This window comes from Bombina bombina, chromosome 1 (genome assembly GCF_027579735.1).
Source record: "Bombina bombina isolate aBomBom1 chromosome 1, aBomBom1.pri, whole genome shotgun sequence".
In the NCBI taxonomy this organism is placed as follows: Eukaryota; Metazoa; Chordata; class Amphibia; order Anura; family Bombinatoridae; genus Bombina; species Bombina bombina.
The window spans coordinates 595,175,074-595,319,252 of NC_069499.1; positions in this window are offsets into that span (position 1 = coordinate 595,175,074).

The window sequence follows — 144,179 nt, forward strand, 5'->3', positions numbered from 1 at the left end:
AATGTTACGGTTTACTGTACTTATGAATAAGTAACTTACAGGTGAAGTATTCCTGGATGACATAATCCCTCACTTCATTCCCCCTCAGTGTCCCCCTGTCCACATCCTCAAGTACAGGAACCAGCTGCTGCTGCTGCTCTGGGTCAATGTCCCCCAACAAACGTGTGTCCACAGCAATGTTGTGTAGAATACAGCAAGCATTGACAATGGAACACACTTTGTTGGGGTTATACTGTAGTACTCCGCCTGTAACATCCAGACACCTGAACCTGGTTTTTAATAGGCCAAAGCTCCTTTCAATGACATTCCTTGTTCTTATGTGTGCCTCCTGGTACCTGAGTTGTGGCTCCGTAATGGGGTGCACCAAGGGGGTTAATAGCCATGGTCTGCAGCCGTACCCTGCGTCACCTGTCATGTAACATATGTGTTTGGATTACTACAGGTACATCATGTGCTTTAAAGGGACACAACATGAATCACATATAAAAGATAGATTTAATAAAAACATTAATGGAAGTAATCAGGATAGTTAATTAAAATTAAAAGGCCTATCTGAATAATGGAAGTGCAATTTATACTAGACTGTCCATTTAATAAGAACCTGCAATTGTTAGCAGCTTGATAATTAACTTCGATTAGATCATTTTCTCCATTCTATAGATAACTCTTGATGACAAGCATATTAGATATGCTCAATAGCTGCTGATTTGTGGCTGCACATAGAAGCCTCATATGATTGGCTCATATATGTGAATTATAATTTTTAAAATCAATATATTTAAAGAATGAATAAAATGATATAAGAGAAGTGAATTGTAATGCTGTTTAACATTGTATTCTCTATCTGACACATGAGATGACAATATGTGTTTAGTGTCCCTTTATTAGAAATATACAGACAGAATGAAGGTACTCACCAAGCAGCCATCCTCCCGAAAGTGTTCCATTTTCAAACATATTGAATAAGGAGGTCTGGCGCAGGATGTAGGAATCATGTGCACTCCCTGGGAAGCCTGCATACACATGTAAGAATTTCAGATTGGTATCGCAGACCATCTGGCAATTCAATGAGTGAAACCCTTTCCTGTTAATATAGAGGATTGTCTCCTCATGTGGGGCCACAATACGCACATGTGTGCAATCAATTGCCCCCATGACATTAGGAATACCCCCCAGTCGATAGAAGCCTTGTTTAAGACGGTTCCATTCCTGGGGGGTACGGGGGAAATGAATGTATCGTTGTGTCTGGTTATCTAGAGCAGTCAGAACCTCCCCTAGAATCCTGGAGAAGGTAGACTGCGCTAGGCCAGATACAAGCCCCTCTGTTGACTGGTATGAGCCAGTTGCCAGGAAGTGTACAACACACAACAGCTTCTGCATACCAGTCAGAGCTCGGTTCCTATACGCTTGAGGGTCAATTTCATCCTTCAACACCTCATATAGGTTAATGAGGCTTGCAGATGTCAAGCGATATTTTTCCCTGACCTCCACTTCTGTCATCCCAAACAGGGTGACCCTAACCCTGTGTACCCTTGGTGCTCTTCCCCTCTGCTGATGCCTTCGTCTTATAGGCCCTGCTGGCCTATGGGCAGCTGCAGCAACAGCAGCATGGGGAGCACCAGGAACAGGGACAACAGCAGGAGGAGCAGGGAGGGCAGCAGCAGCAGCTGGAGCAGGGACAGCTACAGCACCATGACCAGGGACCTCAGCAGCAGGGATACCATCCAAAACAGGGGCTTGTAGGGGTTCAAGCACCCCTTGTGCCCCACGACGCTGTCTGACTCTAAATGCAATATACTGCAAGGGAAACATGGTGGCTAATGAGGGTGTGCATTTGCAGGTGTTTTAAGTCTGCAGGTGAGAGGTTGTGCTGTTTGTGATTGGTTTGACACACTTGCAGGGGCAGGAATAATAAATGCTTTTAAGAGGTTAACTATTTGTGAACAAGCTGCTGCTATGTATATTGTTAGGCATGCATTTGTTATGCCTTCTGAGAGTTACGTTGGTTTCTAAGTCAGTGCAAGGGTACCTGCGCCTTCAATTTGTGGCGAGATGAGAATGGCGTAGATTTTGTAAAATCTGCGCGCGTAAGTCCTTACGCCGTATATTGGATAGCAAATTGCGCGTGTTTTGTATGTCAGTCTATGGGCCAAAAAACTACGGGCGACGCCAGAAATCTACGCGCGTAACTTCTAGCTTACGCCGTATATAGGATACCAAATCCGCGCAATTATTGGCGTCGCCGGCTTTTGCGGGCGACGATTTTTATCGGATCGACCCCCTGAAGTCTGAAGCGCAGTAACAAATTCCTACGAAAGCCTGCACACCAAAAATATGATGCACAAAAAATTTAAAGGGGAATGTAAATATAAAGATTCTGTCCCAAGGCTCCCAAGGCTATATATATATATATATATATATATATATATATATATATATATATATATATAAATAAGAAGAAAACAAGGAAACTCCTCGGCACACCAGGGATATGATAGGTAAAAAGCCAGTCTTTATTCAGTAGTAGATAAAAACATAATCCTCATACAGCAACTTGGTAAAAACAATTATATGAACTGGAACAGGGGGAACATCACCTCCTGTGACATCATACGCGTTTCATGCCTCTGGGGCACTTGTTCACTGAACATATATGAATAAGGCCTGAATAAAACAAATAATCTACTTTATATCCAAAAGTAAGGGAATTCAGCACTCTTTATGAAAAATAGGGCTTATTATTTCTGTGATTTAATTATCAAGCATCTACCTGTTTGCAAGGTATCCTCCTGATAGAGGCTGCTACAAACTCATCACAACATAAAAATCAAAATAATCAACATTTGATACATAGGGGCCTATCTATCAAGCTCCGAACAGAGCTTGACGGCCCGTGTTTCTGGCGAGTCTTCAGTCTCGCCAGAAACACAAGTTATGAAGCAGCGGTCACAAAGACCGCTGCTCCATAACCCTGTCCGCCTGCTCTGAGCAGGCGGACAGACATCGCAGGAAATCAACCCGATCAAGTACAATCGGGTTGATTGACACCTCCCTGCTGGTGGCCCATTGGCCGCGAGTCTGCAGGGGGCGGCGTTGCACCAGCAGCTCTTGTGAGCTGCTGGTGCAATGCTGAATACGGAGAGGGTATTGCTCTCCGCATTCCGCATTCAGCGAGGTCTTGCGGACCTGATCCGCACTGTCGGATCAGGTCCGCAAGACCTTTAATAAATTGGCCTCATAATCATCATATCATAACATTCTAAAATGATCTAAACTGCTATTAGCAAGACTAAAGACAAATGCCCTTGAAAAGTGTGTACATATTGATACTAAACAAGCTTACAGTGTTGCAAGCACAAATATGATACTGTTACTTTAAGGGAAGCAAGAGACTTTTAAATGTATTAGAATAGATGCACATTATAATGGAAATGTTCCCTTTACATCAAAGGCAGTCCCATATATATAAAGAGGTGCACCTCATTATTATGTATTTAAAACTCTCATATGAAGTTTAAAGCTGGGATCGGATTTAAAGATATTGTGCCTGCTGACCGCGGTTTCCACCGCACTTAAGGTCTATAGGCTTCTTCTTTTATGAAGTGTCACTTTTTTTAAAACCAGTTAGTATTCACAGCAAAGTTTTTCACGTAGGATATTACTTATGGGGCTAGTCACTGTGAGTACACACATTACCTCTTCCAGAGTTGTTTAGAAAGTTCACTGTTCCCCACCGGCTCATCCGTTATGACTTTAGCTTGCTCCTTAAAGGGACAGTAAACACCAGAATTTTTGTTTTTTAAAAAGGTAGATAATCCCTTTATTATCCATTCCCCAATTTTGCCTAACCAACACAGTTATAATAATATATTTTTTACCTATGTGATTACCTTGTATCTAAGCCTCTGCAAACTGCCCCCTTATTTCAGTTCTTTTGACAGACTTGCATTTTTAGCCAAGCAGTGCTGACTCCTAGGAGCTTCACGTGCCTGAGCTCAATGTTATCTATATGAAACACATGAACTAACTCTCTCTAGTGGTGAAAAACTGTCAAAATGCTTTCAGATTAGATGTGGCCTTCAAGGTCTAAGAACTTAGCATATGAACCTCCTAGATTTAGCTTTCAACTAAGAATTACAAAGAGAAAAAACCAAAATTGGTAATAAAAGTAAATTAGAAAGTTGTTTAAAATTATATGCCCTATTTAAATCATGAAATGTTTTTTTTTTTTACTTTACTGTCCCTTTAACTTTGCATGCTTGCAGCAGTTAGTATCCATTTCAAAAGAAACCAGTCCTCTCATGAAGACTCTTTGCCAACGACATGTTCGTTTCACCCCTGCTTACAATCTGAACTGGGGCTTCGTCAGGGCTTATTATATAATTATAATTGCACAAACAAGGCTACAGAGTGTCATATAAATAAAAATATGATACTTACCAACAGACACTCATCTCTAGTACACAACCAGTAGAAAGCCAAACCAGTACTGAAACATATCAGCAGAGATTATGGAATAGTAGTATATTGTAGATCCGCAAGAGGAGGCAAAACATCTGTGACAAAATTCCCCATGAGGTGAAAAAGAGAGCCACTAAACATACCCCATATACATCCCTCTGACAAACACTATACTCTGAGGGAGAAACGGGCGTCAACATAGACTGAAGCCCCTTTCACTGAAGAATCATATGCACATCTTCATTCTTCATCTTCCTCCAGCAGAGACAAAGACAAGACTGAGTTGCCAGTGAGGTGGGAGGGGTTTTATAGAGTTCCTGGGGTTTGGGAATTTTTGCCTCCTCCTAGTGGTAGGGAAGGGTAATTCCCAGGAGTATTGCATCATGGACTCTCCCCACCTGTATGAAAGAAATAGCATGCTTTAGTGCATTAGTATGTTCTTTTAAGTTACTCTCCCTTAAAGTTACTTCCCTACCTTGATTGTGATTTTAGACATGGCAACAAGGACCCCTTACTTTATTTTTTATTTAAACTCAAGGTGAGGGTTATATGTTTTGAGGGAGGTTAGTGGGTTGAACGTCAATCCATCAGGTGCTTTAGGCCCTTTGGTGCTAACAAAGCCATTTAAGTGTTAAAGGGACAGTCTGCACCAGAATTGTTATTGTTTTAAAAGATAGATAATCCCTTTATTACCCATTCCCTAGTTTTGCATAACCAACACAGTTATATAAATACACTTTTAACCTCTATGATTACCTTGTATCTAAGACTCTGCAAACTGCCCCCTTATTTCAGTTCTTTTGACAGACATGCATTTTAGCCAATCAATGCTGGCTCCTAGGAACTCCACGTGCGTGAGCACAGCATTATCTGTAAGACACACATGAACTAACACCCTCTAGTGGTGAAAACGGTCAAAATGCCCTGAGAGAAGAGGCGGCTTTCAAGGGCTTAGAAAATAGCATATATAAGCTTTCAACTAAGAATACCAAGAGAACAAGCAAAATTGGTGATAAACGTATACTGGAACATTGTTTAAAATGACATGAATCATAAAAGTTTATTTTGGACTAGACTGTTCCTTTAAGGGGACTTGCAACACTGGGTTATGTAGGAAGCAGTAACTCTGCTTGGGTTAGTATTAGTTATAGTGACAGTTAGGGTTTGTAATGTTGGTGGGAGTGGTGTTTAGTTAAGGGTTAGTTCAAAACCAGAAAGAAAAAAAAAGTTCAAGAATGTAAAGGTACAGTAAAGTCAAGATTAAACTTTCATGAATCCAATTTACTTCTATTATCAATTGTGTTTTTTTCTCTTAGTCTTTTTTGTTAAATTGTACACCTAGGGAGGCTCAGGGGTAGCAATGCACAACAGGGAACTAGCTGAACACATCTGGTGAGTGAATGACAAAATGCATATTTGTGTAGCCAGTAGTCACCACCTAGCTTACACTTGTGCAGTGCTGTGCTTGAGCCTACCAAGGTATGATTGTCAACAAAGGATACCAATAGAAAAAAACAAATGTAATAATGGAAGTAAATTTGAAAATGTCTTAAAATTACATGATCTATGTTTTCTAATGTTTAATTTTTGCTGGACATGTTCCTTTAAGTTTTTTATTTATTAAAAATGTCATATTTATTGTAGGTCATATTCATTTGTTTGTTATTAATCCCACATTATTTACACTATTTATGGGGCATTCTTCAGATGTTAGAAACGTTTTCCTACCATATGGGGAGGAGGTAAATGAAGATGAAGTATTTATTTGGAATCTGATCAGTAAAGTTACGTGACAGCTGAAGTTTTATCAGAACAGGCTTAAGTTCAGTTTGGAAAACTGTGAGTAATTGTCACATCAATCTGTTCACACGTACCGTTAACAGGCTTACATACCTAAGGATGAACCGATACGGGATCTTGCACAATTATTAATATTCCATCCCCCATGACAACTAAATGAAAGAAGCAAATCTGTTTGCATCTCCAGTCATTTTGGATAGAATAAATTAAATATAAGTTTTGTTATTGAAATAGTTTGGTTATAGAAACAGGTCTGGAACAAAATAAGAATATATACTATATTTATAAATATACGTATCTAAAGTAAGTTCAAAGAAATAATGACATTTCATTCTCCTGGTGCTAATGTTACTGGTGTGCACACCAGTAAGTTTCACAAGTAACATATACTTCAATATTATAAAACAATTCTGGTACATTTATCTAGGCTTGATGACATATACCTCCTAATATTACCAGAGGAATTTCTGGGACAGGGAGGTTAGGGAGACTTGTGGACGGTAATGCACTGGTGTTTCGTAGAAGGAGAGGCAACAGGAGGGGTAGGGAAGCAGATGTTGTGGATGGGCTGGGTGTGTAATGTGGGCAGAGTTAGGGCAGTCTCTGGAAACTGGGATTTGTGCCCTGATGTGGGAAGCTGCAGGAGAGATGGCAGATACCACAGCTTCAACCCAGTAGGACATGTTATGGGTAGTTCTATGGCATGATGCCTTCTCACTCCTCAAAAGTTAAATTTATCAATTTAAAAACAAATCCATGACCTCTGCTTTAATAATGGGAAGACAAAGCCCCTCCATGCACCCCTGTCTCAAGGTTGTGAGAAATATATAAGGCAACTGTGAGCAAAAATTGATGGGGGGTGGGAGAGTGAAGGGGCACCATAGTTCCCGGTGCCCCCTGCAGCACAAAAACTAAATATGCTGCGTAGATACCCAATCAAAAGAATGTCCACAGGTAAGTGATGAGTGGGTATCAGATCTTCAATTATGTTTCATTTTTGGATAAAAATGTCTAACAACGCTATGATATGCTTAGATGAAACCTAAGATAAAACCTAAGCAACTTAAAGGGACATAATACACACACACAAAAAAAATCTGCTCTATCTAAAAAAGAATGTAATAAATGGTGTTACAGTACTGAAAAAACCCCAGATCTTCCTGTGTCAGTTGTCACTATCAGCCAATGTGTATTAGAGTCATTAAAACAAGCTGTACACAGTCATGAATTACTTGTTAGTTTCACATTGAATTTAAGAATGGGGAAACATCTGAATAATATAGCACCTAAGGGAGAGTTATCATTTAAATAGACAATTTCTAGCAAGATTAGTCCTCATTGTCTGGGAAATTGGCAATTATGTATTTGTAATTCTTAATAATGCATTTAAAGCATTAACCAAATAAATTGCTGCTGTTTTACCATTTATCCATAAGCTGAATATCAATGAGAATAATTTGAAGGCTAGATGGGGGTGAAATCCCATTCCAGAAGCACAAAGTGACCTGAAAAATTCAGGGATTGTTTCTTACAGAATTCCAACAGTTGACTCCTTGTAAAACCTCTCACACCCTAGTGAGAAAGAATGATCTTACTGGAGTCATGCTGAAGTAATTGACCAGACTAATCATCATAAGCCATCCAGAAGTATGCTCTCAGGTCGAAATATTTAATGAGATGACTTTAATCTAGAGCACTGGGTTTCAAACCTGTCCTCAGTCTTCCCCAACAGGCCACATTTAGAGGATATCTGAACTAGAGGTGAAATAATCAGCTGATTAGTAAACATGGTTATTTTACCTGCTCTCACCCAATGTAATTCTGAAAACCTGGCCTTTTGGGGATTCCTGAGGACAGGTTTGAAAACCAGTGGTCTATAGTTAATTACTGGCTGTTCATGCTTGTGAAGTTATCAGTAAAATAATCTGCTAATCATTCTGAAGTAATCACCCAGAATGTTTTACCTTAGTTGAAGACTTTAGAAGCCTGATGATGTCTAATGATGTACAAATGCCTTCTAAAGTATTTTGATGATAATCAAATGACTCTAGGATAGTTTCTAAAGTAATCCTGTTTGTCATGGGATTACACCCTATCAACACCAGATATTTTATTTTTTTGTCTCTGTCTCCATATTCAAATTCATCTGAGCATCTTCTAACCTGCTCCTTTCTAAAGAATCATTAAAGCTGGTTGGAAATCTGCACAATCCTTTAAGATTTAATAATTGTTTTTGTTCACCTTCCTTAAAATCAAGCTTGGAAAGTGTTCCTTACAGGCTATTTCGACTCTTGTAATCTTCTTCCCTCTGTTCTTGCAGTTCTCTCTTGCCCTCCCATAGTTTTATCATTTTCCATCTCTTTACACTGTACTTGATCTCTGCTCTTACCTGTGTTTATTGTTTACTTGTATTTTCCTCTGTTTGCTGGCTCATGCAGGTGAATAATAATGAATCAATAGAAATAGACCATATAATAGACCATCAGGGTTAAACTATATTTGTTTAAGAGAATCTTAAAGCATAGTGGAAAATAAAAATATGGGACACTGTCTTTTTTTCCATTGAGAGAACCAAGGGAGATACATTTGTAGATCCAGGAACAGGATAGGAAGAGGCTTGATAGAAATTACAAAAAAATCAGAGGGTGCTTTTAGTTCCAATGAAAGATGAGCAAAACAAAATAAGTAAAATACAACTTTGAGAACTTAAGAAGATAAGGAAAATGAAAAGCTGGCATTAACGCATGGAGAGAGAGTAAATTTTGTTTAGAGTTTGCAGTATCAATTTGCATGCCATCTATGTGGAGCAATTTAAATTGGCTGTTCCTGTGTTCATATCCAGTAAAGCTGAGAGCAAGAGCTGCAACAGCTTTGCAGAATATTGCAGGAAGTCAAGAAAACATCAGATTGTCAATAAAAATATAATGGCTTTGAGCTTTAAGATTTAGGAAAAAAACTGAAGTTTATACTTTAAAATGGCAAAGCTCAAATTTTATCAGTAAGAAATGTTGTAGTAGATGGTGGGTCTAAAACAGTAGGCAACATTTAGAGATAGACTTTATGGCCCCTAGTTATCAAGCCGTCAACCTCAAAAATGCTGGAATTCCGCAGCGTATTTGTGGCGAGGCTGATTCGCCTTAGTTATCAAGCCCTAGATACCGGCAAAAGTAGAATATAGTAAGCTTGGATCCGCCGGACTCAGTCCGACACAGATCAATTCTTACGTCACTCCAGATGTTCCGCACACAAGTGCGGCACTATCTGACTACTTTTGCTAGTTATCATAAAACTAGCAGGTACGCTCGGCACTTTTCCGGCCCAGCGTACCTGGTTTTCAAACCGCCGCCCTGGAGGCGGCGGATCCCATAGGAATCAATGGGAGTCTGACCATAGCGAAAGTTCATGTTCGCTGCTGCCAGACAACTAAATAAATGTATTAAACCCTAAACCGCCGGTCCCGGAGCCCACCGCATGTTATACTAAATATGTTAACCCCTAAACCGCTGCTCCCGGTCCCCGCCGCAACTATAATATATGTATTAACCCCTAAACCGCCGCTCCCAGACCCTGCCGCCAGCTACATTATAATGCAAGTAGTGTAGTACAGCAACAAACCGGAGAATAATGCTCGTGAAGACAGGGGCTCTGCCAGGGTCCCCCAATATCAATGATATAAATAGTCTTGTCCACAGCACTATTGTATCAAATATTCTTTATTTTCTGTTTAAGTTACAGACATAAAATGCATTTTATGTCTGTAACTTAAACAGAAAATAAAGAATATTTGATACAATAGTGCTGTGGACAAGACTATTTATGCCAGCTACATTATACCTATTAACCCCTATCTTGCCCCCCCTATACCGTCGCCACCTATAATAAAGTTATTAACCCCTATACTGCGGATACCGGACCTCGCCGCAACTAAATAAATAGTTTAACCCCTAAACCTTGCTCCCGGACCCTGCCGCAACCTATATTAAACTTATTAACCTCTAATCTGCCTCCCCTACACCTTCGCCACCTATAATAAGTTTATTAACCCCTATCCTGCCCCCCCTACACCGTCGCCACCTATAATAAGTTTATTAACCCCTATCCTGCCCCCCCCTACACCGCCGCCACTGTAATAAAATTATTAACCCCTAAGTCTAACACTAACCCTAACACCCCCATAACTTAAATATTAATTATATAAATCTAAATAATATTTCTCTTATTAACTAAATTAATCCTATTTAAAACTAAATACTTACCTTTAAAATAAACCCTAATATAGCTACAATATAAATAATAATTATATTGTAGCTATTTTAGGATTTATTTTTATTTTACAGGCAACTTTCAATTTATTTTAACTAGATACAATAGCTATTAAATAGTTATTAACTATTTAATAGCTACCTAGCTAAAATAAAGAGAAATTTACCTGTAAAATAAAAACTAACCTAAGTTACAATTACACCTAACACTACACTATACTTTAATAAATTATTCCTATTTAAAACTAAATACTTACCTGTAAAATAAACCCTAAGATAGCTACAATATAAATAATAATTATATTGTAGCTATTTTAGGATTTATATTTATTTTACAGGTAACTTTGTATTTATTTTAGCTAGTTAGAATAGTTATTAAATAGTTATTAACTATTTAATAACTACATAGCTAAAAGAAATACAAAATTACCTGTAAAATAAATCCTAACCTAAGTTACAATTAAACCTAACACTACACTATCATTAAATTAATTAAATAAATTAGTTACAAATAACTACAATTAAATACAATTAAATAAACTAACTAAAATACAAAAAATAAAAAAGCTAAGTTACAAAAAATAAAAAAAATAAGTTACAAACATTTAAAAAATATTACAATTTTAAGCTACTTATACCTACTCTGAGCCCCCTAATAAAATAACAAAGCCCCCCAAAATAAAAAAATGCCCTACCCTATTCTAAATTAAAAAGTTACCAGCTCTTTTACCTTACCAGCCTTTAAAAGGGCCTTTTGCGGGGCATGCCCCAAAGAATTCTGCTCTTTTGCCTGTAAAATAAAAATACAACCCTCCCAACATTAAAACCCACCACCCACATACCCCTAATCTAACCCAAACCCCCCTTAAATAAACCTAACACTACCCCCCTGAAGATCATCCTACCTTGAGTCGTCTTCAGCCAGCCGACCACCGATGGAACCGAAGAGGAGATCCAGAGCGGCAGAAGTCATCATCCAGGCGGGACTGAAGAAGTATTCAATCTGATGAAGTCATCATCCAGGCGGCGCTGAAGAAGTCTACCATCCGATAGAAGTCTTAAATCTTCATCCATCCGGAGCGGAGCCATCTTCAGACGAGCCGACACAGAGCCATCCTCTTCTTCCCGACGACTAACGACGAATGGATATTCCTTTAAGGGACGTCATCCAAGATGGCGTCCCTTCAATTCCGATTGGCTGATAGGATTCTATCAGCCAATCGGAATTAAGGTAGGAAAATTCTGATTGGCTGATTGAATCAGCCAATCAGATTGAAGTTCAATCCGATTGGCTGTTCCAATCAGCCAATAGAATGTGAGCTCAATCTGATTGGCTGATTCAATCAGCCAATCAGAATTTTCCAACCTTAATTCCGATTGGCTGATAGAATCCTATCAGCCAATCGGAATTGAAGGGACGCCATCTTGGTTGACATCCCTTAAAGGAATATCCATTCGTCGTTAGTCGTTGGGAAGAAGAGGATGGCTCCACGTCGGCTCGTCTGAAGATGGCTCCGCTCCGCTCCGGATGGATGAAGATTGAAGACGCCGCCTGGGTGAATACTTCTATCAGATGGAAGACTTCTTCAGCGCCGCCTGGATGATGACTTCATCGGATGGAAGACTTCTTCAGCGCCATCTGGATGATGACTTCTGTCGCTCCGGATCTCCTCTTTGGTTCCATCGGTGGTCGGCTGGCTGAAGACGACTCAAGGTAGGATGATCTTCAGGGGGGTAGTGTTAGGTTTATTTAAAGGGGGTTTGGGTTAGATTAGGGGTATGTGGGTGGTGGGTTTTAATGTTGGGGGGGTTGTATTTTTATTTTACAGGCAAAAGAGCAGAATTCTTTGGGGCATGCCCCGCAAAAGGCCCTTTTAAGGGCTGGTAAGGTAAATGAGCTGGTAACTTTTTAATTTAGAATAGGGTAGGGCATTTTTTTATTTTATTTTTTAATTTTTTTATTTAGTTAGTTTATTTAATTGTATTTAATTGTAGTTATTTGTAAGTAATTTATCTAATTAATTTAATGATAGTGTAGTGTTAGGTTTAATTGTAACTTAGGTTAGGATTTATTTTACAGGTAATTTTGTATTTCTTTTAGCTAGGTAGTTATTAAATAGTTAATAACTATTTAATAACAATTCTAACTAGCTAAAATAAATACAAAGTTACCTGTAAAATAAATATAATTCCTAAAATAGCTACAATATAATTATTATTTATATTGTAGCTATCTTAGGGTTTATTTTACAGGTAAGTATTTAGTTTTAAATAGGAATAATTTATTAAAGTATAGTGTAGTGTTAGGTGTAATTGTAACTTAGGTTAGTTTTTATTTTACAGGTAAATTTCTCTTTATTTTAGCTAGGTAGCTATTAAATAGTTAATAACTATTTAATAGCTATTGTACCTAGTTAAAATAAATTGAAAGTTGCCTGTAAAATAAAAATAAATCCTAAAATAGCTACAATATAATTATTATTTATATTGTAGCTATATTAGGGTTTATTTTACAGGTAAGTATTTAGTATTAAATAGGATTAATTTAGGCCTAGATTTAGAGTTTGGCGTTAGCCGTGAAAACCAGCGTTAGAGGCTCCTAACGCTGGTTTTAGGCTACCGCCGATATTTGGAGTCACTCAAAATAGGGTCTAACGCTCACTTTCCAGCCGCGACTTTTCCATACCGCAGATCCCCTTACGTCAATTGCGTATCCTATCTTTTCAATGGGATTTCTCTAACTCCGGTATTTAGAGTCATTTCTGAAGTGAGCGTTAGACATCTAACGACAAAACTCCAGCCGCAGGAAAAAAGTCAGTAGTTAAGAGCTTTCTGGGCTAACGCCGGTTTATAAAGCTCTTAACTACTGTGCTCTAAAGTACACTAACACCCATAAACTACCTATGTACCCCTAAACCGAGGTCCCCCCACATCGCAGACACTCGAAAAAAATTTTTTAAACCCTAATCTGCCGACCGCCACCTACGTTATCCTTATGTACCCCTAATCTGCTGCCCCTAACACCGCCGACCCCTGTATTATATTTATTAACCCCTAATCTGCCCCCCTCAACGTCGCCTCCACCTGCCTACACTTATTAACCCCTAATCTGCTGACCGCAAAGCGCCACCACCTACGTTATCCTTATGTACCCCTAATCTGCTGCCCCTAACACCGCCGACCCCTATATTATATTTATTAACCCCTAATCTGCCCCCCACATCGTCGCCTCCACCTGCCTACACTTATTAACCCCTAATCTGCCGACCGGACCTGAGCGCTACTATAATAAAGTTATTAACCCCTAATCTGCCTCACTAACCCTATCATAAATAGTATTAACCCCTAATCTGCCCTCCCTAACATTGCCGACACCTAACTTCAATTATTAACCCCTAATCTGCCGACCGAATCTCGCCGCTATTCTAATAAATGTATTAACCCCTAAAGCTAAGTCTAACCCTAATACTAACACCCCCCCCTAAGTTAAATATAATTTAAATCTAACGAAATTAATTATCTCTTATTAAATAAATTATTCCTATTTAAAGCTAAATACTTACCTGTAAAATAAATCCTAATATAGCTACAATATAAATTATAATTACATTGTAGCTATTTTAGGATTTATATTTATTTTACAGGTAACTTTGTATTTATTTTAACCAGGTACAATAGCTATTAAATAGTTAAGAACTATTTAATAGCTAAAATAGTTAAAATAATTACAAATTTACCTGTAAAATAAATCCTAACCTAAGTTACAAATAAACCTAACACTAGACTATCAATAAATTAATTAAATAAACTACCTACAATTACCTACAATTAACCTAACATTACACTATCAATAAATTAATTAAATACAATTGCTACAAAGAAATACAATTAAATAAACTAGCTAAAGTACAAAAAAATAAAAAAGAACTAAGTTACAAAAAATAAAAAAATATTTACAAACATTAGAAATATATTACAACAATTTTAAACTAATTACACCTACTCTAAGCCCCCTAATAAAATAACAAAGCCCCCCAAAATAAAAAAATGCCCTACCCTATTCTAAATTACTAAAGTTCAAAGCTCTTTTACCTTACCAGCCCTGAACAGGGCCCTTTGCGGGGCATGCCCCAAGAAATTCAGCTCTTTTGCCTTTAAAAAAAACATACAATACCCCCCCCCAACATTAAAACCCACCACCCACATACCCTAATCTAACCCAAACCCCCCTTAAATAAACCTAACACTAAGCCCCTGAAGATCATCCTACCTTGTCTTCACCATGGCTGATCGGAACAGCCAATAGAATGCGAGCTCAATCTGATTGGCTGATCGGATCAGCCAATCGGATTGAACTTGATACTGATTGGCTGATTCCATCAGCCAATCAGAATATTCCTACCTTAATTCCGATTGGCTGATAGAATCCTATCAGCCAATCGGAATTCGAGGGACGCCATCTTGGATGATGTCATTTTAAGGAACCGTCATTCGTCGTTCAGTCGTCGGCCAGGATGGATGTTCCGCGGTGGAGGTGTTCAGGATGCTGCCGCTTCACTCCGGATGGATGCCGCTTGGATGAAGACTTCAATCGGATGGAAGACCTCTTCTGGCCCGCTTGGATGAAGACTTCAGCCGGATCATGGACCTCTTCAGCCCCCCGCTTGGGCTTGGATCAGGACATCGGAGGAGCTCTTCTGGACCGATCGGTGAACCTGGTATGGTGAAGACAAGGTAGGATGATCTTCAGGGGCATAGTGTTAGGTTTATTTAAGGGGGGTTTGGGTTAGATTAGGGGTATGTGGGTTGTAATGTTGGGGGGGTATTGTATGTTTTTTTTACAGGCAAAAGAGCTGAATTTCTTGGGGCATGCCCCGCAAAGGGCCCTGTTCAGGGCTGGTAAGGTAAAAGAGCTTTGAACTTTAGTAATTTAGAATAGGGTAGGGCATTTTTTTATTTTGGGGGGCTTTGTTATTTTATTAGGGGGCTTAGAGTAGGTGTAATTAGTTTAAAATTGTTGTAATATATTTCTAATGTTTGTAAATATTTTTTTATTTTTTGTAACTTAGTTCTTTTTTATTTTTTTGTACTTTAGCTAGTTTATTTAATTGTATTTCTTTGTAGCAATTGTATTTAATTAATTTATTGATAGTGTAATGTTAGGTTAATTGTAGGTAATTGTAGGTAGTTTATTTAATTAATTTATTGATAGTGTAGTGTTAGGTTTAATTGTAGGTAATTATAGGTATTTTATTTAATTAATTTATTGATAGTGTAGTGTTACGTTTAATTGTAACTTAGGTTAGGATTTATTTTACAGGTAAATTTGTAATTATTTGATCTATTTTAGCTATTAAATAGTTCTTAACTATTTAATAGCTATTGTACCTGGTTAAAATAAATACAAAGTTACCTGTAAAATAAATATAAATCCTAAAATAGCTATAATATAATTATAATTTATATTGTAGCTATATTAGGATTTATTTTACAGGTAAGTATTTAGCTTTAAATAGGAATAATTTATTTAATAAGAGATAATTAATTTTGTTAGATTTAAATTATATTTAATTTAGGGGGGTGTTAGTATTAGGGTTAGACTTAGCTTTAGGGGTTAATACATTTATTAGAATAGCGGCGAGATTCGGTCGGCAGATTAGGGGTTAATAATTGAATTTAGGTGTCGGCGATGTTAGGGAGGGCAGATTAGGGGTTAATACTATTTATGATAGGGTTAGTGAGGCGGATTAGGGGTTAATAACTTTATTATAGTAGCGCTCAGGTCCGGTCGGCAGATTAGGGGTTAATAAGTGTAGGCAGGTGGAGGCGACGTTGTGGGGGGCAGATTAGGGGTTAATAAATATAATATAGGGGTCGGCGGTGTTAGGAGTAGCAGATTAGGGGTACATAGGGATAATGTAAGTAGCGGCGGTTTACGGAGCGGCAGATTAGGGGTTAATAATAATATGCAGGGGTCAGCGATAGCGGGGGCGGCAGATTAGGGGTTAATAAGTGTAAGGTTAGGGATGTTTAGACTCGGGGTACATGTTAGAGTGTTAGGTGCAGACGTAGGAAGGGTTACCGCATAGCAAACAATGGGGCTGCGTTAGGAGCTGAACGCGGCTTTTTTGCAGGTGTTTGGTTTTTTTTCAGCTCAAACAGCCCCATTGTTTCCTATGGGAGAATCGTGCACGAGCACGTTTTTGAGGCTGGCCGCGTCCGTAAGCAACTCTGGTATCGAGAGTTGAAGCTGCGTTAAAAATGCTCTACGCTCCTTTTTTGGAGCCTAACGCAGCCTTTATGTGGACTCTCGATACTAGAGTTATTTTTATGGTGCGGCCAGAAAAAAGCCGGCGTTAGTTTTTCGGGTCGTTACCGACAAAACTCCAAATCTAGGCCTTAGTTAATAAGAGAAATATTATTTAGATTTATTTAATTTATATTTAAGTTAGGGGGTGTTAGGGTTAGTGTTAGACTTAGGTTAAGGGGTTGATAATTTTATTACAGTGGCGGCGGTGTAGGGGGGGCAGGATAGGGGTTAATGAATTTATTATAGGTGGCGACGGTGTAGGGGGGGCAGGATAGGGGTTAATAAACTTATTATAGGTGGCAACAGTGTAGGGGGGCAGATTAGGGGTTAATAAGTTTAATATAGGTTGCGGCGGGTCCGGGAGCGGCGGTTTAGGGGTTAAATTATTTATTTAGTTGCGGCGAGGTCCGGGATTGGCAGGATAGGGGTCCATAACTTTATTATAGGTGGCGGCGGTATAGGGGGGGCAGGATAGGGGTTACTAGGTATAATGTAGGTGGCTGCGGTGTCCGGGAGCGGCGGTTTAGGGGTTAATACATTTATAAGAGTTGCGGCAGGTCTAGGAGTGGCGGTTTAGGGGTTAATAACTTTATTGAGTTGCAGGGGGCTCCGTGGGCGCCGGTATAGGGGGTAGAACAGTGTAATTTAGTGTGGGTGCTTAGTGACAGGCTAGCAGTAAAGCTGTCAAAAAGCCGAAGAGCAGCGAGATCGGATGAGTGATAACTCTCACAGTCCGCTGCTCATCGCCCCGTACTTGGTGCGCGGCTTTTTGACAGCTTTTTTGATAACTTAGGCGAAATTTTGAAGGTCCGCGGCGGCGATGGTAGGCGAGCTTAGGCGGGCGTATTGGTCCGGCGAAGGCAGGTAAAGTAGACACGTTGATAACTACCCCCCTATGTATTAGGTCTGGGGTTCTCACAATTTTTGTAGCAATGCATACATTTTTTTATGTACCCCAACTACAACACACAAATATATTGATCTTAAACTCTTATATGAGCAAAAATCTATTACCAGATAAAACATACAGATATCAGATAAATTTATTTTAAAATCCAAAGTAAAAATATAATCTGATGTTTAATTGTATAATGAGTGAAGAGATATGTATTTTACCACATTCCTATATCTAACTTCCTTTTATAAACAGGTTACCTGGCTCATTTTGGTGTGGCACGCTTGGGTATACTACACTTTACCTAGCACATTTCATAGTGGCACATTTATCTGGCATCTGGTGCTTTTTCACAATAATACACTTTACATGGCATTTCCCTGTGGCGCACTTCATATCAATAAAGCTCAACTCCAGTTCTGAAATGTCACTAAATGGCCAGACTAAGGATTTCCCAATCTGACGTGAATCAATAGCTGAAAAGTAGACCAACCTAAGCAGTGCCCTGTTATAAGTGTCTGAGGGTGGAAATAAGAAACACCCTTTCTGTTATATATATTATATTTATTACAGCTAGATCAGGAAAAAATGAAGGGAAATCTCTAGTGTGTCCCTTTCCAATGCCCCAAGTATCCCAGGGGTACATGTTCCGCAGGTTGAGAAACTAGGTACTAGATCACTTTGTATCAGACTCAAAGAGAAGTGTTGACAGTATCAGAGATGGGAACTGATGGGCATTTAAGGGTTATTGTTGTGCACTGGTGTGTTATTGTTGTGAATTTATAATATGTTAATCTGTAAAATTGTAGATACAGGAACTAAAGAATATAAATAGCTAGTGTGAAAGTAGACACAACCGAATGCTCAAAAGAATGTCTGAAATCTCAGGTAATAATGTGAGTTATAGACGTAAATCTAAAAAATAGCTAGGGCTCAGATATAGTATGAGGCATGGCAATGTACTATTGTTATAGTCATGCTAATTGTGATTATTTTACTTTGGTTTACTCCTCTAAGGATTAATCCCACCCATTAGCGGGTAGTTGCCTAGAACTAAACAAGGGGGTCCTACCACATACATAATTAAGCTCTGAAAAAATACACAGACCCAGGACCTGGATGAAAAGACCAAAATGGTCGCTTTATTTACAGTTAACTTCAATAAAGTTACATAAGGCATGAACTAAACTTTTTTTGGAAGATACACTATTTCTTCCCAAGAAAAAAGGGAGGTGGCATCTGAATTTCTATATATAAATAAGTAACCCCTTTCTCTTCTTTTTTTTTTACCATTTTTTATTATTTGTTGATTTTCATGTGTATTTATTTTGACTTGAATAAATCCCTTTATTTATTTATTGGTTCTTGCCTTCGAATTCCATTCTTCTATGTTACTGATTATTGATTGGTGATATCCTCCTCTCTTCTGTCTGCTCCCCTCAATCTACACAACCTCTTTATAACAATCCCCCCCGTCCCTTGTATTAACTCATTCCTCTCCTCTCTTCATTCAATAGCTTTATCTGCTTGGATCATCTTCTTGCTTTGCTCCTTAGCACGCATCACTCCTGCATTTGCTCCAAGACTACATTTGCATTATTGTTCATGTTCTCTCTTAATGAGGTAAGGTTCAGCAACAGAAGCCAGTCAGGCAAAATCAAACTCTGATGGCATTTAAGGTATAAGAAGGGTCAGCAACAGTAATCATACAAAATCAGAGGTCAAATGGAAGGTCAAAAGTACAGGACAAGGTCACTTATATAATAATGATACAACAAGAAACTATATAATAAGAAACCAGTACAAACAGGAACTGAAAAAGCTACAACGTTGCTTTAAACAGTACCAGGGTGGTTGTGAAGCAGAGTGAGATGATATAGACCTATAGGGGTAGAATTACGAAGCAGCGGATGCTGCTATCTATCAAAGCTGCTCCTTAACTCATTTGCCACCTCTGAGGTGGCAAACTGCAATCATCCCAATCAGATACAATCGTGATGATTGACACCCTCTGCTAGTGGCCGATTGGCCGCGAATGTACAGGAGGCGGCATTGCACAAGCATTTCACCAGAAATGCTTGTGCAATGTTAAATGCCAATAGTTTATGCTGTCGGCATTTAGCGATGCCGGGCGGACATTATTCGCTGCAGCGAATCATGTCTGCCCGGCATTTGATAAATCGGCCCCACAGGCTCAACATTTTTTATTGTTGTATAAAACGATACAAAGGTTAAAACAATATATATTTATTTTAAAACAATTCAGTGTAGCATAGTATCAAATTATCAGAAAGCATATGCATATATACAGAAGAAATAATAAAAGCAGAGTTCCCACACTAAGCTTTAAACAATAACATAAAAAAGTGGTATTAAAAGCATTTAAGCGGAGAGACACAAAAAACTGGCCAGGTCTGTAATCCTCACAACATGTTTCAGGGCTCCTCCCCTTCCTCAGGTAAAACTGGACAACAACCTATAGGGTCTTATTTATTTAGCTCCGTATGGAGCCTTCAGGCTCGCCGGAAACAGAAGTTATAAAGCACCAGTCTAAAGACCGCTGCTCCATAACTTGTCCGCATGCTCTGAGGCAGCGGACAGAAATCAACCCGATCGAATACGATCGGGTTGATTGACACCCCCTGCTAGCGGCTAATCTGCAGGGGACGGCATTGCACCAGCAGTTCACAAGAACTACTGGTGCAATGATAAATGCAGACAGCGTATGCTGTTGACATTTATCGGTGTGCAGCGATGTGCAGCGGACATGATACGCTACTTAGTATCATGTCCGCTCACACATTGATACATATGCCCCATAGGCTCAACTTTTTTATTATATGAATTATAACTAAATAAATATATGCATCAAACATAGCGAACACATCTGTAACCCATCGTACTGGCACACATGATGAATTAACATCAAAACAAAATATAAATAAAAATAGATATGCTGTGTGAATAAAATTATGAATGAGAGAAATCCTAAAATCATAAAAATACCTATGGAAAAGATGTGTTCTGATTGACTGGAATACCACTGGAATGGCTTCATATTTTAAACCTCTGTAAGTTTGCACAGCCCTAACAGATTGGAACAGGCCTCATATCGATAGGTTTGCCAGCTGTCCTCTACAAAAATACTGGACAACCTGTGGGTGACTTGAGACGGTTGGTAGAGGTGTCACACCATAGCTCCCACAAAAGGTCTTCCTTTGCTCGCACCCTTGATCCCACCATGTATATTTTCAAAACTAAACATTCATTTTATCCCCTTTGGCCTCAAGTAACATACAAATAAATATATTATGGTGCAATTAGGTGAACGTAATATACATACACAATAGTGATTCAACTCCCTTCACAAACAGAAGTACACATAGAGCAGTTAAGTAAGATTTTTGTTTTGTTACCCTCATTGGCACGCACAGTGTAACTTCTTTTAGGGCCATATTCGTATTGCATAGATGTAAGGGGCCTTTTAAATGCAGCTGACACTCAGAGGACTTTAAGAAAACTGGACATGCATGGTTAGGGTTAATTGATAATGCATTACTTCTAGGTACACACTGAGCAGTAGTTTACTTGCTTTATTTTAACCTCTTACTTACACGGTGCACCCTTAGTACATCCTCACCTTATTGTGGTCCTGGGGACTTACAGAGCTGGCGAAAGAAATGCAAACTGTCACTAATACATGGGAGCTGTTGTGCAGCTTAGCAGACAGGTTGTACCAGGTGGCTTTTCTGACTGTCTTTGTTTCATGATCTTTCATCAGCTTTGAATGTCTTACTATTCTCTCTATTTTTTTTTTTAGTTGCAAGGATTTCTGTCTGCTTCTTGTTTCCTCCCTTTGGCCAAACACCTTTACTTCACATTTTTCCCTCTTTTTTATTACATTCATCCACCAGACCACTTAGTTCAGATGAATTTCTGTAACATTTTAGTTTGTTAATAAAAATGAACTCCCCATTACTGCCTATTGGAATGGAGATGCAAAATGTCTTTAGGACACAATACACATCAGCAGCTGGACAGCAAAACAAATGAGTAGATGGGCACCCAGAGCAGTGGAAGAGGACGAATTACATAAATCAATAGATGCAATATACATTTGATAGATAGGAATTACATAGATCAATAGATGCAATATACATTTGATAGATATGATTGATAGTTAGATAGATTTGATAGATAAAGAGATAGATTTCATAGATATATAATTTCACAGACAGAGAATTACAAGACGTACGGTCTGGGACCCATGGTAAGGTTCCCAGAGGCAGTTGCGGCGCCAGGGGACGTGTATATGGCATGGATTTTAGGAACCAGGAGATGGAAAAAGATGCTTGGTCGGTCCTCCTGCTTCAAATTTGGGGCACTGCGCGTGCAATCTATTGTGCCACCAGATATGAGTGGTGTGTTAAGTAGTACTATTCTTAGCAGTTACTCCCCCTATCGGGGGAGGTGTATATGGCATTGATTTTAGGAACCGGGAGATGGAAAAAGATGCTTGGTCGGTCCTCCTACTTCAAATTTGGCCGAAACACAAGTGGCTATAACAAAACAGTCCTGCCATGAGATAGATAGATTTGATAGATAGATACATAGATTACATAGATCAATAGATGCAATATACATTTGATAGATACAAATTACATAGATCAATAGATGCAATATACATATGATCGATACAAATTACATAGATCAATAGATACCATATACATTTGATAGATACGAATTACATAGATCAATAGATGCAATATACATTTGATAGATACAAATTACATAGATCAATAGATGCAATATACATTTGATAGATACGAATTACATAGATCAATAGATGCAATATACATTTGATAGATACGAATTACATAGATCAATAGATGCAATATACATTTGATAGATATGTTTAATAGTTAGATAGATTTGATAGATAAATAGATAGATTTGATAGATATATAATTTCCCAGACAGAGAATTACAAGACGTGCGGTCTGTGACCCATGGTAAGGTTACTTCCTTTTGCACAATCGAGTACAGGTTGGGGTCCGGGATTGCCTTTTGTGCAAAGAAATTGTGGCCGGGTACCTTCCACTGCGGTGTCCCCTATCAGGGGACGTGTATATGGCATGAATTTTAGGAACCGGGAGATGGAAAAAGATGCTTGGACACCCAGTACAGGTCTTTCTCCTTCAGCCTTTTTATACGAGGGTCCCCGACCCTCAACAGGCACGACAGCATGAAAGACCCCATATGACTTCCTTTTGCACAATCGAGTACAGGTATGGCATAGTTTTTAGGAACCCGGAGATAATTTTTAGGAACCGGGAGATGGAAAAAGATGCTTGGTCGGTCATCCTACTTCAAATTTGGGGCACTGCGCGTGCAATCTACTGTGCCACCAGATATGAGTGGTGTGTTAAGTAGTACTATTCTTAACAGTTTAATCTGTCATGCTCGACTGAGTAGGTTCAGGAGTTTGGAGCATGTTCATGGTGATGGCTGAGTTAAGCTGAGAGGATGTGAAGAGGTGAGTAGGACTCAGTATACCAGAATGGAAATACAGAACAAAGAAGGGCTTTTGTTACAGTACCTTTACTAAGGTAATGCAAGGAAAACCAGAGGTAAAACACATCAAGGTTATATTCCAAACTGATAATAAACAAATGAAAGTCTTGTAAAAGAACAGTTCAAGCAGAAGTCCTTCAACAGACACAGACGACCCTTACGAGTACTTGATATTAGGATCAAAGTGGGCATACACGGGTATTAGAGCCAGGGTACTTGGTATCATATGCCAGTATCTCGGTAAGGCAACTTGGTTTCAGGAATGGGCCGAGCGGCGAGCATACGCCTGTATCTCGGTAAGGCAACTTGGTTACAGGAACGGGCCGAGCATACGCCAGTATCTTGGTAAGGCAACTTGGGTTCAGGAACGGGCCGAGCGGCGAGCATACGCCTGTATCTCAGTAAGGCAACTTGGTTTCAGGAAGGAGCCGAGCATACGCCAGTATCTCGGTAAGGTAACTTGGGTTCAGGAACAGGCCGAGCATACGCCTGTATCTCGGTAAGGCAACTTGGTTTCAGGAAGGAGCCGAGCATACGCCAGTATCTCATTAAGGCAACTTGGGTTCAGGAACAGGCCGTGCATACGCCAGTATCTCGGTAAGGCAACTTGGGTTCAGGAACAGGCCGAGCATACGCCAGTATCTCGGTAAGACAACTTTGGTTCAGGAAGACAAATGTCACAGTAGAGTTGCTTAGACTCAGCAAGCAGATAAACAAACAGTTCTTACAGCAGTGGAGTTTAGTACCAACAGCCAATGAAGTATACAGGTACTCACAGCAGAGGTACTTGGCTTCAGGATAAACAGATGTCACAGTATAGTTGCTTAGACTCAGCAAGCAGATTAACATACAGTTCTTACAGCAGTGGAGTTTAATACCAACAGCCAAGGAAGTATACAGGTACTCACAGCAGAGGTACTTGGCATCAGGATAAACAGATGTCACAGTATAGTTGCTTAAACTGAGCAAGCAGATTAACATACAGTTCTTACAGCAGGAGTGTTTAGTACCAACAGCCAAGGAAGTATACAGGTACTCACAGCAGAGGTACTTGGCTTCAGGATAAACAGATGTCACAGTATAGTTGCTTAAACTCAGCAGGCAGATTAACATACAGTTCTTACAGCAGTGGAGTTTAGTACCAACAGCAAAGGAAGTATACCGGTACTCACAGCAAAGGTACTTGGCTTCAGGATAAACAGATGTCACAGTATAGTTGCTTAGACTCAGCAGGCAGTTAAGCTTACAGTTCTCACAGCATGGTGATAGACACAGTAGCCAAGTAAGCATACAGGAAACAAATGAATTGTCAGAATACAAGCCAAGGGGCAGTAGCCAGGAAAGCAGTCCAATCTTTCATAAAGCAAAAAAGGGAAGAATAGTCAATCAGCAAGCCGAGTTCAGATGCCAGGGATCCAACAACAAAACAGGAATTCATGCAACAGAAGCAGCTCATCTCATCAGGCCTTTTTTACTCGAATGTATCGCCCAATGTCAGTCCCTTCGGGATCCATCCCTCATTCATTTTAATAAAGGTGAGATAATCAAGACTTTTTGAGCTAGGCGACTTCTCTTCTCAGTGACAATACCTCCTGCTGCACTGAAGGTCCTTTCTGACAGGACACTTGAAGCGGGGCAGGCCAGAAGTTCGATTGCAAATTGGGATAGCTCAGGCCATAGGTCAAGCCTGCACACCCAGTAGTCAAGGAGTCCATCACTCCTCAAAGTGTCGAGATCCGCAGTTAATGCGAGGTAGTCTGCTACCTGTCGGATGAGTCGTTCTCTGAGGCTGGATCCCGAAGGGCTGTGGCGATGCATAGGAGTTAAAAAGGTCCGCATGTCCTCCATCAACAAACACGTCTGGAAAGCGTCCTGTCCTTGCCGGCGTGGTCGTGGGAGGAGGAGTATTACTTTCATCTCTTCCCCTGTTAGATTCCCGTTGTGCTGTGACATCACCCTTATACGCTGTGTAAAGCATACTTTTTAATTTATTTTTGAACTGCTCCATTCTTTCCGACTTGCGGGAATTCGGTAACATTTCAGTCACTTTATGCTTATACCGGGGGTCTAGTAGCGTGGACACCCAGTACAGTTCGTTCTCCTTCAGCTTTTTTATACGAGTGTCCCTCAACAGGCACAACAGCATGAAAGACCCCATTTGCACAAGGTTGGATGCTGAGCTACTCATGTCCCGTTCCTCATCCTCACTGATCTCACTGAAGGTATCTTCTTCCCCCCAGCCACGTACAACACCACGGGTACCAGATAGGTGACAACAACGAGCACCCTGGGATGCCTGTTGTGCTTGGTCTTCCTCCTCCTCCTCAAAGCCACATTCCTCCTCTGACTCCTCTTCCTCACAATCCTCTTCCTGCGTTGCCACTGGTCCAGCAAGCGATGCTGATAAGGCTGTTTATGGTGGTGATGGAGACCACAACTCTTCCTCTTCACGCTCATCTAAGGCCTGATCCAGCACTCTTCGCAGGGCACGCTCCAGGAAGAAAACAAATGGTATGATGTTGCTGATGGTGCCTTCGGTGCGACTGACTAGGTTTGTCACCTCCTAAAAAGGACGCATGAGCCTACAGGCATTGCGCATAAGCGTCCAGTAACGTGGCAAAAAAATCCCCAGCTCCCCAGAGGCTGTCCTAGCACCCCGGTCATACAAATACTCATTAACAGTTTTTTCTTGTTGGAGCAGGCGGTCGAACATTAGGAGTGTTGAATTCCAATGTGTCGGGCTGTCGCAAATCAAGCGCCTCACTGGCAGGTTGTTTTGCCACTGGATATCTGACAAGTGCGCCATGGCCGTGTAGGAACGCCTGAAATGGCCACACACCTTCCTGGCCTGCTTCAGGACGTCCTGTAAGCCTGGGTACTTATGCACAAAGCGTTGTAAAATCAGATTACACACATGTGCCATGCACGGCACACGTGTCAACTTGCCCAATTTCAATGCTGCCACCAAATTACTTCCATTGTCAGAAACAACTTTGCCAATCTCCAGTTGGTGCGGAGTCAGCCACTGATCCACCTGTGCATTCAGGGTGGACAGGAGTGCTGGTGCGGTGTGACTCTCTGCTTTCAGGCAAGTCAACCCCAAGATGGGGTGACACTGCCGTATCCGGGATGTTGAATAGTACCTGGGGAGCTGGGGGGGGGGTGACGTTTATGTGGAGCAAGACGCAGCAGCAGAAGAGGACTCAGCCGAGGAAGAGGTTATGGAAGAGGATGGAGTAGGAGGAGTAAAGGAGGTAGCAGCAGGCCTGCCTGCAAGTCGTGGCGGTGTCACCAACTCCTCTGCAGAGTCACGCATTCCATGCTTGTCAGCCATCAGCAGGTTTACCCAATGTGCAGTGTAGGTGATATACCTGCCCTGACCATGCTTTGCAGACCAGATATCAGTGGTCAGATGGACCCTTGCCCCAACGCTGTGTGCCAGAAATGCCATTACTTCCTTTCACACAATCGAGTACAGGTTTGGGATTGCCTTTTGTGAAAAGAAATTTCGGCCAGGTACCTTCCACTGCGGTGTCCCAATAGATACAAATTTTTTGAACACCTCAGACTCCACCAGCTTGTATGGTAAAAGCTGGCGGGCTAAGAGTTCAGACAAGGCAGCTGTCAGACGCGGGGAAAGGGGGTGACTTTGGGACATTGGCTTCTTATGCTCAAACATGTCCTTGACAGACACCTGACTGTGGGCAGATGACCAGGAACTGCTACGTAAGAGAGACTGAGTGGCGAATGGTTGAGAGGGGGCAAGGAGTACAGCAGTGGTTGACGTGGCTGAAGATGCTGGACCAGGATGAGGATGGCGGCTTTGAGTTTGCGTGCTGCTTCTACTCATGTATTCATCCCATCGTCGTTTGTGATGTGAGCTCATGTGCCTTCGCAAAGCAGTTGTACCTAGGTGGGTGTTGCACTTCCCACGACTCAGTTTCTTTTGGCACAGGTTGCAAATGGCATCGCTGTTGTCAGAGGCAGGCACACAAAAAAAATGCCACACTGCTGAGCTCTGCGATGACGGCATTCTGGTGGTGACAACAGCATGCGTTGATTGGCGTGCTGTCTGGCTGACCCCGGGTGCCGATGCATGCTGTCTGACTGTGCCACTATCTCCTTGCGACGACCTCCCCCTGCTTCCAACTCATCTCCTCCTCCTCCTCTCTGTCTCCCCATCTGAACTTTCCCCCTCTTCTTCTTCTCTTCTAGCGGGCACCCACGTGACATCCACGGACGCATCATCATCAACCGCTTCACTTGTATCTGACAAATCAACAAAGGAAGCAGCAGCGGGTACAACATCATCATCATCACACCGTACATCCATGTCTGTAATGCTGCCTGACTGAGACATATCACTGTTATCTACATCCTCTGTCAATGATGGTTGCGTATCACTCATTTCTTCCAAATGATGTGTCAATAACTCCTCTGACAGATCAAGTGAAGTGGCAGTGGTGCTAGTGTTGGTGGTGGTGGCGGCAGGCGGGCGAGTGGCACTGGTCACTTGAGAGGTGCCCGAAGCTAAGCTGGAGGTGGATGGTGCGTCAAGGTTACGAGCGAAAGCTGTAGAAGATTGGGTGTCCTGTGTTATAAAGTCAACTATTTCATCAGAACTTTTCGTGTCCATGGTACATGGCCTAACACTGGGCATTATTCTATGGCCAAAGGGAATCACAGCACCACGACCACGATGGCACCTGCGGGGTGGCCTGCCTCTGCTTGTCATTTTTTTTTAAATTTAGACTTACATTACTATTAAACAAAATATGAGTGGTGCCACTGGGCAAGTAGGCACAGTGACAGTATACGCTGTGAGCCTGACACAAAAAAAGCAGACTGATGCTTCACAATCCAAAAAGTTTATTTTTTATAAATGTACACTTACACTACTATTAAACAAGATATGAGTGGTGGCACTGGGCAAGTGGGCACAGTATACGCTGTGAGCCTGACACAAAAAAGCAGACTGATGTTCCACAGTCAAATTTTATTTTTTTAAATAGTTACACTACTGTTATAACAAATATGATTGGTGGCACTAGTTGGCAAGTGGGCCTGGCACACACGCTGGCAGGCAGGCAACTGCAATTAGATTACACTAGCAGACTGATGTTTCACAGTCAAAAAAGTTTTTTAAAAAAATATTTACACTACTGTTATAACAAATATGAGTGATGGCATTTGTTGGCAAGTGGGCCTGGCACACATGCTGGCAGGCAGTCAACTGCAATTAGATTACACTAGCATACTGATGTAAAAGGTTTTTTTTTTTTAAATTTACACTAATGTTACACCAGATATGAGTGGTAGCACTGAGGAAGTAGGCACAGTATATACTGTGAGCCTAACACACAGGCTGGCAGTGGCAGGCTGGCCTGGCAACTGCAATTAGATTACACTAGCAGACTGATGTTTCAAAGTCAAGAAAGTTTTTTTTAAAATATTTACACTACTGTTACAACAAATATGAGTGGTGCCACTAACTTGGCAAGTGGGCCTGGCACACACGCTGGCAGGCAGGCAACTGCAATTAGATTACACTAGCAGACTGATGTTTCACAGTCAAAAAAGTTTTTTTTTTAAATATTTACACTACTGTTATAACAAATATGATTGGTGGCACCAGTTGGCAAGTGGGCCTGGCACACACGCTGGCAGGCAGGCAACTGAAATTAGATTACACTAACAGACTGATGTTTCACAGTCAAAAAAGCTTTTTTTTAAATATTTACACTACTATTATAACAAATATGATTGGTGGCACTAGTTGGCAAGTGGGCCTGGCACACACGCTGGCAGGCAGGCAACTGCAATTAGATTACACTAGCAGACTGATGTTTCATAGTCAAAAAAGTTTTTTTTTTTTTAAATATTTAAACTACTGTTATAACAAATATGATTGGTGGCACTAGTTGGCAAGTGGGCCTGGCACACACGCTGGCAGGCAGGCAACTGCAATTAGATTACACTAGCAGACTGATGTTTCACAGTCAAAAAAGTTTTTTTAAAATATTTACACTACTGTTACAACAAATATGATTGGTGGCACTAGTTGGCAAGTGGGCCTGGCACACACGCTGGCAGGCAGGCAACTGAAATTAGATTACACTAGCAGACTGATGTTTCACAGTCAAAAACGTTTTTTTTTAAAATATTTACACTACTGTTATAACAAATATGAGTGGTGCCACTAGTTGGCAAGAGGGCCTGGCATACACGCTGGCAGGCAACTGAAATTAGATTACACTAGCAGACTGATGTTTCACAGTCAAAAAAGTTTTTTTTTTAATATTTACACTACTGTTACAACAAATATGAGTGGTGCCACTAACTTGGCAAGTGGGCCTGGCACACACGCTGGCAGGCAGGCAACTGCAATAAGATTACACTAGCAGACTGATGTTTTACAGTCAAAAATGTTTTTTTTTTAAATATTTACACTACTGTTATAACAAATATGATTGGTGGCACTAGTTGGCAAGTGGGCCTGGCACACACGCTGGCAGACAGGCAACTGAAATTAGATTACACTAGCAGACTGATGTTTCACAGTCAAAAACGTTTTTTTTTTTGTAAATATTTACTCTACTGTTACAACAAATAGGAGTGGTGCCACTAACTTGGCAAGTGGGCCTGACACACACACTGGCAGGCAGGCAACTGCAATAAGATTACACTAGCAGACTAATGTTTCACAGTCAAAAAAGTTGTTTTTTTAAATATTTACACTACTGTTATAACAAATATGATTGGTGGCACAAGGTGACAAGTGGGCCTGGAACACACACTGGCAGGCAGGCAACTGCAATAAGATTACACTAGCAGACTGATGTTTCACAGTCAAAAAAGTTTTTTTAAATATTTACACTACTGTTATAACAAATATGATTGGTGGCAATAGTTGGCAAGTGGGCCTGGCACACACACTGGCAGGCAGGCAACTGAAATTAGATTACACTAGCAGACTGATGTTTCACAGTCAAAAAAGTTTTTTTTTTTAAATATTTACACTACTGTTACAACAAATATGAGTGGTGCCACTAACTTGGCAAGTGGGCCTGGCACACACACTGGCAGGCAGGCAACTGCAATAAGATTACACTAGCAGACTGATGTTTCACAGTCAAAAAAGTTTTTTTTTAAATATTTACACTACTGTTACAACAAATATGAGTGGTGCCACTAACTTGGCAAGTGGGCCTGGCACACACGCTGGCAGGCAGGCAACTGCAATTAGATTACACTAGCAGACTGATGTTTCATAATCAAAAAAGTTTTTTTTAAAATATTTACACTACTGTTACAACAAATATGAGTGGTGCCACTAACTTGGCAAGTGGGCCTGGCACACACGCTGGCAGGCAGGCAACTGCAATTAGATTACACTAGCAGACTGATGTTTCATAGTCAAAAAAGTTTTTTTTTAAAATATTTACACTACTGTTATAACAAATATGATTGGTGGCACTAGTTGGCAAGTGGGCCTGACACACACGCTGGCAGGCAGGCAACTGCAATTAGATTACACTAGCAATCTAATGTTTCACAGTCAAAAAAGTTTTTTTTTTAAATATTTACACTACTGTTATAACAAATATGATTGGTGGCACTAGTTGGCAAGTGGGCCTGGCACACACGCTGGCAGACAGGCAACTGAAATTAGATTACACTAGCAGACTGATGTTTCACAGTCAAAAACGTTTTTTTTTTTTGTAAATATTTACTCTACTGTTACAACAAATAGGAGTGGTGCCACTAACTTGGCAAGTGGGCCTGACACACACACTGGCAGGCAGGCAACTGCAATAAGATTACACTAGCAGACTAATGTTTCACAGTCAAAAAAGTTGTTTTGTTAAATATTTACACTACTGTTATAACAAATATGATTGGTGGCACAAGGTGACAAGTGGGCCTGGAACACACACTGGCAGGCAGGCAACTGCAATAAGATTACACTAGCAGACTGATGTTTCACAGTCAAAAAAGTTTTTTTAAATATTTACACTACTGTTATAACAAATATGATTGGTGGCAATAGTTGGCAAGTGGGCCTGGCACACACACTGGCAGGCAGGCAACTGAAATTAGATTACACTAGCAGACTGATGTTTCACAGTCAAAAAAGTTTTTTTTTTTAAATATTTACACTACTGTTACAACAAATATGAGTGGTGCCACTAACTTGGCAAGTGGGCCTGGCACACACACTGGCAGGCAGGCAACTGCAATAAGATTACACTAGCAGACTGATGTTTCACAGTCAAAAAAGTTTTTTTTTAAATATTTACACTACTGTTATAACAAATATGATTGGTGGCACTAGTTGGCAAGTGGGCCTGGCACACACGCTGGCAGGCAGGCAACTGAAATTAGATTACACTAGCAGACTGATGTTTCACAGTCAAAAAAGTTTTTTTTAAAATATTTACACTACTGTTACAACAAATATGAGTGGTGCCACTAACTTGGCAAGTGGGCCTGGCACACACGCTGGCAGGCAGGCAACTGCAATTAGATTACACTAGCAGACTGATGTTTCATAGTCAAAAAAGTTTTTTTTTAAAATATTTACACTACTGTTATAACAAATATGATTGGTGGCACTAGTTGGCAAGTGGGCCTGGCACACAAGCTGGCAGGCAGGCAACTGCAATTAGATTACACTAGCAGACTGATGTTTCACAGTCAAAAAAGTTTTTTTTAAATATTTACACTACTGTTACAACAAATATGATTGGTGGCACTAGTTGGCAAGTGGGCCTGGCACACACGCTGGCAGGCAGGCAACTGAAATTAGATTACACTAGCAGACTGATGTTTCACAGTCAAAAAAGTTTTTTTTTAAAATATTTACACTACTGTTATAACAAATATGAGTGGTGCCACTAGTTGGCAAGTGGGCCTGGCACACACGCTGGCAGGCAACTGAAATTAGATTACACTAGCAGACTGATGTTTCACAGTCAAAAAAGTTTTTTTTTAAAATATTTACACTACTGTTATAACAAATATGATTGGTGGCACTAGTTGGCAAGTGGGCCTGGCACACACGCTGGCAGGCAGGCAACTGCAATTAGATTACACTAGCAGACTGATGTTTCACAGTCAAAAAAGTTTTTTTAAAATATTTACACTACTGTTACAACAAATATGATTGGTGGCACTAGTTGGCAAGTGGGCCTGGCACACACGCTGGCAGGCAGGCAACTGAAATTAGATTACACTAGCAGACTGATGTTTCACAGTCAAAAAAGTTTTTTTTTTAAATATTTACACTACTGTTATAACAAATATGAGTGGTGCCACTAGTTGGCAAGTGGGCCTGGCACACACGCTGGCAGGCAACTGAAATTAGATTACACTAGCAGACTGATGTTTCACAGTCAAAAAAGTTTTTTTTTTAATATTTACACTACTGTTACAACAAATATGAGTGGTGCCACTAACTTGGCAAGTGGGCCTGGCACACACGCTGGCAGGCAGGCAGGCAACTGCAATAAGATTACACTAGCAGACTGATGTTTTACAGTCAAAAATGTTTTTTTTTTAAATATTTACACTACTGTTATAACAAATATGATTGGTGGCACTAGTTGGCAAGTGGGCCTGGCACACACGCTGGCAGACAGGCAACTGAAATTAGATTACACTAGCAGACTGATGTTTCACAGTCAAAAACGTTTTTTTTTTTTGTAAATATTTACTCTACTGTTACAACAAATAGGAGTGGTGCCACTAACTTGGCAAGTGGGCCTGACACACACACTGGCAGGCAGGCAACTGCAATAAGATTACACTAGCAGACTAATGTTTCACAGTCAAAAAAGTTGTTTTTTTAAATATTTACACTACTGTTATAACAAATATGATTGGTGGCACAAGGTGACAAGTGGGCCTGGAACACACACTGGCAGGCAGGCAACTGCAATAAGATTACACTAGCAGACTGATGTTTCACAGTCAAAAAAGTTTTTTTAAATATTTACACTACTGTTATAACAAATATGATTGGTGGCAATAGTTGGCAAGTGGGCCTGGCACACACACTGGCAGGCAGGCAACTGAAATTAGATTACACTAGAAGACTGATGTTTCACAGTCAAAAAAGTTTTTTTAAAAATATTTACACTACTGTTACAACAAATATGAGTGGTGCCACTAACTTGGCAAGTGGGCCTGGCACACACACTGGCAGGCAGGCAACTGCAATAAGATTACACTAGCAGACTGATGTTTCACAGTCAAAAAAGTTTTTTTTTTAAATATTTACACTACTGTTATAACAAATATGATTGGTGGCACTAGTTGGCAAGTGGGCCTGGCACACACGCTGGCAGGCAGGCAACTGAAATTAGATTACACTAGCAGACTGATGTTTCACAGTCAAAAAAGTTTTTTTTAAAATATTTACACTACTGTTACAACAAATATGAGTGGTGCCACTAACTTGGCAAGTGGGCCTGGTACACACGCTGGCAGGCAGGCAACTGCAATTAGATTACACTAGCAGACTGATGTTTCATAGTCAAAAAGTTTTTTTTTTTTTAAATATTTACACTACTGTTATAACAAATATAATTGGTGGCACTAGTTGGCAAGTGGCCCTGGCACACAAGCTGGCAGGCAGGCAACTGCAATTAGATTACACTAGCAGACTGATGTTTCACAGTCAAAAAAGTTTTTTTTAAATATTTACACTACTGTTACAACAAATATGATTGGTGGCACTAGTTGGCAAGTGGGCCTGGCACACACGCTGGCAGGCAGGCAACTGAAATTAGATTACACTAGCAGACTGATGTTTCACAGTCAAAAAAGTTTTTTTTTAAAATATTTACACTACTGTTATAACAAATATGAGTGGTGCCACTAGTTGGCAAGTGGGCCTGGCACACACGCTGGCAGGCAACTGAAATTAGATTACACTAGCAGACTGATGTTTCACAGTCAAAAAAGTTTTTTTTAAAAATATTTACACTACTGTTACAACAAATATGAGTGGTGCCACTAACTTGGCAAGTGGGCCTGGCACACACGCTGGCAGGCAGGCAACTGAAATTAGATTACACTAGCAGACTGAGGTTTCACAGTCAAAAAAGTTTTTTTTTGTAAATATTTACTCTACTGTTACAACAAATAGGAGTGGTGGCACTAGTTGGCAAGTGGGCCTGGCACACACGCTGGCAGGCAACTGAAATTAGATTACACTAGCAGACTGATGTTTCACAGTCAAAAAAGTTTTTTTTTTTTAATATTTACACTACTGTTACAACAAATATGAGTGGTGCCACTAACTTGGCAAGTGGGCCTGGCACACACGCTGGCAGGCAGGCAACTGCAATAAGATTACACTAGCAGACTGATGTTTCACAGTCAAAAAAGTTTTTTTTTAAATATTTACACAACTGTTATAACAAATATGATTGGTGGCACTAGTTGGCAAGTGGGCCTGGCACACACGCTGGCAGGCAGGCAACTGCAATAAGATTACACTAGCAGACTGATGTTTCACAGTCAAAAAAGTTTTTTTAAATATTTACACTACTGTTATAACAAATATGATTGGTGGCAATAGTTGGCAAGTGGGCCTGGCACACACACTGGCAGGCAGGCAACTGAAATTAGATTACACTAGCAGACTGATGTTTCACAGTCAAAAAAGTTTTTTTTTTTAAATATTTACACTACTGTTACAACAAATATGAGTGGTGCCACTAACTTGGCAAGTGGGCCTGGCACACACACTGGCAGGCAGGCAACTGCAATAAGATTACACTAGCAGACTGATGTTTCACAGTCAAAAAAGTTTTTTTTTAAATATTTACACTACTGTTATAACAAATATGATTGGTGGCACTAGTTGGCAAGTGGGCCTGGCACACACGCTGGCAGGCAGGCAACTGAAATTAGATTACACTAGCAGACTGATGTTTCACAGTCAAAAAATGTTTTTTTTTAAATATTTACACTACTGTTACAACAAATATGAGTGGTGCCACTAACTTGGCAAGTGGGCCTGGCACACACGCTGGCAGGCAGGCAACTGCAATTAGATTACACTAGCAGACTGATGTTTCATAGTCAAAAAGTTTTTTTTTAAAATATTTACACTACTGTTATAACAAATATGATTGGTGGCACTAGTTGGCAAGTGGCCCTGGCACACAAGCTGGCAGGCAGGCAACTGCAATTAGATTACACTAGCAGACTGATGTTTCACAGTCAAAAAAGTTTTTTTTAAATATTTACACTACTGTTACAACAAATATGATTGGTGGCACTAGTTGGCAAGTGGGCCTGGCACACACGCTGGCAGGCAGGCAACTGAAATTAGATTACACTAGCAGACTGATGTTTCACAGTCAAAAAAGTTTTTTTTTAAAATATTTACACTACTGTTATAACAAATATGAGTGGTGCCACTAGTTGGCAAGTGGGCCTGGCACACACGCTGGCAGGCAACTGAAATTAGATTACACTAGCAGACTGATGTTTCACAGTCAAAAAAGTTTTTTTAAAAAATATTTACACTACTGTTACAACAAATATGAGTGGTGCCACTAACTTGGCAAGTGGGCCTGGCACACACGCTGGCAGGCAGGCAGGCAACTGAAATTAGATTACACTAGCAGACTGAGGTTTCACAGTCAAAAAAGTTTTTTTTTGTAAATATTTACTCTACTGTTACAACAAATAGGAGTGGTGGCACTAGTTGGCAAGTGGGCCTGGCACACACGCTGGCAGGCAACTGAAATTAGATTACACTAGCAGACTGATGTTTCACAGTCAAAAAAGTTTTTTTTTTTTAATATTTACACTACTGTTACAACAAATATGAGTGGTGCCACTAACTTGGCAAGTGGGCCTGGCACACACGCTGGCAGGCAGGCAACTGCAATAAGATTACACTAGCAGACTGATGTTTCACAGTGAAAAAAGTTTTTTTTTAAATATTTACACTACTGTTATAACAAATATGATTGGTGGCACTAGTTGGCAAGTGGGCCTGGCACACACGCTGGCAGGCAGGCAACTGAAATTAGATTACACTAGCAGACTGATGTTTCACAGTCAAAAAAGTTTTTTTTAATTTTTTACACTACTGTTACAACAAATATGATTGGTGGCACTAGTTGGCAAGTGGGCCTGGCACACACGCTGGCAGACAACTGAAATTAGATTACACTAGCAGACTGATGTTTCACAGTCAAAAAAGTTTTTTTTTTAAATATTTACACTACTGTTACAACAAATATGAGTGGTGCCACTAACTTGGCAAGTGGGCCTGGCACACACGCTGGCAGGCAGGCAACTGCAATAAGATTACACTAGCAGACTGATGTTTCACAGTCAAAAAAGTTTTTTTTTAAATATTTACACTATTGTTATAAAAAATATGATTGGTGGCACTAGTTGGCAAGTGGGCCTGACACACACGCTGGCAGGCAGGCAACTGCAATTAGATTACACTAGCAGACTAATGTTTCACAGTCAAAAAAGTTGTTTTTTTAAATATTTACACTACTGTTATAACAAATATGATTGGTGGCACAAGTTGACAAGTGGGCCTGGCACACACACTGGCAGGCAGGCAACTGCAATAAGATTACACTAGCAGACTGATGTTTCACAGTCAAAAAAGTTTTTTTAAATATTTACACTACTGTTATAACAAATATGATTGGTGGCAATAGTTGGCAAGTGGGCCTGGCACACACACTGGCAGGCAGGCAAATGAAATTAGATTACACTAGCAGACTGATGTTTCACAGTCAAAAAAGTTTTTTTTAAAAAATATTTACACTACTGTTATAACAAATATGATTGGTGGCACTAGTTGGCAAGTGGGCCTGGCACACACGCTGGCAGGCAGGCAACTGAAATTAGATTACACTAGCAGACTGATGTTTCACAGTCAAAAAAGTTTTTTTAAAAATATTTACACTACTGTTACAACAAATATGAGTGGTGCCACTAACTTGGCAAGTGGGCCTGGCATACACGCTGGCAGGCAGGCAACTGCAATTAGATTACACTAGCAGACTGATGTTTCATAGTCAAAAAAGTTTTTTTTTTTAAATATTTACACTACTGTTATAACAAATATGATTGGTGGCACTAGTTGGCAAGTGGGCCTGGCACACACGCTGGCAGGTAGGCAGGCACCTGCAATTAGATTACACTAGCAGACTGATGTTTCACAGTCAAAAAATTTTTAAAAAAATATTTACACTACTGTTACAACAAATATGATTGGTGGCACTAGTTGGCAAGTGGGCCTGGCACACACGCTGGCAGGCAGGCAACTGAAATTAGATTACACTAGCAGACTGATGTTTCACAGTCAAAAATTTTTTTTTTTTAAATATTTACACTACTGTTATAACAAATATGAGTGGTGCCACTAGTTGGCAAGTGGGCCTGGCACACACGCTGGCAGGCAACTGAAATTAGATTACACTAGCAGACTGATGTTTCACAGTCAAAAAAGTTATTTTTTTTAAATATTTACACTACTGTTACAACAAATATGAGTGGTGCCACTAACTTGGCAAGTGGGCCTGGCACACACGCTGGCAGGCAGGCAACTGCAATAAGATTACACTAGCAGACTGATGTTTCACAGTCAAAAAAGTTTTTTTTAAATATTTACACTACTGTTATAACAAATATGATTGGTGGCACTAGTTGGCAAGTGGGCCTGGCACACATTCTGGCAGGCAGGCAACTGCAATTAGATTACACTAGCAGACTGATGTTTCACAGTCAAAAAAGGTTTTTTTTGTAAATATTTACTCTACAGTTACAACAAATATGAGTGGTGCCACTAACTTGGCAAGTGGGCCTGGCACACACGCTGGCAGGCAGGCAACTGCAATAAGATTACACTAGCAGACTGATGTTTTACAGTCAAAAATGTTTTTTTTTTTAATATTTACACTACTGTTATAACAAATATGATTGGTGGCACTAGTTGGCAAGTGGGCCTGGCACACACGCTGGCAGGCAGGCAACTGAAATTAGATTACACTAGCAGACTGATGTTTCACAGTCAAAAACGTTTTTTTTTTTGTAAATATTTACTCTACTGTTACAACAAATAGGAGTGGTGCCACTAACTTGGCAAGTGGGCCTGACACACACACTGGCAGGCAGGCAACTGCAATAAGATTACACTAGCAGACTAATGTTTCACAGTCAAAAAAGTTTTTTTTTTAAATATTTACACTACTGTTATAACAAATATGATTGGTGGCACAAGGTGACAAGTGGGCCTGGAACACACACTGGCAGGCAGGCAACTGCAATAAGATTACACTAGCAGACTGATGTTTCACAGTCAAAAAAGTTTTTTTAAATATTTACACTACTGTTATAACAAATATGATTGGTGGCAATAGTTGGCAAGTGGGCCTGGCACACACACTGGCAGGCAGGCAACTGAAATTAGATTACACTAGCAGACTGATGTTTCACAGTCAAAAAAGTTTTTTTTTTTAAATATTTACACTACTGTTACAACAAATATGAGTGGTGCCACTAACTTGGCAAGTGGGCCTGGCACACACACTGGCAGGCAGGCAACTGCAATAAGATTACACTAGCAGACTGATGTTTCACAGTCAAAAAAGTTTTTTTTTAAATATTTACACTACTGTTACAACAAATATGAGTGGTGCCACTAACTTGGCAAGTGGGCCTGGCACACACGCTGGCAGGCAGGCAACTGCAATTAGATTACACTAGCAGACTGATGTTTCATAATCAAAAAAGTTTTTTTTAAAATATTTACACTACTGTTACAACAAATATGAGTGGTGCCACTAACTTGGCAAGTGGGCCTGGCACACACGCTGGCAGGCAGGCAACTGCAATTAGATTACACTAGCAGACTGATGTTTCATAGTCAAAAAAGTTTTTTTTTTAAATATTTACACTACTGTTATAACAAATATGATTGGTGGCACTAGTTGGCAAGTGGGCCTGACACACACGCTGGCAGGCAGGCAACTGCAATTAGATTACACTAGCAATCTAATGTTTCACAGTCAAAAAAGTTTTTTTTTTAAATATTTACACTACTGTTATAACAAATATGATTGGTGGCACTAGTTGGCAAGTGGGCCTGGCACACACGCTGGCAGACAGGCAACTGAAATTAGATTACACTAGCAGACTGATGTTTCACAGTCAAAAACGTTTTTTTTTTGTAAATATTTACTCTACTGTTACAACAAATAGGAGTGGTGCCACTAACTTGGCAAGTGGGCCTGACACACACACTGGCAGGCAGGCAACTGCAATAAGATTACACTAGCAGACTAATGTTTCACAGTCAAAAAAGTTGTTTTGTTAAATATTTACACTACTGTTATAACAAATATGATTGGTGGCACAAGGTGACAAGTGGGCCTGGAACACACACTGGCAGGCAGGCAACTGCAATAAGATTACACTAGCAGACTGATGTTTCACAGTCAAAAAAGTTTTTTTAAATATTTACACTACTGTTATAACAAATATGATTGGTGGCAATAGTTGGCAAGTGGGCCTGGCACACACACTGGCAGGCAGGCAACTGAAATTAGATTACACTAGCAGACTGATGTTTCACAGTCAAAAAAGTTTTTTTTTTTTAAATATTTACACTACTGTTACAACAAATATGAGTGGTGCCACTAACTTGGCAAGTGGGCCTGGCACACACACTGGCAGGCAGGCAACTGCAATAAGATTACACTAGCAGACTGATGTTTCACAGTCAAAAAAGTTTTTTTTAAAATATTTACACTACTGTTATAACAAATATGATTGGTGGCACTAGTTGGCAAGTGGGCCTGGCACACACGCTGGCAGGCAGGCAACTGAAATTAGATTACACTAGCAGACTGATGTTTCACAGTCAAAAAAGTTTTTTTTAAAATATTTACACTACTGTTACAACAAATATGAGTGGTGCCACTAACTTGGCAAGTGGGCCTGGCACACACGCTGGCAGGCAGGCAACTGCAATTAGATTACACTAGCAGACTGATGTTTCATAGTCAAAAAAGTTTTTTTTTTAAATATTTACACTACTGTTATAACAAATATGATTGGTGGCACTAGTTGGCAAGTGGGCCTGGCACACAATTCTGGCAGGCAGGCAACTGCAATTAGATTACACTAGCAGACTGATGTTTCACAGTCAAAAAAGTTTTTTTTTAAATATTTACACTACTGTTACAACAAATATGATTGGTGGCACTAGTTGGCAAGTGGGCCTGGCACACACGCTGGCAGGCAGGCAACTGAAATTAGATTACACTAGCAGACTGATGTTTCACAGTCAAAAAAGTTTTTTTTTAAAATATTTACACTACTGTTATAACAAATATGAGTGGTGCCACTAGTTGGCAAGTGGGCCTGGCACACACGCTGGCAGGCAACTGAAATTAGATTACACTAGCAGACTGATGTTTCACAGTCAAAAAAGTTTTTTTTTAAAATATTTACACTACTGTTATAACAAATATGATTGGTGGCACTAGTTGGCAAGTGGGCCTGGCACACACGCTGGCAGGCAGGCAACTGCAATTAGATTACACTAGCAGACTGATGTTTCACAGTCAAAAAAGTTTTTTTAAAATATTTACACTACTGTTACAACAAATATGATTGGTGGCACTAGTTGGCAAGTGGGCCTGGCACACACGCTGGCAGGCAGGCAACTGAAATTAGATTACACTAGCAGACTGATGTTTCACAGTCAAAAAAGTTTTTTTTTTAAATATTTACACTACTGTTATAACAAATATGAGTGGTGCCACTAGTTGGCAAGTGGGCCTGGCACACACGCTGGCAGGCAACTGAAATTAGATTACACTAGCAGACTGATGTTTCACAGTCAAAAAAGTTTTTTTTTTAATATTTACACTACTGTTACAACAAATATGAGTGGTGCCACTAACTTGGCAAGTGGGCCTGGCACACACGCTGGCAGGCAGGCAGGCAACTGCAATAAGATTACACTAGCAGACTGATGTTTTACAGTCAAAAATGTTTTTTTTTAAAATATTTACACTACTGTTATAACAAATATGATTGGTGGCACTAGTTGGCAAGTGGGCCTGGCACACACGCTGGCAGACAGGCAACTGAAATTAGATTACACTAGCAGACTGATGTTTCACAGTCAAAAACGTTTTTTTTTTTGTAAATATTTACTCTACTGTTACAACAAATAGGAGTGGTGCCACTAACTTGGCAAGTGGGCCTGACACACACACTGGCAGGCAGGCAACTGCAATAAGATTACACTAGCAGACTAATGTTTCACAGTCAAAAAAGTTGTTTTTTTAAATATTTACACTACTGTTATAACAAATATGATTGGTGGCACAAGGTGACAAGTGGGCCTGGAACACACACTGGCAGGCAGGCAACTGCAATAAGATTACACTAGCAGACTGATGTTTCACAGTCAAAAAAGTTTTTTTAAATATTTACACTACTGTTATAACAAATATGATTGGTGGCAATAGTTGGCAAGTGGGCCTGGCACACACACTGGCAGGCAGGCAACTGAAATTAGATTACACTAGCAGACTGATGTTTCACAGTCAAAAAAGTTTTTTTAAAAATATTTACACTACTGTTACAACAAATATGAGTGGTGCCACTAACTTGGCAAGTGGGCCTGGCACACACACTGGCAGGCAGGCAACTGCAATAAGATTACACTAGCAGACTGATGTTTCACAGTCAAAAAAGTTTTTTTTAAAATATTTACACTACTGTTATAACAAATATGATTGGTGGCACTAGTTGGCAAGTGGGCCTGGCACACACGCTGGCAGGCAGGCAACTGAAATTAGATTACACTAGCAGACTGATGTTTCACAGTCAAAAAAGTTTTTTTTAAAATATTTACACTACTGTTACAACAAATATGAGTGGTGCCACTAACTTGGCAAGTGGGCCTGGTACACACGCTGGCAGGCAGGCAACTGCAATTAGATTACACTAGCAGACTGATGTTTCATAGTCAAAAAAGTTTTTTTTTTAAATATTTACACTACTGTTATAACAAATATAATTGGTGGCACTAGTTGGCAAGTGGCCCTGGCACACAAGCTGGCAGGCAGGCAACTGCAATTAGATTACACTAGCAGACTGATGTTTCACAGTCAAAAAAGTTTTTTTTAAATATTTACACTACTGTTACAACAAATATGATTGGTGGCACTAGTTGGCAAGTGGGCCTGGCACACACGCTGGCAGGCAGGCAACTGAAATTAGATTACACTAGCAGACTGATGTTTCACAGTCAAAAAAGTTTTTTTTTAAAATATTTACACTACTGTTATAACAAATATGAGTGGTGCCACTAGTTGGCAAGTGGGCCTGGCACACACGCTGGCAGGCAACTGAAATTAGATTACACTAGCAGACTGATGTTTCACAATCAAAAAAGTTTTTTTTAAAAATATTTACACTACTGTTACAACAAATATGAGTGGTGCCACTAACTTGGCAAGTGGGCCTGGCACACACGCTGGCAGGCAGGCAACTGAAATTAGATTACACTAGCAGACTGAGGTTTCACAGTCAAAAAAGTTTTTTTTTGTAAATATTTACTCTACTGTTACAACAAATAGGAGTGGTGGCACTAGTTGGCAAGTGGGCCTGGCACACACGCTGGCAGGCAACTGAAATTAGATTACACTAGCAGACTGATGTTTCACAGTCAAAAAAGTTTTTTTTTTTTAATATTTACACTACTGTTACAACAAATATGAGTGGTGCCACTAACTTGGCAAGTGGGCCTGGCACACACGCTGGCAGGCAGGCAACTGCAATAAGATTACACTAGCAGACTGATGTTTCACAGTCAAAAAAGTTTTTTTTTAAATATTTACACAACTGTTATAACAAATATGATTGGTGGCACTAGTTGGCAAGTGGGCCTGGCACACACGCTGGCAGGCAGGCAACTGCAATAAGATTACACTAGCAGACTGATGTTTCACAGTCAAAAAAGTTTTTTTAAATATTTACACTACTGTTATAACAAATATGATTGGTGGCAATAGTTGGCAAGTGGGCCTGGCACACACACTGGCAGGCAGGCAACTGAAATTAGATTACACTAGCAGACTGATGTTTCACAGTCAAAAAAGTTTTTTTTTTTAAATATTTACACTACTGTTACAACAAATATGAGTGGTGCCACTAACTTGGCAAGTGGGCCTGGCACACACACTGGCAGGCAGGCAACTGCAATAAGATTACACTAGCAGACTGATGTTTCACAGTCAAAAAAGTTTTTTTTTAAATATTTACACTACTGTTATAACAAATATGATTGGTGGCACTAGTTGGCAAGTGGGCCTGGCACACACGCTGGCAGGCAGGCAACTGAAATTAGATTACACTAGCAGACTGATGTTTCACAGTCAAAAAATGTTTTTTTTTAAATATTTACACTACTGTTACAACAAATATGAGTGGTGCCACTAACTTGGCAAGTGGGCCTGGCACACACGCTGGCAGGCAGGCAACTGCAATTAGATTACACTAGCAGACTGATGTTTCATAGTCAAAAAGTTTTTTTTTAAAATATTTACACTACTGTTATAACAAATATGATTGGTGGCACTAGTTGGCAAGTGGCCCTGGCACACAAGCTGGCAGGCAGGCAACTGCAATTAGATTACACTAGCAGACTGATGTTTCACAGTCAAAAAAGTTTTTTTTAAATATTTACACTACTGTTATAACAAATATGAGTGGTGCCACTAGTTGGCAAGTGGGCCTGGCACACACGCTGGCAGGCAACTGAAATTAGATTACACTAGCAGACTGATGTTTCACAGTCAAAAAAGTTTTTTTAAAAAATATTTACACTACTGTTACAACAAATATGAGTGGTGCCACTAACTTGGCAAGTGGGCCTGGCACACACGCTGGCAGGCAGGCAGGCAACTGAAATTAGATTACACTAGCAGACTGAGGTTTCACAGTCAAAAAAGTTTTTTTTTGTAAATATTTACTCTACTGTTACAACAAATATGAGTGGTGCCACTAACTTGGCAAGTGGGCCTGGCACACACGCTGGCAGGCAGGCAACTGCAATAAGATTACACTAGCAGACTGATGTTTCACAGTGAAAAAAGTTTTTTTTTAAATATTTACACTACTGTTATAACAAATATGATTGGTGGCACTAGTTGGCAAGTGGGCCTGGCACACACGCTGGCAGGCAGGCAACTGAAATTAGATTACACTAGCAGACTGATGTTTCACAGTCAAAAAAGTTTTTTTTAATTTTTTACACTACTGTTACAACAAATATGATTGGTGGCACTAGTTGGCAAGTGGGCCTGGCACACACGCTGGCAGGCAACTGAAATTAGATTACACTAGCAGACTGATGTTTCACAGTCAAAAAAGTTTTTTTTTTAAATATTTACACTACTGTTACAACAAATATGAGTGGTGCCACTAACTTGGCAAGTGGGCCTGGCACACACGCTGGCAGGCAGGCAACTGCAATAAGATTACACTAGCAGACTGATGTTTCACAGTCAAAAAAGTTTTTTTTTAAATATTTACACTATTGTTATAAAAAATATGATTGGTGGCACTAGTTGGCAAGTGGGCCTGACACACACGCTGGCAGGCAGGCAACTGCAATTAGATTACACTAGCAGACTAATGTTTCACAGTCAAAAAAGTTGTTTTTTTAAATATTTACACTACTGTTATAACAAATATGATTGGTGGCACAAGTTGACAAGTGGGCCTGGCACACACACTGGCAGGCAGGCAACTGCAATAAGATTACACTAGCAGACTGATGTTTCACAGTCAAAAAAGTTTTTTTAAATATTTACACTACTGTTATAACAAATATGATTGGTGGCAATAGTTGGCAAGTGGGCCTGGCACACACACTGGCAGGCAGGCAAATGAAATTAGATTACACTAGCAGACTGATGTTTCACAGTCAAAAAAGTTTTTTTTAAAAAATATTTACACTACTGTTACAACAAATATGAGTGGTGCCACTAACTTGGCAAGTGGGCCTGGCACACACGCTGGCAGGCAGGCAACTGCAATAAGATTACACTAGCAGACTGATGTTTCACAGTCAAAAAAGTTTTTTTTAAAATATTTACACTACTGTTATAACAAATATGATTGGTGGCACTAGTTGGCAAGTGGGCCTGGCACACACGCTGGCAGGCAGGCAACTGAAATTAGATTACACTAGCAGACTGATGTTTCACAGTCAAAAAAGTTTTTTTTTCAAATATTTACACTACTGTTATAACAAATATGATTGGTGGCACTAGTTGGCAAGTGGGCCTGGCACACACGCTGGCAGGCAGGCAACTGAAATTAGATTACACTAGCAGACTGATGTTTCACAGTCAAAAAAGTTTTTTTAAAAATATTTACACTACTGTTACAACAAATATGAGTGGTGCCACTAACTTGGCAAGTGGGCCTGGCATACACGCTGGCAGGCAGGCAACTGCAATTAGATTACACTAGCAGACTGATGTTTCATAGTCAAAAAAGTTTTTTTTTTTTAAATATTTACACTACTGTTATAACAAATATGATTGGTGGCACTAGTTGGCAAGTGGGCCTGGCACACACGCTGGCAGGTAGGCAGGCACCTGCAATTAGATTACACTAGCAGACTGATGTTTCACAGTCAAAAAATTTTTAAAAAAATATTTACACTACTGTTACAACAAATATGATTGGTGGCACTAGTTGGCAAGTGGGCCTGGCACACACGCTGGCAGGCAGGCAACTGAAATTAGATTACACTAGCAGACTGATGTTTCACAGTCAAAAAATTTTTTTTTTTAAATATTTACACTACTGTTATAACAAATATGAGTGGTGCCACTAGTTGGCAAGTGGGCCTGGCACACACGCTGGCAGGCAACTGAAATTAGATTACACTAGCAGACTGATGTTTCACAGTCAAAAAAGTTATTTTTTTTAAATATTTACACTACTGTTACAACAAATATGAGTGGTGCCACTAACTTGGCAAGTGGGCCTGGCACACACGCTGGCAGGCAGGCAACTGCAATAAGATTACACTAGCAGACTGATGTTTCACAGTCAAAAAAGTTTTTTTTAAATATTTACACTACTGTTATAACAAATATGATTGGTGGCACTAGTTGGCAAGTGGGCCTGGCACACACGCTGGCAGGCAGGCAACTGAAATTAGATTACACTAGCAGACTGATGTTTCACAGTCAAAAAAGGTTTTTTTTGTAAATATTTACTCTACAGTTACAACAAATATGAGTGGTGCCACTAACTTGGCAAGTGGGCCTGGCACACACGCTGGCAGGCAGGCAACTGCAATAAGATTACACTAGCAGACTGATGTTTTACAGTCAAAAATGTTTTTTTTTTTAATATTTACACTACTGTTATAACAAATATGATTGGTGGCACTAGTTGGCAAGTGGGCCTGGCACACACGCTGGCAGACAGGCAACTGAAATTAGATTACACTAGCAGACTGATGTTTCACAGTCAAAAACGTTTTTTTTTTTGTAAATATTTACTCTACTGTTACAACAAATAGGAGTGGTGCCACTAACTTGGCAAGTGGGCCTGACACACACACTGGCAGGCAGGCAACTGCAATAAGATTACACTAGCAGACTAATGTTTCACAGTCAAAAAAGTTGTTTTTTTAAATATTTACACTACTGTTATAACAAATATGATTGGTGGCACAAGGTGACAAGTGGGCCTGGAACACACACTGGCAGGCAGGCAACTGCAATAAGATTACACTAGCAGACTGATGTTTCACAGTCAAAAAAGTTTTTTTAAATATTTACACTACTGTTATAACAAATATGATTGGTGGCACTAGTTGGCAAGTGGGCCTGGCACACACGCTGGCAGGCAGGCAACTGAAATTAGATTACACTAGCAGACTGATGTTTCACAGTCAAAAAAGTTTTTTTAAAAATATTTACACTACTGTTACAACAAATATGAGTGGTGCCACTAACTTGGCAAGTGGGCCTGGCACACACACTGGCAGGCAGGCAACTGCAATAAGATTACACTAGCAGACTGATGTTTCACAGTCAAAAAAGTTTTTTTTAAAATATTTACACTACTGTTATAACAAATATGATTGGTGGCACTAGTTGGCAAGTGGGCCTGGCACACACGCTGGCAGGCAGGCAACTGAAATTAGATTACACTAGCAGACTGATGTTTCACAGTCAAAAAAGTTTTTTTTAAAATATTTACACTACTGTTACAACAAATATGAGTGGTGCCACTAACTTGGCAAGTGGGCCTGGCACACACGCTGGCAGGCAGGCAACTGCAATTAGATTACACTAGCAGACTGATGTTTCATAGTCAAAAATTTTTTTTTTTAAATATTTACACTACTGTTATAACAAATATGATTGGTGGCACTAGTTGGCAAGTGGCCCTGGCACACAAGCTGGCAGGCAGGCAACTGCAATTAGATTACACTAGCAGACTGATGTTTCACAGTCAAAAAAGTTTTTTTTAAATATTTACACTACTGTTACAACAAATATGATTGGTGGCACTAGTTGGCAAGTGGGCCTGGCACACACGCTGGCAGGCAGGCAACTGAAATTAGATTACACTAGCAGACTGATGTTTCACAGTCAAAAAAGTTTTTTTTTAAAATATTTACACTACTGTTATAACAAATATGAGTGGTGCCACTAGTTGGCAAGTGGGCCTGGCACACATGCTGGCAGGCAACTGAAATTAGATTACACTAGCAGACTGATGTTTCACAGTCAAAAAAGTTTTTTTAAAAAATATTTACACTACTGTTACAACAAATATGAGTGGTGCCACTAACTTGGCAAGTGGGCCTGGCACACACGCTGGCAGGCAGGCAACTGAAATTAGATTACACTAGCAGACTGAGGTTTCACAGTTAAAAAAGTTTTTTTTTGTAAATATTTACTCTACTGTTACAACAAATAGGAGTGGTGGCACTAGTTGGCAAGTGGGCCTGGCACACACGCTGGCAGGCAACTGAAATTAGATTACACTAGCAGACTGATGTTTCACAGTCAAAAAAGTTTTTTTTTTTTTAATATTTACACTACTGTTACAACAAATATGAGTGGTGCCACTAACTTGGCAAGTGGGCCTGGCACACACGCTGGCAGGCAGGCAACTGCAATAAGATTACACTAGCAGACTGATGTTTCACAGTCAAAAAAGTTTTTTTTTAAATATTTACACTACTGTTATAACAAATATGATTGGTGGCACTAGTTGGCAAGTGGGCCTGGCACACACGCTGGCAGGCAGGCAACTGAAATTAGATTACACTAGCAGACTGATGTTTCACAGTCAAAAAAGTTTTTTTAAAATTTTTACACTACTGTTAAAACAAATATGATTGGTGGCACTAGTTGGCAAGTGGGCCTGGCACACACGCTGGCAGGCAACTGAAATTAGATTACACTAGCAGACTGATGTTTCACAGTCAAAAAAGTTTTTTTTTAAAATATTTACACTACTGTTACAACAAATATGAGTGGTGCCACTAACTTGGCAAGTGGGCCTGGCACACACGCTGGCAGGCAGGCAGGCAACTGCAATAAGATTACACTAGCAGACTGATGTTTCACAGTCAAAAAAGTTTTTTTTTTAAATATTTACACTATTGTTATAAAAAATATGATTGGTGGCACTAGTTGGCAAGTGGGCCTGACACACACGCTGGCAGGCAGGCAACTGCAATTAGATTACACTAGCAGACTAATGTTTCACAGTCAAAAAAGTTGTTTTTTTAAATATTTACACTACTGTTATAACAAATATGATTGGTGGCACAAGTTGACAAGTGGGCCTGGCACACACACTGGCAGGCAGGCAACTGCAATAAGATTACACTAGCAGACTGATGTTTCACAGTCAAAAAAGTTTTTTTAAATATTTACACTACTGTTATAACAAATATGATTGGTGTCACTAGTTGGCAAGTGGGCCTGGCACACACACTGGCAGGCAGGCAAATGAAATTAGATTACACTAGCAGACTGATGTTTCACAGTCAAAAAAGTTTTTTTTAAAAAATATTTACACTACTGTTACAACAAATATGAGTGGTGCCACTAACTTGGCAAGTGGGCCTGGCACACACGCTGGCAGGCAGGCAACTGCAATAAGATTACACTAGCAGACTGATGTTTCACAGTCAAAAAAGTTTTTTTTAAAATATTTACACTACTGTTATAACAAATATGATTGGTGGCACTAGTTGGCAAGTGGGCCTGGCACACACGCTGGCAGGCAGGCAACTGAAATTAGATTACACTAGCAGACTAATGTTTCACAGTCAAAAAAGTTTTTTTTTCAAATATTTACACTACTGTTATAACAAATATGATTGGTGGCACTAGTTGGCAAGTGGGCCTGGCACACACGCTGGCAGGCAGGCAACTGAAATTAGATTACACTAGCAGACTGATGTTTCACAGTCAAAAAAGTTTTTTTTTTTAAATATTTACACTACTGTTACAACAAATATGAGTGGTGCCACTAACTTGGCAAGTGGGCCTGGCACACACGCTGGCAGGCAGGCAACTGCAATTAGATTACACTAGCAGACTGATGTTTCATAGTCAAAAAAGTTTTTTTTTTTTAAATATTTACACTACTGTTATAACAAATATGATTGGTGGCACTAGTTGGCAAGTGGGCCTGGCACACACGCTGGCAGGCAGGCAGGCACCTGCAATTAGATTACACTAGCAGACTGATGTTTCACAGTCAAAAAATTTTTTTAAAAATATTTACACTACTGTTACAACAAATATGATTGGTGGCACTAGTTGGCAAGTGGGCCTGGCACACACGCTGGCAGGCAGGCAACTGAAATTAGATTACACTAGCAGACTGATGTTTCACAGTCAAAAATTTTTTTTTTTTAAATATTTACACTACTGTTATATCAAATATGAGTGGTGCCACTAGTTGGCAAGTGGGCCTGGCACACACGCTGGCAGGCAACTGAAATTAGATTACACTAGCAGACTGATGTTTCACAGTCAAAAAAGTTATTTTTTTAAAATATTTACACTACTGTTACAACAAATATGAGTGGTGCCACTAACTTGGCAAGTGGGCCTGGCACACACGCTGGCAGGCAGGCAACTGCAATAAGATTACACTAGCAGACTGATGTTTCACAGTCAAAAAAGTTTTTTTTAAATATTTACACTACTGTTATAACAAATATGATTGGTGGCACTAGTTGGCAAGTGGGCCTGGCACACACGCTGGCAGGCAGGCAACTGAAATTAGATTACACTAGCAGACTGATGTTTCACAGTCAAAAAAGGTTTTTTTTGTAAATATTTACTCTACAGTTACAACAAATATGAGTGGTGCCACTAACTTGGCAAGTGGGCCTGGCACACACGCTGGCAGGCAGGCAACTGCAATAAGATTACACTAGCAGACTGATGTTTTACAGTCAAAAATGTTTTTTTTTTAAATATTTACACTACTGTTATAACAAATATGATTGGTGGCACTAGTTGGCAAGTGGGCCTGGCACACACGCTGGCAGACAGGCAACTGAAATTAGATTACACTAGCAGACTGATGTTTCACAGTCAAAAACGTTTTTTTTTTTGTAAATATTTACTCTACTGTTACAACAAATAGGAGTGGTGCCACTAACTTGGCAAGTGGGCCTGACACACACACTGGCAGGCAGGCAACTGCAATAAGATTACACTAGCAGACTAATGTTTCACAGTCAAAAAAGTTGTTTTTTTAAATATTTACACTACTGTTATAACAAATATGATTGGTGGCACAAGGTGACAAGTGGGCCTGGAACACACACTGGCAGGCAGGCAACTGCAATAAGATTACACTAGCAGACTGATGTTTCACAGTCAAAAAAGTTTTTTTAAATATTTACACTACTGTTATAACAAATATGATTGGTGGCAATAGTTGGCAAGTGGGCCTGGCACACACACTGGCAGGCAGGCAACTGAAATTAGATTACACTAGCAGACTGATGTTTCACAGTCAAAAAAGTTTTTTTTTTTAAAATATTTACACTACTGTTACAACAAATATGAGTGGTGCCACTAACTTGGCAAGTGGGCCTGGCACACACACTGGCAGGCAGGCAACTGCAATAAGATTACACTAGCAGACTGATGTTTCACAGTCAAAAAAGTTTTTTTTAAAATATTTACACTACTGTTATAACAAATATGATTGGTGGCACTAGTTGGCAAGTGGGCCTGGCACACATGCTGGCAGGCAGGCAGGCACCTGCAATTAGATTACACTAGCAGACTGATGTTTCACAGTCAAAAAAAATTTTAAAAAATATTTACACTACTGTTACAACAAATATGATTGGTGGCACTAGTTGGCAAGTGGGCCTGGCACACACGCTGGCAGGCAGGCAACTGAAATTAGATTACACTAGCAGACTGATGTTTCACATTCAAAATTTTTTTTTTTTTAAATATTTACACTACTGTTATAACAAATATGATTGGTAGCACTAGTTGGCAAGTGGGCCTGGCATACACGCTGGCAGGCAGGCAACTGAAATTAGATTACACTAGCAGACTGATGTTTCACAGTCAAAAAAGTTTTTTTAAAAATATTTACACTACTGTTACAACAAATATGAGTGGTGCCACTAACTTGGCAAGTGGGCCTGGCACACACGCTGGCAGGCAGGCAACTGCAATAAGATTACACTAGCAGACTGATGTTTCACAGTCAAAAAAGTTTTTTTTAAAATATTTACACTACTGTTATAACAAATATGATTGGTGGCACTAGTTGGCAAGTGGGCCTGGCACACACGCTGGCAGGCAGGCAACTGAAATTAGATTACACTAGCAGACTGATGTTTCACAGTCAAAAAAGTTTTTTTTCAAATATTTACACTACTGTTATAACAAATATGATTGGTGGCACTAGTTGGCAAGTGGGCCTGGCATACACGCTGGCAGGCAGGCAACTGAAATTAGATTACACTAGCAGACTGATGTTTCACAGTCAAAAAAGTTTTTTTTAAAATATTTACACTACTGTTACAACAAATATGAGTGGTGCCACTAACTTGGCAAGTGGGCCTGGCACACACGCTGGCAGGCAGGCAACTGCAATTAGATTATACTAGCAGACTGATGTTTCATAGTCAAAAAAGTTTTTTTTTTAAATATTTACACTACTGTTATAACAAATATGATTGGTGGCACTAGTTGGCAAGTGGGCCTGGCACACATGCTGGCAGGCAGGCAGGCACCTGCAATTAGATTACACTAGCAGACTGATGTTTCACAGTCAAAATTTTTTTTAAAAAATATTTACACTACTGTTACAACAAATATGATTGGTGGCACTAGTTGGCAAGTGGGCCTGGCACACACGCTGGCAGGCAGGCAACTGAAATTAGATTACACTAGCAGACTGATGTTTCACAGTCAAAATTTTTTTTTTTTAAAATATTTACACTACTGTTATAACAAATATGAGTGGTGCCACTAGTTGGCATTTGGGCCTGGCACACACGCTGGCAGGCAACTGAAATTAGATTACACTAGCAGACTGATGTTTCACAGTCAAAAAAGTTATTTTTTTAAAATATTTACACTACTGTTACAACAAATATGAGTGGTGCCACTAACTTGGCAAGTGGGCCTGGCACACACGCTGGCAGGCAGGCAACTGCAATAAGATTACACTAGCAGACTGATGTTTCACAGTCAAAAAAGTTTTTTTAAAATATTTACACTACTGTTATAACAAATATGATTGGTGGCACTAGTTGGCAAGTGGGCCTGGCACACACGCTGGCAGGCAGGCAACTGAAATTAGATTACACTAGCAGACTGATGTTTCACAGTCAAAAAAGTTTTTTTAAAATTTTTACACTACTGTTACAACAAATATGATTGGTGGCACTAGTTGGCAAGTGGGCCTGGCACACACGCTGGCAGGCAGGCAACTGAAATTAGATTACACTAGCAGACTGATGTTTCACAGTCAAAAAAGTTTTTTTTTAAAATATTTACACTACTGTTACAACAAATATGAGTGGTGCCACTAACTTGGCAAGTGGGCCTGGCACACACGCTGGCAGGCAGGCAGGCAACTGCAATAAGATTACACTAGCAGACTGATGTTTCACAGTCAAAAAAGTTTTTTTTTAAATATTTACACTATTGTTATAAAAAATATGATTGTTGGCACTAGTTGGCAAGTGGGCCTGACACACACGCTGGCAGGCAGGCAACTGCAATTAGATTACACTAGCAGACTAATGTTTCACAGTCAAAAAAGTTGTTTTTTTAAATATTTACACTACTGTTATAACAAATATGATTGGTGGCACAAGTTGACAAGTGGGCCTGGCACACACACTGGCAGGCAGGCAACTGCAATAAGATTACACTAGCAGACTGATGTTTCACAGTCAAAAAAGTTTTTTTAAATATTTACACTACTGTTATAACAAATATGATTGGTGTCACTAGTTGGCAAGTGGGCCTGGCACACACACTGGCAGGCAGGCAAATTAAATTAGATTACACTAGCAGACTGATGTTTCACAGTCAAAAAAGTTTTTTTTTTTTAAATATTTACACTACTGTTACAACAAATATGAGTGGTGCCACTAACTTGGCAAGTGGGCCTGGCACACACGCTGGCAGGCAGGCAACTGCAATAAGATTACACTAGCAGACTGATGTTTCACAGTCAAAAAAGTTTTTTTTTAAATATTTACACTACTGTTATAACAAATATGATTGGTGGCACTAGTTGGCAAGTGGGCCTGGCACACACGCTGGCAGGCAGGCAACTGAAATTAGATTACACTAGCAGACTGATGTTTCACAGTCAAAAAAGTTTTTTTTCAAATATTTACACTACTGTTATAACAAATATGATTGGTGGCACTAGTTGGCAAGTGGGCCTGGCATACACGCTGGCAGGCAGGCAACTGAAATTAGATTACACTAGCAGACTGATGTTTCACAGTCAAAAAAGTTTTTTTAAAAATATTTACACTACTGTTACAACAAATATGAGTGGTGCCACTAACTTGGCAAGTGGGCCTGGCACACACGCTGGCAGGCAGGCAACTGCAATTAGATTACACTAGCAGACTGATGTTTCATAGTCAAAAAAGTTTTTTTTTTTAAATATTTACACTACTGTTATAACAAATATGATTGGTGGCACTAGTTGGCAAGTGGGCCTGGCACACATGCTGGCAGGCAGGCAGGCACCTGCAATTAGATTACACTAGCAGACTGATGTTTCACAGTCAAAAAATTTTTTAAAAAATATTGACACTACTGTTACAACAAATATGATTGGTGGCACTAGTTGGCAAGTGGGCCTGGCACACACGCTGGCAGGCAGGCAACTGAAATTAGATTACACTAGCAGACTGATGTTTCACAGTCAAAAAATTTTTTTTTTAAAATATTTACACTACTGTTATAACAAATATGAGTGGTGCCACTAGTTGGCATTTGGGCCTGGCACACACGCTGGCAGGCAACTGAAATTAGATTACACTAGCAGACTGATGTTTCACAGTCAAAAAAGTTATTTTTTTTAAATATTTACACTACTGTTACAACAAATATGAGTGGTGCCACTAACTTGGCAAGTGGGCCTGGCACACACGCTGGCAGGCAGGCAACTGCAATAAGATTACACTAGCAGACTGATGTTTCACAGTCAAAAAAGTTTTTTTTAAATATTTACACTACTGTTATAACAAATATGATTGGTGGCACTAGTTGGCAAGTGGGCCTGGCACACACGCTGGCAGGCAGGCAACTGAAATTAGATTACACTAGCAGACTGATGTTTCACAGTCAAAAAAGTTTTTTTTGTAAATATTTACTCTACAGTTACAACAAATAGGAGTGGTGCCACTAACTTGGCAAGTGGGCCTGGCACACACACTGGCAGGCAGGCAACTGCAATAAGATTACACTAGCAGACTGATGTTTCACAGTCAAAAAAGTTTTTTTTTTTAAATATTTACACTACTGTTACAACAAATATGAGTGGTGCCACTAACTTGGCAAGTGGGTCTGGCACACACGCTGGCAGGCAGGCAACTGCAATTAGATTACACTAGCAGACTGATGTTTCACAGTCAAAAAAGTTTTTTTTTTAAATATTTACACTACTGTTATAAAAAATATGATTGGTGGCACTAGTTGGCAAGTGGGCCTGGCACACACGCTGGCAGGCAGGCAACTGCAATTAGATTACACTAGCAGACTAATGTTTCACAGTCAAAAAAGTTGTTTTTTTAAATATTTACACTACTGTTACAACAAATATGATTGGTGGCACTAGTTGGCAAGTGGGCCTGGCACACACGCTGGCAGGCAGGCAACTGCAATAAGATTACACTAGCAGACTGATGTTTCACAGTCAAAAAAGTTTTTTTTTAAATGTTTACACTACTGTTATAACAAATATGATTGGTGGCACTAGTTGGCAAGTGGGCCTGGCACACACGCTGGCAGGCAGGCAACTGAAATTAGATTACACTTGCAGACTGATGTTTCACAGTCAAAAAAGTTTTTTTTTAAAAATATTTACACTACTGTTATAACAAATATGATTGGTGGCACTAGTTGGCAAGTGGGCCTGGCACACACGCTGGCAGGCAGGCACCTGCAATTAGATTACACTAGCAGACTGATGTTTCACAGTCAAAAAAATTTTTAAAAAATATTTACACTACTGTTACAACAAATATGATTGGTGGCACTAGTTGGCAAGTGGGCCTGGCACACACGCTGGCAGGCAGCCAACTGAAATTAGATTACACTAGCAGACTGATGTTTCACAGTCAAAACTTTTTTTTTTTTAAATATTTACACTACTGTTACAACAAATATGAGTGGTGCCACTAGTTGGCAAGTGGGCCTGGCACACACGCTGGCAGGCAACTGAAATTAGATTACACTAGCAGACTGATGTTTCACAGTCAAAAATTTTTTTTTTTTAAATATTTACACTACTGTTACAACAAATATGAGTGGTGCCACTAACTTGGCAAGTGGGCCTGGCACACACGCTGGCAGGCAGGCAACTGCAATAAGATTACACTAGCAGACTGATGTTTCACAGTCAAAAAAGTTTTTTTAAAATATTTACACTACTGTTATAACAAATATGATTGGTGGCACTAGTTGGCAAGTGGGCCTGGCACACACGCTGGCAGGCAGGCAACTGCAATTAGATTACACTAGCAGACTGATGTTTCACAGTCAAAAAAGTTTTTTTTTTAAATATTTACACTACTGTTATAAAAAATATGATTGGTGGCACTAGTTGGCAAGTGGGCCTGGCACACACGCTGGCAGGCAGGCAACTGCAATTAGATTACACTAGCAGACTAATGTTTCACAGTCAAAAAAGTTGTTTTTTTAAATATTTACACTACTGTTACAACAAATATGATTGGTGGCACTAGTTGGCAAGTGGGCCTGGCACACACGCTGGCAGGCAGGCAACTGCAATAAGATTACACTAGCAGACTGATGTTTCACAGTCAAAAAAGTTTTTTTTAAAATGTTTACACTACTGTTATAACAAATATGATTGGTGGCACTAGTTGGCAAGTGGGCCTGGCACACACGCTGGCAGGCAGGCAACTGAAATTAGATTACACTAGCAGACTTATGTTTCACAGTCAAAAAAGTTTTTTTTTAAATATTTACACTACTGTTACAACAAATATGAGTGGTGCCATTAACTTGGCAAGTGGGCCTGGCACACACGCTGGCAGGCAGGCAACTGCAATAAGATTACACTAGCAGACTGATGTTTCACAGTCAAAAAAGTTTTTTTTAAAATATTTACACTACTGTTATAACAAATATGATTGGTGGCACTAGTTGACAAGTGGGCCTGGCACACATGCTGGCAGACAGGCAACTGAAATTAGATTACACTAGCAGACTGATGTTTCACAGTCAAAAAAGTTTTTTTTTAAAATATTTACACTACTGTTATAACAAATATGATTGGTGGCACTTGTTGGCAAGTGGGCCTGGCACACACGCTGGCAGGCAGGCAACTGCAATTAGATTACACTAGCAGACTGATGTAAAAGTTTTTTTTTTAAAAAATTACACTAATGTTACACCATATATGACTGGTGGCACTGAGGAAGTAGGCACAGTATATGCTGTGAGCCTGACACACAGGCTGACTGGCAGTGGCAGGCTGGCCTGGCAACTGAAATTAGATTACACTAGCAGACTGATGTAAAAGTTTTTTTTTTAAAATTTACACTAATGTTACACCAGATATGATTTGTGGCACTGAGCAAGTAGGCACAATATATGCTCTGAGCCTGACACACAGGCTGGCAGTGCCTGGCAGGCAACTGCTTTTAGATTACAAACCCCCCCCCCAAAAAAAAACGACTGATGTTCTAGCCCTGAAAAGGGCTTTTTGGGGTGCTGTCCTTACAGCAGAGATCAGATGAGTCCTTCAGGACTGTAGTGGACACTGAATACACTAGCCTAGCTATGAATTTCCCTATAAAATCAGCAGCAGCACTATCCCTCCTCTCACTAAGAATGCAGGATCAGAATGAATCTAAAATGGCTGCTGCCCAGGAGCTGGGAGGGTCTGGGAAGGAGTGTCTGCTGCTGAGTGGCTGAAATGTGTCTTTAGACTGTGAGATACAGGGTAAAAGTTTACTCAATGATGACGAATAGGGGGCGGATCGAACGCGAACAAGCTATGATCGCCGGGAACTGTTCTCCGCCGAACTGTTCGCGACATCACTAGTCATAATACAGATATGCAACCTAAAGGTAGTTTTATTTCATTTGTAATACTTTTCTATTCATAGTACAATCAGAAACTGTATTTTTGATAACTGCATTTTTAAAAAATATTTATTAAAAAGCTTGGATTTAAGAATAAGTTTAGATTTTGGAATTCCGGATTTGAAAATATGTAACTGTATAACTGATACTGTTTATGTAATATACATATCTATTTCTCTATAGGAATAGATATACAGGTATTCATATATATATATATATATATATATATATATATATATATATATATATATATATAAATATATATATATATACATACAGTATATATATATATATATATATATATAAACACATACATATTTAGACACACACACACACACACACACACACACACACACACACACACACATATATATATATATATATATATATATATATATATATATATATATATATATATATATATATCTAAATATAGAAATATGGATTTACAATAAAAAAGACATTATCCTGTAAGTGAAGCACATTGGAATGATAAATATGTACAGTAAAACACAAATATTTAAACACATATGTACACACACACATATATATATATGTATATATATAAACACATACATATTCAGACATATATATATATATGTATGCATATCTATGCTAAAGCCCTTTGAAGCCAATTTTTTTCTTTTCTAACACCTGAGACCTCATATATTTAAACCCTTAAAACTTTTCAATGCAATTTTTATTGTAAATACCTTTTCTCAGACAGTGTTATGATTGTAACTGTACTTTTAAATGTATTTTTTATGTGTTTTGTGCCACTTTTTTTGTCTTGCGTAACAATTAATCAGAGATCTGAAATCATGCAATCCCGACGTGTTCGATTGCGCTCAGGCAAACGCATTTACTTTCAACTCGTAATACATGTGCTACTTCCAATGCATGCTCAGTTAGCACGCCACTCATAATTTAGCTCTTAATTTCTTAAAGGTATACTAAACCCAGACCTTCATTTAACCACCAATCAGCAATAGTGATGTTGCGAACCTAAAAATTTGGGTTTGCGAACTGCGAACGCGAACTCCCGCAAAAGTTTGCGAACCGGCAAACCGGTCGAAACCCCATAGACTTCAATGGGCAGGCGAATTTTAAAACCCACAGGGACTCTTTCTGGCCACAATAGTGATGGAAAAGTTGTTTCAAGGGTACTAACACCTGGACTGTGGCATGCCGGAGGGGGATCCATGGCAAAACTCCCACGGAAAATTACATAGTTGATGCAGAGGGGGGTAGTTATCAAGCCGTCAACCTCAAATACGCTGGAACTCCACAGCGTATTTGTGGCAAGGCTGATTCGCCTTAGTTATCAAAGGCTAGAGACCGGCAAAAGTAGAATTTAGTGGCGTAAGCTTCGATCCGCCATACTCAGTCCGACACAGATCGATTATTACGTCACTACAGATGTTCCACACACAATCTGACTACTTTTGCTAGTTATAAAAAAACTAGCAGGTATGCTCTGCACTTTTCCGGCCCAGCATACCTGGTTTTCAATCCGCCGCCCTGGAGGCGGCGGATCCCATAGGAATCAATGGGAGTCTGGCCATAGCGAAAGTTCATGTTCGCTGCTGCCAGACATCCCATTGATTCCTATGGGAGCTGTCTACACCTAACACCCTAACATGTACCCCGAGTCTAAACACCCCAAATCTGCCCCCCTACACCGCCGAAACTAAATAAAGTTATTACCCCCTAAACCGCCACTCCCGGAGCCCACCGCCACTCTAATAAAATGATTAACCCCTAAACCACCCCTCCCGGAGCCCACCGCAAGCTATAATAAATATGTTAACCCCTAAAACGCCGCTCCCTGACCCCGCCGCAACTATAATATATGTATTAACCCCTAAACCTAAGTCTAACCCTAACACCCCCCAACTTAAATATTAATTAAATAAATCTAAATAATATTTCTATTATTAACTAAATTAATCCTATTTAAAACTAAATACTTACCTTTAAAATAAACCCTAATATAGCTACAATATAAATAATAATTATATTGTAGCTATCATAGGATTTATATTTATTTTACAGGCAAATTTCAATTTATTTTAACTAGGTACAATAGCTATTAAATAGTTATTAACTATTTAATAGCTACCTAGCTAAAATAAAGAGAAATTTACCTGTAAAATAAAAACTAACCAAAGTTACAATTACACCTAACACTACACTATACTTTAATAAATTATTTCTATTTAAAACTAAATACTTACCTGTAAAATAAACCCTAAGATAGCTACAATGTAATTAATAATTACATTGTAGCTATTTTAGGATTTATATTTATTTTACAGGTAACTTTGTATTTATCTTAGCTAGTTAGAATAGTTATTAAATAGTTATTAACTATTTAATAACTACCTAGCTAAAAGAAATACAAAATTACCTGTAAAATAAATCCTAACCTAAGTTAGAATTAAACCTAACACTACACTATAATTACATTAATTAAATAAATTAAATACAAATAACTACAATTAAATACAATTACATAAACTAACTAAAGTACAAAAAATAAAAAAGCTAAGCTACAAAAAATAAAAAAAAGAAGTTACAAACATTTAAAAAATATTACAACAATTTTAAGCGAATTACACCTTATCTAAGCCCCCCAAAATAAAAATTTCCCTACCCTATTATAAATTTAAAAAGTTCAAAGCTCTTTTACCTTACCAGCCCTTAAAAGGGCCTTTTGCGGGGCATGCCCCAAAGAATTCAGCTCTTTTGCCTGTAAAAGAAAAATACAACCCCCCAACATTAAAACCCACCACCCACATACCCCTAATCTAACCCAAACCCCCCTTAAAAAAACCTAACACTACCCTACTGAAGATCATCCTACCTTGAGTTGTCTTCAGCCAGCCGACCCACTGATGGAACCGGAGAGGAGATCCGGAGCGGCAGAAGTGATCCTCCAAGGGGCGCTGAAGAAGTCTTCCATCCGATGAAGTCATCATCCAGGCGGCGCTGAAGAAGTCTTCCATCCGGGCGATGTCATCTTCCAAGCAGAGCTGAAGAAGTCTTCCATCCGGGCGATGTCATCTTCCAAGTGGGGTCTTCAAACTTCTTTCTTCAGGATCCATCTTCATCCCGCCGACGCGAAACATCCTTCTTCCCCGACGGACTAACGACGAATGAAGGCTCCTTTAAGGGACGTCATCCAAGATGGCGTCCCTTCAATTCCGATTAGCTCATAGGATTCTATCAGCCAATCGGAATTAAGGTAGGAAAAATCTGATTGGCTGATTGAATCAGCCAATCAGATAGAAGTTCAATCCGATTGGCTGATCCAATCAGCCAATCAGATTGAGCTCGCATTCTATTGGCTGTTCCGATCAGCCAATAGAATGCGAGCTCAATCTGATTGGCTGATTGGATCAGCCAATCGGATTGAACTTCTATCTGATTGGCTGTTCCGCGTCGGCGGGATGAAGATGGATCCTGAAGAAAGAAGATTGAAGACCACGCTTGGAAGATGACATCGCCCGGATGGAAGACTTCTTCAGCGCCGCTTGGAAGATGACATCGCCCGGATGGAAGACTTCTTCAGTGCCGCCTGGATGATGACTTCATTGGATGGAAGACTTCTTCAGCGCCCCTTGGAGGATCACTTCTGCCGCTCTGGATCTCCTCTTTGGTTCCATCGGTGGGTCGGCTGGGTGAAGACAACTCAAGGTAGGATGATCTTCAGGGGGGTAGTGTTAAGTTTTTTTAAGGGGGGTTTGGGTTAGATTAGGGGTATGTGGGTGGTGGGTTTTAATGTTGGGGGGGTTGTATTTTTCTTTTACAGGCAAAAGAGCAGTTTTCTTTGGGGTACGCCCCGCAAAAGGCCCTTTTAAGGGCTGGTAAGGTAAAAGAGCTTTGAACTTTTTTAATGTAGAATAGGGTAGGGCATTTTTTATTTTGGGGGGCTTTGTTATTTTATTAGGGGGCTTAGATTAGGTGTAATTAGCTTAAAATTGTAATATTTTTTAAATGTTTGTAACTTCTTTTTTTTATTTTTTGTAACTTAGCTTTTTTTATTTTTTGTACTTTAGTTAGTTAATGTAATTGTATTTAATTGTAGTTATTTGTATTTAATTTATTTAATTAATGTAATGATAGTGTAGTGTTAGGTTTAATTGTAACTTAGGTTAGGATTTATTTTACAGGTAATTTTGTATTTCTTTTAGCTAGGTAGTTATTAAATAGTTAATAACTATTTAATAACTATTCTAACTAGCTAAAATAAATACAAAGTTACCTGTATAATAAATATAAATCCTAAAATAGCTACAATGTAATTATTAATTACATTGTAGCTATTTTACAGCTAGATTTAGAGTTTGGCGGTAGCCGTGAAAACCAGCGTTAGAGGCTCCTAACGCTGGTTTTGGGCTACCGCTGGTATTAAGAGTCAGTCAGGAAAGGGTCTAACGCTCACTTTCCAGCCGCGACTTTTCCATACCACAGATCCCCTTACGTCAACTGCGTATCCTATATTTTCAATGGGATCTTTCTAACGCCGGTATTTAGAGTCGTGGCTGAAGTGAGCGTTTGAAATCTAACGACAAAAGTCCAGCCGCAGAAAAGTCAGTAGTTAAGAGCTTTCTGGGTTTATGCCGGTTTATAAAGCTCTTAACTACTGTGCTCTAAAGTACACTAACACCCATAAACTACCTATGTACCCCTAATCCGAGGCCCCCCCACATCGCCGCCACTCTATTAAAAATGTTTAACCCCTAATCTGCCGACCGCACACCGCCGCCACCTACGTTATCCCTATGTACCCCTAATCTGCTGCCCCTAATACCGCCTACACCTACATAATATTTATTAACCCCTAATCTGCCACCCCCAACGTCGCCGCCACCTACCTACACGTATTAACCCCTAATCTGCTGACCAGACCGCACCGCTACTATAATAAATGTATTAACCCCTAATCCGCCTCACTCCCGCCTCAATAACGATATAATAAATAGTATTAACCCCTAATCTGCCCTCCCTAACATCGCCGACACCTAACTTCAATTATTAACCCCTAATCTACCGACCGGATCTCACAGCTACTCTAATAAATGTATTAACCCCTAAAGCTAAGTCTAACCCTAACACTAACACCCCCCTAAGTTAAATATAATTTAAATCTAACGAAATAAATTAACTCTTATTAAATAAATTATTCCTATTTAAAGCGAAATACTTACCTGTAAAATAAACCCTAATATAGCTACAATATAAATTATAATTATATTGTAGCTATTTTAGGATTAATATTTATTTTACAGGCAACTTTGTAATTATTTTAACCAGGTACAATAGCTATCAAATAGTTAATAACTATTTAATAGTTACCTAGTTAAAATAATTACAAAATTACCTGTAAAATAAATCCTAACCTAAGTTACAATTAAACCTAACACTACACTATCAATAAATTAATTAAATAAACTATCTACAATTATCTACAATTAAACCTAACACTACACTATCAATAAATTAATTAAATACAATACCTACAAATAAATACAATGAAATAAACTAACTAAAGTACAAAAAATAAAAAAGAACTAAGTTACAAAAAATAATTTTTTTTTACAAACATTAGAAAAATATTACAACAATTTTAAACTAATTACACCTACTCTAAGCCCCCTAATAAAATAACAAAGACCCCCAAAATAAAAAAATGCCCTACCCTATTCTAAAATTAAAATAGAAAAGCTCTTTTACCTTACCAGCCCTGAGAAGGGCCCTTTGCGGGGCATACCCCAAAGAATTCAGCCTTTTTGCCTGTAAAAAAAACATACAATACACCTCCCAACATTACAACCCACCACCCACATACCCCTAATCTAACCCAAATCCCCCTTAAATAAACCTAACACTAAGCCCCTGAAGATCTCCCTACCTTGTCTTCACCACGCCGGGTTCACCGATTGATCCAGAAGTGCTCCTCCGATGTCTTGATCCAAGCCCAAGCGGGGGGCTGAAGATATCCATGATCCGACTGAAGTCTTCATCCAAGCGGGAGCTGAAGAGGTCCATGATCGGGCTGAAGTCTTCATCCAAGCGGGAGCTGAAGAGGTCCATGATCAGGCTGAAGTCTTCTATCAAGCGGCATCTTCAATCTTCTTTCTTCCGGATCCATGGTCATCCCGCCGACGCGGAACATCCATCTTCACCAACGACTTCCCGACGAATGACAGTTCCTTTAAGGGACGTCATCCAAGATGGCATCCCTCGAATTCAGATTGGCTGATAGGATTCTATCAGCCAATCGGAATTAAGGTAGGAAAAATCTGATTGGCTGATTGAATCAGCCAATTAGATTCAAGTTCAATCCGATTGGCTGATCCAATCAGCCAATCAGATTGAGCTTGCATTCTATTGGCTGTTCCGATCAGCCAATAGAATGTGAGCTCAATCTGATTGGCTGATCGGATCAGCCAATCGGATTGAACTTGATTCTGATTGGCTGATTCCATCAGCCAATCAGAATTGTCCTACCTTAATTCCGATTGGCTGATAGAATCCTATCAGCCAATCGGAATTTGAGGGACGCCATCTTGGATGACGTCATTTAAAGGAACCTTCATTCGGACTTAGGATGTCGCAAGAAGAGGATGGATCCGCGCCGGAGGTCTTCAAGATGGAGCTGGTCGTCATCGGATGGAAAAACATAGAAGATGCGGCTTGGATGAAGATGTTTGCCGGTCCGGATCGACTCTTCTGCCCGGATAGGATGAAGACTTCTGCCCGAAGATGGAATTCTTTAGCCGCCGCTTGGATCCAGACTTCAGCCCGGAGGATGGACGTCACTCTTCAGCCCCCGCTTGGGCTTGGATGAAGATTTCGGAGGCTCTTCTGGACAGATCGGGACCCGGTGTGGTGAAGACATGGTAGGGAGATCTTCAGGGGCTTAGTGTTAGGTTTATTTAAGGGGGGTTTGGGTTAGATTAGGGGTATGTGGGTGGTGGGTTGTAATGTTGGGGGGGTATTGTATGTTTTTTTTTTACAGGCAAAAGAGCTGAATTCTTTGGGGTATGCCCCGCAAAAGGCCCTTTTAAGGGCTGGTATGGTAAAAGAGCTTTTCCATTTTAATTTTAGAATAGGGTAGGGCATTTTTTTATTTTGGGGGGCTTTGTTATTTTATTAGGGTGCTTAGAGTGGGTGTAATTAGTTTAAAATTGTTGTAATATTTTTCTAATGTTTGTAAATATTTTTTTATTTTTTTGTAACTTAGTTCTTTTTTATTTTTTGTACTTTAGTTAGTTTATTTAATTGTATTTATTTGTAGGTATTGTATTTAATTAATTTATTGATAGTGTAGTGTTAGGTTTAATTGTAGATAATTGTAGGTAGTTTATTTAATTTATTTATTGATAGTGTAGTGTTAGGTTTAATTGTAACTTAGGTTAGGATTTATTTTACAGGTAATTTTGTAATTATTTTAACTAGGTAACTATTAAATAGATATTAACTATTTAATAGCTATTGTACCTGGTTAAAATTATTACAAAGTTGCCTGTAAAATAAATATTAATCCTAAAATAGCTACAATATAATTATAATTTATATTGTAGCTATATTAGGGTTTATTTTACAGGTAAGTATTTAGCCTTAAATAGGAATAATTTATTTAATAAGTGTTAATTTATTTCGTTAGATTTAAATTATATTTAACTTAGGGGGATGTTAGTGTTAATAGGGGTTAATACATTTATTAGAGTAGTGGTGAGATCCGGTCGGCAGATTAGGGGTTAATAATTGTAGGTAGGTGGAGGCGACGTTGGGGGCGGCATTTTAGGGGTTAATAAATATAATATAGGGGTCGGCGGTGTTAGGGGCAGCAGATTAAGGGTACATAGGGATAACGTAGGTTGCGGCGGTGTACGGAGCGGCAGATTAGGGGTTAATAATAATATGAAGGGGTCAGCGATAGCGGGGGCGGCAGATTAGGGGTTAATAAATATAATATAGGGGTCGGCGGTGTTAGGGGCAGCAGATTAGGGGTACATAGGGATAACGTAGGTTGCGGCGGTGTACGGAGTGGCAGATTAGGGGTTAAAAAAATATGCAGGTGTCAGCGATAGCGGGGGCGGCAGATTAGGGGTTAATAAGTGTAAGATTAGGGGTTTTTAGACTCGGGGTACATGTTAGGGTGTTAGGTGCAGACTTAGGAACTGTTTCCCCATAGGAAACAATGGGGCTGCGTTAGGAGCGTAACGCTGCTTTTTTGCAGGTGTTAGGTTTTTTTTCAGCTCAAACTGCCCCATTGTTTCCTATGGGGGAATCGTGCACGAGCACATTTTTTAAGCTGGCCGCGTCCGTAAGCAATGCTGGTATCGAGAGTTGCAGTGGCGGTAAATATGCTCTACGCTCCCTTTTTTGGAGCCTAACGCAGCCCTTCTGTGAACTCTAAATACCAGCGTTGTTTAAAAGGTGCGGGGGGAAAAAAGCATGCGTAGCTAACGCACCCCTTTGGCCGCAGAACTCTAAATCTAGCCGTTTGGGTTTATTTTACAGGTAAGTATTTAGTTTTAAATAGAAATAATTTATTAAAGTATAGTGTAGTGTTAGGTGTAATTGTAACTTAGGTTAGGATTTATTTTACAGGTAAATTTCTCTTTATTTTAGCTAGGTAAGCTATTAAATAGTTAATAACTATTTAATAGCTATTGTACCTAGTTAAAATAAATTGAAAGTTACCTGTAAAATTAAAATAAATCCTAAGATAGCTACAATATAATTATTATTTATATTGTAGCTATATTAGTTTTTTTTTATAGGTAAGTATTTAGTTTTAAATAGGATTAATTTAGTTAATAATAGAAATATTATTTAGATTTATTTAATTAATATTTAAGTTGGGGGGTGTTAGGGTTCGGGTTAGACTTAGGTTTAGGAGTTAATAATTTTATTACAGTGGCGGCGGTGTAGGGGGGGCAGGATAGGGGTTAATAAATTTATTATAGGTGGCGACAGTGTAAGTGGGGCAGATTAGGGGTTAATAAATTTAATATAGGTTGCGGCGGGGTCTGGGAGCGGCGGTTTAGGGGTTAAAGTATTTATTTAGTTGCAGCGAGGTCCGGGATCAGCAGGATAGGGGTTAATAACTTTATTATAGGTGGCGACGGTATGGGGGGGCAGGATAGGGGTTACTAGGTATAATGTAGGTGGCGGTGGTGTCTGGGAGCGGCGGTTTAGGGGTTAATACATTTATAAGAGTTGCGGCGGGGTCTAGGAGCGGCGGTTTAGGGGTTAATAACTTTATTGAGTTGTGGGGGGCTCCGGGGGCGCCGGTATAGGGGGTAGAACAGTGTAGTTTAGTGTGGGTGCTTAGTGACAGGCTAGCAATAAAGCTGTCAAAAAGCCGAAGAGCAGCGAGATCGGATGAGTGATAACTCTCACAGTCCGCTGCTCATCGCCCCGTACTTGGTGCACGGCTTTTTGACAGATTTATTGATAACTTAGGCGAAATTTTGCAGGTCTGCGGCCTGCGATGGTAGGTGGGCGTATTTGGCCGGCGAAGGCAGGTAAGTTGACACGTTGATAACTAGGCCTCAGAGTCTGGTTTTAATCCATAAATGGCATAAATCACCTAACATTCCTAAATTGTTTGGAATAACGTGCTTTAAAACATCAGGTATGATTTTGTATCGATCAGGTAGTGTAAGGGTTACACCCGCTTCACAGTGACAGACCAAACTCCCGCAGCGGGTACAACATCATCATCATCATGTGTGTAATGCTGCCTGACTGAGACATATCCCTGTTATCTACATCCTCTGGCAATAATGGTTGCGGATCACTCATTTCCTCCAACTGATGTGTAAATAACTCCTCTGACAGATCAAGTGAAGCGGCTGTGGTGCTAGTGTTGGTGGTGGCGGCAGGCGGGCGAGTGGTAACTTGAGAGGTGCTGCCCGAAGATAAGCTGGAGGAGGATGGTGCGTCAAGGTTCGGAGCGGAAGCTATAGAAGATTGGGTGCCCTGTGTTAAAAAGTCAACTATGTCCTCAGAACTTTTCGAGAAATCATGGTACGTGGCCTCTGAACACTGGGAATTATTCTAGGGCCAAAGGGAATCACAGCACCACGACCACAACGGCACCTGCGGGGTGGCCTGCCTCTGCCTGTCATTTTTTTTTAAATGTACACTTACACTGCTATTAAACAAGATGTGAGTGGTGCCACTGGGTAAGTGGGCACAGTATACACTGTGAGCCTGACACAAAAAAGCAGACTGATGTTTCACAGTCCAAAAAGTTTTTATTTTTTTAAATGTACACTTACACTACTATTAAACAAGATATGAGTGGTGGCACTGGGCAAGTGGGCACAGTATACGCTGTGAGCCTGACACAAAAAAGCAGACTGATGTTTCACAGTCCAAAAACTTTTTTTTTTTAAATGTACACTTACACTGCTATTAAACAAGCTATGAGTGGTGGCACTGGGCAAGTGGGCACAGTATACGCCATGAGCCTGACACAAAAAAGCAGACTGATGTTTCACAGTCCAAAAAGTTTTTATTTTTTTAAATGTACACTTACACTACTATTAAACAAGCTATGAGTGGTGGCACTGGGCAAGCGGGACATACAGTCTTTATAAAGGCGCTTTGTGCAGCGCTGAAACGCGTAGAAATTTGACATTGAGTGTGGATACCATTGGCTCCAGTGAAGAACTACAGAAGGAACACTCCCCCCATGATCCGGCTACCCGATTGGTCCTCCGTGCACCACGTGAGACGGACATCACACTCACCTGGGTAGGAAGTAGTTGCCGCGGAAATTCAAACGGCTGCACGCCGACCGGAGAAGAACATACCTCCGTTCATCACACAGAGGCAACCTTCCAATAACCCACCTAATCACGAGGAGGCAAAGCACCACGGAGGTAAGGGATATCGGAGGTCCGGTAAGGGGGAGTTCAATTGCAGTACAATAATAAACTGATAATACTTGGGATTTTAAAACCGATAATACTTGGGATTTTAACAGCCAAAACATCTTGGATATAACAAATAAGAGTTGTAACCACAACTTATGAACATTTTCACACATTCCGCCAAGGATGCTTGAATTTATATATTAGATGTTGCCACATTTTTACATATGCCAATAACCTTGTTTGTGTTTAGTACCACGGCATATCATTGTTTTACATTGCAATCTACATTGTCTATTTTATAGTAAAATACAATTTATATAAGAAGTTTGTCTATACATTCTTTCCATATTTTTTAACATATATGTCTTATCCAGATATTATAATCTGTAACAGCAAGTCAGTATATTAAAAGGAGGTACACCTCATTCCTATCATTTATAGGGCTAAATTTATCAAGCCCCTGCGGCAGCAAGTTCTCACAAGAACTTGCTCGCCGCGATTTATCAAGCAGCGGTCACCAGACCACTGCTTCCCTAACATCTTCGCCACATCTATTCTGGCGAAATTCAATCTCCTCGGTTGGACTCGACCGAGGAGATTGACAGCTCCTGCCCGCGCGTGATTGGCTGTGCGCGGGCAGGGGGCGGGATTGCACTCGTGTGCAATGTTAATTACCTGCGGGTAATTGCGCCCCGCCACAGGCGAGCTGAGGCGTACAGGGGCGCGTATACGTGCCCCTGTACGCCTCAGGGTTGATAAATCTAGCCCATAGTGTATATAGGAGGTTATAACACACTCCATCCACTATATTCGCACACCTGTGTTTTTCACAAGGAATCTTGCCTCACAACTTTAGAACACATTCTCTCCAATATATTTCTATTGGTAACATACAATTGCACTGCAACAAACTACTCTATTACTGCCACTAGATACATTTTGACATTTAAACTAGAAGATCTTTACCACACATCCACACATTTAAATACAAAGATATTATTGAATATCGACATATATATATAAATACATGTATATGCACATTTCTAATTGATTCTTCACAAATAAGTCCAACTCACGGCTCTCTCTTGAGCGCTCCCCACCCCCACCTATTTTTTTCTTGCACATATTTCTGATACTGGGAGTATATCAGACTTGGGGAAGCAAGTTGAGTCTGATCTAGTACCACCTCACACACCTCCAACACAAAAAAGCAGACTGATGTTTCACAGTCCAAAAAGTTTTTATTTTTTTAAATGTACACTTACACTACTATTAAACAAGATATGAGTGGTGGCACTGGGCAAGTGGGCACAGTATACGCTGTGAGCCTGACACAAAAAAGCAGATTGATGTTTCACAGTCCAAAAACTTTTTTTTTTTTGAATGTACACTTACACTACTATTAAACACGATATGAGTGGTGCCACTGGGCAAGTGGGCACAGTATACGCTGTGAGCCTGAAACAAAAAAGCAGACTGATGTTTCACAGTCCAAAAAGTTTGTATTTTTTTTTTAAATGTACACTTACACTACTATTAAACAAGATATGAGTGGTGGCACTGGGCAAGTGGGCACAGTATACACTGTGAGCCTGACACAAAAAAGCAGACTGATGTTTCACAGCCCAAAAAGTTTTATTTTTTTAAATGTACACTTACACTACTATTAAACAAGATATGAGTGGTGGCACTGGGCAAGTGGGCACAGTATACGCTGTGAGCCTGACACAAAAAAGCAGACTGATGTTTCACAGTCCAAAAAGTTTTTTTTTTTAAATGTACACTTACACTACTATTAAACAAGATATGAGTGGTGGCACTGGGCAAGTGGGCACAGTATACGCTGTGAGCCTGACACAAAAAAGCAGACTGATGTTTCACAGTCCAAAAAGTTTGTATTTTTTAAATGTACACTTACACTACTATTACACAAGATATGAGTGGTGGCACTGGGCAAGTGGGCACAGTATACGCTGTGAGCCTGACACAAAAAAGCAGACTGATGTTTCACAGTCCAAAAAGTTTTTATTTTTTTAAATGTACACTTACACTACTATTAAACAAGATATGAGTGGTGGCACTGGGCAAGTGGGCACAGTATACACTGTGAGCCTGACACAAAAAAGCAGACTGATGTTTCACAGTCCAAAAACTTTTTTTTTTAAATGTACACTTACACTACTATTAAACAAGATATGAGTGGTGGTACTGGGCAAGTGGGGACAGTATACGCTGTGAGCCTGACACAAAAAAGCAGACTGATGTTTCACAGTCCAAAAAGTTTTTATTTTTTTAAATGTACACTTACACTGCTATTAAACAAGATATGAGTGGTGGCACTGGGCACACACACTGGCAGGCAGGCAACTGCAATTAGATTACACTAGCAGACTGATGTTTCACAGTCAAAAAAGTTTTTTTTTTTTAAATTTACACTACTTTTACACCAGATATGAGTGGTGGCACTGGGCAAGGGGGCCTGGCACACACGCTGGCAAGCAGGCAACTGCAATTAGATTACACTAGCAAACTGATGTTTCACTATCAAAAAAGTTTTTTTTTTTAAATTTACACTACTGTTACACCAGATATGAGTGGTGGCACTGGGCAAGTGGGCCTGGCACACACGGTGGCAAGCAGGCAACTGCAATTAGATTACACTAGCAGACTGATGTTTCACGGTCAAAAAAGTTTTTTTTTTAAATTTACACTACTGTTACACCAGATATGAGTGGTGGCACTGGGCAAGTGGGCCTGGAACACACGCTGGCAGGCTGGCAGGCAACTGCAATTAGATTACACTAGCAGACTGATGTTTCACAGTTAAAAAAAGTTGTTTTTTTTTAATTTACACTACTGTTACACCAGATATGAGTGGTGGCACTGGGCAAGTGGGCACAGTATACGCTGTGAGTCTGGCACACACGTTGGCAGGCAGGCAACTGCAATTAGATTACACTAGCAGACTGATGTTTCACAGTCAAAAAAGTTTTTTTTTTTTTAAATTTACACTACTGTTACACCAGATATGAGTAGTGGCACTGGGCAAGTGGGCCTGGCACACACGCTGGCAGGCAGGCAACTGCAATTATATTACACTAGCAGACTGATGTTTCACAGTCAAAGAAGTTTTTTTTTTTAAATTTACACTACTGTTACACCAGATATGAGTGGTGGCACTGGGCAAATGGGCACAGTATACGCTGTGAGCCTGGCACACACGCTGGCAGGCAAGCAACTGCAATTAGATTACACTAGCAGACTGATGTTTCACAGTCAAAATATTTTTTTTTTTTTTAAATTTACACTACTGTTACACCAGATATGAGTGGTGGCACTGGGCAAGTGGGCCTGGCACACATGCTGGCAGGCAGGCAACTGCAATTAGATTACACTAGCAGACTGATGTTTCACAGTCAAAAAAGTTTTTTTTTTTAATTTACACTACTGTTACACCAGATATGAGTGGTGTTACTGGGCAAGTGGGCCTGGCACACACGCTGGCAGGCAGGCAACTGCAAATAGATTACACTAGAAGACTGATGTTTCACAGACAAAAAAGTTTTTTTTTTTAAATTTACACTACTGTTACACCAGATATGAGTGGTGTTACTGGGCAAGTGAGCCTGGCACACACGCTGGCAGGCAGGCAACTGCAATTAGATTACACTAGCAGACTGATGTTTCACAGTCAAAAAAGTTTTTTTTTTTTAATTTACACTACTGTTACACCAGATATGAGTGGTGTTACTGGGCAAGTGGGCCTGGCACACACGCTGGCAGGCAGGCAACTGCAATTAGATTACACTAGCAGACTGATGTTTCACAGTCAAAGAAGTTTTTTTTTTTTAAATTTACACTACTGTTACACCAGATATGAGTGGTTGCACTGGGCAAGTGGGCCTGGCACAAACGCTGGCAGGCGGGCAACTGCAATTAGATTACACTAGCAGACTGATTTTTCACAATCAAAAAAGTTTTTTTTTTTTTAAATTCACACTACTGTTACACCAGATATGAGTGGTGGCAGTGGGCAAGTGGGCCTGGCACACACGCTGGCAGGCAGGCAACTGCAATTAGATTACACTAGCAGACTGATGTTTCACAGTCAAAAAAAGTTTTTTTTTTATAATTTACACTACTGTTACACCAGATATGAGTGGTGGCACTGGGCAAGTGGCTAGGCAGGCAGGCAACTGCAATTAGATTACACAGGAAAAAAAAAAAAGACTGATGTTCTAGCCCTAAAAAGGGCTTTTTGGGGTGCTGTCCTTACAGCAGAGATCAGATGAGTCCTTTGGGACTGTAGTGGACACTGAATACACTAGCCTAGCTATCAATGTCCCTATTAAATAAGCAGCAGCTACAGTGTCCCTCCTCTCACTAAGAATGCAGCTTCCAAATGAATCTAAAATGGATGCTGTCCAGGAGGTAGGAGAGTCTGGGAGGGAGTGTCTGCTGCTGATTGGCTGGAATGTGTCTCCTGACTGTGAGGTAGAGGGTCAAAGTATTACTCAATGATGACGAATAGGGGGCGGATTGAACATCGCATATGTTCGCCCGCTGCGGCGAACGTGAACATGCTATGTTCCCCGGGAACTATTCGCCGGCAAACTATTCGAGACATCACTAATCAGCAATCGCTACCCAGGTGCTGAACCAAAAATGGGCTGGCTCCTAAGCTTAGATTCCTGCTTTTCAAATAAAGATAGCAAGAGAACGAAGAAAATGTGATAATAGGAGTAAAATAGAAAGTTGCTTAAAATTACATGCTCTATCTGAATCAGGAAAGAAAAAAAATGTGGGTTTAGTATCCCTTTAATTCAGCAAATGCACTAATGTCAGCTTTTAAAAAATATCTGCACAAGTGGGGTAAAAATGCACAAGACATATGCTCTATAGATGTAAATCTGTCCCCGTTTTTAGCCTCTTTCTCTCAGTTCTTCTTGGCCTCTCTCCATTCTCTGTTTGGTCCATTGCCACACTTTCTTGTCCCTCTCCGCTTCCTGAACTCTTATTCTTTATTTTCTTTATGTTCTCCCCCTTGTCTGTGATCACTGGTCTTTTCTCACTCCTCTCTCTCTCTGCTTCCCAACCTATCTTCCATCTCACTTTGTTCACTGGCCCCTCCCCCTCTTCCTTCTTAACCTGGATACTAGCCCAGATGTGCTGGTCTGCTGATGACTCACTCTATAGACGCCACAGCAGCTGGATTCTGTTACAGGCACAAGATGTGACTCTGAGTTGAACTCAGTGATAAAAATGGGGGTTTAGTCCAACTGCCCCTAAGTCTAAGCAGTAGATTAACTCTTTGTTGTTCAGTCCTGCTGCTAGTTATTACGTTTCTTGTTTAACATTTTGTTTTGTGTATTTGTTTTTTTTCTCACTTGATTCTTTCTTGTGTGACATTATCTCTGTTTGGTCTTTCTGATTTTTAGTCAGCATAGCCTTTCTGTGATATGGATGCAAACTAATCAGTTTTACACAAAAAAGTGGGGGCAGTTTTGTTGAAGAGGAACTCAGTCTCTCAGGGAAGTGATTGTAGCATTAAAGATAGTGAGCTCAACATCTTGTAGGTCAGTGCCACAATCTTTTGAGGATAGGGATTTGATTTCCCATTGGTGTAAAGGAACATGACCAAAAGTTGAAGGGTAGTAGGTTCCAAATTAATTTGCACATGCAATTCTTCACAGAAAGGGTAGTTGATTCATTGAATTAATGCCTGTTAGAGGTGGTAAAGACAACGTGGGACTTAAATAATGCTTGGGATCCTACTATTCAAAGGGATTCAATTGTTGGTTTTCTAAATTCAAATCAGCCAATAGGATTTCAGTAGCTCTCATCCTATTGGCTGATTTGAAAATGTCAGCCAATAGGAATGCAAGGTACCCAATATTTAAACGGGTACATTAAATTCAAGCTTCAGTGTACGGCGGTGACCGTATGAAGAGGATCCTCCACGCTGGATGTCCGCGCCGCCGGCAAAGAAGCTCCGCGTCTCCACAGCTCCGCGACACTGAGATGAAGATGGACCTGTGATAGATGAAGATGTCGCCGCCTGGATGAAGACTTCTGACCGCCTGGATGAAGATGGATGTCCGGACTCAGGAACCATGAGTAGATTTGATGGGGTTAGTGTTAGTTTTTTTTGGGGTGTTTTTTTTTTTAGATTAGGGATGGGCACTGTAAAAAGAGCTGAACGCCTTTTTAAGGGCAGTAAAAGAGCCGAATGCCCCTTTAGGGGCAATGGGTAGCTTAGGTTTTATTTAGACTTAGGTTTTTTATTTTGGGGGGTTGGTTTAGTGGGGGTTTTACTGTTGGGGCGACTTGTAATTTTTTGTCGGTAAAAGAGCTGTTTAGCTGTTTTAAGGGCTATTGGTAGTTTATTGAAGGTTAGGGGGTGTTTTTATTTGAGTGGGAGCTTTTTTATTTTTATAGGGCTATTAGATAAGGTGTAATTATTTTTATTTATGATCATTTCAATTATTATTTTTTGTAATCTTAGAGGTTTAGGGGTTACTAGATGTATTTAGTGTTGGCGATGTGGGGGCCCGGCGGTTTAGGGGTTAATATGTTTATATAGTGTTGGGGATGTGGGGGGCCGGCAGATTAGGGGTTAATAGGTTTAATATAGTGTTTGCGATGCTGGAGGGTGGTGGTTTAAGGGTTAATAGGTAGTTTATGGGTGTTAGTGTACTTTGTAACATTTTAGTTAGGAGTTTTGTGAAACATTTTTGTTTTGCAAAATCCATAACTTCTGGTCACAGATTGCGGAATGGATCGTGTCGGTATAGGCTGTAATGCAAGCATTTTAGCTGGACCGCACAACCTGCAATATGGCGCTATGGAAAATCCTGCACTCAAACATAATTTTTTGAGTGGGGAATGGAGGATTGCGCTAAGGCTTGCGTAACAGCCTATACCGCCGCGACTCGTAATATGTGTTACCGGCCATTCCACGCACAATAGCCAATTTTTCAGCGGTATAGCCGTACCGCAAAACTCATAATTTAGGTGAAAGTTTGGATAGTTCATTTTACTTCCTGTTTTATATCTGTCCCCAAGTGTCCTCAGCATGAGGGATAGATAAGGGGAAAATTAAGCTTAAACATTGCGTTGCCCACTACTTTATAGAAACAAAAGTACTTTATAGATACTAAACCTTTACACTATAGTTAAACAACTAATATAATTGTAAAAAATACATATACATATTATTCTCAGGCTAATCTTTGCATTGAATACATAATTTTGTCAAGCATTGATTTCCCTTAATATACTTATACTTTGCCTTTGGTCATTGGCTCGCAAGATGTGTTCAGAACACTCCAAGCAGTACATTGTTGCTCTGGAACTGACTTTAATTATGTGTTTAATCCCTTTGCAGAGGTTAAAAAATGGTTATATGAAAGCAATAATGCAATAATAAACTTGCTGTAACATATTAGAGCATTTAGTTTTTGCACCTTTATAGCCCTTTAAAGCGGTTAAATCATAAAGCTCCTCATCACCTCCCTTACTCTCAATCACATTACTGACATAGAAAGAATAACTTTACAGCAAGTACCAAGATAAGCAAGCAAGGGTTTAATTATTAATCTTTCAGCATCTGTATAGTAGGACACCACAAAGCACCCTAGTTTATATAGATGTTACACAGCCTGAAATTAGACAGTGATATTACCTCAATATGTGTAACTGCTAACTGCTGTCTTGGGTCTGCAGGAATTGAGAAAAATATATTTTGATATTTTTTTATTTTTTACTTTAAGTATTAAAAGTTTCACAAGTAGGTGGCAAGAAGTATATGCACAGAAACTGATAAAAAGGTTAACTGGAACACCCACTGAAAGTAGTTCTATAGCAAAAAAAGCAGACACCCCTTCCCCTTAATCTGTATATGAAAAGACTCTTTAAACAAACAGGCGCAAGCTGCAGTAAGTATACATCAGTATTCTAATAAAAATTTGGAGCTTAATATCAATGCAATATTAGTTAAAAATACTATACTTTAAAAAAAAACAAAAAAAATATATATATATTATTTTATATAGTCTATATAAATTGATGCGGGCCACTTTGTATTTAAAATAAACTACTACTGATTGTTCTCAAGGGCAGGGCTTTCCCTTCCTTTTGTATATCTCAATTATTGCTCCTACAACTGTATTGAACCCTACTGTACTTGTTTTTTGTGTATGTAATGCATCCCTGTAATGTTTTATTATTGCTTGTATAGCGCTGCGTAATCTGCTGGCACTTTATAAATACCTGATAATAATAATAAAATAATAATAAATGGATCATCTGCTAAACATTTAGTGTAAAAATCTAGTGTATAATGTCCCTTTAAGCCCCTGCTAAGCAAAACCTCAGTATATCATAGCTCCCAACATTTGTAGCTTGGTATCAGGGACTCATTTTGTGGGTGGAGATGTTCTGAGAGAGGTGGTATCATGGGTGGTTAGTGGGCATGATTGTGGGTGTGTCTGGGCAGTTTGTGGGTGTTTCTGGGTGTTCCATGGGCGGGGCTAAGATAAATTCTGCAAATAGGGACATATTACTCCTTTAGATGGAAAGCGTGACTGAGCTCAGAATTAAGGAATGTCCCTCTAAAAGAGGGAAACAGTTGGGATGGAGGCAATTACACATGTTCCAAATTGTGCAACACTGTTAAGATATCTTGCTTCATACCCTTCCTGGCATTATATATCCCATATCATGGTTTCCCTTACCTGACACCTGTCTACACACAGATAAAGAAAACTACAGAAAAAACATACTACAAATGAGACTGGTAATGATAACAGAGTAAAATCAAAAGTCACAGTATTCTCTGTTGTGGGAGTACAGCACTGCACACAATGGGCCAGATTACAAGTGGTGTGCTAAATATTTTTTTCACTCGTGCGCTAAGACTGATGGGAGTAAACTTTTAACATGGGCGGGTTAGTGCACGTATTACAAGTTTAAAGTAAAGAGTTATCGCAGTGCAAAACCCAATGTGTAGTACAGATATCGCAACCCATAGACTTCAATGGAGTCGCCTTATACCCCTTATTGCTCAGCTAAAAAACCTAATACTTGTCGCCCGCTCGCTAACCGATACTGTGTTAGATGAACTGCACTAAAGCTGAAGGTAGTTATGACTATTTCACATTCCAATGCTTTTCACATAGAAGAAACATTTATTTTTATTTATATATATACATATGCAAAAGATTTAGGCCACCACCATCTTTGTTGTTTTAGCAAAGTTTTAATGACCATCCATATTAATTTTTCGGTCTCATTATTAAGATGCAAACAGAAAACACAGGAAATATGTAAACAAAATATAAAAATACACAATTATCAGAACAAAATGTCTTCTTCAGGCAAATGTCAGTATTTAGTGTGACCTCCCTTGGCACCAAGCACATCTTAAACTCTTTTGGGGAGACTGTCCTGAAGTTTTCTGAAGTAATCTTCTGGTACATAATACCAGGCTTCTTTCAGCACTTCCCAGAGTTCTTCTTTATGTTTAGGTTGTCTTTTATTTATTTCTCTGTCCAGATGATCCCATAATGCCTCTATAATATTCAGGTATGGACTCTGTAGAGGCCAGTCCGTGACTGTACGTGTTTTATCAGCTGTTTTTCTCTCCAAATATGATTTCACTGCATTAGTAGTGTGCTTGGGATCGTTATCATGCTGAAAAATAAAACCATTCTCAATCAGGTGCTTTCCAGAAGGAATGACATGATGAATTAAATAATACCTGTCTGTACTTTTCAGCATTCATGATCCCATCAATTCAGACAATATTGCCAACACCACTGGCAAAAATGCATTCCCAAACCAGTACAGCCCCTCCACCATATTTCACGGAAGACCGCAAGCACTAATTTTTCCATCTCTCTCCAACTCTTCTTACATATTTTTGACGATTGGACTAAAAAATTTCAAACTTGGATTAGTCACCCCATAATACTCTTTTCCGCACTGATCTTCATTTCAATCGTTGTGAACTTTAGCATATCTTAGTCTTTTCACCCGGTAACCCCTTCTCAAAAGTGGTTTCTTAGCTGCTACCCTTCCACAAAGACCATTCCTGATCAAGCTTCTTTCAGACTGTAGAAGGATCAACTTGGCATCCCGATGAAGCTATAATACAATCCACAATGAGTAGCAGCAGCATAAAGTATTATTTATTGTTTTAACACAACAACATCAGCAGCGACGTTTCGGTATTGCTACCTTAATCATGCTCATGCATGATTAAGGTAGCAATACTGAAACGTCGCTGCTGATGTTGTTGTGTTAAAACAATAAATAATACTGGATAGTGTTGGATTAATGCCTTTTCGTTCTTGCAATGCTGATGAAGCTGCCAGATGCTGAGCCAGGTCTGTGCTAGACTCATACCACATGTGTCTGTAATGCTCAAGCATGTCTTGCACAAACCTGGTGTAATAGACCTTTTTTTTTAACTCTGAAATAAACATTTCCCCATTTCTCTAACGCTAGTTATAATGTATATATCTCTGAGGCATATCAAGATGTATCTATATAACCAAAAAATGTATACTATTTATACCAAACTTTATACTAATTTATAATTTGCCAGATTTTTCAAAAGCAGTCTTTTATGCTGCCAATATAGTTTTAACCTCAGAGAACATCCCCCCCCCATCTTTCCCAACTTTTTAACTTTCTTACATTTCTTCTACTATTGATTATGTTTACATTAATGATAAGGTCTTTTATCTCTTTTTGTGACTAGCTATATATATATAGTTCTAGTCACATTTATTAGTGGGAATTAGTGTGAATGAGATTAATGTGTTTTATTGGTACCAATATGTATGATCTTAATATGATATTATATGCATTTAAAGGGACACTGAACCCAAATTTTTTCTTTCATGATTCAGATAGATAATCCACAAAAGATGATGATCATGATTCAGATAGAGCATGCAATTTTAAGCAACTTGAAACAATTATTATTATTATTATCGGTTATTTGTAGAGCGCCAACAGATTCCACAGCGCTATATACAAAGGCAGAGTACAACAAAACAATTATAGGGATCAAATGGGTAGAGGGCCCTGCCAAGAGTCACACTGTTGTAGTCATCTCTTAAGAAGCTGATCTACAAACAGCTGGACTCTTAGGCATACATGCTAAGGGGGTTCAGGGTATAGCAATGGAGGAGAAAGGTTAGTATAGGTTGTATGCATTCCTGAACAGTAGAGTCTTTAGGAAGTGCCGGAAGCTTTCAAAACTAGGGGAGAGTCTTGTGGAGCGAGGCAGAGAGTTCCACAAGATGGGAGCCAGTCTAGAGAAGTCCTGTAAACGGGTGTGTGATAAGGTAACAAGAGAGGAGGAGAGTAGGAGTTCATGAGCAGAGTGAAGGGGATGGGAGGGAGAGTATCTGGAGACAAGGTCTGAGCTATAGGAGGCCTTTGTATGTCAGAGTGAGAATTTTGTGTTAAATCCTAGAGGCAAGAGGAAGCCAGTGAAGGGATTGGCAGAGAGGTTCAGTAGATGAAGAGCGATGTGTAAGGAAGATGAGCCTGGCAGAGGCATTCATTATGGATTGTAAAGGAGCTAGGCGGCAGCTGGGGAGACCAGAGAGGACAAAGTTGTAGTAATCGAGGCGGGAAAGGATGAGAAAGTGGATTAAAATCTTAGTTGTGTCTTGTGTAAGTAAATGTCTAATTTTAGAGATGTTTTTAAGGTGAAAACAGCAGGCTTTAGGCAAGGACTGAATATAAGGAGTGAAAGAAAGATCTGAGTCAAATGGGACCCTGAGACATCGGACATGTGGGGTAGGTGTAATGATGGAGTTGTCGACAGTTATAGAGAGATTGGGGGGGTGGAGATTTTGGAAGAAGGGGGAAAATAAGGAGCTCAGTTTTGGAGAAATTTAGCTTGAGGTAGTGAGAGGACAACCAGGAAGAGATGTGAGCATGACAGTTAGTGACACGGGTTAGCAAGGAAGGAGATAGGTCTGGTGCAGAGAAGTAGATTTGGGTGTCGTTGGCATACAAATGATATTGGAAACCGTGGGACTTTATTAGGGAATCTAATGATGACGTGTAGATTGAGAAGAGAAGGGGACAGAGGAAAGAGCCTTGCGGTACCATAGTAAACAATAGTTCAAGTCCTCCTTTAGCCAAACTGTGGATCAAGTCACCCAATCAGAGAAAAGGGAGGCCTTTATAAACCACGAATTGAACAGTAAATGTATGTCTTGAAAAAGCCCAAGAACGGACAAAACACATTGACCAGGACTTGCTGTCACTTTGCCAACATTTGGTTTTACTGCTTGAACGACCAGGACTAATGGTCATTTTCATACATTTGTTTAGAGTGCCTGAATTCATACACCCACCCTGAGGAGTTTAAACTTTAGACGGAGGGAAGTTTTCAGCGACACTGTATGTGTTAAAGGTTTGCCTGATTTGATGTAACTCAAATAGCTCAAATAGCTATTTATGAAGTATCCATTTATCCCAACTAATAGCGCAATATAGTTGCTAACGTTACCATTGATCTGATCTCTGACCCCACGTGACGCATATGGTAGTCAGGTGACTGAGATCCCAACATACCATCACTTAACCACTTGATGCGGTCACAGTCATTAAGGAGGCACAGAGACTCATAGCTACCACCCAAAGAGAAACTAAAGGTATACCACTTTCTTTCCAGGTTACAATATCCCTCTGGACGTGGTCTGATCTGCTGAGGGGATATTCCTGCACATACACTGAATAACTACTGAGGATGTACTAAAGACTTAAGGTAAATACCTTCCACTATTACTGTTATTTGGTCCATATCCCTTTGCTATATAAATAGGCTGCAGCCATATTGTATTGAACGTAGAGTCATCAGACAGACTGTGTTAAACTTTTTGGAAATATCAAGTGTGTCAATTTGAGCAATAAATACATGCCACTTTTTTAACATTCATCTTTTTAACTACTTTTTATGGGAGATTCCCCTATAATATTATTTTATCATATATCTGCTGTATGTTTTTAATAAAATATTAAAGTAATATAAAAATAATTATTTTTCTGATATCTGCCTAATCTCTCCTGCTTTATATCTGTGCTTTTAAGCGCTGCCTCATTTGTTTGTTCTAACAGACCTTTTTCACAGCAGTCATTTTGACATGAAATATTAGGACAAATACAGGTGTTAGCAATTATATTAATTAGGGTTCCATTCCATTTAGGTTTACGCGAGCCAGGTTCCCGCTATTGCTCAAGTGTAAGGGGAGGTCAGACTAAATACTTGCCACTTTAACCTATAGAAGCTGTTTTTTTGTGATTTTTTTGTTTTGTTTTTAAATACTGCATACAAATATCCTGTATTTTCTGGTTGTATTCTAAGACTTTTGCACAGTACTATATATATATTTGGGGAAAAAAAAAATGTGCCGGTACTCTTTGATAGGCAAGGGTATTGAAATGCCTTGTTAGCAATAAACGCAGAAGAAGGCGGCTGCTCGCAGCATTTGGCTCTTTTCGGAGCTTGTTATTTTTATGTAAGAGTGCAACACACTTTAGATGCTAACTAAGCATCCAAATGCCCATGCCTACTTATTGATGTATATTACATTGATATATTGTGCTCATAGTATCTACAATGTAAATTTACATACATTACAACATTTTCTTACGTTTGAGGAAAACACAATTTCTTTGTCAGCTTAGCAGCCCCGTCTCATTTACACAGCCCCCTCATCAACCGCTTAGCACCCAACTCCCTCTTAGCTCCCCTCACTCTCTTACACATACATGGCCTCCTTCTTCCTCACATAGGGCTTCTCACCCTCTCAACCCCCTTTCCCTCATGCTCACCATCCTCACCTTCCCTTCCTCCCGAACACCTCCTCATTACACACTTAACCTCCTTCTCCTTCACACAGTTACAATCTTACCCTCACACACAGCCTCTCTTATAACCTTTTATCTACATTTCCTCTCAGTCCCCTCTTTTAGCCTCCGTCCCTGACAGATAACTATCCTCACCCTTCCTCCCACACAGCCCCCACTTAACCCTCACAGTCTCCTCTTCACCCATTCAGCTTCCCTCACAAATTGCCCCATCCTCACCCTTTCAGCCTCCCTCCCACACCCTCTTACCTACCTTACATATGCCTCTCATCAGTCCTCCTCATCCTTTCCCTTACACAGCCTTCTCCTCATCCTCTTAGCCAACTTATTTCTCACACAACCCCCTCCTCAGCATCTATCTCCCTCACACAGCTCCCCCTAACCCTCTCAGCCCTCCCCTCCCTCACACACAGCCCTTTCCTTAAACTCTCCCTCTCACATACAGCTCCCCCTTACCATCTAAGCCATCGTTTCCTTCACAAAAAGCCCTTTCCTCAACCTTTTAAGGGCTCCTTCCTTTCAAACACAGAGCTGCCTCACAATCCTCCATAACCCTTCTCAACATTAGCACATACTCAGACAAAAGTTGGCTCACATTAGCTGTCAAGAGCCTCCTTTATCAAACACAGCCGATATTCACATCAGCTACCACTCCCATCATGGGCCACTCCTGTACTGGTCCACTCCCGCTTCCATCCAGGGCCACTCATGTGCTGGGACCCTCCTGCTCTCATCCAGGATCAACGCCTCTTGTGGGCCCTCACACTTCCCCCCCTGCGCCGCTCCTGTCTTTTTGCCCTCTAACTTCCTTCCTGGGTTGTTCATGTCCTGAGCCTCCTCTTCTGGACTCTTCTGCCAATGCTGGATTGGCCTACCAGGATACCAGGAGATTTCCCGGTGGGCTGCAGCAGCTGGGGCTGGAAAGCTACAATTTAAAGAGGTTATTAATGGATGCAACTGGGCTTTAGAGTGCATATAACAACTATCTGGCAACTTTATCTCCATACAAACTAATATAATATAATTCTGAAACAAAATATTGGGGAAGGAGTATCCCAGTAAACCCCTTTGAGAAAAATGGGGCTTGTGCATTATGCTGAGTCAACGGAAAATAGGGCTGGTCTCCAAATTTTCCAGGGCTGCTTTTTATTCCCAGTCCGGCCCTGTCTTCCGCTCCTCTCCTGGGATCTCTGGGTTCCTAGTTGTTGATGTCAGAGGTCAGAGGAGAATGGGCAGACTGGTTCAAGATGATAGAAATGCAACAGTAACTAAATTAACCACTCATTACAACCAAGGTATGCAGAATACCATCTCTAAATCCACAACACGTTGAAACTTGAAGCAGATAGGCCACAGCAGCAGAAGACCACACTGGGTACCACTCCTGTCAGCTAAGAACAGGAAAATCAAGCTACAATTTGCACAGGCTCATGAAAATTGGACAAAAGAAGATTGGAAAAACGTTGCCTGATCTGATGAGTCTCGATTTCAGCTGCGACATTCAGATGGTAGGGTCAGAATTTGGCGTAAACAACATGAAAGCATGGATTCATCCTGCCTTGTATCAATGGTTCAGGCTGGTGGTGGTGGTGTAATGGTGTGGGGGATATTTTCTTGCCACACTTTGGGCCTCTTAGTACCAATTGAGCATCGTTAAAATGCCACAGCCTACCTGAGTATTGTTGCTGACCATGCCCATCCCTTTATGACTACAGTGTACCCATCTTCCGATGGCTACTTCCTGCAGGATAATGCACCATGTCACAAAGCTCAAATCATCTCAAACTGGTTTCTTGAACTTGACAATAAGTTTACTGTACTCCAATGGCATCCACAGTCACCAGATCTCAATCTAATAGAGCACCGCTGGGATGTGGGGGAACAGGAGATTCACATTATGGATGTGCAGCCGACAAATCTGCAGCAACTGCGTGATGATATCATATCAATATGGACCAAAATCTCTGATAAATGTTTCCAACACCTTGTATGCCACAAAAATGAAAGCAGTTCTGAAGGCAAAAGGAGCTCCAACCTGGTACTAGCAAGGTGTACCTAATAAAGTGGCCGGTGAGTGTATATATAGTGTATATGATAATATATATATATACATATACATAAACATAATAGCCCTTCCTAGTCAAACACCTTGTCATGTACAATATACCTTTTAACGCTTATAAAAATTTTTTTTATATTTATATGAATAATTATAAAATAAGATAGTGTATATATGATTGTAACACTTTATTTTAATGTACTTATGTTGTGCTTGGTGCAACTTATTTTTTACCCCTTACACTGTATGCTAGATCTTCAGTTGCGCTAACCTGACAAGCACCAATTTTGTTTGCGTTTGAGCACACCGTTTAGTTTAAACTTGTAATACATGTGCATTAGGGGTCCAAAAATAAGCAAAACAATATATTTTTACAAAAAAACTCAGATGGGCTATATAAATGGATCATCTACAAAACATTTATGCAAAGAAAAATCTTGTGTACAATGTCCTGTTAAAGGGACATTAAACCCAAAATTTTTATTTCATTATTCAGACAGAGAATACAATTTTAAACATTATTCCAATTTACTTCTATTATCTAATTTGCTTCATTCTTTAGATATCCTTAGTAAAAGAAATAGCAATGCACATGGATGAGCCAATCACATGAGGCATCTATGTGCAGCCACCAATCAGAAGCTACTGAGCCTATCTAGATATGTTTTTCAGGAAAGAATATCAAAAGAACGAAGCAAATTAGATAATTGAAGTAAATTAGAAATCATGAAAGAAAAAAATGGGTTTAATGTCCCTTTAAGCACTACTGTAGGCCATTTTCAGTGTGAAACCCACACATATTATATATATTTTTTTTTTCATGAGACTCAACAGATTAAAACTATATCATTATTTTATAGATATATCATGACGTAAGAAAACTGCAACAAAAAGTGTGGGGGGAAAATGCATATTTGTATTAAAATGTTAATAAGCAAGTTATAAACAATAATGCGTGTGTGCGTTTCCCTAAACGCTACAGTAAAAAAAAAGGGGTTATCCTCTTATAAATAAGGGCCTTTTGGTATAGTTATGTAACTATAGGGGCTCCTATCAGCCTCTAGGCAAATAAATGGACATTACATTAAATCAAAAGAAAAGAAAAAGTAGCATCCCCATAGCACTTATCAAAACTCAATATTCATTAGATGAACAGTCTCACCCCACCACTGTAGGGACAAAATATTAAAACTTAGCATTTAAATTACACTTTACAATGTACAAAAACATCACTAACTAGATTAAAAAACAGAAAAAATTGGCAGGTACGGTCAAATACAAATAAATACTAATATAGCTGCTGGTTAAATCCTATAAACCTCAGTCCAGTGGTTTATAAAGTGGGTAATGATCCCCATTAACCTGTGTTACACAAATACAAAACGATCCCTTTCTATGGTCTACCTGTGACTCATAAGCCTCCTATTAGGAGCATAATGGGACGGCCAACTATCAATGATCTTTAAAACTAAGGTGACCAGATTTCTGTATTTTTTAGGGACAGTCCTGAATTTGGTCAATCTGTCCCTATTTTTTTTATAGGGCTAAGCTATGCTGTCTCATATTGTTTTGAATTTGCCCAAATGGGTTTCCTGCCTCTTTTTCCAGTGTGTAAATGACAAGTAAATGACAAGGACCAACCTCATGTTCCACAAAATCAGGTGTAGTTACTTCTCTAATACAGCAGGGGTCACTTTTGCTTATCCCAGTTTACATTCTCAGTATGACAGTAGGATGTGGTAGTTCACTTGCTCTGTATCTTCTTCAGTATGGCTGTCATGAAGCTGGTGGAGGAGGGTAGAATGAGTCTAGAACATTTTTTTTTTACTGGGAGCCTCTGCTTGCTTTTAATGAACAGCAGTGTGACAGTGCTGGGGCAGTCCCTAGTGGCTGCAGATTGCGGCAGGGTAGCTCTCGGGATCTTCATAGTGGTGATCAATGCCTGTCTGCTGCTACTATATTTGCCAGGTACAGCATGTGCAGAGCTGGAGTAGTTCTATACTTAAAATACTATAGCAAGGTATAGTGGTGATCAATGCCTTCTTGCTGCTGCTATACAGGGATCATCTGCACCAGATACAGTGTGTGCAGAGCTGGGGTAGTTCTATACTTATATGTGTGATAGCAGGGTTTTAAAAATTTCATAGCCACAGTTCATAATATTAAGTTACTGGATACTAACTTTATATATGTTTATATTTTTCTATGTGCCCCTTAGAAAGAGCCTTTATAGTACTGACACTACTTTTTAAGTGGCCAATGCCCAAACACATCATGCAAAACATTCTGCAGTCTTTCTTTGACATGATGGCCATTACCTGTTTCCTGTGTCCTGTCAGCTGTTGTCTGCATTATATGCCCTCATGGTCATCACCTGTATGTAGTGCCCTGCTTACCATTGCATACTGTGTCCTGCTGGCCATTCAGTGCATACTGTGTCTTACAAGCCCATACCTCCATAGTGCAACTTGCTAAGCATCCCTGTCTGCCTGTGATTCAAGTATACTTTACAGTTATGCACTGTCAGCTATTGTCCTTGTTTGGGCTGCTCATTTATGACTTGAGTGATCAGATCTCTATTGTCCTCTTGCTACTGCCTCAGCTGTGCACTGTGCCTCATTCAGTCTACAATGTTCTATTTTCTGAACTTATATCTTAACTTATATCTGTGGCAGAGAGGGAGTGCTGGGTAATGCAATCTGACCTGGGGTGTGATAAGAGACAGTGGCTGAAAGGACTGCATGTTGCTGAATATAGGTATATGGCTGAAAGGGGCTATAGGCTAAAGGGGTGTGATCTGAGGTCTGATGTAAGTATGTGACAATGTGGGGCTGTAGCTGTGTGAGTTAAGATCTCATCATGTTCATATTGTCCACTTTCAATGTCACCTGTTAGTTGCCCCCTTTTTTAGTGAAGAACTGGTTAACCAATCAGCAAACGCCTGCCAATTCTCATTCCTTATCTGTTAATCTGATTAGGATTTCCGGTATCTAAAATTTGAAGATTCATATTTGCATGCTATTAATCGGTTTTAAAGTTATTAGTGTTTCCATTAGCTTGAGTCAGTTTGCCACCTAAAAGAGCACAGTAAAGTTAAAATTAAACTTTGAGCTTGATGATATATTCTTCGCCAGCTCAAACCTTCTTTCTCTCGCTGACACTCACAGGGTGTCCCGGTGAAATGATCGTAAAAAAGGGGCAGTCGCTGCGAGTTGCGAGAAGGCTCCTATTAAAGGTAATGAAGCTCGCTGGATAGGGAAACTTCGCTCCTTAGTGCGAAGTTAGCAGGGAGAAGGGGGAGCACTTTAAAATTAAAATCCTGCAGCCAATATAACTCACATTACGCTGCTTTCTGCTTATAGCATCTTACATTCGCCTATATTTTAGTTTGCATTTCTTTTTCTATTGGGGTTATATGTTCGTATTGTTTTGACAAAAGCTCGCCACCTTTTAGTTGGCGAGAAAAAACTGTGATATCTGCAGTGCGAAAATCTTTATAGAATTACGCTGGGATTAGTGAGACATTGTCATATACGCCCATGGAACGCCATGTTCAGCCCATTTTAGAAAAAACAACAATTACGCTTTGCATTTTGTATTTATAAATTCAAATTTCTGTGTGATTTTTGCACATCCAGTGTACTACAATTACGATTTACGCTGTGCATATTTAATTTGATTTATTTCTGTGTAAATTAGATACTAATTTTACTTTTTTGTTAACATACGATTTTTGGTGAAGAATGTTGTTACGATTTTTGATGCACCTTAACAATACAATATTTTCCCTGCTTATTTTTGTGTGAATGGTTCAAATATTTGTTTTGTAGGATGTTTAAAATAGGAATTTTGTTGTGCACATTTCAAATGAAAATGCAGTATACGCCCCTTAGCGAGACACCCTGTTTTCAGGGTAAAAAATGTCTTTAGATCATTCCACCAGGGAAATAGAAGGACTGGCGAGCATTCATTAATAATCTCGCCAGCCCAGAGAGCTTTCAATCATCGAGGCCTTTATGATTCAGATAGAGCATGTAATTGAAACAACGTTCCAATTTACTTCTATAATTTAATTTGCTTTGCTCTCTTGGTGCCCTTTATTAAAAAGCATACCTAGGTAGGCTCAACAGCAGAAATGCACTGCTGGGAGTTAGCTGGTGATTGGTGGCTGCAAATATATGTCTCTTTTAATTGGCTCACCAGATGTTCTCAGCTAGCTCCCAATAGTGTAATGCTGCTCCTTCTTATTGTTCATGAAAAAAAGATTCAAAACAACATTTGTGACAATGCAAAACAAAAGCTCCTATATACACAATAATGGGGGCTCTGTCACAGCATATCTGAGCCCTCCACCCCAATGTATTGTTTAAAATTGTGGTAACTTCATCCATTGTTTTCCATGCTCAGTCATTGTATTCCGTCCAAGTGCTGCACTGTCAGCATGGGGAGCACATATTTTATTTGGAGTGAGGTTATTTGCATTCCACATTAAAACTCTATTGAGCCTTTGATATTTTTCTGAGGAAATTTCAAAGATGGAACGGATATGGCAAAAATGTTCAATTTCCCAAGTTTTTATTAAGAAATGTATCCAGCTGTTCTCCCACATGGCAGATTCCCACCATCCCCCTTCCCCCCTATAATTCACTATTAAAAAAATAAAACGAGGAGAGAATTTGAGAAAGTCAGTCTCTTATATCTCATATATATACTGCTTAAATCAATTTACCCTCTATATACTTCACTAATTAACTCTGTCGTTTCCTACTCTTCCATATACATCTCTGAACAACCATTACTTCTTTATATACCTCTAAAGGTAAATCTCAATAGATATATACTCCAGACGCTGATATAACCATAACCATGATTTCTTCATCAACAGCTTAATTATAAATCCCCATATTGTAAACACTCCCCTACATGAAGCCCAAAACTGCAATAACACCTTACTCATTCAGCTCTTCTCAATGTACCTACACTGTCAATAATTTGCCATGTTAACGGGGATATATTGTGACCAGCTTCAAGAAAATGACAGGCCACTGCTGCCTTCATATCACCACACCTTATGCTAGACCTCTGTTGGCTGAGTCTGTTTCTGATTTTCCTTACTGTCTCACCCAAGTAGATTTTTGAGCATGGGCATTTTATTAAATAAATAAGATGTGTAGATTCACATGTATAAAAAACTTTATTTTAAACTTTTTCCCTATATGAGGATGTACAAACTCTTTGCCCTTTATCACTGAGTTACAACTAGCACAATTCAAACATGGGTAGGTACCATTGTTTTTAGAGGTGATATAATTTGAATGTTCCTTTTTAGCGGTCCCTATATCATTTTTAACCACCAAATCTTTTATATTAGGGACACGTCTATATGCCATAAGGAGATATTGTTGGAAAACGTTGTGCCAATGCTTTTTCATGATCTGTGATATTTCTTGACTGTAGGGATTGTAACACATACTAATCTATCACTTTTTCTTTTAGGCTTCTGTACTTTGTTCATATTTCCAACAACCTGATTTTTTTCAGCCTCTACAATCTTAAGAGGATAACCCCGCTGAATAAATCTGTTAGCCATTTCATCCAATCTCTGATCCACCAAAGAACTCTCACTCACTATTCTTTGTATCCTCATCATTTGACTTCGGGGTAGAGAGTTCTTAAGTGTCTCATGATGAAAACTGCCATAGTTCAATATAGAATATCTGTCAGTAACCTTCCTGTATATATCAATGTTTACGGTGCCCATAGTTTTATTCTTGTACACCTCTGTGTCCAGGAAACCAATCTTTATTTCACTGAAATTTAAAGCAAATTTCAATCGCGCCACCAGGCTGCTCCATATTTCAATAATAAACTATTCTGATAGACAAATTTGTCTAAAATAACAACTCATGAAAATGTTGGCGTATGATGGGGCCACATTGGACCCCATAGCAGTTCCTTTCAACTGTAATGGTCATCAAATAAAAAATAATTACAATATAAAACCATTCTCAATAGCTCCTCAAAAAATGGTAAATGGGCTCTATTATAGATGCTTGTCTTTGCCATGGTTGACATAGTAACTCCTATACCACTCTCATGTTTTATTGACGTGTATAAACTACTAACGTCTAACGTATATAGGATATATTTTGTGTTGTCCAGTTAAAGATTTTAAGTTTTTCTATGAAATCATTGGTATCTTTTATGTAAGAGTTTGATAAGTATCCTTGTCTTGCAGCTGACATGTAATTTCCCCAATGTAATAGTCATTTAGGCGTTCCGCCCCTCCGCTTGTGTTTGCGGCCTCCTCTGTGTTGTTTTGTGGTATGCTTCCCTCATCGCTGGATCCTAAAAAACTTGATCCACTTGAGCTGTCGGTACTAGCGGAACTTCGATGATCTCTCCTGGCTTGTTCGTGTGTTGAGTTGTTTCGGGTGGATCTACTTTGCTGGTTTGTATCCCTCCTAGTTTCATTACGCCACCTGTAGACGTTTCCTTGGGCGTAATCCAATTCGTCCCTTTGGAACATCTACACATGTTATTTATTTAATAAAATGCCCATGCTCAAAAATCTGACGGACAGTGAGTACCAGATGCTGGACAAAGGACTTACATTCTGTCCAGCTAAGGATATACATTTTTTTGAGATTGAAAAGGACATGTTTAGGTTCTTTAGGTCTTTAAGACTCAAAGCATTTTTTTCTGATGAAACGCATATGTTAAATGCAAATAAAGTTGTAAGTAACAGTGAGAAATTAACTTTAAATGCAGTGGGTCTTTATAAAAAAAAAAGTATTTTGTACCTCTATCAAACAATAAAAGTGTGGAAACATATATGAGACTGGTTTCCAGTGACCTGGAAAATCTTAAATCCAAGGTAAAAAAGAAATCTTGGAAATTTAAACAGAATATATCAAAGCAACAGACTCATGCAATTACCACACTATTAGATAAAAATATCATTGTAAGGGGGGCTGACAAGGGTGGAGCTACCATTGTCTTAGATAAAGACTATTACATTGGGGAAATGACATGTCAGCTGTAAGACAAGGATACTTATCAAACCCTCCCTCATAATCCATTTAAAATTCAGAAGGAATTTAAGGGTATACTTGACAAAGCACTTAATAGGGGTATTATTGACAAAAAAGCTTGCACAATATTTGTACATAAAATGACCAAAGACACCCATAATATATACTGTACCAAAAGTACATAAAGATCATAACAGACCCCCGGGACGCCCCATAGTTGCAGGTGTGGAATCAGTCTTTAGTAACATAGCAGTGTACTTATATAAAATTTTACAACCAGAGGTAATGAGAGCAACCTCTTACACAAAAGATACCAATGATTTCATAGAAAAACTTAAAAAAATCTTCCACTGGACAACAAAAAATATATCCTATACACATTAGACGTTAGTAGTTTATACACTTCAATAAAACATAAGAGTGGTATAGGAGTCACTATGTCAACCATGGCAAAGACAAGCATCTATAATAGAGCCCATTTACAATTTTTTGAGGAGCTATTGAGAATGGTTTTATATTGTAATTATTTTTTATTTGATGACCAGTGGTATTTACAGTTGAAAGGAACTGCTATGGAGTCCAATGTGGCCCCATCATACGCCAACATGAATGAGTTGTGAAGACAAATTTGTCTATGAGAATAGTTTATTATTGAAATATGGAGCAGCCTGGTGGCGCTTCATAGATGACGTGTTTGGCGTTTGGTGGGGCGACATTGCATCCCTTATGGCATTTGTATACCAGCTTAATGGGGCTGTACAGGGATTCAAATTTACTTTAAATTTCAGTGAGATAAAGATTGCTCTCCTGGACACAGAGGTGTACAAGGATGAAACTACGGGCACCTTAAACATTGATATATACAGGAAGGTTACTGACAGAAATTCCATGTTGAACTATGGCAGTTTTCATCATGAGACACTTAAGAACTCTCTACCCGAAGTCAAATGATGAGGGTACAAAGAATAGTGAGTGAGAGTTCTTTGGTGGATCAGAGATTGGATGAAATAGCTAACTGATTTATTCAGCAGGGTTATCCTCCTAAGCTTGTAGAGGCTGACAAAAATAAGGTTGTTGGAAATATGAACAAAGTACAGAAGCCTAAAAGAAAAAGTGATAGATTAGTATGTGTTACAATCCCTACAGTCAAGAAATATCACAGATCATGAAAAAGCATTGGCACATACTAAAATAATGCAATAGGGAAGCAGGGATAGGCAAGGTGTCTGTACATGGACACTGGTGTCCATGACTAGCTCTTGCAGTGTCTGCCACAACCTTAGTATATATTTTCTTTCTGATTAAATAATAGGAATAAAAACGAATACTTAGTGTGAATACATTTAGTGGCTTGTCAAGAGACTGCTAGTGATATTGGGTGTATGGAATAAATAAAGCCTGAGTGAAATACTGGATGTGTATCTGCATCTGTATAATAACACCCAGCACTATACAAAGACACAGTAGTGACACTTGCACATAGGTATAGCCAGACAAAGGCTGGTTATAGGGTCAGTGGTATCTGCATCAGTATAATAACACCCAGCCTTATATAATGACACAGTAGTGACACTGGCACATAGGTATAGCCAGAGGAGGGCTGGTTATAGGGTCAGTGGTATCTGCATCAGTATAATAACACCCAGCCTTATATAATGACACAGTAGTGACACTGACTCATGGGTATAGCCAGAGGAGGGCTGGTTATAGGATCAGTGGTATCTGCATCAGTATAATAACACCCAGCCTTATATAATGACACAGTAGTGACACTGGCACATAGGTATAGCCAGAGGAGGGCTGGTTATAGGGTCAGTGGTATCTGCATCAGTATAATAACACCCAGCCTTATATAATGACACAGTAGTGACACTAGCTCATGGGTATAGCCAGAGGAGGGCTGGTTATAGGATCAGTGGTATCTGCATCAGTATAATAACACCCAGCCTTATATAATGACACAGTAGTGACACTAGCTCATGGGTATAGCCAGAGGAGGGCTGGTTATAGGATCAGTGGTATCTGCATCAGTATAATAACACCCAGCCTTATATAATGACACAGTAGTGACACTGGCACATAGGTATAGCGAGAGGAGGGCTGGTTATAGGGTCAGTGGTATCTGCATCAGTATAATAACACCAAGCACTATAAAATAATGTTTTTAATTTCAAATTACCTTGGTGTCCTTCACTAAGGTCTGTACTTTGGAAAATGTCCGCCACAGCCTTTGTCTGTGCCTATCCCTGTAGGGAAATAAAAGTTTTCCAACAATATCTCCTTATGGCATATAGACGTGTCCCTAATATAAAAGATTTGGTGGTTAAAAATTATATAGGGACCGCTAAAAAGGAACATCAAAATTATATCACCTCCAAAAACAATGGTACCTACCCATGTTTGAATTGTGCTAGCTGTAACTCAGTGATAAAGGGCAAAGAGTTTGTACAGGTTATTTATTTAATAAAATGCCCATGCTCAAAAATCTACTTGGGTGAGACAGTAAGGAAAATCAGAGACAAACACAGTCAACACAAGTCTAACATAAGATGTGGTGATATGAAGGCAGCAGTGGCCTGTCATTTTCTTGAAGCTGGTCACAATATATCCCAGTTAACATGGCAAATTATTGACAGTGTAGGTACATTGAGAAGAGGTGGAAACAGGGAGCAACTGCTTAAAAGGAAGGAGTTCTTTTGGATTCACAAATTGGAAACATTAACACCCAGAGGTATCAACAGGGAAATTGATATGTCAGTATTTCTGTGAAAAATGGATACATATGATGAATTAAAATGTAAGCATCTCTTAGTAGGTAACATACTGCTTGATTTTATTATACCATTAAAGATAATTTAAAATTGTTTTTATTATTTATACTATGTATTGGCCATTAGGTGGTAGCACAATATGTGTACTATAGCTGTTTAATATAAGTGATGTTGTGAGGGTTAATGGATATGGTATATAAGGAGCAACATTTGCATTTTGTTGTTGCTGTGTGCCTACATGCTTTTATCAAGCTAAGAATAAAGACAAGAAATTCCTCATATATTTGGTGCTGTGGACATTTTTTTTGTGGTTATATTGAGGGGTGTTTGCAGTGGCCCCCTACCACCTGCACCAGATATAGTGCTGTTTGTCTAAGTTGAACTATATAATAACAAACCCTAATCTTACCATTCTCTAAGTCCATGAGCATTTTTGCCTATTGTGGCATGTAAAAACTGCTCCTTTATTATTAGATTCTCGTCCCATACTGTTTCCTGCAAATAATTATTATTATAGTTTTTTTGTATAGTGCCACACAATTCTGTATCAATGGGTACAGAGATAGGGGTATACAATGACAAAGATTTGTGATGATACAAATACATAACAGACTAAGCAAAACTAGTACTGGAGTAAGAGTTCCCTGCTCAGAAGAGCTTAAACTCTACAGGTTGTTGGGTGCAGAGACATAAGGTGTGGGGTACTTTGTCACGTGGATTGTAGTTACAGCAGTGAGTCAAGGCAGGTCAGGATTTATTTTGGCAAAAGAAGGGTTAGAGAAAAGGAGCGCCAAAAAAAGGCAAGGCCTCGGGAGTGGGTGTATATAGATTAACCGAATGTCGGCGCTTATCCTTATTAGGACACTAGTAGGGTGCAGATGGCCCCACAAATAGCTAAAGATTGGTACAATGTTGTATATTAGTAATAGAATAGTGTGTAAAATATAACACAATTTATTACATGTAAAAATGACACAATCAATTACATATAGAACATAAGTGGGTTATACCACTCCGCATGGATCCATGTAACATAAAAGCATAAAATGTGTATGTGTGTTTATATATCCTGAAATGCTAAAATGTTATAAAATATATATTGGGTTAAAACTGGTCCTCACTGTGGGATGACTCAAGGTGAATGACTAAAGGACGTGTTATGAGTGAAAGTAAATCAATAACCTTAGTTATAAATATTTAGTTATAAATATTTAAATTCCACAATCTTATCGTGTTGTAGGTGTACCAAAAACTGTGTAATCGGAGGTGTGGTGAGGAATATAAACTAAATAATAATATAAAACCAGATATTAGGCACGTGATCAAAAAATGTGATCAAAAATAACTAGTATGTGCACAAACTAGTAGGAAAAAACAAAAACAAAATATGCAAATATTAAACCTCAAAAGATTTTGCGAGTTCCGGTGAGAACACACAAATAGGTGAAAAAATAAAATAAAAATAAGAATGGGAGATGGGTATTGTGGAAATCCGTAAATAATAAAGTATAATGTGATAGTCCGTGGATATTAGAGAGTAGTATAATGTGAAGAATCCTTGGAAAAGTATGCAAAAATGGAGGTGGGTGAATAGATCCAAAAAAATATATATATATATCCTGGAGATGTCCAAAAATAATGTGTAAGTTAATGTTCAAATCCAAAATTAAAGTTCACAAAAGTCAAATGTTGGTGATCCAAGTGAAAAAATATAGATAAAACAGTTCAAATCCTTAAATGTCACGTGAAAAATTATAACAAAATATGAGCTGTGTAAAAAAGTAAAAGGCTGGGAAATCCTCAAGACCTGTAAACAGAAAATTTATAACATAGTATAATACTGTTATGGGATTAATAAATCATAAAATATAGCTCACCATATAATTGCCAACGCGTTTCGGCACTCAGCTTGGGCCTTTTTCAAGACTAGGATACTAGTCTTGAAAAAGGCCCATGCTGAGGGCCGAAACGCGTTGGCAATTATATGGTGAGCTATATTTTATGATTTATTAATCCGCTAGCCCTAATTTGCGCTCCACTCATAATCTAGCTCTATTTAAGTTGCTATTGTGGATGAGAATTTAGGCTTACACATGTGCCATTTCTACTTTGTCACGTCAATTAAACACAAAAATGTTTTTGAAAACACCACAAAGAAGAAAAAAAAGCTTAATTAAGACTAGAATTAAAACCTTACGCAGCCCTCAGATTCTGAAAGCACCATCCCTCTGTCCTTACCAGTGGGGTATGCAAGAAAACAGAAGTGTCTAGTAGAACAACAGTTCATTGCAAGAGTTGACTGTGAACAGGCTTCTTCTGTAGTTGCTATAAAGAAAATAAAAGATACAACTTACAAATTATACTTACTTTAGACCATTACATTTTACTGATCACAGTGAATCTATTTGCAATGCTGAAAGAGACCAAAAAACAAAAACACAACATATCTCTTGATAAATCTGGATTCACAGAAGTTACTTAAATCAAAACCAATCAACGACCCCCATTCCAATCCATCATCATTTCCATGCAGAATGTCTTTTCTCGAGAATTTTAAATTGAATGCCTTTACAGTTATCATGCGGCTTTTCAGTTACTTTGCACCATATGAATTTCATTATTCAAATACTCTGCAATGAGAAAATTTGACTGTATTTTTTTTTTTTTACTTTGTATGATTTTTGGAACTTTGTAATTGAACAGCTTTGACCAAATTAAAAATCATTTGACACATTTAAAATAACATGTTGTGGCTGTTTAAATTGCTTTTTTACTGTTAACATGTGTGTGCATAGTGATCTCCCATGCTATCTGTGATGAGAGTGGGAAGTGACATCACCGGATGGGGGCGTGGTTTAGGGGATTGATTGTCTATGTCGCAGTTACCAAGTTAGATGTGTTGTACAAGCTGTATACTTCTGTGCTTTGCAATAAAATAGAGTTGTGCCTTCTATACTGTGTCCTGCATCTCATGACATGGTGTCAGAAGTACTTGCCTGCACTTCTGTTTCCTGATTAATCACAATGTCGAAGTTTACCCCACCTGAGTCTTTTGATTTCTCTCAGCCTGCAGCTTGGCCCACATGGCATCAGACGGTTTCAACAATTCAGGATTGCTTCCAAGCTGGAGAAGGAGAGTGGTGAAGTACAAGTTAATTCTCTATTATACTCTATGGGGAAAGATGTGGACCCAGTGTTCAATGTCTTTACTTTCCAAGAAGGGGAAGAATTTGACTTTGAAATAGTTATGAACAAACTCAGTGCTCACTTTGTGCCCAAAAGAAATGTGATTCATGAGAGGGCTTGTTTTCCTAAATGTGCTCAGCGTGTGGAAGAATCTGTGGAGTCATTTGTGCGCAGCCTGTGTGAACTAGCTGAATTCTGTGAGTTTGGTGTTGCTAAAGAGGAGCAAATCAGAGACAGAATAGTCATAGGAATTGCAGATGCTGAAGTCTCACTGAAGCTACAGTTGGAGGCTGATTTAACATTGGATGGGGCCAGAGTGAATGAGATTTCAGAAGACATGTTTGGTGAATTGGGCCTACTGAATTGTAACCCAGTCCGAATATCACTTAAAGGTTACGCAGTTTCATACAGCATTACCACTCCTCGTAGAATTCCGTTCCCGCTCATGCCTCAAGTGGAGAAGGAACTTCTGCGTATGAAGAATTTGGGAGTTATTGAAGAGGTTGTTGAAGCAACTGACTGGTGTGCCCCCATTGTGCCTGTTGCAAAGAAAAACGGGAAGGTACGCATCTGCGTAGACTTGAAAAGGCTGAATGAGGCAGTGAAGAGAGAGAGATATGTGCTGCAGACACTTGAAGACATAGCTCAGAAATTGGCTGGGGTGAAGTTCTTCTCTACAGTGGATGCTTCCAGCAGCTTCTGGCAGATACCTCTAGATCCAAAGTGCTGCAAACTGACTACCTTCATCACACCGGTAGGTCGGTTTTGCTTCTGCAGACTCCTCTTCGGGATATCCTCTGCTCCTGAAATCTTTCAAAGAGAGATGAGTTCTCTCCTAAGGGACCACAAGGGCATGGCAGTCGTCATGGACGACATTTTGGTGTATGGGTCTACATTGGAAGAACATGATCAGCGATTGAGCTGTGTGTTGCAGACCATTAGAGAGTCCGGGATGAAATTAAATAAGGAGAAATGCCATTTTAGGTACGCTGAGTTATGTTACTTTGGGCATATTATCAATGGGGATGGCATCAGCCAGACCCTGATAAAATCCTTGCTATTGAACAATTGAAAATTCCTTCTGATGTACATGAGCTGAGACAAATATTGGGCCTTGTGAATTATGTGGGCAGGTTCCTTCCAGATTTATCCACAATACTACACCCTATCACAGAGTTGCTAAAGAAAGATGTTGCCTGGGTCTGGGGACCTTCACAGGAAGAATCTTTTGTGCAGGTCAAGTCCCTACTGGAGTCTGCCCCAGTGTTAGGGTTCTACAACCCTTCTAAAAAGACTGTGGTTAGTGCTGATGTGAGCAGTTATGGGTTAGGGACCACCCTTATGCAGTTGAATGAGAACAAACTACAGCCTAACGCCTACTGTTCCCGTACACTGACGGCTGCTGAGTCAAAATACACCCAAATTGAGAAAGAGTGCCTGGCTGCAGTTTGGGCCTGTGAGCGCTTCCATCGTTACCTAGTAGGTTTAGAGAAATTTAGTCTGGAGACTGACCATAAACTGCTAGTCCCTCTAATCAACTCCTATGATATTGACAAAAACACCCCTAAGATGCCAGAGACTTCTGATGAGGCTGCTCAAGTTCAACGTTCAGGCAGTGCATGTGCCAGGGAAACAACTGGTAGTGGCAGATACACTTTCCAGGCTCCCGCTGGCTGCTGCTGAAGAATCTTCAATGGAATCAGATGTGAAAGTGTATGTAGATTCAGTTCTGGCATCCAAATCCATTTAGTCAGGGAAGCTAGAGCAAATAAGAAAGGAGACATATTTAGATACTGACCTTCAAGAAGTTATTAAGTACATAAAAGAAGGTTGGCCCGAGAACTGGGCAGCCTGGATGTCTTTAAGTTCTTACCAGTCAGAAAGGTTGCAGCTCACGGAACTGGATGGGTTGGTGCTGTTCCAGGACCGCATTGTTATTTCTGTTAGCATGCGGCAGGAGATGTTAAGCAGGATTCATGATGGCCTCTTAGGCATTATAAAGTGCAGAGAAAGGGCAGCTACGGCAGTATGGTGGCCTGGGATCAGTTCCAACATCGCAAGTCATGTGTCAAAATGTGCCTTTTGCCGGGAACACCGGCCTACTCAGAGAAGGGAGCCCTTGATTTCTACTCCGCTGCCTGCAGGCCCGTGGCAGAAAATAGCCGCTGATTTGTGCGAACTGCATGGGAAAAAGTACCTAGTCGTGATTGACTACTATTGCAGGTATTTGGAGATTGCACCCTTGAATGAGATCACAAGTCAAGCCGTTATCACTCGTCTCAAGAGCTTGTTCGCCCGGTGGGGTATACCAATGGAGTTAGTGAGTGATAACGGAATGCAGTTTGCTTCCACGGAGTTCAGTTCTTTCAGCAGTGAATATGATTTTGTCCATTCTACGTCGAGTCCACATTACCCGGAGACCAATGGAATGGCTGAAAGGGCAGTTCAAACAACAAAGTTCATTTTGAAGCAATCTGAGCCGTTCCTAGCCCTCTTGGCCTATAGGGGGACTGCCATTCAAGCCACGGGTTTTAGCCGGCACAGCTGATCAGATTCGCACCACTTTACCCTCTGTGGGTTTCTTCCAGCCAACTAGCTTTGTTCCTCTGGACGAGGTCCTAAAGAGGGATGAAGAGGCTAAAATGGGCTATCGATTCTTCTACGACAGGAAACACTCTGTGAGGCCCTTGCAGGAGCTGAATGTGGGGCAAAGTGTCAGAGTTAAACTGGATGATGAGAAGAAATGGAGGACGCCTGCTACGGTAATTGGACGCTCTCCAGAACCAAGGTCTTATGTAGTCCTTACTGATGGAGAGACAGTCACACGTCGAAATCGAAAACATCTTTAGCCAGTACCTGAGAGCTTGGGACTGGATGCATCAGTACCACTGCCGGTGGGATCCCCTGTTTTAAGAGGGGTGCCTTCCCCATAGCAAGATCACAGCAGGGATACATATTTGCTTCCAGCAGACTCTCAATCACCTTCTTCTGAATCAGAGGACAGTTCATGTAAAATGACATCAAGTGGAAGGGTGGTGAAACTTCCAGCCCAATATTGGGATTAGCACTGGTTAGAGCAGTGACTGGCAGTATGGGCAGAATAATCCCATGGTCACTGTGGACTAGGGTAATCTACCCCGATGTTCAAGTCAGGATTGTATTTCATGTTGTTTATGTATAACCTCTTTAACTTGTTATTTGTTGTATACTAAACAAAACTATTTCTGTATGCTTCTTGTATACCTTGTTATTTGATGTATTCAAAAAGAAAAAAACATGTATGCTTTGTCCTTTGAAAAGGGGGAAGATGTGATGAGAGTGAGAAGTGACGTCACCGGATGGGGGCGTGGTTTAGGGGATTGATTGTCTATGTCGCAGTTACCAAGTTAGATGTGTTGTACAAGCTGTATACTTCTGTTCTCTGCAATAAAATTGTGTTGTACCTTCTATGCTGTGTCCTGCATCTCATGACACTATCAAACACACAAGTTACCTGAATTAATAAAAGAATAAAAATATAGCTGAATTCATACTCTAAAATTATGAGCCTTGTACAGAACTTAAATATTATCATATATGATTGCAGTGTTTTGGTGTTTAAAACTACATTATTACTTGCTATGCTCCTCACAGTGTCTGACCAGAAATACATAATAAAAGAATGCAAAGCACTAACTATTAATTTCAAATGAATGGTAGATTGTATTCTTGCAAATTTCATCATTAATTCCATTTTCCCTCCCCCTGTATCATGTGACAGCCATCAACCAATCACAAAACACATATATGTCTAAAATGTGCACACTTGAACATGCTCAGTAGGATCTGGTGCCTCAGAAAATGTCCATATAAAATGATTGTGCACATTATGATTATGGAGGTAAATTGGAAATCTGTTGAAAATTGCATGCTCTATCTGAATCGTTATAGCGCTGCAGATTCTGTTGGCACTCTTTAAATAACTGATAATAATAGCAATAAAAAGCATAGGAAGAGGATAAAGAAAAACAAAACATGGAACAGAAGACTTTAAAGGGATATAAAACCCAAACATTTTCTTTTGTGATTAAGACAAAGCAGTGTTTAAAATAAAATCATAGTTCAAAAGTAAGTGAAGAAGTGTACTATTTGACCTCGAGCGATATCCAACATGAGGTTTTCAGCTCACCACTATGGAAGTCTATTATGTAAGGAATTTAGTGCACCTGCGCTATCCAACAAACAGATGTTAGCACAACCTAAATTTTCACTTGAGCACCAATATATTACTTTCAACTTGTAAAATGAGTGCAAAAATAAAAGCATTATTAATTTAACTTAAACAGTGTTAGTACACAATAGCACTAATATTGCTACACTCAGTTCAATAATAATTAGATGATATATTAATTACCAGACTAATAAAAGAAACAGTCAATATAGTGCTGCAAAAAATAATGTAAGATTTTGAATACTGCGATCAAAACTATAATTCTGTGTCCATCCTGTAGTCAAGAAAGTCCTCCACACAACAACAATAGACATGGAAGGTTTCCACTCAAGAAATGGATATTTGACAATGTTATTAAATTCCCCCAACTGCAAAAATATAACACATCTTTGTTTATACATAGACATTCTTAACAATCAGAGTTTTCTTCCAGAAAAGGCAGAAAGATTTAATCCAAATATTTATGTAAATAAATACCTCAGATAGCGATGCTATAATCATGGACAATGGCTATACATTCTTTGGAATGTTATGCTTCTCCAGTGGTTATATTGGTGGAATCACAAGTTGATAGAATTGAGATAACATTGACAACATTGCCATTGATGTGAGATACCCTAGTATTAAAGGTATACAAATAGTAACAATAATATATGTTTAAACTACAAATACATAGAGTAATTATTTCACAATTTACTTAATAGCTCTGTCTATTACTACTTTAAAAATAACCATATGTTATAGGTAGGGTTGCCAGGTATCCAGTATTTAACTGGACAGTCCAGTATTTTAGCAGGTTGTTCAGTAAAATCTATACAAAAATACTGGACACTGAACTGTACATAATTTGTAAAGTCCCGTAAGTGTTAGCTAAATGTAAAGGGCCTCCTATACCTCCATTCATTACAAATATGGCCAAAAAATAAGTAATGCTATGAATTTTCTATAATGTGTTACAGGCAGCCATGTTGGTATTAAATCATTGATATTTGTGTACTCTTGGCAGTTAAGGGGTCAAACCACTAATACGTACATGCATTACTGGCAACCAAGGGGATAAAATGACTGTTCAGTTGTGAAATATATAGATGGTGGGATGTTTCCATCTCTAAACTAATAGCCGTGCTAACCGCATGGCACTGTTCTCTATGCTAGCACAGCTATTGGCTTAGAGGTAGAAACGTTGTCTCATTGAAAAAAGAGCACTGTGCTGTGTAAGTAAGATAGCACACTTTGTTTATAAAGTGATCACTGACAGTCCCATTTATTTTTAGTGATGTTAAAACCTTGCTTAATAATATCAAATTACTTATTCACCACACATTACCTTTCTTGATTGAGTATCAATACAAAGCATGCCGTCTTGTAAAAGTGCTACAACGTGTCAAATCCTGACGTATCATAAAAATATGTGTAGAACAAAGGGATCACACATTTGACCACAGAGCCCTGATATATATCAGCCCTCTAATACATATTGAAAATGATGCTAGATGCCCAATCAAAGCCAAACATGCTATAACAACACACCCAGAAACTGACGTGATAAAGAAAGAACCCCTGTTGTCTCTGTGTGATCGATACTGTTGTGGATCGCCCCTCTCATGATGTATGACACAACGTCATTACCAATAGAAATCAGGGGGCGATACAAAACAGAGGGATCGTTTGTGACTATGGCCACACACATGAGGCCAACCACGGAGTAACACAACTCATACATTCCCAATACTTACCCATTAAATCAAAAGGATCTACGACTACTTCATATTCAATACATAAAAAATCTACAATAAATTGATGAATGGGCTGTATCAATCTACGCTACTGTAGACCACCCCCAACATCACAAACAAGCAGGGTCGGCTCCAGAACAAATGAAATGTGGGGGAATTTTTTTTGTTTTCACGAGGGGGCACGCATTTACAAATCATGTATGAGAGTCAAAATAAGAGCAGACCTACAAATTCTGCAGGAAAGTGTAACTTCTGGCTGGCTTATCCCCCACTACTAACATTTGGAGAATAAATAAATAAATAAATCACTAGGTAAAAGAATTAAGTCTTAATCCTATGCAGTGCTCTAAAACAGAGCCATTAAACTTGAGACCCCCAGTGCAATAGCTCCTTAAAAACAATTCACCCCTTAATCACCCTGATCCAAAACCCTTAAACTCATTCTCAAATCTCAATCATGTCCCCTAAATAGCCATGCACCCCTAAACCCCCCATGCAATTAACTCCTTTGTTTGCAATAGCAGTGAGGATACTAGGTTTTCAGGTACTGGAAATTTTGTAGATTATATATATATATATATATATATATATATATATATATATATATATATATATACAACAGCAATTTAAAATATGGGGAGGCGAAAAGTGAGTTTAAAATCCTCCACTAAATCCAAAATGTAGAGAAAATAACTCCTTGTGTAAACCATTTACAAATCTAGACAAGTCATGACTTGCTTTTACCACAGAAACTCTCTAATTACACTGTTTCCAATGCAGCCGCATTTCACAGCTTCTAAGCTTAGCTAGGGGTAGTACATTGATTCAGACCAATCCCAGCCCATCCAGAATCCTTTGCTGCATTGGAAACAGTGTAATCAGAGAGTTTCTGTGGTAAAAGCAAGTCTAGATTTGTAAATGGTTTACACAATGTGTTATTTTCTCTACATATATATATATATATATATATATATATATATATATATATATATATATATATATATATATATATATATATATATATATATATATATATATATATTCCAAGCAATGGTGTAAGTGCACTCTCACCAACTTTTGCAACTTGTCAGGGTGCTGTGAGATAGAAGATAAAATGTAGCAAAGAAGCACTCACTGAACGGTTCCAACTGTGACAAAAAGTTTTAATTCAAACTAGTGACGTTTCGGGACAGTAACAGTCCCTTCCTCTGATGTATATATATATATATACACACACAAATCCTTAAACCATATGTGGCTAAGTATGATGTATTTTCATGTATCAGGCTGATTTGTCTTAACAAAATAAATACTTTGACCCAATTTTAGAATATGTAATTAGCTTCTTTAAAAAAAAAAAGAAGCATTTCCCAGTGTCACTAACCAAACATGTCAAGCAATTCAGACATTTTAAATAAACAGCTCTCATCAACAATAATAATGAAATGGCATCCAATCCATCAGCTGACAGCACACACAAGCAATAGGACACATGAATAACACAGGTATGTGCACATACATCCTACAGGCAATATAATGAGCCAAGCTGCACACAGTTATGTATTCAAGAACATACAGTAAATGGCAAATTCCTGATACCCTTAACAAACCTTAGAGCTAACACTTAACATCCCTATTAGATCACAATTTACAATAGCAATGCTTCTGCTTTTTTATTATTATTATTATTATTATTATTATTATTATTATTATTATTATTTAGGAACCAACTTTGTAACCAATAAATACCAGGACAAGACATTAAAATTAAATTCATATAAATGGGATATGGGATGAAGTCAGCCGGCAATGTTTTATTTAGTTTTTTTTAATCAGCCCTTGCATGTGGGAGGAAAGTTTGCAACAGAGGAGAGGGAGAGCTGCCCCCTCTTCCCCAGCTGGAACTCATTAACTTGCCTTACATAGCTTGACCTTTAAAGTCATCAAGTTCCGGCCCCCAGCATGCACAAACCTATAACCACCCTTACCATACCTAAAATAAGACACAGGAGACAGCATCTTGGTACAAAATTGGCCGCAGCACTTTTATTAAATAACAAGAAAACCTTTAATTATTAATAAATACCACATTTAAACATAAACATAAATACAATGTTTTTAAATAACTTAGACCTTAAACACAATTTAAATACCATACTGGACCATCCCCAGCGGTGCAAGTTCCCTTATTACTTGGCCATTACACCATCTGGACTCAACTACGTACTTGCTGAGTCCGTTACAAACCTCACTTCCACTTTAATAGGGAACCCCTTGCCCCTATTCGAACCCAATTGCACACTCACCCCATGGAGAGGCAACTTTTCAAAAACCCCAATTCACTTGGCCATATTCCTTCCTTGCTGTCCAAGAACTAGCACCCCTGCCTTGCTGCGACAAACTACAAATAAAAAGGATAAAAAAACATCAACAAAAGGGTGGGCGGGTGGGAGCTGTTGTCACCACAGTGTTTATTCACAAGTGACTTCCTGCCTCTTCCGGCTCAGCCCCTTAAGTATGGCTCATCTTGAACCAACCCCTTCCCTTTCTACTCCACCAACCAAAAGGGGCCTCTTCCTTCCTTGGTCAAAGCCCTTTCCCGTTCACTGTGTCACTCACAGGGGCTTTTTGACCTTTAAAGTCATCAAGTTCTGGCCCCCAGCATGCACAAACCTATAACCACCCTTACCATACCTAAAATAAGACACAGGAGACAGCATCTTGGTACAAAATTGGCCGCAGCACTTTTATTAAATAACAAGAAAACCTTTAATTATTAATAAATACCACATTTAAACATAAACATAAATACAATGTTTTTAAATAACTTAGACCTTAAACACAATTTAAATACCATACTGGACCATCCCCAGCGGTGCAAGTTCCCTTATTACTTGGCCATTACACCATCTGGACTCAACTACGTACTTGCTGAGTCCGTTACAAACCTCACTTCCACTTTAATAGGGAACCCCTTGCCCCTATTCGAACCCAATTGCACACTCACCCCATGGAGAGGCAACTTTTCAAAAACCCCAATTCACTTGGCCATATTCCTTCCTTGCTGTCCAAGAACTAGCACCCCTGCCTTGCTGCGACAAACTACAAATAAAAAGGATAAAAAAACATCAACAAAAGGGTGGGCGGGTGGGAGCTGTTGTCACCACAGTGTTTATTCACAAGTGACTTCCTGCCTCTTCCGGCTCAGCCCCTTAAGTATGGCTCATCTTGAACCAACCCCTTCCCTTTCTACTCCACCAACCAAAAGGGGCCTCTTCCTTCCTTGGTCAAAGCCCTTTCCCGTTCACTGTGTCACTCACAGGGGCTTTTTGACCTTTAAAGTCATCAAGTTCCGGCCCCCAGCATGCACAAACCTTACCATACCTAAAATAAGACACAGGAAACAGCATCTTGGTACAAAATTGGCCGCAGCACTTTTATTAAATAACAAGAAAACCTTTAAATATTAATAAATACCACACTTAAACATAGGGAACCCCTTGCCCCTATAAGAACCCAATTGCACACTAACCCCATGGAGAGGCAATTTGTTAAAAAACCCCAATTCACTTGGCCATATTCCTTCCTTGATGTCCAAGAACTAGCACCCCCGCCACTGACTGGACTGATGAAATCAGCCCAGTTCCGCCAAACCCAACAATTCTCTCAAAGATTCCATAATGTCCAGTAAAAACAGCTGCTGGCCGAATTGATTAAGGTGTACCCGTCCCTCAAATAAAACTCCCCAGATCCCACCTCCTCAAAATCAGGGTGGTAAGCCACTGCACCCCCAAGTCTTCTAACGAAAGAACCTATCAGCTTATTCATTTTTCTCCAACTCCGTTCCAACCTGTCATGGTCCCAAGCCGCCCTCCAAACCAACCGTGGCACAATCTGAGACCAAATAATTCTCAAGGTCGGGTGAAGATCTATAATTCTCCCTAAGTCCCTCTTGATTCTCCTAACCAGCTCCCTCTGGGACAGAAAGCCCAAATCATTACCCCCCAAATCCACAATCAACACCCCCGGAGGAGAAAATTGCCTACAGTAATCCACAAACAATGGCAACAAACTCTCCCACTGCAGACCCCGTACCCCCAACCGTTTCACCTCCCACTGATCAACTGGGCATCCCAACTGCAGGCTGTCCACTTTTTTCCTGGCCTCAGACCTGGCCCAGTAAATAAACAGGTGCCCCATCACCCAAACGCTCTCCACACCTGGGAACAAAAACAAAACACAAAGAAATTCCATTAACAAGAGCGCTCCTTCCCTTTAACCCTCAATTAAGGTCGCACATATGACCTATACCGTGTGGACCCCCATCTCCCAATACGTTTAACCACATCCTCCCGTAAACCCAGTATAGAGGCCTCCGTTGCCGCCCCTATACGGAAGGAATGGGACCCAAACTCAGATGGGGACAGCCCTAAAGGACCTATAGCTCCTTTCAAAACTGCCCTAAACTGATATTGCGACAGGAAGGACCCATCCAAATGAATTAACAGCGGGCCCCCTTGCACAGGCCGTAGGGCCACATAGTGCAACAAGACTCTACAGGGACAAACCTCACTGCAACTAGGAAATAAAACTATACTCCTCCCCTTCCCATACAGGTCAGTTTTACTTTGTCTCAATAACATATCCACCCTGCGCTCACCCCACAACACATCTTCCACCCGCAAACCACCGGGCGCCCTTTTGCTCAGGCTAACCAACTCAGAAATACGAAAGGCCCCGAAAAAAGCTAGGACGAAGGCTGTGCGAAATAAAGAAATCTCTAAGGTGGAAAAACAAATATTGGGCAGTATTCCCCAAATCCCTACCAATAATGCAAAGGTAATGGGCTTCCTACTATCAATGCTCCTACCCTTCTTCTTCAGACCCTTGAGGACTTGTCAAACCCAAAAAGCTTTGGTCACATCTCCGAGGCCCAACAACCTAAACCTGAAAGCTAAGGCAGACAGTCTCCTGTCCATACTAGCAGATGACAGACCCAAGCCGCCCCAATGCCACAACCACTCTAAAAGGCAGCCGGTAACATCATCAACCCCTTCTCTAACCCCAGCCTGCCTCAACCAGTTCTCCCAGTCACACCATACTCTAACATAGGCAGACCAAGTACCTGGAGAAAAATGAACTCTTCACCAATCCAGCCAGTCCTCCTCCCCAAGCCTCTATAGCTGATCTGGACACCGTCTCCCCACCATGTCTGCTTGAGTGGCCAACTCCCAAAAATGATTCCACTGAAATCGAGATAAAGCGTCTACAATCAGATTACATTTACCAGGAATATGTCTGGCCCTAACCAAAACATTCATGCGCAGACACTTTAAAACTAACAATCTCAGCAAACGCAAAACAGGGGGAGAAGAAGCCGAGAGAGTGTTAACCGCAGCAACCACACCCATATTATCCGTGTGAAACAGTATAGATTTGTTCACTAACTCCCCCTCCCAGACAAACAATGCCACGATGATGGGGAACAGTTCCAGGAATACCAGATTATGAATTAAATCCGTCATGACCCAGGATTGCAGCCAAGCAGCCACACACCAGTGCCCCTGAAAATAGGCCCTGAATCCGTGCCCCCCAGCAGCTTCGGTTACCAAGTCCAATTCTAAGTCCAGGAACAAAGCCGCCCCATTAAATTCCTTCAGGAACCACAACCATATCAACAAATCATCTTTTAGCCCCCTTGTAACCCTCACAAAGTGATGAGGCTTACGTACCCCAGCCGTAGCCAGCGACATTCTCCTGGAAAACACCCTACCTATGGGAATGATTCTGCAAGCAAAATTTAACTTCCCCAGGAGGGATTGAATGTCACTCAATGTTACCTTGGATAGGCAGAGGAACCGTCGAATCATACCCACTAAATCAGCAATCTTATCCTGAGGCAACCTACACTCCATCCTGTCTGAATCTATAATGATGCCCAAAAAATTGAGGACCGCTACATGGCCCTCAGATTTCTCCATGGCAATGGGTACCCCAAACTCCCTAGCCACCAAATAAAAACAGTCCCTCAGCCCCCCACAAACCTCTGATCCGGCCGGGCCCACAAAAAGAAAATCATCAAGGTAGTGTACTACCGATGAAAACCTCAACTGGACCCTCACTACCCACTCCAGGAAAGTGCTAAAGCACTCAAACAAGGAGCATGAAAGGTAACACCCCATGGGGAGGCAAAGATCCACGTACTAGGCCCCATTAAAACAACAGCCCAGCAGGTAATGGGAAGAAGGATGAACCGGCAATAACCGAAAAGCTGCCTCAATATCGATCTTGGCCAACAATGCCAAAGGACCAGCCTCCTTTATGAGTTTGACAGCCAGATCAAATGATGTATATGATTCCGAAGCCAGCTCCTCCGGTATGCCGTCATTCACTGAACCCCCTTTTGGGAAGGACAGGTGATGTATCAACCTGAACTTCCCCGAGTCCTTCTTAGGGACTACCCCCAGAGGTGAAATGCACAATTGAGGAATTGGTGGAGCCCCAAAAGGACCTGCCATTCACCCCAACAATACCCAACAATACCTCCTTATCCAATTTCTCCTGCACCACTTCAGGCAACTCCCGATTTCAAGTTACCCCTGAATTGAACGACCCCCCCCATAGACGGGATTTTAAAGCCATATTCGAACCCTTTCCACAACAGCAATGCCTTTTTCTTGCACCCCCGATGCTTAGCGTACTGAGCGAGCCAACGCACCATCCCGCTTACCCTCACCGGAGTTATTCCCTTTGTCAGGCAACTCCGGACCTCCTCCTGCTCTGCTCTTTCAGAAGCACTTTGAGGACGGATGGGAACCCCCACACCCTGAACACTCATGTTGAAATTTGCATGACGAGCCCCATTTACACACCTTCTCATGAAGGAGAAGCAGAAACCTTTTTTGACAGGTGCCGACGGCCCTCCTTGAGGGGAACCGCCGGCTCCCCCGCGAAAGGGCTGTGCTGATCGGAGCGGAGTCATAACCTTAAGCCATAAGCCCATATCCCGATCATCCCACCGCATCTCTGGCTTGACAGACAAGCGTTGCCGAAACTGCTCGTCATACGCCCACCAAGCCATACCCCCATATGTTCGCTGCGTGGCAGCGACCTCATCCAAATAACAGAAGAGCGCCGCCCCTTGGTCAGGAAACTTGCCCACCATGACACTGGCATAGATGAAAAAAGCCTGGAACCAATTTGTAATAGTTTTTGGTAACTTCCTATAGTGCTTCTTCCTCTCCTCTTCTTCCTTTTTGGAATCCTCAGGGATTTCAAAAGACTGGTCCAACGGCAAGAGGAAAAACAACTCAATGAATTCCCTCTTCCAAATCTTTTCCCTCAATTCCGCCGTGAGATGCATGTCCAATGGGCCAATGGAGCAAAGACAGGACCGCGACAAGGCGGTGTCCGCAATCTTGAGCTCCGGGCCCCCTGTTCTCTTCCCTGCAACATTGACAGTTGCAGGGGGGCCACTGTATCAGACAACCGCCGCCGTGGTCCCGGGCACCATCAATGCCGACCCCCCTGTGACAGTGCTTAATACGGAGGCCGTCGGGGGAATCCAAGAACTGGCAACCGCCCCAATACCCTGCAACTTGGAACCCTCCAGCCTGGCCAACAAATCCCTCAACCCCGCTACCACATTAACTGCAACAGAATCAACACATACATTCACCCCTGTGTCCGCCCCAACACCCCGACCCACCACATCAGCCCCACCAGTACCTGCTCTTGCCTCCTCGGTCCTCAGGGGCTGACCCAGGTGGGACACAGCCATATCAATCTTCTGGCTCTGGAACCCGGTGACTCCAGGTTCCGTAGCAGCCGCCTGCCGCTCACCTCCGGTAGCCTGCAAAACAGACACATGTGACAAGCCCCCACCGGTGCCCTCATCCTAGCACCCCTCTGGGCCGTGGAAAGGCCCAGAGCGCTGCCCAAAACTCCCCCCTATTCCTCTTTGGAGCCGTAGCCTCTGCACCAACCTGACCCATGTCCCCATACTTCCTGCGCTGCCTGCCCCTATTGGGCAATCCACCTTCCCCCGGCCTAGCCGGCCATCTCACAACACCAGTAGTCCCCTTATGCACAGAATAATTACCCCTACCCGCTTTCTCCCTCTGGCCTGGGCCGAAGCCCTTGGCCGTGCTCACCGGCACCCTCCAGTCCGGTACCTCTGTACGTTCCTCAAATGGAACGTTGTCCTCCAAATCCAGCCTGATGGTCTCTGTCCAAGAATCCTGCAGGCCATAAGTATCCTCACTCAGGCTGTCCTCTCTCACAGCAAGCGGGCCGGAAGAAATCCCTGGCCGTGACCCCACATCACCCCAATCTGCAAAAGAAACTTTGTTATAACCATCAGCAGCTTCCCTGACAGTGACAGCCCCACACAGTTCCCCCCCACGACCCCCTACTACAGAGGGGCCCCCTTGTGACCCAACTGGGATCATGGATCGACTCCGAAGACCCCCCTTGGAGGAGTAGGAGGGACCATATCCTCCTCCGAGGAATCCAAGCAAAGGGTAAGATCTTCAAAGTCGTCCCAGGCCCCCGGCTCCCCCTGGGACTCAGGGCTATAATCTCTTCTCCCTGCCTCCCCACATGTGGCACTCCTTCCCCAGGGCCATTATCCCCAGCCACCTGCCAGTCCACCGCCCCCTGTGAGCACTCCTTCCCCAGGGCCATTATCTCCAGCCGCCTGCCAGTCCACTGCCCCCTGTGAGCACTCCCTCCCCCCCTTGGAGCACTTCCCCCCAACCTGAGCAGTATCCCTTACCACCTCAGGCCTCCCTGGGCCATGAAACCTGCTGCGGTGTGTTCCTCCACCTCCAGGCTCCCTCGGGCCATGCGCTCCTGTCTTACATGGCGCCAGACTCTCACTGGCTTGGCTGGGGCGGGGCTCCAAGTCCGGAACAATGACGTCATGCATCTCCACTACGCAGGGCTGCTGCCGAGCTACTGGGGCCTGCTGATCCGCAGAACAGAGAGCTGCCGTCTTCTTCATCACCTTCCTGGCACCAACTAGGACTGCTTCTCCTGCGCCCACTGGAACTCCTCCCAACATACGGACTGAGTCTAGCTGGAGGCCTGGAGTGGCGGACCGGCCGGGACCTCGCCGCCATCTGTTCTTCACCGTCGACGATGTCAGACAGGAACCAGCAGGGACATGAGCCTCTCTTCTAACCAGGTAGGTCCCTTTGCCTCCACAGCATCCCTCAGTTGAGTCAGCAATGTTTCAAGCTGAGCCATGCCCAAGACTGAGTGGTAAGAAGCACAAAGGAACAAGTATGAGAGCTGTTGTCACCACAGTGTTTATTCACAAGTGACTTCCTGCCTCTTCCCGCTCAGCCCCTTAAGTATAGCTCATCTTGAACCAACCCCTTCCCTTTCTACCCCACCAACCAAAGGGGGCCTCTTCCTCCATCGGTCAAAGCCTCTTCCTGTTCACTGTGTCACTCACAGGGGCTTCTGGGCTGGGGGTAACAGAGACAGCACATAGTGTGATCAAAAGAGACTGCCCTGAGCACAGACAGCACATAGTGTGATAACAAGAGACTGCCCTGAGCACAGACAGCACATAGTGTGATAACAAGTAACTGCCCTGAGCACAGACAGCACATAGTGCGATAACAAGAGACTGCCCTGAGCACAGACAGCACATAGACAAAGCAATGGGAGATCTCCATAATAACATTAACGCCTAGATTTAGAGTTCTGCGGTAGCCGTCAAAAGCAGAGTTAAGGGCTCCTAACGCTGCTTTTTACCGCCCGCTGGTATTTAGAGTCAGCCAGGAAAGGGTCTAACGTTCACTTCCAAGCCGCGACTTTTCCATACCGCAGATCCCCTTACGCCAATTGCGTATCCTATCTTTTCAATGGGATCTTCCTAACGCCGGTATTTAGAGTCTTGGCTGAAGTGAGCATTAGACCCTCTACCGACAAGACTCCATCCGCAGAAAAAGTCAGTAGTTAAGAGCTTTATGGGCTAACGCCGGTTTATAAAGCTCTTAACTACTGTGCTCTAAAGTACACTAACACTCATAAACTACCTATGTACCCCTAAACCGAGGCCCCCCCACATCGCCGCCACTATAATAATTTTTTTTAACCCCTAATCTGCCGACCGCACATCGCCGCCATCTACATTATACCTATGTACCCCTAATATGCTGCCCCTAACATCGCCGACACCTACATAATATTAACCCCTAATCTGCCCCCCCAACGTCGCCGCTACCTTACCTACACTTATTAACCCCTAATCTGCCGACCGGACCTCGCCGCCACTCTAATAAATTTATTAACCCCTAAACCGCCGCACTCCTGCCTCGCAAACCCTATAATAAATAGTATTAACCCCTAATCTGCCCTACCTAACATCGCCACCACCTAACTTCAAGTATTAACCCCTAATCTGCCGACCGGACCTCGCCGCTACTATAATAAATGTATTAACCCCTAAATCTAAGTCTAACCCTAACCCTAACACCCCCCTAAGTTAAATATAATTTTATTCTAACTAAATAAATGAAATATTATTAACTAAAGTATTCCTATTTAAAACTAAATACTTACCTGTAAAATAAACCCTAATATAGCTACAATATAACGAATAATTATATTGTAGCTATTTTAGGATTTATATTTATTTTACAGGCAACTTTGTATTTATTTTAACCAGGTACAATAGCTATTAAAGAGTTATTTACTATTTAATAGCTACCTAGTTAAAATAATTACAAAATTACCTGTAAAATAAATCCTAACCTAAGTTACAATTAAACCTAACACTACACTATCAATAAATTCATTAAATAAATTAACTACAATTACATGCAATTAAATAAACTAAACTAAATTACAAAAACAAACACTAAATTATAAAAAATAAAAAAATTACAAGAATTTTAAGCTAATTACACCTACTCTAAGCCCCCTAAAAAAATAACAAAGCACCCCAAAATAAAAAAATTCCCTACCCTAATCTAAATTAAAAAAAGTTAACAGCTCTATTACCTTACCAGCCCCAAAGAAATCAGCTATTTTGCCAGTAAAAAAACACACAATACCACCCCCCAACATTACAACCCACCACCCACATACCCCTACTCTAACCCAAACCATCCTTAAATAAACCTAACACTACCCCCCTGAAAATCTCCCTACCTTGAGTCGTCTTCACCCAGCCGGGCACCGATGGACCAAAAGAAGACATCTGGAGCGGCAGAAGTCTTCATCCTATCTGGGCAGAAGAGGACATCCGGACCGGCAGACATCTTCATCCAAGCGGCATCTTCTACCTTCATCCATCCGACGAGGAGCGGCTCCATCTTCAAGACCTCCGGCACGGAACATCCTTCTTCAACGACGACTACCCGAAGAATGAAGGTTCCTTTAAGGGAAGTCATCCAAGATGGCGTCCCTCGAATTACGATTGGCTGATAGGATTCTATCAGCCAATCGGAATTAAGGTAGGAAAAATCTGATTGGCTGATTGAATCAGCCAATCAGATTCAAGTTCAATCGCATTGGCTGATCCAATCAGCCAATCAGATTGAGCTTGCATTCTATTGGCTGTTCCGATCAGCCAATAGAATGCGAGCTCAATCTGATTGGCTGATTGGATCAGTGGTCAGTGATAGCGGGGGCGGCAGATTAGGGGTTAATGAGTGTAAGGTAAGGGGTTTTTAGACTCGGGGTTCATGTTAGGGTGTTAGGTGCAGACTTAGAAAGTGTTTCCCCATAGGAAACAATGGGGCGGTGTTTTTTTCTGCCCAAACTGCCCCATTGTTTCCTATGGGGGAATCGTGCACAAGCACGTTTTTCCAGCTAGCCGCTACCGTAAGCAACGCTGGTATTGAGAGTTGAAGTGGCGGTAAATATGCCTGTACGCTCCCTTTTAGGAGCCTAACGCAGCCCTTCAGAGAACTCTAAATACCAGCGTTGTTTAGAAGCAGCGCTAGAAAAAAAAACACACGTAGCTAACGCACCCCTTTGGCCGCAAAACTCTAAATTTAGGTGATAGTGATTTCTTATTAAAAGGAGACTGCAGAGAAGTGAAAGTAACTACTGAAGACAATTAGTACTGAAACTAATAAATGAATTTACATTATACAGAGGCAGGGGCTGCTTGTAAAAGGCAACACAATTACCTGACATCAAATGGTCACAGAGAGAGAGAGAGAAAACTATGCCCTGATAGTAATGGGAGAAAAGAACAGCTATACACAGGAAAGAAACAGGACCCACATACCAAAGCTTAGACCTGCTGAGCTCAATACACATGATTCTAGGCAACACCTCGCTCAGGGCACACCCCCAGCAATACCAGAGAGGACTGGAGTCGGGAGAGCAGTGATAGAGAGGCCGGGAACTCGGGAAAGGAAACCTTAAACCAAAGAAAATAAACAGAGGACGGGGGAGTGGGACAGATACAACAAATATGTGATCGATCTGTTAGTAAGTGCAGGCAGGGAGGGGTGTGATGTGACCGGCTGTGACCTGCACTAAATCAGGAATGACACTTATCTGTCAATGCCTGTTTCCTGAAATTCCTCTGCGTGCAGTCAGGGCTCAGACTCAGAGCAAATGTGCGCGCCAAAAGCCGCCAGCCAATAGGAAAAGCTTCTGGCTGAGCTGCACCAATTAATCTATTTTTTGGTGAGCTGCGGTAACGGGCTGAGACGTGACTGACTGCACTGACTGAGTGCATATTTGAGCGTGCACAAGGGCCCCACTCCAGAAAAGTTGCAGGCCAAAAAAATATTTTTTTTTTTAAATCCTGTGTTTTAAGGGGGCACAGCATTCCATTTGGGTGGGCATTGCCCCCCAATGCCCCCCCCCCCCCCCCTTGGAGCCGACCCTGCAAACAAGAGATAGAGATAGCAGTGAGAAACAGAGCGGACATACGGTAACCAATTTTATAAGCAATAAGAAGGTTACAAATGGAATTATGCAATATATCCATAGCAAATGTAGTGGTGATTGTAGCTACTCCATGATCCCTTTAAAAGACTGCTACAATAGATTGGTAAAGAAATAATACTAAAGTATATAATTTATCTAAAAAAAAGTTTGTTCTGCAATCAGTGCCCAATATTATAAAAGTAATTGTCATTGGGTCTTTAATTCTGGTCTCCTGTGTTGTATCCCAGTGACTTTCCCCTGGGCCATCAAAAAGCTTTAGTTGTGGATGTTTTCTTGTTGGTTTTCTGTTTTCTCTCTCAGGCTCTCTGGCTTCACCTCCTGCCAGCTGCTGGCAATGTGCAATTACCAACAGACTATTTACACCTGGTTGGCTAATAAGTATTTGCTCTGATATTGAGTTTATTGAGTTTGTGCCTTTGCCTGCTTAAAGGGACAGCTAAACCTAGGTAGGCTCATATTCTAATTTCTTAGACCTTGAAGGTCACCTTTTATCTGAATGATTTTGACAGTTTTTCACCACTAGAGGGAGTTAGTTCATGTGTGATATATTGATATCATTGTGCTCACGCCAGTGGAGTTACCTAGGATTTAGCACTGATTGGCTAAAATGCAAGTCTGTCAATAGAAATGAAATAATGGGGAAGTCTGTAGATGCTTAGATACAAGGTACTCACAGAGGTAAATAGTATATTAATATAACTGTGTTGGTTATGCAAAACTTGGGGAATGGGTAATAAAGGGATTATCTATATTTTTAAACAATACAAATTCTGGTGTAGACTGTCCCTTTAAGAAGAATTGTTGCTGCTATTGACCTTGTCTTGTTCCTGATTCCGTTTGTGTGTGAACCCTCACTTTGGCGCCTTATTTTGGACTGTCCTGCTTGATTTCCTACCTTGTCTGTTTTCTGACCATGCCTCTGGATTACCCTTGTACCCTTGCCAGAGAGATACCGACCCTGCTAGTCTGACCTTGTTCCCTGCTTTAAGCTGCAACCCCTGAGGCCATCGTTTTACTGCAGTGTCTGAACTTTCCTTGTTCTTTGCAGCTCCAGCTTTCCTTGTCTGCTGCAGCTCATAAATACACATGGTCCTCTGCAATCTCTGAGCATACCTGTTTAACTCTGCATTTTCTGTGTACTCCTGGCTACTTCTCCCTTATAGACTGTCAAGCCTTTCAGCGCCTGGGACTAGTGATAAGTCTGTCTTCAGTTACCAGCTCTCTGCTGTGACCTGCCATTGCTCAGCCACTTATGTGACCTGCCATTGCTCAGCCACTGCTGTGACCTGCCATTGCTCAGCCCCTGCTGTGACCTGCCATTGCTAAGCTACTGCTGTGACCTGCCATTGCTAAGTCTCTGGTCTCTGCTGTGACCTAACAATGCTCAGTCTCTGCTGTATTCTGTATTCAAGCAACACTTACTTAGCCTTGCAAGTTTTATGCCTGAGATACCAGTTCCTGTATTTCTCATCAGTCATTATGCTTCAGATAAAGCAAGTAATTTTAAGACACTTTTAAATTCACTTCTATTTTCAAATGTGCTTCGTTCTCTTGCTATCCCTTGTTGAAAAAGGATACACACATATCCTACACTAGTGGGAGCTAGCTGCTGATTGGAGCCCGCACACATTTGTCTCTTGTGATTGGCTAACTAGATGTGTTCAGCTAGCTGCCAGTAGTGCAATGCTGTTCCTTTAGCAAAGGATAACAAGAGACTGAAGCAAATTTGATAATAGAAGTAAATTGGAAAGTTGTTTAAAATTGTATGTTCTATCAAAATCATGAAATAAAATGTGGGGGATTTCTGTCCATTTTAGTAATAAATAAAACATTGGAATGTCTGTATTAAAAATTTGCTAAGATGTGCACTTGAAAAGTCCAAACTGGTTCCATGCAATATATAGACTGCTACTGTATTTGAAACGTTTGTGATGCGTGTTATTAAAGATATGGTAAAGTTAAAATAAAATTTTCCTGATTCAAACAGACCCTGCAATTTCCAATTTACATCTGTTAACCCTCGGTTAGACCCAGTGGATTGTATCCACCCACTATCAAATTTACAATAAGGTCCACCTTCCAAAACAATGTAGCTAAGATTCTTCTTCAGTGATTTGGATATTGACCAAAATAAAATGAAAAGTCCATTTTTTTTTATCATAAAGATAAGACTCCCTAAACTTCCATGTCTGCGTAAAGGGACACTGTACTCAAACATACAAGTTAGCCATAAGAAAGAGCTGCATTTAAACATTTAGGGGAAGGTTTGTGTTTGCTTTGCATTTTGCTTGAAAAAATTAATAAGTAAAAGCTGTTTAAATAACTAACATATTATTAACAGTCGTGCACTTCCTCCTAATGATCTTTGACATTTGGGTATAGCCCACTATTGATCAACTAGCATTAGCAAAAACTAGCTGTCAACCAATCCGTATTAAACAGAAGTACCTATAAGCCAATGAACATTAATCAGAAAGGCAGCCCGGAGAGTAGTCCTAGAAGGGGAGGGTTTTTTGACCCCATGATTCGGAGAGCAAGGGGGTGGGTCCTTAGGTGGAACGTGGGGGGTATAAGTAGGGTGTGGATGGCAGGAAGTAGGCCTCTTTGACAGAACGGAGGTGTGAAGATGTTAACGTTCACAACTCCCTGTTGACAAGCCTACAATGGAGCTGAAGGAGCTGCTGGACACTGTGATGGCCCTGTCGCGGGATAGAGGAGCTGGATGGGTGTTGCATTAGCTGCAGTTGGCGGCAAACAGGAGCCCTGGAGCAAGAGACGGCGGCGTAACGGCCACCCGGGAGCACAGGACCAGGCCTATATGGTGTTCCAAACCGCCGGAACGCCTGAACCAGGAGGCAGCTATACATTGGCGAACCAGAGAGGGATCAGCCCCGGGTGGGGTACGGAGTAGATGGACCCGGTCAGGTACGGCATCGGCTATTGGAGCGCAGGAGGATGTGGTGACAGTGGCGACGGATGGGATCCAGAGGACACCGGGACCAGAGCAGTTGGTGCAGCCTGTGGGGGCATCCAGGAGAAGCAGCGTATCCTTGTATATATTAAATAGGAGAGGTGGCCGTACCTGCAGAGGCACAGGACTTGAATATGGAGCTTTGTGAGGTGGAGGAGGACTCCTTGCACCTGCTAGACTGGTACAGTGATTTTGGGGAGGACGATCCGGAGGAAGGAACTTCAGCAGGACCAGGGGACAGGAGCAGGGTGATTGATGCTGCAGCCCTGGCTCAGTTACTGCAGATGTTAACAACAGGAGCAGATGGCAGGGCCGGGGCCCTGGGCCAAAGGGGGGGGGGGCAGATGGTCAGAAAGGAGTATAGCCATTTTGCAGGAGGGGCGGCTTCGTAGAGGGAGGAACGGGAGAACGCCTTACGACCTGATCCTTTTGCATTACAGGAGAGAAGACTGAGCCCGGGCAGGGCCAGGGGTGAGAGGAGGAACAGCCTGGTGGGACCAGAACGCGGCAGGGGGCGTCCATGCTCCCCGCTGCCCAGGAGAGGCAGGGACAGGGACTGGACCTCACCGACCTGGGGAAGGGACCGAAACAGGACACAGAGGTATCGGTCCAGATCACAGAGGCATTCAGGGACTAGGAGGCTCATGGATCAAAGCAGGGGGGAGACAGCACAGGCAGGGGGAAGCATGCCAACCCCTAGGATGAGAAAGCTGGTGGCAGGACCCAGATCGGGAGCAGCACCTAGTTCTTCAGGTGAGGTGGCTCAAAACATTGTTTCTTCTGGAATGTCTGGGGGCATGGATGCTGGACGTGTGGCACTCTTGGAGCTGATAGCGCAGGTGTAAAGGCAGGAGGCTTAGCAGGAGGCCAGTAGGGCAAACGTGACTGCAGCAGGGGCATGGACTGGTGCAGGTTCAGGGCCCATCACGGCGGGGAACCCAGTGGCGGCGGGGACCGGACCTGGTGGTGCGGGATTGAAGGTGTCAGAAGAAGTACTGAGAAGACCATGCCTGTGTTCCATTGGGCCATTAGGCTTAAATTTGACTGCTGAGGTGAAGGAAAAAATTTGGAAACGGGAGCTCCTGGAGATCTTTTCGTTATTGCCTCTGGATCAATTTGTGGAGATCAAGGAGGATTCTAAGACAGAGCCGGGGAAGAAGGAAGAGAGAAAAAAGAGGTACAGAAAACTGCCGAATACATATGCAAATTGGTCCAGGGCTTTCTGCATATTGGCCAGTGTCATAGTGGAAAAATGCCCGGATCAGGGGGTGGCATTGTTCTGTTACTACGACGAAATCATATCTGCCTACAGGACATATGGGGGGATAGCCTGGTGGAAATATGATGAATAGTTCAGGCAAAGGATAGCGCTGAGACCGGAGATGCAGTGGGATGATCGAGACATGGGGATATGGCTCGAGATCATGACGCCATTGAGAGGCCACCAGTCCTTTCGGGGTACCAATTATGGAGGCGGCACGTCAAGTGGAACAGCAGTGGCTATCAGAAAAGGTCTCTGCTTCCAATTCAATTATGGAACGTGTAAATTCGGTAGCACATGTAAGTACAAACATGAATGCACCAATTGCAGGGGTTTGCACCCCCAGGCTAGGTGTTTTAAAAAGGGGAGAACGGGAGGAAAATCAGGGGATGTAATTGTTCCAGGCCCGGACGCCAGTGAAGGTAAAAAAGATAGTCCCCTGGTTAGAACAGTACGGTAGGAGGGAGAACGCAGAGTTATTGTTGTCTGGTTTCAGTTCTGGTTTTCGGAACCCATTTATTGAGCAACCGGGGTATCGGGTCCATGGCAATTTGAAGTCAGCTAGGGAGTACCCAGAGGTGGTGAGGGGCAAACTGAACAAGGAGGTGCAATTAGGTTGTATGGAGGGCCCTTTCAAGGAGTTCCCCATGGCTAATTTGCGAGTGTCACCGCTGGGGGTGGTACCTAAAAAGGTACCGGGTCAATTTCGGATGATTCATCATCTATCATATCCTAAAGGGGCATCAGTGAACAATGGAATTGACCCAGCCTTGGCGGTGGTTCGATACGCTTCCTTTGACAGGGCTGCGGCTTTGGTATGGCAAGCTTGAAGGGGGGGCCTTATTGGCTAAGGTAGACGTGGAGGCTGCTTTTCGGCTGCTGCCGGTGCAACTGGCCTGCCACCATTTACTGGGATGCTTCTTTGACAGTTCATATTTCGTGTACTTAACACTCCCTATGGGTTGTTCAATTTCATGTTCTTATTTTGAAAAATTCAGTTCTTTCGTGGAATGGGTGGTGGTACGGCGGGCGGGAGTTTCATCAGTGGTGCACTACCTGGATGACTTCCTGTTTGTAGGACGATATAACGGCAGCGAGTGCCAGCAGTTGTTGAAGGAGTTCTGAGGGCTGGCAGAGGAATTTGGAATCCCAGTGGCTGAAGAAAAAACTGAGGGGCCCTGCACATCCTTGAATTACTTGGGAATCCATATTGATTTGATAAAAATGTAGTGCAGCTTGCCGGAAGACAAGTTAGCTGACCTGAAGTCGACATTGGCGGTTTTCTTGGGAAAGCAGAAAGTGACGTTAAGGGAGTTGCAGTCATTTCTGGGGAAGCTTAAATTCGCCTGTCGTATCATTCCAGTGGGGAGGGTATTTGCTAGGCGTCTCTCCTTGGCCATGGCTGGGGTGAAACTTCCTCAGCATAGGGTGCGCATTACTAGACAACACAAGGAAGATTTGAAGGTGTGGATTTCCTGGATGATTTCAATGGGAGATTTATTATTCCCTAGCCGGGGGTATTGGACTGTGATCTGGAGTTGTTCACAGATGCGGCTGGGGGATCAGTTTCGGAGCCTATCTTGGGGGGATATGGTGCATGGGGCAGTGGCTAGCTGGGTGGGTGGAATTGGGGCTGACAAAGAACGTCACTTTTCTGGAGCTCATTCCATTGTGGGTGGCTCTGAGGGTATGGCCTAGGGAGTTAGCTGACAAAAGGGTGACGTTTAGATCTGAGAACATGGGGTGGTGATGGCACTTAACAGGCTGATGGCAAGCTCTCCGCCTGTGATTCACATTCTTATGTTGTTTGTTTTAGAATGTATGAGGAACAATGTGTTTTTTAGGGCTGTGCATGTAGCGGGGGAGCAGAATGGGATTGCTGACGCTCTTTCCCATTTACAACACTTCTGGGCATTGGCTTCAGATGCGGAGGAACTGGGGGACCGGTGTCCGCAGGATCTGTGGTCCTTGGCATTCCCGAGTTAGCTTGGTTGTTAAGGGGAGCGTTAGCTCACAGCACGTGGAAGGCATATTGGAAGGTATGGCAACAGTGGTGGTTATTCATAGTCGGAGAAGAGAGGGTAGGCCTGGAGATAGGCAGCAAACACTCTTGAGATGGATGGGGGCTTGGCGGGAGGAGGGGGCTTCTAGAGCCATGATGCAGCGGAGGTTGTCAGCGTTGGCTTTTCTTTTCCAAATTTTGGGCTGGGAAGATGTGACTAAAACTTTTCTGGTCCGCTTGGTGGCAAGAGGGTGGGAAAAGGGGGAAAGTGTGGGAGATAAGCGGAGACCGGTGTTTTTTTCAATTTTACAAAAAGTGGTGGGGGTCTTGCAGGCTATTTGTATTTCAACGTTTGTGTGGTGTTTGTTCAGGGCGGTGTTTATTATAGCATTTTTTGGAGCTTTTCAGATATCTGAGTTGGTAGGGGGGAATAAACGGGACACGAGGGGTATTCATTTTTCTGAGGTATGGTTTGAGGGGGGCAGGGTACACATATGGTTGAGGCGGTCAAAAACAGACCAACAGGGAAAGGGTAATTTGGTTAGCTATGGGGCTATTGGGGGGGAATGCTGTCCAGTAGCAGGCTTGCAGGGATATTTGTCTGTAAGAGGTGGGGCGGAGGGCCCATTGTTTATTCATGAGGATGGTTCTTTCCTATCGAGTTTTCAGTTTGTGGCGGTGTTTTAAAGAGCCCTCGCTAAGGCTGGGTTTGTGGCATCGGAATTCGTGTCACAATCATTTAGGATAGGGGCCGTGACAGAGGCCAGTTTGTTGGGTTTGGGGGAGCAGGTGATTAAGAGAGTGGGGAGGTGGGAGTCAGGAAGATTAAATAGTTATGTACGCCCCTGCTTTAGTGTTTTAAGTAATGTTGGTGGTTTTTTCTTCTTGTTCTTTCTAGGTCCCATTTCATGTTGGGTGATTGGCCACTCATATTGCAAGAGCCAGGAAGCTGGCCATGGTGAAAGACAAGGGAAGCCAGTTGGGGATTAGCAATGACATGGCTGTTCTAAAATGGTTTGGTTTTGGGGGCATGAAGTGAGACCAGATTTTGATAAAAGTTGTTGAGTACGCTCGGTTGTTTCAACCTCCAGATATGTTGCTCATTCATGCTGGGGGGAATAATTTAGGGGCCATGCCGCAGAAGGTTTTATTAGACAGAATGAAGGGGGACATGGGGAGGCTGTTGGGTTTGTTCCCAGGTCTCATTTTGATTTGGTCGGAAATAGAGACTAGATTGGAGTGGAGGTTTGCATGGGATGAGGCGAGGCTGGATGCTTCCAGATGGAAGATCAAAAGAGCAATTAGTAGTTTTGTGGCTAAGAAGGGTGGAGTGTCAATTCGGCATGTGGAGTTCAAATGGGAATCTGGAAAGTGTTTTTTCCATAAGGATGGGGTGCACCTGAATGAGGTGGGTTGCCACCTCTTTAATTTTAATTTAAGGGAAGGGATTGAAAAGGCCTTGCAGCTGGGTGGCAAGGCTCGGTGTTGAGGTGAGCCTGTGGCGGGGGGGGGGGGGGGTTGCTGGGGGAATTAATTAGAAAAGTGGGGTGTACTGTCCAGGGGAGGTAAAAGTTTTGTGGTGGACTAAATTTGAGGAAGTGGACTAAGCTAGGCAAGCACCTCCTGGGGATTTAGTTGGGACATTCTGTTTACAGTTGTTATATATTTAAGGTTCTATGTTTATATGTTTATAATAAAATGTGGAGCTACGGCCTTTTGCAACCCATTTTGGTGTTTGTGTCTTTTTCTTGCGAGATCATGCATTTAAGGGGTCAAGGCAGCCCCGAGCGAGAGAGGGGGGATAGGGAGAGCAAAAGAGAGGGGGGAGAGAGAGAGCAAAAGATGGGGGATAGAGAGAACAAAAGAGAGGGGGGATAGAGAGAACAAAAGAGAGGGGGATAGAGAAAGCAAAAGAGGGGGGATAAAAAGAGAAAAAGAGAGGGAGAGAGACAGCAAAAAGAGAGGGGGAGAGAGCAAAAAAGAGGGGGGGGGAGAGTAAAAGAAGGGGGTTAGAGAGAGCAAAAGAGAGGGGGAGAGAGAGAGAGAGAGAGAGAGAGAGCAAAAGAGAGGGGGAGAAACAGCAAAAGAGAGGGAGAGACACAGCAAAAGATAATGGGGGAAAGAAATCAAAAGAAAGGGGAGAGAGAGAGCAAAAGAGGGGGCATAGAGAGAGCAAAAGAGGGGGAGAGGGACAGTAAAACAGAGGGGGGGAGAGAGAGCTAAAGAAAGGGGGAGATAGAGAGCAAAAGAGAGGGGATAGAGAGAGCAAAAGAAAGGGAGAGAGACAGCAAAGAGAGGGGGAGAGAGCAAAAGAGAGGGGGAGAGAGAGCGCAAAAGAGAGGGAGGAAAAGAGAGGGAGGAGAGAGAGCAAAATAGAGGGGGGAGAGAGAGAGATCAAAAGAGAGGGGGAGAGAGCAGAAGACGGGGGGAGAGAGAGAGCAAAAGAGAGGGGGCAGAGAGAGCAAATAGAGGGGGGATAGAGAGAGAGCAAGGGGTGGAACCGCTGTACTGCAAAAAATGGCCCGTGTACACAGGCTTTAGAACTAGTAATGATATAAAATGTTATAACAATAAAAAGCAATACAAACACACCGATAACATAACTATATCGTGAATAACATTGCTACAAACATTGTAACAAACACTAATGCCATACAGTACATGTGCACTCTCCTATCAGTCTACTCTTCAGCAAAGGATGCTAAGAGATCAAAGAAAAATTAGTTAGAAGTACATTTTATTTTTTTTATTACATGTTTTATCTGTTTAATGAAAGCTTTGACTTTAGTGTCCCCTTAAAGGGATATGAAACCCAACCTTTTTATTTTGTGGTTCAGACAGAGAATACAAGTTTAAATATACATTTTTAATTTACTTCAATCTAATTTCCTTAATTTTCATGGTATTCTTTGTTGAAGAAATACCTAGGTAGGTATCTGGAGCACTACATGGCAGGAAATAGTGTTGCCACCTAGTGCTATTGAATTTTTGCAAAACTGCTGCCATATAGTGCTCAAGATACATGCACGCTCCTGAGCTTATGTTACTGTTTTTCAACAAAAGATACCAAGAAACCAAAAATATTGTTTAAAAAAAAGTTAAATAGAAAGTTGTTTAAAATTGCATGCTCTTTCTGAATCATGAAATAAAAATTTGGGGTTTCATGCCCCTTTAATATTATCATGTGATTTTTTTTTCCCCCACCTATTTTCTCTACCGAGCTATAACAGAAAAAGGGTTGGTCCCACAAAGAATATCCCTTTAGCAGATTGTGATTTGTTTTAATGGACCAACAAAATTATTGATTAAATAGTATCCCAATCTACCTAGCTATGAATCATTTAACTCATACGTTTTATAGAAATGCTTTGCTAACAGGGATCACTTTAATAGAGCTGTTTATAATTCCTGTGGATGTAGTTTGTGGGTGGGTTCTTAGTGTGGGAATCAGGCCACCCAGGCAAATATTAAACATTTTATGGTTAGCTGTTTGGCTTGTAAACTGTATTTACATAAGCTAACATCTTTATTAATGTTTCCACCGTAGGCACAAAAAAATACTAATCTGCATACATTTTTGAGATATGTAGAGTCAAAACCCACTGGTTAATTTTGCTAAGACTCTGGCAGGGAGTTTTTAAAGATACATGGAGAAACATGATGTGTGTTTGCAGCCCATATTTGCAAAATCATGTCAAATATTTCAATAATTAAATATGTAATTAAATAAATAATTAATTAAAAGTACAAATTTAGAAAGGAATGCAACATATATAGAGGAAGTGAAAATGCAGCCGCAGCAGCCGGCGGAGACCCAGGAACAAGCGGTGTCTAAGATTGATGATGTCACACACCAAGCAACAACGTGTACCACAGCCCTCGATGTACAAGTTAACTTCTATGCAAGGTGCAAGGCCCAAAAAGGTGCGAGAACCAATTGCACATATATAAGCATGAACAAAAGTGAAGGCTGCACAACGGTATCAATAGAAAAAAACAAGGTTTATTGTTAAAAATACAACCCTGACAGACATGGAAAGATGAGTAGTCTGACGCGTTTCATGCCCCCTAGTGGCGCTTCATCAGAGACTCCAACCAGTCTCTGATGAAGCGCCACTAGGGGGCGTGAAAAACGTCAGACTACTCATCTATCCATGTCTGTCAGGGTTGTATTTTTAACAATAAACCTTATTTTTTTCTATTGATACCATTGTGCAGCCTTCACCTTTGTTAATGCAACATACATATATGTGTCAAAATGTAAGAAATCAGAAACTGAACCGGAGTAGTAATTTAACCAATAGTGACGTGTTTAAGAATTAATTATTAAAGTGAAAATGTATGGAAAATAAAACAATATTACAATATACTTTCATTATTTATTTTTCCTGCAGTAAAATACCTCTGTATAGTACGGTTGTGTCATTTTCATTTCAATGTTGTGCCTCCATTATTCTTGTAAATTCTTGTAATTTACCCACACCAACAACATTCTATACAGTTAAATAAGAGCACAATTTACATCTGTCCCTAATTGGACACAGCAAGGAGAGAGGAAATGGATTATACCAGGTATTTCAAAATATATATGCCTAAACTACTCTTTTTTCCAAAACCTTTGAAATTCTGCTAAGTAACTTTAAAACATTTATGGCCAGATTACAAGTGCCATGTTAATGTGAGCGTGGGTCGTGATAAGCAGAATTGCTTGACCATGCTAACATTCCTGTGCAACTTGATATTACAAGTCCATGTGTGCATATTAAATCATATCACCACAAACAATACATTTAAAAAAACATCTACAGATGTCTGAAAAGCTGGCATCTTTGTCAAAGGGAGCTCCAGAATAATCAATATTACTGCTCCATAAAGGAAAAATCCTGAGAGATAGTCCACAGTCACTCCAAGATACGATACACATGTAAAGGGACAGTCTAGTCAAAATTAAATCTTCATTAATACATTTTCATGATTCAGATAGGGCATATAATTTTAAACAACTTTCCCATTTACTTTTATTATCAAATGTGCATTGGTATCTTGATATTTGTTTGTTGAAAGTTAAACCTATGTAGGCTTAAACTTATTTCTAAGCTTAGAAGGCCACATTTTGACAGTTTTCCACAGTTAAACAGTGATGATTCATGTGTGCCATATAGGTAACATTGTGCTTACCCCCATGGAATTATTTATGAGTCAGCACTGATTGGCTAAAATGCAAGTATGTCAAGAGATAAGGGGGCAGTCTGCAGAGACTTAGATACAAGGTAATCACAGAGGTAAAAAGTATATTATTATAACTGTGTTGATTATGCAAATCTGGGGAATGGGTAATAAAGAGATTACCTATATTTTTAAACCATAACAATTTTCAAGTAGACTATCCCTTTATTAAAATTTCAGTATAGGTGTCAGTTTCAACAGAAAAAAAACAGCTATTTGAAATGACAAAATATGCAAACAATTTAATACATTCCAGCTGGTAAAAAGGGACCTTTGGCAACACATTATAGAGGAGAACATTTTACAGTATAATGTCCCTTTAACTGCATTTAAGTCCATGAAGCAGGTTATAACTAGCCAATGGTAAATCAATGCATAATTAAAATGTGTACTTTGTTTACCAATTATAGGCACAAATTTCAAGTGGAGCATAAACATGTTTGTGCTATGCTGCGCTAACATTGCTAGAGCGCAATACATAGTGCTTCCATTTTAGCTTTCATATTACAAGTGGTAAGTAAAATTTTAGCACGTAAGCAAAAGCTAACATCTAGAGGTCTGATAGCACCATTGCGAAAAATACCTCACATAAGAGACTTCTATGGTGCACACCACAAAAATCCAGTACCGGCATTTGCTCGAACTCTTACCCAAAGGTGTGCTAAAAAAAGAAGAGATAGGGGCCTACATATCAAAGGTCTTGCGGACCTCATCCGACAGTGCGGATCAGGTCCGCAAGACCTCGCTGAATGTGAAGAGCAATACGCTCTGCGTATTCAGCATTGCACCAGCAGCTCACAAGAGCTGCTGGTGCAACGCTGCCCCCTGCAGACTCGCGGCCAATGGGCCGCCAGCAGGGAGGTGTCAATCAACCCGATCGTACTCGATCGGGTTGAATTGTGGCGATTCAGAGCAAGCGGACAGTGTTATGGAGCAGCGGTGTTTAGTCTGAAGACTCGCCAGAAACACGGGCCCACAAGCACCATACAGAGCTTGATTAATGGGCCCCATAGTGTCCTTAAACTATGTTTCAATATATATATATATATATATATATATATATATATATATATACATGTACATACACAAACAATTCCACATATATATTATATATACAGTATATATACTGCATGTATATTATACATATATTACAGTATATATATATATAACTTTCAGATCTTTTAAGTCCAACAACTTGTCATTTATCATATCCCTTTAAATCATTGTTAAAAAGCATAAACAAAATAGATCTGTGTGTGTGGAAAATACTTGATTTTAGTGCATTTGTTTTCAGACGAATACGTTTTCATCCAAATTTGGCCTATTTATCCATTTAGCAGCATACTGAGTGGCCAAATGTAATTGGGACCGAATCTGGGGCGTAAATAAGTTATTAATTTTTATTTGTCACATTTGATTAGTTTTCGTTCTGAACTTTCTGCGTCAAAAAAAGGGCATAAAACACAAGAGAGGGGGAAGGAGCTGAGATTTTTTAACAAATCAGCTCCTTCGTTTGCAGTGATGTACAGAGTCTGACTATTCATGTGTACAACTTCTCCTTTCCAATCCTGACACTAAATTATGTGAGAGCCAGCAAGTCAGGCATTAAATACCAAACAGGCTTGTCCAATCCACTCTTAACCTAGCATAGAGAGCTGGGAGTCTTACTGAACATCAGACATCTTGTATTAAATTTTACTTTAGCGTCTGACCAGTGCAGGGGTGTGTTTTTTTCTTGCAGTGCAGTGTAACTGCACACATATTGCATTTTTTTTCACTCTAGGAACCAGAGAATTATTTTTTCTTAATTTTAGTGTTGAAGAGTTGTTGCTTGATATTGCAGTGGTGGCATAGGTGGGACTGGTAGGTAGGTCTCCTGCCTTGATTGGGGGGGAGAGATTTAATTTTTGTGCAGAATCATTTTTTTAAAGTTCCTTAAGCTGCAGAGTTATTTATTACTAGGCGATAAGCCTGCCCCCCAAAAAAACTACAAACCCCAAAGCTAAATTACACAAAATAAAAAATGTAAAATTACAGAAAAAAATAAACAAAGCTATCCAAAAAAAAAAAAAATATATTATTTATTATATTACAGTAGGAGCATAGCTGTGATTGTAAGCAATAGACACCCTGCCTTTATTTGGGGGGTGAAAAAGTTTTAATTTAAAAAACAATTTTGTGAAGAATCAAAAATTAAACTGCAGAATTATTATTGCAGTGGGGTCATAACTGTGACTGATTGGTAGGCAATGTGGAGTTATAAAATATAATAATGATAGAATTGTACTTTTATTAGAATAAGCATTTATATATTCATCTAAATAGCATTAATTAGTATTTAGCTATGGGTTAAATCCCTCTGTAGGGCATTTACATTCAGAAAAGCTGCCCAAGTCAATCAAAGTAATAATTAGACTTAGCTAGAAAAAGTCTATTTTAAATTACTATTAAGTAATGCCATTGAACTGCGCATGAGTAAAGTTAAAATAAAATTATTAATACATCAGGCAAGTTGGTAAAAAGGATGTAAAGGTATATAATTTGCTTTATTGCATTTATGGTATGGAATAAGCTGATTGCTCTAAGATGTATAAAAATACAGCAAACTGGTGGTGGTGGAGCCGGCCATTCACGGGTATGGTCACACATTAATGTGAGTTCTGCACAAACCTGTCAAAACTAAGCACTAGCCTAGCTGGACAAATGTAGGGGATATCTGTACCCTATCTCCTCTGGACATCGCCACAACCCCCGGTTGAACCAACAGTGATATGCACACTTCCTAGGACCGGGTTAGGAGCAGACATGGCAACTTCATGATCCCGGCGGCCGCCATCTTAACCACGCGGCACACACAAACTGCAGCTTCATATCGCATAACCTGGGATTGCACAGCCCTGAGAAGGAATGGGTTAGTATATACCGCCCAGTAATAAGCAGCAAGATTACAGTAAGTCACTGTTAAGGGTGACGATGAGAGCTAAGGCCTACCAGTCACACATGAGACACACCACATAATTGCTGGTTGACATTACAGGTTATATTCCTAAAGACACAGGTCACTGATATACCCCAGTCTGAATACAACCTACATAATGCCCTGCTTGTACAGAGCAACTCTGGGAGTGTAATCAGTGTCTTAATCCCTGTGTTACTATGTTTATCACAAATGATATGAAACAACCACTAATTCAATTTATACTCTGATTATACCTCAGCCATGTAACCCTGGGCCTACTCTCGCAATTTTTGTTTCACCTGATATAAATAATGTTTGTATAAACGCTATTGATATCAACCTAGATTCAACCTTAATATACAAAAGCTGAAAACTGGGCTCCACAATACTACAGCTAATCAATACCCTTTATATTGCCTGCTGAACGCCTATATTTCTAGGACTTTTCATATTTATCCTTTATGTCCCCTAAGAGACTTGGAAAATCAGAGAAGGGGCAAAAACTTCAACACCAGCCAAGGCCTCAGTAAATACCTTTTTCAAGTTGATTGACCACCCTACCATTAAAATGCCATCTGAACAACCCCCACCCCAAGACTCTGCTACCCTTTCCTCAGACAATGAAGAGGAAGAACCAAGCGACACTATACAAAAAATCTAAATCTATATTGTCTACATTACCGTCTAAACAGGACTTTAACAATTTACTTGTTCAAGTACGCCAATACATCAAGGAGGAAACTACAGAACTTTGCAAAGATATAACTGACATCGGCAATAGAGTTGAATACTTGGAGCAAGAAAATCAATCCAACCAATCATAGATAGCGAACCTTCACCAACATACTAGTGGACAAGATCTACTTTTAGCCCAACTTCGGGACAAGATGAAGGACCTGGAAAACCGGGAACACAGGCAAAATCTACGCATTTGCAGGGTCCCTGAATCTGGGGACAGGAAAAGTCAATCCAATAGCTATTGATAGAGCTCATAGAGCCCTCAGAACTAAGCCGCCAGACAACAATCCACCCAGAGACATTGTACTTAAGCTAAAATATTTTCAGACCAAAGAAGACATTATGAAAGCTGCAAGATGCCTGAGGCTACATTTTAACAGACAATCCCACATTAGAAACCTTGAAAGAATCCAAAATAACACCAACAACATGGTCAGACCATGCATCAGTACGTAGCAGCTTTTTATGGCCCAATGCACCACTAAGACCTTATAACTATCAACTAGATGACAAGAAACCACAACCATTCAAAAAATAGAAAACACCCTAACTCATTTTTTAGAGAAAACATAGTGGAGGTAAACCCCCTGTAAAGTATGGGAAACACATAAAGCCTTTTTTAGAGGAGAATTCATTAAATCCAAAGCCCACTAGCTCCAAACCCAGAGACGAAAATAATCCATCCTCTCAGAAAAACACTTCAGTTAACGCAAACAAGAAATGAGACAACTAAACTTCTAAACAATCACAAGCTAATTTTTTTTTAAAAAAATACTTTGTTGAAGGAAATAAATCTGGCAAAATGTTAGCTAGAGCTCTTAGAACACAACAAATCAAGTCCTATATCCCATTTCTCGATTCCCCCACCTCTGGGAAAAATGAGGAATACAACCAAATAATGGCTGATTTTAGAGATTTCTATGCCAATTTATATAATCTTCACCACACTAGGGATCTTCTTTCCCACACAAATACTTAAACCTACACTCAGTAATGAACTTACAGAATCCCTATCACTACCCATCACCTCCCAAGAAATTGATAATGCAATAAAATCACTAAAAAAAGGGGAAAAGTCCAGTACAAGATGGTTTAACTGGGACTTTTTACAAGAAATTTAAAAATATTGTAACCCCCCCCCATTTACTGGAAATGTTTGATTACATTGATTCAGAAAATACCCCCCCCCCATCAATGTTAGAAGCAATATTTACCATTATTCCGAAAATGGGAAAACCCACTACACTTCTGGCTGATATCGCTCCTAAACTTTAATTTAAAAATATATGCGAAAATCCTTGCAAATAGGTTTAACACCCTGCTCCCTACATTCATACACCCAGACCAGGTGGGTTTTATCCCCCACAAAGAAGCCCACGATAATATGGTTAAAGTACTCCAATTGATTCAATATACCCACAAATCCCAAATACCTACAGTTCTCCTGTCTACCAACGTGGAAAAGGCATTTGACAGGTTGGACTGGACATTCCTTAACACTCAAAAAAATTTGCCCTGCCGGATAAATTTCTCAACAGAATATTCTCATTGTATAGTGCCCCTTCAGTGAGAATCAGAGAAAACTGAACCCTTTCACATCCCTTCCACATCAAGAACTGCACTAGGCAGGGGTGCCCCCTGTCATCACTTCTGTTTGTACTCACCATGGAAATCTTAGCTATACAAATACGCTCACACACTGATATAATGGGCATATCAGTTAAAGACTCACATTACAAATTAGCCCTTTTTGCCAACGATTTGTTACTAACACTCACATCACCTCAAAAATCTCTTCCTAAGGCTTAGACCCTCTTAGCTAACTACAGCAGAGTTTCAAATTATATGATTAACCCTGGAAAATCTGAACTCCTGCCCTTGAATCACTCCCCTTCAGAACGTGATGATCTCGCAAAAATGTTTCCCTTTCCTTTTAAACCTATCACACTTAAATACTTGAGGATTTACCTTTCCTCGGACCCACAGAAATTATACAAATTAAATTATGAATCTATCCTGCAAAACATTTCTGCTAAGACTTCCGAAGACTTCGGACTGACCCCTAAAAACAATTCCTGGCTGGGAAGAATGAACGTATTACCTAAGTTACTATAGATATTCCAAATAATCCCAAAAAACCCATCCCCCTGTCATATCTTCCCAAACTACAAGCTATAATCAATGCCTATATTTGGAGAAAACTTCCCCCCAGGATTGCCAAAGAAACACTAACAACCCCTAAGAGTTTAGGTGGACTAGGTGTCCCAGACCTAACCTTATACTTACTTACTCGGTAATATTTCTCTACAGAATAGTAGAGTGGTTCACCCTAGACCCCCAAGATTGTAATCTTGGATAAAACTCAAACATGATATCACTGACCACCTACAACTAGGTGAACTTTGCTGGACACTGCTATTGAAACGCCCTACACACTTGATTGACTACCCAATAATCCACAAAACGTTTAACACTTGGAACTCATTATTAGGCAAGCTGCCGGCATTATCCTCGGTACCATCTCCTTTACTACCTACACTAGGCAACCTGGAATTCCCAGAAGGTCTCTCTCTGATACAACACAAAGCACACAACCTCCATGACCTTATATCTATACACTTGATTCTAGATGACTCAAGACTCCTACCTCGTGACAGATTGCAATCCCACCTAGCAGGACACTTCACTGATTGGTTTAGATATGCCCAATTAAACCACTATTTCTGCACCCACAGGGACAGAGCAAAACTATGTTGACCACAAACAATATTTGAAAAACTTTGCTCCTTGAAATCGCCACCCAAACATCACTATTATACACAACCTTCACCACACTTTTATATACAGATCTACCTAAACATGTCAATGCCTGGCTTCAAGCACTACCATGTATCCTCACAATTAAAGAATGGCATAAAATATTCTCCACTATGGCCAAATCCGCACATTTGATGTCATTACTAGAAACCAATAACAAATTTATGACGATATGGTACCTAGCCCCCTGAAAACACATTTTAAAGATGCATCAGATAGGTTGTAAAGGAAAAGGCACACCCTACCATATATGGTGGGAATACCCCAAACTCACCCAATATTGGCAGGACATATGTACTTTTATAAAAAATGCTCAGTTGTAAGCTCACGCCCGAACCATCCCTTTTCCTTTTTAATTCAATCCCTAAACTACATTCTAAGGTCTACACTGCAGTATTGAAAATTGCCCTAAACAGTGCAGAAAAAAGATACCACGCCATCTCTAAATATGTGGCTGGATCAGTTCCAAGGTAAAAGCAAAAATGACAGGAGCACCGGTAGATGAAACAACAGCATTTATTCAAAGTCAACGCTAAGTGTAAAATAGTGCACACAAAAGTTACTGATAATAAAGATACTGTTCATATGAAATTGTGCTCTTCAAGCACTGACAGCAGCTGATTGCCAAAAATAGGATAGAGTGTCAAAGAACAACTGACGCGTTTCGGCAGTTCCAAACCAACATCACTCTTGAAAGAAACCATTATTTTACAATAGATAACCTTAATTTTTATTATTACATGGTATTCTCAAGGTATAGTACTGATTAATATTTGTTGTAATAATTAATAAATATATTTTTGTCAACTAATATTTTATAAGTAGTTGGTATTGCTTAATCTGTTAGGTAACCCAGATTGAATGTTGTCTGTAACTAGTAATAATCTTGTCAAGGCATAATTACCTATTATTAAAGAAGAATTATCACACATTCTTTTTCTCTCTGCGAGATCATACACCTGTTTCTCATAACACATCAGTAACAGCTCTGAACATACTATGACACTTTGAGGGCATCAGATTACCGGGATTTGTAAACCTGGACCCACAGTTATTTCTCTGGTGGATGTGTCGCATGGATCGTGATTATTTTTTTTATTTTTTATGAAATAGAGTAAAGCTATGGCTGTACAACCATTGCCTTTAATTGGGATTTTTTTAATGTATGTTTAATCCCTTGTGTGCAGAAACATTTTAATTTTTACTTTATTTTCAAAAAGTGTTCCAGGGAAGGTAGAGAGAATTAGCAGTGCCACATCTCAAAGCACTGGCAAGGAAACCTCAACAGGGCAGGCAGAGACAGCAACTGCTTCACGTCGCTCAAAGGTGTGGGACTACTTTGTTAGAATTGGAAATGTCCGCTTTGCTAAGTATGAATTGTGTGACAAAGAAGTGATCCATGGGAGAGTGTTGAGTCATCTTACCAGCTCTGTAATGAATCAGCATTTCTACACCCACCATAAGACTGTGTTATTGAGGGAAGAAGGTGGGGCAAGCAGCAGCAAGAGTGCAACAATCTACTTATTACAGCCGGCAACGCCACTTACTAGGAGCTGCACTACCAGCAACAGTCAGGATCCGGTATTGTTGGCAGTCAGCAGAGTCATGTACCACCTTCAACATCACAACAAAGTGTTCAGCCAACCCTAGACGATTTTGGTGGTCTCGCTCTAGGGGATGTCCAGACAGCAGTCCAGAAAATTAACCTATCTGATAGGTCAGATGGTAGCTGTCGGTTGTGCGTGCTTCACCATGCTTGAAGGGGAGCCTTTCAAGCAGCTGATAGAAGCAGTTGTTTCCCACTTACACCTCCCTTCATGCAGCACTTTCAGCAGGAGCATGGTCCCCTCACTATACCAATCCTGCATTGTGTGTTGAAGGAGGAGCTGGAGAATGCTTTTGGACAGTCAGTGCACTTTACCACTGACTTATGGAGTTCTCCTAGCAACCATCATGCCTTCCTCTCCCTGACAAAACATAAGGATGGGGTTAGTGGTATTGCTAGTGGTGGTGCAGCATCAGGGCTACTCATCATTCCTCCTCCATGCCGAGGTGTTGGATGAGCAGCACACCTCTGAAAATATATTGCAGGTTCTTGTCACAGACAAAGCACTCAATATAGTGAAGGCTCTTTGCGAAGGTGACTTTATGGGTGTGCATTGTTTGGATCACATCATCCACCTGGTGGTAAAGGCTGCTATCCCTGAAGGTAACTCTAGGTTATCAAGTTTACTTGAACGGGGCAGAAGGATTGCAGACCACTTCCATCAAAGTGTTAAAGACAGTCAGCTTCTAAGGCAGGAACAGGAGAAGGCAGAGCCTCCCCAGCACCACTGAACGAAATTTGTATTTGAATATTTGACCGAAACAAACGCGCTGACAAACTGAATCAAATATTCAGAACCAAAATTTTCACCTGTTCACTAGGGATGGGAGAATGTTTTGTAACATTCGAAATATTAAATTAATTTTAACACATTTGTTCATTTGTTTTGAATTTCAAAATGTTTGTACAACATTCTAACATTCATTTAATGTCATAGTATTTCTAATGTTTTCTTTAACTGTAATATTCTATTCAAATTTTTCTAATAATTCGATTAGAATTTTTATAATAACATGATTTGAATTATGCAATATTCAAATTTAAAAATTTTGAATCATTATATTTGTAATAGTATTTCTAATGCTCTGTCTAATGCAATATTCGAAATAGAAACATTCAAAATGATATATTTGTTTCTATTATGTTTCAATTTACTAAATTCCCTACCACATGAACTATTGAACTGCTGAATAGTATTTGTTAAAGTGAATGTAAATTTTGATGAATCAGTGCCCGGTTTTTAATAATCCTATTAAAAACATGGACACTTTCATTCATAAAACTTTAAATTACACTGCTTTTTAAAAATACTTACCTTTTCTCTCTGCAAGCCGCTCCAGCGCTTCCTTCGCCCGTCGCAAGCCTCTGCCGTCGTCAGAAATGACGATTCCGGCCTTCCACCAATCACGGTGTTGCTTTAGGCAATGATTCCCCCGGGGGGAAGCTGTGATTGGAGGATGCCGGAATTGTCATTCCTGATGTAAGAAGAGGCTTGCGACGGGCTGGATAGGCTTGCAGTAAGAAATGGTGGTATTTTAACAAAAGCAGTGTGAGTGTAAACCGGGCACTTATTCCTCAAACTTTACATTCACTTTAAATAAAATGTTACATTCGAAATTTTGAATGTGAATATTTTATCTAATTATGAACATTCAAAAATGAAAGTAACATTTGATAACCAGAAATAACATTCGATTACCGAATTACACTTTCAGCACATTCGCCCATTCCTACCGTGCACATATCTTATACATGTGTTTCGTTATACATTTATTTTAGCCCTAACACTTTACTTCAAGTCTCCAGGCACACTAATTTGTTCAGTGCTATTATGTGTCACACTACACATAACTTACACTTGTAATATGAGCTATGTTAGTGCAACTTGATCTATCTTTTGAAAGTATAGGGCATGCTAAAAAAAAGTTGGACGCGCTAATATTCTCTGGTTAATATCTTTACCCACTGACTTGTAATATCAGATTGTACTTGGTGCATGGTCTTAGGCCCCTATTTATTAAAGGTCTTGCGGACCATATCCGACAGTGCGGATCAGGTCCACAAGACCTCGCTAAATGCGGAGAGCAATACGCTCTCCGCATTTAACATTGCACCAGCAGCTCACAAGATCTGCTGGTGCAACGCCGCCCCCTGCTGACTCGCAGCCAATCGGCCGCCAGCAGGGAGGTGTCAATCAACCTGATCGTACTTGCGGCGATGTCTGTCCGCCTGCTCAGAGCAGGCGGACAAGTTATGGAGCAGCGGTCTTTAGACCGCTGCTTCATAACTGGTGTTTCTGGCGAGTCTGAAGACTCGCCAGAAACACGGAGTCTCAAGCTCTATCTGGAGCTTGATAGATAGGCCCCTGCGTATGCACCCTGTGCTAACAATGTCTCTTCACTTGTAATCTATTCCATATTGTACAATATAAAAACATCATGGAAGGAAGTTATATCTAGCCAATGGCATACCACTGCATAATTTAAATGTGTACAGAAATGCGCCATATAAAATGCATGTTAATTAGATTAATTCTAGCTGTGTAAGTAAAAATCAAGAGAGGGACAGGCAGGCTTGACCTACATAAAAAAAGCATGAGTGATTTTTATTACACATTATTTATTTTACAAACATTACACATACACACATACAGCAAAGAAACACCACTACATAATACACAATCACTTGTTCTATTCATTACACATTTGTTTAAAATGTTAAAAGTATGAGCTTGAAATGGAGAGTGAGAGGGTCAGTGATGTTAGAGACAGGAAAGATTATAGGGAAGTGAGGTGTGATGATGAGAGGGTGTGGAGTGAATCTTAGAATACTGTGATGAAAGAAAGAAGTGTCAGTGTAAGGAGTGTGAGTGAACAAGAAAGGTCAGGAGTACATTTGTGTAGAAGAAAATAAAGAGTATGTGCTAATAAAAAATGCAAACAGATTTTATTTGGAAATCTACATGGGTTATAATTTCAGGTACAGTCTAAATTCTAGAATTCTTAAAGTGTTGAATATGTACAAGAAAAATGTAAAGAAATAAAGGAGGAGGAGGGCACTGTTCTTAAAGGGACAGTCTACACTAAAATTGTTATTGCTTAAAAAGATAGATAATGCCTTTAACTACTCATTCCCCAGCTTTGCACAACCAACATTGCTAGATTAATATACTTTATAACATTTAAACCTCTAAATGTCTGCCTATTTCAAAGGCTCTATAGACAAACATCCTAATCACATGCTTTTTTTATTTCCTTTTCACAACAGGAGGCTGCTAGTTCATGTGCGCCATATAGATAACAATGTGTTCACGTCCGAGGAGTTATTTAAGATTTAGCAAAACACAGTACTAAATTCATGTCAATAGATAATAGATAAATAGTCACGTGATCAGGGGGCTGTCAGAAGATGCTTAGCTATAAGGTAATCACAGAGGTAAAAAGTATATTAATATAACTGTGTTGGTTATGCAAAACTGGGTAATGGGTAATAAAGGTATTATATTTTAAAACAATACACATTCTATTGTAGACTGTCCCTTTAAGAGCTTAAAATCTGGATATTTTGGGTCATGAGACAACAGGTATGTTTGACCTTGTAGAATGGCTTGTACTTGCGTCAACAATAAGAAGGCAGCTGTAAATTTATTGTAATCTGACTACTCTGATAGGCACTTTTTGTTATATATATATATATATATATATATATATATATATATATATATATATATATATATATATATATATATATATATATATATATATACATATTTTGACAGCAGAATTGAAATCTTGCAACTGAAGCTATCTTAATGCAGAGATTGTTATAAATGTGTAATGTGGATTTAATCTCATCAGTTTGGTGTTGACTTTACAAAACCCCACAAAAAAACTCTATACTTACCCAGCAATGATACACTCGTACAAGGTATGACGAATAATAAGCATAAATAACACAGGAACTTGCCAATAACCATCCTTAAAGGGATATGAAACCAAAATTCTTTATTTCATGATTCAGATAGAGCATGCAATTTTAAGCAACTTTCTAATTTACTCCAATTATCACATTTTCTTCATTATCTTGGTATGCCTTGTTAAATGAGCAGCAATGCACTACTGGTTGCTGACTGAACACATGGGTTAGCCAATGACAATCAGTATATGCAGCCACCAATCAGCAGCTAGAATTTAGGGTCTTTGCTGCTCCCGAGCTTTCCTAGATAAACCTTTTCAGAAAAGAGTAACAAGAGAAGGAAGCAAATTAGTAAATTGGAAAGTTGTTTAAAATTGTATTCTCTATCTGAATCATGAAAGACAATTTTTGGGTTTCATGTCCCTTTAAAGGGACAGTCTAGTCAAAATTAAACTTTCATGATTCAGATAGGGCATGCACTTTTAAACAACTTTCCAATTGACTTTTATCATCAAATTTGTTTTGTTCCCTTGGTGGTATTTTTGAAAAGCTAAACCTAGTTAGGCTCAAACTGATTTCTAAACCATTGAAAACCGCCTATTAGCTCAGAGTATTTTGAACGTTTTTCACAGTTGGACAGTACTAGTTCATATGTGTCAAATAGTTAACATTGTGCTCACTCCCGTGGAGTTATTTAGGAGTCTGCACTGATTGGCTAAACTGCATGTCTGACAAAAGCACTGAGATAAGGGGTCAGTCTTGAAGAGACTTAGATACAAGGTAATCACAGAGGTAAAACATATATTAATATAACTGTGTTGGTTATGCAAAACAGAGGAATGGGTGATAAAGGGATTATCTATCTTTTTAAACAATAACAATTCTGGTGTAGACTGTCCCTTTAAGTCTGTGCCCTGGGTGCAATTTATGGCTCCACTAGATGTAAAAAAAAAACCCACTGTGTTCACTCTTCTCCACTCCTTGAAGGAAGGCAAATGAACACAAGCAAGCACCAGGAAATAGCCTTGAATGCTAAAGCAGATTGGCATATTCTGCTGACATGCGCACCATATAAATATGTATATACAGGCCCACATTCTTGCCAACCAAGGTGTAGCCCTTTTAGTCTGAGATATTGGCAAGTCTCAAGCTGTTCATACAGAGCTATGAGAAAAGAATGGGTCAACCAATACTTTCCATGCTATTTCTTCATCCCTCATTCCCTGAAACACATTTTTTGATGCAGTATCTAAGGTGCCTGCAAAATTGTCTTACATACTATGGGCTCCATGTACTAAGCAGTCAGCGAGCTACCCTCAACAAATCTCGCGTCAAAACTCGCAAACTGATATGTACAAAGCCGTCAATTATGTAAAAACTTGCATCTTTAAAATTGCGAGCGTACTTATCCGCCAAACCTCTCTACCTCTCCATTTTTACTGTAATTAGACACATTTGACCACCAACTCGCCAAAAACGAATGTACTAAAAAATCTATTTGTCCGCTCGCGTCAATCTCCGCCCCCACCTCGTTATTTTTGCCTTGCCACCTTTTAGGTGGCGGGCAAGGTACAAAACAATAGGAAGCCACTCTAGACGCCAGTCTATACATATATAAAAGGCAGTAATATCAGCATTGTACTTACATTGTTCATTTCAGCAGCTATGGAGAGAATTCTGTTTTTGTTTATTCTCCGTTTGATGCAAATCCGGGCTAGAAGACAGAATACTGGAAATGTAGCTAATCGATTGGTTAGAAGAAGGAGAGTTCGTGTCCCCCGTGTATTCCTTCCACGGGTTGGTTTGCATGGCCTTTCTGACCGAGAGATCATACAAAGATTCCGGCTTGATCGTGAATCGATATTACACCTGTATAGAGAGATTGAAGATCATTTGGAGCCGATGACTGCTCGTTCACAAGTTCCGGGACTTCTGAAACTATTAGCTGCATTGCATTTTTTTGCAACAGGCTCCTTTCAGGCAGTTTCTAGCGTCATTATTGGAATGAGTCAATCTGCTTTTTCACGCCACTTATCCAAAGTAATAGGGGCTATGATGGTTATTTTTCATCGATATGTTTGTTTGCCATCTACCCCTGAAGAATGGCAATCTATCAAGTCAAATTTCTATAGGATGGCTGGGATGCCCAATGTCCTAGGTGCCATAGACTGTACCCATGTTGCTGTAAGACCACTTCAAGCTCGTGAGGAGATCTATAGGAATAGAAAGCATTTCCATTCCTTGAATGTCCAGATGGTCTTGGACCCCAACATGAGGATTATCAGTGTCCGTTCTAACTTTCCTGGCTCCTGTCATGATTCTTACATTTTAAGGCAGACTGGGTTATACCGGAAGTTCGAGGACGGAAATATGCCTGACGGATGGCTTCTAGGTAAGCATAACTGGCGTCTAATTTGTCTCTCATTTCAATGTACCAAAATTGCGCCCAATTTGTCGACTGTAATCTGTATAGTTTAAATTTGTATTGTATAGTTCTGAATCTTTATAATTATTCTTATATTAATATTTATATTTATTATATCTTCTATTAGGAGATGGAGGGTACTCATGTACAGAATGGCTGTTGACTCCCTATAACAACCCACAGACCAGAAGTCAAGTACGTTTCAATGAAGCTCACCGATCTACCAGGGGGATTATTGAGAGGACTTTCGGTATTTTGAAAATGCGGTTTCGATGTCTTGATCGTTCTGGTGGTGCTATGCAGTATGCACCAGAGAAAGTTGCAAAAATGATATTGGTTTGCTGCATACTGCACAATATTGCAATTAAAAGAGGCTGTCCATTAGAAGATGAAGATCCAATAGATGCTGATGATTTACCAGAAGAAATATGTGTACAACAAGCTAATAGGCTTGGAAATGCAACAAGGGACATAGTTTCAGAACAATATTTTTTGTTTGAGGATTAAAGTTTCAGTTGATCAATAAAAAACTTTCTTTATTAACTTGTCTCCATTTTTTTTTAAGAATTAAGGTTATTAAAAATCACTCATGATAAACAGTTAAATACATAACAGTTGTTGCTCTTCAATTATCAAAGGTTTCAAATAAATAAAGTTTATGATCAAAGTTATTACAGACAATATATTATAGGTAATACATTGTCTTTGTGACATCACACTAGTGTCTACAGCTGCTCTCACTCTTTTACATAATGTGATTAGTGTAATGTAATCCCTCCATAGCTGATGCTAATTCATTGTATTGTGTCATTGAATTGTAGCTGTAACAAGCGACAGTATATTCAACAGTGCTTTATGTTATCAGATTGGATTTTTGAGTTAAAAAAGACTTGCTAATTTTATTTGTTTTATTCTAACCTCTATTTTTAACAGCTACTAGGTTTTCCCATATTCAAATAAATACCTTAAGGGCTTACTCTTAACACTTATTTTCTTAACCTTTATAATATATTTTTGCATTCAAGATTTGTTAAAAGAATAGTGGCATATAGAAAATAATGGCAAAATAAATTATTTTATTACAAAATTACAATCTTTAAACATTATATATTAACAATTGTAAACCAAAGTAACTTGTAATACATATAAACACATATGAAACAAAGAAAATGTTTTTAAAAAAATAACAATTGTAAACCAAAGTACATTTTAATACATATAAACACATCTTAAAAAAATTAAATGTTTAGAAACAAAATAAAAATTGTAAACCAAAATAAATTTTAATACATATAAACAC